Below are 121,144 nucleotides of genomic sequence, written 5' to 3' on the forward strand. Positions count from 1 at the left end.
TCCCTGGAATCATTTTACCCCATTAGTATTTGTTGTTTTTACAGATCATGCCGCGAATTTATATACGCAAAAGTAATCGCCTAAATTGGCTTGAAGAACAAAATGCAGAAGGCATTAGATGCCGTCAGAGATGGCATGCCTTACAAAACTGCAAGTAGAGTTTAAGGTCCCGGTGATGGCTTTAAAAAAAGAGCCAAAGGTAAAAATAAAATAGCTGTAGGCTCCGCTAAAAAGCTAGGTCGCAAACAAACTGTGTTTAACTTAGAACAAGAACAGGAACTGGTTGATTACATTAAGGACATGGAGTCTAGAATGTACGGACTGACCACACAGGATGTTTTAAGCTTAGCTCACGAACTGGCAGAAATAATTGACCTCATCCATTTTCTGAAGAAAAAGGAAAAGTTGGACTTGAATGGCTTCGTTGATTTAGTTTAGACGTAGACATCCGGACATTACGATGCGTGCCCCAGAATCGATGTCTTCTGCTCGGGCGCGAGCCTTTAATAAGGCCTGTGGTGGACAAATTTTTTTCGACTTTCGCAAATGTGCAAGCAAAACATTATTTTCCACCCCATCGGATATTTAATGTTGACGAGACAAGTATATGCACTGTCCCAACAAAAAACTCGAGAGTGTTTGCACAAACGGGCCGTAATAAAATGCCGGGCCGTAATAAATAAAGGGCCGGGTTTAAAATGATCCCTGGGATTATTTTACCCCTACCCCAGGGATCATTTTATACAAGGGTGTGTATAAAATGATCCTTTACTAAACTTTATCAAAAACCTCTAATACTATAAAAATACACACATATAATAAAAAACAAGTGTGCAGTTACAACGTCAAGTAAGTTTACTACCTACAACAATAGAAATCTTGCGGTTTTTGTCTTCAGCTTTAGCCACAGTTAAGTTTTTCCCTTAAGGGAATCATTATACCTCACCTTCCCCTAACAATAACCCGTTCATATTCATACATCCGAAACTTACTTTGGTTTTAGCCATTGCGACTAATTCTGTCATTTGGGACTATTCCGTCCATGTCCGTTTAAAAGTGTAGACGATTTTAGGGGCAACCCATACTCAGGCGACGCACGTCGTAAGACGCGTAACGGATGTCAGCGCCGCGCCGCCCGAGTGTAAGCCCCAAGCGACGCGTCGCTTTAGGCGCGTCTTACGTCCTTCCTATACAAAATGTACTGAAGATATTTAAATTACATTCGGGCGGCGCGGCATCACGACGTGCGTCGCCTGAGTGTGGACGACCCAGTAATCGATATAACTATAAGTGTTATTGAAAAAGTAAGCTTTTAATTGCCAGGAGTCAAATGCCTTTACCCCTTTAAATGAAAACGAGAAATATACGCTCGTGTACCGGAATAGTAGCTACTCGCAAATGAAATTAATTTCCATAGTGGACTATCAACTGGCAACAAAACGTGACAGTGTCCCCTGGACAACAGAAAGTAACACTAAAAAGTTAACCCACCATAAATCTATTTAAAAAAAATCACTGCTTTAAGTAAAACGAAATTCATTTAATATTGATAAAAATAATGATTAAAAGAACAATTGCGGACTTCTGCCTAATTATTTAAATAGTATAGTTACTGTAGGTAGTCATCGTTTAAAATATCATGAATATTGAACATTCTGTCAAGTTATTCAGTTTTGAGCACAAATATTAGCCGGATTCAACTTGTAAAAGCGACAAAGAACAATGTAATTAATGATTCTACGGTTGTACTCACGTTATTACATCGTTTACTGAGTTTAGCCGCCGCGTGAACTCTTATATGCCTGAAGAGGGGCCTCCAAATTGGCCCGAAACATGTCACAGCAATAGCGATATAATAACGTGAGTACAACCGTAGATTCATTAATTATTCCAATATGTCTCACGAAAGTTTAACGTGTATAAAGAACAATGTGATGGTAATCATTTCATATCCAAATGTCTCTTGTGCTGGCACGAATGGATATCTACGTATGTGACAGACTGACAGATTAACCAATAAAACAGACTTTTGACAGTTATGACTGTATACCGACACAGGAGTCACTCAAAGAAAAAAAAAACAAATTTTGTTCATTCCATTTGAGCCAGTTTTGGTGAAATGAGGATGCACACTGACATTTTATCCAGCCAGGCGGCGCCTGTACAAGTGCCTAGGCATGTCACTGTCATTCATATGTGAGAGAGAGAAAAAACATATCATCTTCTCGCTCTCACAGAGGTGTCACTCAAAGAAAAAAAAACAAATTTTGTTCATTCCATTCGAGACAGTTTTGGTGAAATGAGAATGCACACTGACATTTTATCCCGCCAGGCGGCGCCTGTACAAGTGCCTAGGCATGTCACCGTCATTCATATATGTGAGAGAAAGAGAAAAAACATAACATCTTCTCGCTCTCACGTATGAAATTCTTTATCTGTGCAATGGACTAATAGCGTGGCGCCATCTGTCATAACCTTTGAGTGTGCCTCCTCATTACCTGTATACATTTTTATGTGTGCAGAAAAAATATCAACGTCTCCTTTCAAGTCAAACGGTAAAAATTTGATGGTACATAATTATAAATATTCATTTGAAATTCTAGTTTTCACTACAAGCAGAGTCAAAATTAAAATCCACTAGCTGATTCTACCGGTCACACTATTCACTTAAATATAAATAAAAATAGAAATTCATGCTAAAATATTTACATCGTCTTAAAAATAGGTTCCCTACTTGTGGTAAACTATTATTATTGCTTTTATTGTATAATTTTTATCATATATTTTGACCTTGAACTTTGTGAATTTTAGATGTACATGAAAGTAGATATAATAATAATTTCATTTATTTAAATGCAATTGAAACTTAGGATGTTAACACAAGCAAGGGAAATTAAAAGGTAGGCGTATATCAAACAATTGGTAATAAATAAAATCTTGTTGCGTTTAAATTTTAAAACATATTTTGGGAGAGGAATCAACATGTCTATTTCGATAAATTTCGTGATGTGGCCTGGGACTGCATATGAGATTCAAATATTCAAATGAGTTGGGTTTTCAATTAAATCAAATCTGATATTAATCAGAACAGATGTAAATATAATCCTGATTTTAACAGAATATTAATACTGTTAAATGTACTCTTAAATAATTTAAATCCGATTTAAGTAACTTTGAATAAAAATCCTTACAAATATGTCTTTGACAATAACAATTACAGGCAACAAGACTTTATTTGTTACCGAACTACGCAACAACTAAAGTAAGAACACTAAGTACCTACAGTCAGACTAGAAATTGTAGACATTCTTAAAAGATCGTCCCGTTTTCATACATATATTATTGATTTAAAAGTGACAACAATACCCCTGTTACTATCTAATCATTTCTACAATATATTGTCAAACTGTATGAAGAATACCGTACATTGATATGCCATTTCCTATTTATCTACATCGTGTTTCACTTAACACTAAAAACCTGAAAACCGTTTGTTCAGAATCGATTGAGCTATATCTTGATGGGGGTAATATTTTTTGTTTTAATTTGTATTATTAGTTATTGTTTACGTGCCCATTCTACAAATTCGTAATACAACATTGTGAATATCATATTGCTAGAGGTTGTATACCTTTTTCAATATTTAGGGGTATTAATACTGGCTGGTTACTTGGACGATTATTTTTTCCACTACGAGTTTGACGTTGTGCGTCACTTTAATTTTAAAGTTTATCATAAGTCATAACAAATTGAACTCTTACCTAATTACAACCTTGTCATGTTGAATGTTAGGTTTAAATTTGCTTACTGCGTCTCCTGTCCAATTTGAAGTTTACTGTGACACAGTTTAACGTGCTTTACAGTGACATAGCTGTCTATTGGTAAACCTTATGTCGTTGCAGTAATGTACACAATTAATCAGTTTTAAGGTTTACGATGGTAGCTAGCAATTATTTTTTTGTGTAGAGTTAAAAGTCGAGTAGAGCTGCACAGAAAATTAAATATTCAATTTAAAAAAATAATAATCATCAAATTAAAAAATGAATATTCTAGATACGTTTAAAAAAATAAAAATCAGTTGGGGTGTCTGAGGTTTTGAGTGATACCGGAAACACGGTGTATATTGCTTTCCTGTCCATGATACCAGCAGTCAATATGACAGCGAACGGGACGGCAATATTAATTGTGAACGTGCGATAAAGATAGAAATCTGACAGGTCAATGTACACAATTCTATGTGCTTAGCATTCTTACTTAACCACAGAGAACGGACTTATCGAATTTCTGACACAAACGTTACATGAGATCACTTACGGTTTTCATAATATAAGTTTGACAAGTTAAAATATGTTGTTTTTAAATTCAATATAAAAAAAGTCCGTTATCTGTGTGACTACTTAAACTAGTAAAACCAAATTGCGTCGACTTAGGAGACAAATGCAAGATCACTTTATAAGTCGTCTGTTACCACATGAGACTTGAGACAAAATGCACATTTCGTTATCCAAATGAAGTACCGCAACTTTGCAAATAATTTGTCCCTCTCTACGCCGTAAACTTGCAATACTGAACGCCCAGTGAAGATGATTGGTTCATAATGTAGGAGAAAGTCGTGTGTTTTAGTGACATCTGTCATTCTCATTTTTTTAGATTCCTGCAGCAAACCGTCTTTCTAGTCAGAGGAACTTCGTTAAATATTTTGATTTGCAACAGATGTTGGCCCTAGCGCTATTAAATGTTTTTATACAGTCACATAGTTATTCTTAGACTGGAAAACATACGTTTCGTAAATATTTTAAATTGAAACCATGTATTTTTTTTCTAATTTCAGAGACTTACTTGAATATTTACTCAAAATCTCGGTTGACTCGCTCTATTAATCCATTATGCTTGGGTTGAAACTAAGAACTGTGCGTGATAATGATAAGCAGCTGGGGCCCATCACATCTAAACCGAAGGGACGTCGTTACATATTTTGGTACGATTACAATGTTTTAGACCGAGAATGTAGTCTCAATCGCAGTATCACAAAAGACGACTTATGCCCAAACGAGTGTAAAAAATCTCGGTTGTGCCGCTCAGTACGCCCATTGTACTCCGGTGGGAACTAGGAGGCAGTATTTAAAACGGTTGGTGGCCTGCAGCATCAATTTGCTACGGTTACAGGGATATTTCACCCAAAACGTGCATCTCAATCTCAGCGGCCGAACAAAAGACGACTCACACCAAACGTCACAAATTTCAGTAATCTTCTGTCGGTGAGAACAAGGAGCGGTGCTCGTTGCGGTTGATGTCATTCACCAGGTTGCAGTTATACCGCTTATAATTCGGTACGGTCACAAGGATATTTTAGACCGACAATGTGCATCTCAATCTCAGCGGTTGAACAAAAGACGACTTACGCCCGTCACAGAATCTCAGTAAGTTCTGTGGGTGGTAACTAGGAGCGGTGCTTGTTGCGGTTGATGGCGTGCAGCAGACGGCGCCCCCACCACTCGTCGAGGTTGAAGGGGCGGAAGTTGGCGAGCTGGCGCGGCGGCGCCTCGCTGTAGTAGCGCGCCTCCTCGCCGCCGCGCTCCAGCTCTCGCGTCACCTGGAATCACCGATCAAATTGTGACTCGAATTTATTGACACAATATACGCCACGGACCGGCCATATGCTAAGAGACGAGCGGGAGAAACTGAGCGAAATCATAACGGATCGGTAACCTAGAGGTTGTACTAGGAGCCAAAAGAAACCTCGAACGAGATGGGACGAACTCGATCTCACAGTGGGCCCGAAGTTGAGAAGAGTGGCCCGAGATCGAAATGGAAAGAGCTTGAGGAGGCCTTTGCGAAGCGGCACACTGAATTAATAGATTTAATCTAATTCAGAAAAAAGGGGAAAAATGGATAGATACACCACGTCTATTCCGCCGTGGCCTTGTGGATGTCAGGAACATTAGGTACAAATACTGTTTATTCCACACTTGAATATAGGAAACAACATAACATAGTAAGTTTGAACAGCAACTTAGAACAGCTAAAACTTATAGTTGAGCAATTCCCGTTCAGTTTGTACATTTGGATCACGTCTCCGATTTTGATAAAAATTGGTAGGCTGATAGAGTCCATGATGCTGAGCAAGATCCACTAGGTTTCCCAATGTAGTTTGTATGAAACCTTCCTTTTTAACCCCCGACGCAAAAACGACGGGGTGTTATAAGTTTGACGTGTCTGTCTGTCTGTCTGTTTGTCTGTCTGTTTGTCTGTCTATCTGTGTGTCTGTCTGTGGCATCGTAGCTCCCGAACGGATGAACCGATTTAGATTTAGTTTTTTGTTACCAGATGTCTATACATTTTCGGTAACAAAAAAGGAAAGTTTCATACAATCAACCAAGAACATTTTGGGAAACCTAGTGGATCTTGCTCAGCAACTCAGCATCATGGACTCTATCAGCCTACCAATTTTTATCCAAATCGGAGACGTGATCCAAATGTACAAACTTAACGGGAATTGCTGAGTTAATGGGGTTAATTAAGTTGGGGCACTTAATAATGTGGTAACCAAATTTAGCGAGATTTGGTTGAGCATTGCGAGTATTGCGACCTGCAGGGTTAGCACATGATTGCCGCGAGAGTATGTCGCCGCGAGATAGACTACCCGTCCTTATGTCATTAATACAGTTAGAAGAAGACATGTCATCTATCTCGCAGCGACATACTCTCGCAGCCATCATGTGCTAATGCTAAGCCTACTGTGTTCTACTGACACATAAGAAATAACTTGGCTTATGTGAAAATGTAAACACATGCGTTGTATGATCTAAGGGTTTAAAGACACATATACTTCATAAAATTAACATCAGTGTCACTGACAAACGCAACAAAATTTGAGTTTTTTTGACCAGAGGTCTACAAAGCAGACATGATGAAAAAACATATGGAAGTATTCATGTATACCTTGTTCCACGAGTCGTAAATATAGTTAATGATGTCATCCTGTTGTGTGTTGTTGTGTGGAGGCGCCGGGGGGCTCAGTCTGGCAGAGTGACTGTGCGAGTGCCCGTTGGAGTGCCGCTTGCCGAGGTGTGGGAGACTGCGGGGACCGCTGCTCACATACGGAGACCTGGAAGATGCAATGTTCAGATATTCAAGTTAACACGAAGGAATCAACAAAATGTTTCCACATGAGTACAATCCCGGTTTTAAAGCAAGAGTAAATAGGTATCTCATAGGTAAGCGTGCTCCACCGTAGACCGCATCATCACTTACCATCAGGTGTGATCATGGTCAAACGTCTACCTATTCATACAAAAAAAAAAATATCTACTTGTTACTAATATCTGAAGTTTTTTTAAAAACATGTTATGAAAAAAAGTTTGTGTGTCTACTAGACACAGGTTTCATTCACATAACAAATTCTATTTGCTTGCAATCAAACAAGTCTGTTGAATAAAATAATACTTAGATAGGTGTCTAATGATTATTGTATTTGGCAGTCATTCACTTTTTTAATATGTATTTTGAACTTTGTCAAATGTTTTTTTTTATGGGTTAGAAGGCAAACAAGCAGACAGGTCACCTGATGGTAAGCAATCACTGCCACTCATGGACACCCCGGGTGTCACACCCGAAACACCAGAATAGGCTAGTTTCCTACTAGTCAAATCAGCTTCTTTTTAAGAACTGTCAAAACGATTTGCTAATGTGGATTTACTATGAAATACTGAGGAGTGACGTCACGGTCAATTCATTTACTTTATATCTTTTTCTTTGACTTATTAAATATAAATTATGGTTAAACATAACTACTGTCCATATTTTTCTTCTAATTATGTGGTGCTTTATTTCGTGCCCTGCATAAAATATTTTATTTTAAGTATAGGAAACTAGCCTATTGTTAGAGGTACGTTGCCAGCCTTTAAGATGGGTGTACACTCTTTTCTTTATAAATGTTTTAAGTTTAATCTTTCCAGGTACAATTTAGTGCATTTGAGCAATATATTTCTGCAGTTAGATGTTAATTTTTTTTTTCCAATTAATGCATTGCAAAGGTTGTCCATCGCGGTTCAACGTGGCAACGCGGCGAGCGTGTTGGGCTCCTTTGCGTCGGGAGGGACTCGGAGTGGATTTAGTTAGTAAGTAGGTTAGGTTATTCCTAGTATTATTTGTAATTTTTAATTTATTTAGTTGGTGGAATTATGTGTAATTGTTAGTAATTAAGGATTTATTGTATTAACTTTTAATTAATTGAATAAATAATAAAAATTAATGCATTGTTTTTTCTAGAGATTACTCAAATACAATATACACAACACTGACCAGAGACCTAAACTAGACCTAGGAGAGTGGACAATGGTAGCAATAGCAAGTATTATTTATTTTAATTGAAACATTACAAAACCATATTTTAATTCAATTTGTTTGAATTTTTTGCACTTTACGTAGCTTTACGTTGTCTTAGGGCTACCAAGTTACTATGTTTAGATGTCTAGGTGAAAACACAAAGAACGAAAATCTATAATACAGTGGAATCTCTATAACTCGAACCTTGTTAAGTCGAAATCCTCAGTAAGTCGAATAAAAATGCCATTCCCTTCCGCTGAACCCCTAAATACGCGGTATCTCGAATTATTCAGACTTTGTAACTCGAACAAAATGTTGATTCCCTAGGAAGTATTGATAATACGTTCTTATACTCTATAACTCGAATTTCGAAAAGGAGACTTTGTAAGTCGTACTAAGTAAAATAAAAAGATGTCTTACTCGGAATTCCCAGAAATAATATCAATAAAATCTACGATGAATGTTCGGGTTCAGGGCTTTCAAATCTATTGTTTTTGTCTTGTACACGTGCAATTAATACATTCGAACAGCTGTTGACGTTTTTTCTTTGTCGACACAGGAGTCACAGGACACGATATCTCGTGAAGCTTATCCATCAGTAGTCAGTACTTACTTATTTAACCTTAACTAACTACAACATACTTTTTTGCCTAAAGGTTGACTAGTAGAGAATGCTTTTTGGAATAAAGTAAACCTTTTGTACCATAAGATGTTTGTACCATAAGATTAAATAAATAAATATGAGTACAAAAAGGAAACTGAAGACTTTTTTTCATTTATGTGTCATTTGTTGTATAATACTGTAAGTACCTAATAAGTATAGGTACATAATATAAAACTTACTTTACAAATCGAAAAACATACCTAGAAATCGCGCCTTTGTAAGTCGAAATTCCAGCAGTTAAACCACTGTATCTCGAAGTTCTTGTTAAGTCGAAAACTCGTTAACTCGAATTTTTTTGCTTTTCCCTTGAGATTCGAGTTATCGAGATTCCACTGTAATGCCTAATGCCTATAATAACATGTGGCTGATCATCCAGATAACGCATTGCAATGTCTTTCCCATTGTAATTATTCGCTCCATATCACATAACGGAACATTTTATAAGACCGCACGGCCGCAAAATTTCTAAATCATACTCATTCTAAAATCGATTGCAAAAACTTAGTTCACAAACGTGCTATTGTTTACAAGTTTTACAACACATGCCACGATATGTGAAAGTAATGCAAAAAACAAGCGAAAGGACAATGAAACCTTACCTCATATTTCTATCCATGTTTTCCAACAGTCACGCTGCTCTTCGGACTATTTATGTAAAACTTAATCTAGTTAAGACTTGGAGCTCTATAAATATATCATGAATATGTCCAGAAATTAATTATAGATATAAATAAATCCACACTAAAGATAAATAGAAATAGGACGCCACTACTCGCGTACGAATGAATGAAACGAAACGAAAGACACGACGCAAAACATGTGTCAAAATACTCAAAATATAGAAAGGTCCGAATTGCGGTACACCGCTTCAGAAACTGCTGCTGTCATAGTCTAATCGTTCAGAGTGGCAGTTGCGTTAATGTTACTTTAGTATAATTTGGACTTCCGTAGTTCCGTAGTGTGCATGCATTGGTGGAATTATGATGCGCCAAATAAAAGAACCAATCAGAGATGTTGTATTCTCTTTTAATGTTTGAGGTTTGATGAGCGCCAAAAATCATTAAAAAGGCTTTTACAAACCATGCTACAAAAAAATGGTAACGGATTTATCAGCTGGGTAGAAGAGCGAAGAATTTAATAAATCGGCTAAATATACGGCAATGCATAGAAAATTGTATGGTACTATTGGAGACGTTTGTAGCCCCAAAACATCATACAATCGGCAACCTGAGCAACTTTTATCGTCACATCCTTATCCATTGTAGCATCGTATTGGTGCACCAAAGCTCCTATAAGTTATAGGTAGGTAAGAAGACTAATTTCTAGGAAATAAAACACTAAAAAATAATTAAAGCTTTAATCTCTCCAAGTAACAAGAACATGATCCGTCCTAAACCTCTGCGTGATCGTCGCATCTTTAAACTCCATAGTCGCTCCTGATTGGTGCGCCAACGCCCCCGCGTACGCTATCATGACTCCATTATCGATGCAGAACCTTTCGTCGGTAGCGAATACTTTGGCACCGCGCTCGGAACACATGGTTCCCATCATCTGTTGGAGACGCTCGTTACAGCCAACGCCGCCGACTATTAGGACCTTGAAATAAACAAAAGATTTTAAAATCTTGAAAACAACGGGACCTGTAGCGACATCTACCGGTACCGTAAGAGCGTTACGATTAAACGGCAGCCGAAGTAACAAGTCATATTGGAAATTTACTTAGTTGCGATGCGCTAACCACGCTTAATTAAAAAATCGAAATAAGATGTCATATATTAAAGAAAAAAACAACGAGCACCACCAGCGGCGAAGGCCGGATTCAAATTCGGATTCGGATTAGCCCGGATTGCTAAAGACGCCGGTTCGAATCCGGCCTTCGCCACTGGTGGTGCCCGTCGTTGTTTCTTTAATGTTAAAATGTCAAATATTAAAATTAGCGCCATCTAGCCGAGCGTTCCCCAAAGGTGTAACGCCATCTAGGCCACCGTACCTTTTTCTCTAGGGCTTTGAGGTACGTTTTTTTCTTAGACTTTAATCCGTCTATACGGAGTTACATATGTTGATATGTCTTTGATCGTAACGGTGTATTTCTAATAAAGATAAGTCTCGGTATAACTTCGTATTCGTACTACCGCTGGTGAAAAGATTGAGAAGTGTAACAACACTCTTAAGGTAGATGTCGCTACATGCAGGTCCCATTTCCCTTTATGGCGGAAAGTTTTGCTGACTATGTATGATGCAAAGACATATTTAACTCCGTATAGACAGATAAAGTTTAGTTTAGATAAAAAAAACGTACCTCGGAACCATAGACTACGGTGGGCTAGATGGCGATACACCCTAATGCCTAATGGTAATGGTCTAGAGGCATAGATTGCAAACGTTTATAATTGTTAAAAAAATATTAATTATCTTGTTGATAAAACAGCCATGTTCCGGCCTAGTAAAAAAAGAGTAGAAAACAATAGGGGCGCCACTGTCTATGTAAATAAACCGTTTGCATGTGGCAACTATTGACTCACTTTTGTATGAGATAAGCGAGTGTTGCTATGATAAAAAAAGTTCCATTTTGACTTTTTTGCCAAGCTGAATGGGAATATATTCTAACCTCATCAGAGCCACAATGCGCCATCGCCCGCTCAGTGATCTCGACTAGCATAGCGAACACGGTCTCTTGAAGCGAGAAGCACAGGTCCTCAGGGGTGTATTCTTTCAGCAGGTCGTCGACTTTGTCCTCCAAGTAGGACAGAATGCCGGAGAAACTCACGTCCATACCTGAAAACAACACAATGTCATAGTAAAGCCTGGCGTCCACTTAAGCAGAGTATAATAATAGTTATTTGTTATACAAGGGGGCAAAGTTGTATTTTAACACCGAGTGTCAAATTGAAAAAGCGAGTGAAAGGATTCTATAGTTGAACCACGAGCGAAGCGAGTGGTTCGAAAATAGAATCCTGAACTTGCGAGTTTTTTAACACACGAGAAGTAAAATACATTTGCACCCGAGTGTAACACAAAACTTTTCCCCTCACTATAGCGAGGAAACTACAACGCAAAAAATGCATTTATCACTGCTTCCAGTAGTTCCACAGGTGGTAAATCATCTTTATTACTAGATTAACCTACTTTTATCAATTTTAAAGCAGTTAATTTGACTTTATTCAAGGTCAAATTACTTTACCCACTAGTGGATAAAATGCGTTTTTACCCGCTGGTATTAAAGGACAAAACACGTGTTTCCGAGCTAGTGAGGGGAAAAGAATATTATCGTACAGTATGGCCACTCCCGCTCCCCACTGAAAGTGCTGCCCAGCCTCTCGGTTACCTCACGCCAAAAACGCGAACAGTCGACCTGTCATATTTCACTCATACAAGCATAGTACGCGTTCAATTACACGAGCTTAGACTGTGTGCTAGGAACGCACCTCTTTCATATATTGATCGCCAGTGTCCGATATGTGACTTAGGACCACTTGCATCAACCACATTTGACAGACCATCGTCACGCAGCAGATGTCTATGGAACTTCAAATACAATAAAAAATTAACGAACGCTTTAACGGTGCACGGTGACAGACGGTTTGATGCAACCGGCCCTTATATGCGGAGTCGAGCAGCGTTTAATGGAGTCCTCGTTTGAATGCGATTCTGCTAGTCGCTAATACACGCATTTCATAAGAAATGCAGAAGGCGAATTAATGAGACTCGGTTTATTGCACCGCGCGAAGGTCGTCACCACTGAATGGGCCGCGAACTCGCGGCTGCCGACATGTACTTGTAGCGCGGAGTGAACTGCCCCTGACCTGACTATAGCATAGATAAATAGTATCAATATTACCCTTCACACAGTATGGTAGATGAGCATATTTCTTTCCTTTCTTAGCAGCTTGCTCGATGTTGTAGCCAGGGCTTGGAGCATTGGACAGCTTTAGAACTCTGGCAAACCTAGAAATTAGCATTGTTAAAGCGCATATCAAAAAGTGGACTGACTTTTTTATCAGAAGATTCAGAAGAATAAGGCTTAAAATCTTATAATAAAAATTGGACTTACTTTTGCAAACTGAACACATGAATTCTCCACTGAAATGTTTAGGTACTTCATGTTTGAACAATAATGTTCGATATTCAAAATTTTTGATTGGTGGTTTTGTTCCCGTTTGCAAAAGTATTACCTACCTACTAATTATGATTTTATTTGTGACTCATTTCCTAAATACTTTCATATACCTAATATCTTACTTTCTAAGCCATCTTACCTGTCTAAACAGTTCCCAACAGCGATGTCAATGGTTTCGCCGAAGATCCTGTACCTCTGGCGTGAGTAAGCAATAATCTGTGTGTTGCCGCCACTCACATATAATACTGTCGGGTTGTTTGCTTTGGTGATAAGGCGGCCCATTTCTATATCTAAATTATTATATAAGGACTATTATTGTAAAGTAGGATGCTAAGAAATAAGCACATTAACTACAGAAATAAGAACAAAGGGATGCCTCAATAGCCAGGTCAAGACAGAGCGGTGCCTCATTCGAGGCACATCTACATTGGATGTTTACTGCGTGAGAACTTTGCTCGCTGTGTGGACCCAACTAATTAATCATCATCATGTATTTAAGACTGTTGTTTGTGGAGCATTTCTATGTATATAGCATCATAGGTTCGGCAGGAGCTCAGTGTGCTAGGCATGGGGTGGGAGGAGGTTACCCAAACTGCCCAAGACCGGAGTAAATGGAGAAATATGATTCGAGCCCTACACCCAGCAGAGGGTAACAGGATGCAAAGAAGAAGGTAGCATCATAGTCTACAGCCTGGAAAAAAAAAACAGAAATGGAAAAGTGGCCACAACATACTGTAAACCTTTTTAAATCAATGCATGTGAGAAAATAGGATGGCACTATGATCTTTCTTTACCATGGCTGCATTTACTAAATTTAGACCAATGAGTTACACATGTCACATACCTGCTTCTCAAATTCATGAAATCTTAAAACCAAGAAGTAATGGCACTTGAAATTCAAAATACAAGACAGGTTATACAAGCACAAAAACACAGTAATAGGCTAGTTTCCTGTACTTAAAATAAAATATTTTATGCAGTGCACGAAATAAAGGACCACATAATTAGAAGAAAAATATGGACAGTAGTTATGTTTAAACATAATTTCTATTCAACAAGTCAAAGAGAAAGATATAAGTAAGTGAATTGACTGTGACATCACCGTTCAGTATTTCATAGTAATTCCATATTAGCAAATCATTTTGACAGGTCTTAAAAAGAAGCTGATTTGACTAGGAGGAAACTAGCCTATTGTTGGATGGTATTAAAAGGATACGCCCAATACAATGGTTGACACCCAGAATAGGTTTCTTCCACAGCAGAGCACAAGTCCTAGCCACAATAGCACACACTGACAATGGGGCGCCCATGCCCGGCCCCTTGGTGTAGCACACCACATCAATGTCTGCCGGGCTCAGCCCTGACTGCTCTAAGGCTTCTTGGAGGACTTCATGGATGTTCTGCTGGTGATGCTCTGCTGTTTCTCGTGGTAGGAAACCTGCAATATTATGAATTTTATGACTAAGTTTTACTAAGCTAGCTTAAGCTGTTGTTTTGTGGAATATCCATATCCATACTAATTTTATAAATGGGAAAGTTTGTGTCTATTTGTTTGTCCGTCTTTCACGGCAAAACGGAGCGACGAATTGACGTGATTTTTTAAGTGGAGATAATTGAAGGGATGGAGAGTGACATAGGCTACATTTTGTCTCTTTCTTACGCGAAACCGGGGTTTAAAGCTAGTATCCCATATACTAAAATGATAGTTTAATTTGCCGATTTACTACCCAAGCTTAGTACAAACACAGATTGAAATGAAATCCGAGACTGTTTTAATCCTGTTCAGAGATATTATAAACAAGAGGTTAGGTATAATATTGGAGAAGGTCCAGTAAAGGGTCGCCTTTTGTGCAACAAACTGTAAAAAGTCTTGGAATAGAGAATCAAATACGTTTGTTAAACACATCATTGGCATTTTAATAAAATTTATACACAATAACAACCTTAAAAACGTAAACAAAAGTCTAACCTTCACCGGGAGGTGTGATGTAGGTTCTACGACAGTTGGCAAGTATTTCCCCATCTTTCACTATGCCAACGCCTAGTTTATTGGCACTGCCTTCAAAACCTATTGCAATCACCATTGGGAAAAGTAAATATTTATTGAAATTTCGTTAAAATTTAATGCAACCGCTCGTGTTTACTATCGAACAGATTGTCATAAACTGTCAGAAGTGACGTTTACTCTAGATCGTGGATTTGTGATAGAAGCGTATTTTAAAATGTCTCAAACAGTTTCAATAATTAACCGAAAGTAAACCGTTATTTGTACTGTAATAACGAATTTACTCGTTATTCGGGCCAATTTTGGTGTTCCGATGCAAAAGCGGAACCTATACACTTTGTAACAAGTAGATCCGAGGAAAACGAAGTTAACGAAGCAAACTTTAAAAGATGAAACGTATTCGTAGACTTATTCGTAGCGTAGATTTGACTTTCCGTAGATTATTCAATTTTCATATCAAAGTACTCTTCTTCCTTCTGATTTAACTCAATACTCATTATTGGCGATTAGCTAACAGGAGTAGGATTAAAAAAAAAAAAGAGTTAATTTGTAGATTCGTTTAATAATTCAGCTTTAAGCATGGCGGATTACACTCTTATTGGCACCAGTTACAAATACTTATAATGATAGTAAATGCCTCCACCCATGGAGCATGCAGCTTCAAGTTACTATATCCTCGTCCTGCCCAATGTGATTTATAATGGACATATTCTATTTTTTGAAAATTATTAATTAAAAAAAAATATCTATATTTTTTAAACCGTGGTACAAAAGGAGAATCTACCCTATTAATTAAAGAATTTGGTTTAAATTTCAATGTCTCCAAGCTGTATATGGTGGGCAGGACGAGGATAGATGTTCAACCAAATTATGACACTATAAAAAGGCGGCAAATTTAAAACGTGTAGGGTTAACCGGCCAATTGTCTGCAAATACATGCCTTCCAACCTTGACGTTGGCGTAATCATCGACGGAATCACTTAAAAATTGATTGAAAATGTAGGGGCGAAGGTTTAATTCCCATTGAAAATTTGAATTTCGCGCCTTTTTTTAGTGCCGAGAATTGGGTGACAGTCTATATGTACCCCTTGCACACAACATAAACTTGTTGCTTTATAAAATAGGGTCCATAACGCAGATTTAAACAAAGTCTGTCAAGCCATTTAGGTGACTAAAAAAAAGCGGCAAAGCGTCCCATAAAAAATATTTCGCGCTATTTTATAGTGACAAACATGGTTGACCGACTATAATAGTTTTATATTATATTTTTAAATGTCTAAACTTAACAACAAAATCAAGCTTGCGTAATATTATCATCATTAACTTCATCCACAAAGTCCGCCAACATATCTTCCACAGACACCCCATCATTGGAAACCGCCATTTTAACAGTGACACTGCCTTCTACCTCCCGTTTCTCAGGAGACTTCTCTGGAGACTTGACTCCATTGACTTTAATTTCTTTATCAATATTGATATCTTCTTTATCTAAATCTTCAGGCGTAACTGCAACCTGTCCGCAAGTGATATGAACATCATCTGTCTCATTAGTGTTCGGTAAATTCTCATCTTCTAAATTCTCAAGCACAGCCACAGACTTTCCTGTATTCGGGTAACCGTAGCCAACTTCATTAGATTTACCGGAGAGACTGTCCCCATCAACTGTGTCTATTGGCATTTGTGTTGTCGCTTCATGGATGTTATTAACTTTTTTATAGTCCGTTGTGTCCGGATTGTCTTCGGTGGAGATTTCATGGACATCAGCATGCGTAACGATGGTCTCTTCAGTGGATATTTCATGGACAGCATGTGTTTCTTCGGGGTCCATGGGAACTTCTTCGATGTCTTCTGAGTCGGAGTCGCAGACTTGTATGGAGTGTTCGGAGGAGCTGCTGAGGCTGATTTTATCATCGTCGATTCGGGGCTTCTTGATGGTAGGCTCTTCCAGTTCCGGTGCGTCTATGTCGCAGGATTCTGGTGGTATTCTGTGAATAGAGACAATAACTGTAGTGTTTTTTTTTGTATTTGAAAAACCACCGATGATCTTGATGATACCAATTATTTTCTTGTATACAATAAGGAATACAATTTCATAAATAACTTTTACGCCCACCATTCGATAATTCTCTAGTGTATGTTATCTCCATCCTTATATATAGATCAGAAATGGTCGCAGTGATACATAAGGCGCCCTGAAGCCTTACAAAGCCCCTAACCTAACCTATCTCCATCCTTTGCAGGATTATCATATTACGAGAGAGTTAGTGCTGCCATCTAAGTAAGGAACAAATCAAATTAGAACTGTATCGAGTATAATATGCACATATAAGTCTATATCTATAGATCATTCATTTAACCTGCAGTGCCAATATCAATATAGACATCTTTAGCGTGAAAACAGTTAAGTCACTCACTTGTCAGCTCCCAGCAATGACTCCAGCGCCTCCCGGTTCCTTCTGGACATCCTTCTCTTCTCTTCTACCTCCTTCTGTGCAGTCTGTGTGTCGGCCGCGAAACTGAGCGACGGCGGCGAGCAGTGCAGATGCAGCCTGATGTCTAGGAGGGCTTGGGTGCAGAATTTGGAGATCTGTGGAAATATGCAAAGTTTAGTATCATTTTGACCACAAACTGATGGTCTCGCTGGAAGATCAGCGCTGACTCCTGGGTCAGCATTTATGCTGAGGCGGGACCATTTCGTGGTTATCCCGAGTTACATTTTTTTAAAATCTCATACCTACTTATTAGAATTTACATAATACTTTTTTTTTAACTAAGTAAAATAGCAGTTTATTTTAAACATAACATAAAAGATTAAACATAACATTAATACTAAAGTTAAATCTAAAAATAAGTAAAAACTACATAACAAACTATACCTATATACATATAAAAATACTTACCTACCTACGTACAGTAATAGCCCAGTTATAAGAAAAATACCCCTTCCAGTAGGTCGGCTTGCGGCATGGACCCCATGACACTGGCGGCGTTACCTCTTTGTATCGCAAGTGATATACGTTGACAGAGGTACGCGCCAGCCCTGGGGTCCCCTGTGGTGTCGACCAGCCGTGCCGACAGTGCCCCCATGAATGATTTCATATCGGCCGACCAGGGACCCAAAGTCTCAACTGCGAGCGCCACAAACTCGTAGTCGTTAAGCAACGACGAGTATTTACGGCGCTTGAGAATTTGGGCCTGGTCAGCCGCAGCTCCGGCCTGAATGCGAGTCCCCTGAATGTGGGACTGAGCAAAAGTGTCTACACACGTTGCGTCCCACACCAGGGTCCTTCCGAGTTTCCACGGCACCAATGTTGCTCCATCGGGCCGCTTGCCGTCGTCCCTTGTCATGCCTACGGGTTCTAACACCGCAGGCACAGAGACGGTGACAAGCGCGCGACGGACCAAATCGTTGATTGTGCCGTGGCGGAACATTCGGCCGGCGCTTCGGGAACATGAGAGGCCGTGTCGGCCCAGCTGGTCCACGTCCTTGCCGCAGATGCAAGTATGCGGAGCACATATTCTGGATCCAAGCCTTAAGCATATTGCTATCCTTAAGGTACTTGGATCCAGAATAGTACCGATCGCTCGCGATGGCAGAGCTTGCAGCCAGTGGCCCGACTCTGGCGCTGAAACAGCCACTATGCGCGCACGTTCGTAATCGTTCGGGCTTTGTTCGATTATTGACGCATGGGCTATTTTAAGACGTGGGGAGTCCCAATCCCGCTGACAATGGCGGGCAACTGGGATGTCCGCACTCGGACACGACTCACACCATGCCTCCCTGGCCTCCTCAGGTTCGCCATCTCATCGTCAAGCATCGTGGAACGGTTTAAGATAATGCCGACGAGAGAAAGCGAACCGTAAGCAGAGGAAAAAAAAGCAGGTAGAGCCACGCTAGTCGATGTGCGAACACCCAGTCCCCCAAATCTTATAGGGAGAACCGCTTGGGCCCATGAACTGTTTTCAAAATGAATGTTCAAAATTTTTGATAAAGTGACCTGAAGGGAGGAGTCAATGGAAGAAAGGATTGATGGGAATTTCCACATTTGACAACTACGGAGTAAATACATAAATTTTGGGGTGAAAAGACAGAAACGGATGATGAAAAGCGCAATGTGGGGATTAATTTTAAAAAGAAGATCAGATGTACAATTGAATAAATTAAGTTTGCAATTGACTACTGGAGTGACCGATTCATCGAAAATTGGGGAGCCTAAAAGGGTGAGGGATGATTTAGAGTGGACAGAAATATTTATAAGTACCGCATTGAATTTTGTTAAAATATCAATTTTTTTTTCGGGTGGAAGGTGATCTGGTATGAAAATCTCACATTTGGTAAAGTTTAATGAAAGGCCGATTTTAGAAAAGTGATTAATGATGTACTGGATATCCTGAAGAACGGTTATAGCATCGCCTCCAAGGGAACCGTCATCTAAATACCAGAGGTTAAATTTTGAATTTAATTTTGTGATGATGGGATGAATGACTAGGCTGAAAATGGCGGGCCCAAGCGGATCTCCTTGCTGACAACCCATGCTCGATGAAATAGTTTTTTCTCCAAAGAATAATTATGTACTTTACTTATATAATTGTGTTTACCATTGAATAAATTATTGAATCTGAATCTTTTGGACGTGGACGATATGGAATATTGACTAAAGTGACGAATTAAGAGTGGCTCACGAAAACAGAATGAGACAAAATTAAGAATAAGACAAAAACGAATGGGACGTTTCGCAACGTTTTACAATGTCTGGCGGTCATCTACTTAAGAATATCTTACGTCATTTAGTCTTTTGTGTATATCCTTTAGTATAAAAGAAATCGCCTAATAAACTGAAGGGAATTTCGCAATTTTAAAGTGTTTATTCGAAATCACACTATCACAGAAATTTACGTCGCTATTGTTGCTGTGGATATTTTAGATATCTCATATTTAAATACTAAAAAATGTTAAATGAACTAGCTATTATTTGTAGGGCTTATAAAAATGTACTTAAATAAATTAGAAGAAAATTAAAAGGCGGGAACAGTAACCCACGAAGTGTCAATGGTAAAATTAAAAAAAAAGTTATGTTGGCAGCAGTGTATTCAAAGCCGGTCGCACAAGTTTGTCACTAGAAAAGGGCGCGAAGTTTTAAATTTCTATGGGCCCATAAACATTCGCGCCTCCATTTAAAAAAAATGCCGTTTTATTCTAGTGACGGAAATGGCTCGACAGACTTTATTACAGCTAGTAACATATTTTATGTAAAGCTGTGTTTACACGTCACATATTGTTGACGACTATTTAATGTGATGTTGTGTTGAATGTAGGGTAATGCTTCTATGTTCATATAAGCACAAGTTTTCTTTATTTACAACTGAAAAATGAATGATTGAAAGATGGTCCATTGCTTACCTCTCTACACTGGCTATTGACGGCAGCGCTATACAGTTGAAGGCAGTACTGTGTGGGAGGGGGCACCCCTGGCGGGGCGCTCCTTCTAGAAGCTTCTAGAGCGCGGAGCAGCGCCAGGCCGCGGGCACTGCTGTAGTCAGCTAGGTGGAAACATTCGCGAACTAGCAGCTCGTGGAAGACCTACAATAGTCAAATAAGTATATTATAAAATTTGCTAATATATTCGGATTTCATAGACTATAATCAGCACGCTTCGTGTCCTAAACACGGTCGACTGAAGTTTCCTGTTATAACACGATTGTATAAAAGAAATATTATTGGACATTCTTACAAAGTCCCGCGGTAAGTTCATGAAAGCTAACACAGCTAATTATAAGATTGTAGTTTTACGTCACTTTTCACAGCTTTTAAATGATTTGGAAGGTGATTATAATATTTTTCCCCTCACTAGCTCGGAAACACCTGTTTTGTCCTTTAATACCAGCGGGTAAAAACGCATTTTATCCACTAGTGGGTAAAGTAATTTGACCTTGAATAAAGTCAAATTAACTGCTTTAAAATTGATAAAAAGTAGGTAAATCTAGTAATAGAGATGATTTACCACCGGTGGAACTACTGGAAGCAGCGATAAACGCATTTGCTATAGTGAGGGGAAAAGTTTTGTGTTACACTCGGGTGCAATAGTTATTTGTTATACAAGGGGGCAAAGTTGTATTTTAACGCCGAGTGTGGAATTGAAAAACGAGCAAGTGAAAGGATTCTATAGTTGAACCACGAGCGAAGCGAGTGGTTCGAGAATAGAATCCTTAACTTGCGAGTTTTTTAACACACGAGAAGTAAAATACATTTGCACCCGAGTGTAACACAAAACTTTTCCCCTCACTATATAGCGAGGAAACTACAACGCAAAAAATGCGTTTATCACTGCTTCCAGTAGTTCCACAGGTGGTAAATCATCTTTATTACTAGATTCACCTACTTTTATCAATTTTAAACCAGTTAATTTGACTTTATTCAAGGTCAAATTACTTTACCCACTAGTGGATAAAATGCGTTTTTACCCGCTGGTATTAAAGGACAAAACACGTGTTTCCGAGCTAGTGAGGGGAAAATGTATTTTACTTCTCGTGTGTTAAAAAACTCGCAAGTTCAGGATTTTATTCTCGAACCACTCGCTTCGCTCGTGGTTCAACTATAGAGTCCTTTCACTTGCTCGTTTTTCAATTCCACACTCTGCGTTAAAATACAACTTTGCCCCCTTGTATAACAAATAACTATTACTGCCGCATAATAGGGGCTCTTGCGGTATAGGTATTTCTAATGTCGGCACAGGTAACACAAGTTTGTATTTTAGTCTCCGATTCTGTATCTCTTTGAACAAATGTTTGTTTTTTCTTATATATGTGCATAACTCTAAAATGTAGAGACATGGAAGTGTGAGCTCGTATGCCGTGTTTAATAAAATAAGGTCTGCAGCTATCTAAATTTTGAATTCCGACTAGCACGTGAACACAACTTTTCTGCATAATAAATAAGTCATGCGCATCTGTACTGTTTCCCCACGTTATAATGCCATATCGAAGCCATGAGTTAGCGAAAGCACAGTAGGCGGTTAGTGCTGTATCGAAAATAAATGAATTGAATTAAAAGCTTGTGTTGTCGATACTCAAACATATAATATACACAAAATATGACTAAGGAACAAAAGATATCTGTGCTCCTCACACACAGACCAACCCCTATAGACATCCATTACAAGACGACTCGCGGTCACCAGCCTTACTTGTATTTGCCATGATATAAGCGCGGGCGCTCGCCGTGCCCGATCAGTAACGACCAAGTAACCGACCCGAAAGCAGCTCGTATTTTTCGCAATAAAAAAATTGAAAAAGGGTATTTTGATGCCTTAACGATGTTCACCTGTAGTGTGGAAAGGTAACAAGAAGTTCAAATTTAAAAACGGACGGTATTACATTCCACAAATAAGTCATATTTATAATTTATTCAGAGCCGGCATAGGTCAACTTACACTGGCCGCTTACGCGTCAGTAGAGGGACAGTCATACTTCTGTCCCTTTTCATCTGGCGCGACTGCCCGCCGTCCTTGAAACGACCAATCGCAGCGCGCTAAACACATTCCCCCTCCCGCTCCTCGCGCCCCAAGCACTGGTGATTTGTAGCACGCACAAAATTTACAATATTGCCACTCTATAGGAGGTTCTCTGTGTCCTCACCAGGTTTCGACCTGGTATATAATGAACCACTTCACGCACTAGTGCGTAAAAAAAACACCATCTGTACTGAAAATGATTTACCTTATGAGTGGCCGGTTTGAGAAATATTCCACAGACTGTCAGGAACGTTTCCGTACACTCCAACGCTGCTATAACTGTTTCCTCGTTGGACTCCGCACACCTTAAACATATTATTAAGTTAGTTACATATTATATTGAAAATGAAAATGAAAATATTTATTGTAGATAAGTAAGTATAAAACTAAACCTAAGTATTACATTTGTACGGACTACAATCTACGAGTATGTTAATATCTAACTTATCCCAAAGTGAAATGCAACCAATGGTTTCATTGGTCCCCGCACTAGGCAAGCCTGTATCGCGGTGGCCAGTACTATAAGGTGGTACAGATAAAATAGGGTTGGTCGGTTGTTACATTGTTACATTACATTTTAGTCAATAGTCGTTTACTATTGATATATAATGATATATATATATATATTATAATGATATTGTTTTTTATTCTATAACAGAAAGTACCTAGCTCTATTTTTTAACCTACGACGCAAAAACGACGGGATGTTATAGGTTTGACGTGTCTGTCTGTGTGTATGTCTGTCTGTCTGTCTGTCTGTGTGTGTGTTTGTCTGTGGCATCGTAGCTCTCGAACGGATGAACCGATTTTGATTTAGTTTTTATGTCTGAAAGCTGAGTTAGTCGGGAGTGTTCTTAGCCATGTTTCATAAAAAATCGGTCCACAATGTCGCGGTCGGGGGTTTTTTCAAAATTTTAATTTTGTGGTTAGGTTATTTCGTACATATAGCTTTAAGACCGCCAAATGTGAGAAACGATTGTAATTTAAACAGTTACATTACGATAAAAGTGCGGAAAGGTGCAAATTCGAAACGAGTGGCGAATTACCACTTCGCACGCGTAACGTATGACATTTTATAGAAAAAAAAAATGGCTCAAGTTTCGGTATAGGGAAAAATGGGTAAAGTAACAAGTAAATAGCATCATTTGGCAGTATCAATCAAAATGGCCGGTGCTATTTTTTAGGGTTCCGTAGTCAACTAGGAACCCTTATAGTTTCGACATGTCTGTCTGTCCGTCCGTCCGTCCGTCCGCGGATAATATCTGCAGTGAACGTTAGCACTAGAAAGCTGAAATTTGGTACCAATATGTATATCAATCACGCCGACAAAGTGGTAAAATAGAAAGTGAAAAAAAAAAATGTTTCGTTACCCCCCCTCCCCTACATGTAAAGTGTGGACTTATTTTTTTTTTCATTCCAACCCCAACGTGTGATATATTGTTGGATAGGTATTTAAAAATGAATAAGGGTTTACTAAAATCGTTTTTTGATAATATTAATATTTTGGGAAATAATCGCTCCTAAAGGAAAAAAAAAGTGTCCCCCCCCTCTAACTTTTGAACCATATGTTTAAAAAATATGAAAAAAATCACAAAAGTAGAACTTTATAAAGACTTTCTAGGAAAATTGTTTTCAACTTGATAGGTTTAGTAGTTTTTGAGAAAAATACGGAAAACTACGGAACCCTACACTGAGCGTGGCCCGACACGCTCTTGGCCGGTTTTTTTTAAATTAGATTTCGTGCTCGCCTCTTTTAACACATGACGGCAATACCTACTTTTTAAGCCTGCGTCCGTAGCCGAATGCACAAACACTCACGAAACGAAACGCTCATAGATGTCTATCTCTATCGCTCTTGCGTATTGGCGCGATGCGGTCAGACCCCGTAGCCGAATGGCATTTCTACGACGAGAAACGATAAGCCGCGAAAGGTAGTCTGGCTCTGTCGCGCCAATACGCAAGAGCGATAGAGATAGATAGCTACGAAAGAGATATTATCGTGAGCGTTTCGTGAGCGTTTGTACCATTCGGCTACGTATCCATGCTTTAAGTTAACTTACGTGGTAGTATTGTTTGCGCCGGGAGCGTAGTTCGCTATCGAGCTCTGTTGCAACATTACTTGTGCTTGTTTCTTCTTTTGTTTCTTTGACAGGTTTCGTGGCGGATTATTCATCTGTAGAGAAATAGCTTTTATCAATTCTTTATGAAGAATAATTTTAGTTGTTGAATTCATCTCGCTCTAATCTAGAACAGAGCCCTACTGGGGAAGTACCTCCGCCTTACCACCACCAAACCACCACACCAAACCACCACAACCAAACCAAATAGCACACTGAGAGAAATTTGCATTGTGAATTTAACAAGTTCGATTTGTTGCGGTTTATTCGTTTGAATCAGCCAAAAAACGTATGTTTAAAACAATATGTGTCTGGTTGTTTTTATAAAATCGACTTGTTGATTCAAATATATTGCCGATTCAAATGACAAGTAGCTTGTTGTTTGAACCAAAGAGCACGTAGGCGCTATTTTAACCAAAAAACTTGTTGAACGAACATGAAAACTGGTTGTATTTTCTCTCAGTGCACCACACCCAAAGACCACAGCCAAATAGCACTAGACTCTACTCATAGTGTTGTGTTCCTGCAGGTGAGTAAGGCTGCCAGAGCTCAACGAGGGTGCGGAGTGCTTGTGACGGAAGGACTTACGGAACTAATATGTTCCGTCTATTGTCCTTTGAGTCGTCGGCAACACAAACCCTCCTTAGAACTTGTACACTCTATTGCTGTGTACTTAACACAGCAAAAAAGAGTGTACAAGTTACTAATGGGTTGGCAACGCGCACGTGAAACACCTTGAGTTGCAGGCGTCTATAGATGAAGGTGACCGCTTTCCACCAGGCGGACCGTATGCTTGTTTACCACCGACGTATTATAAAAGAATCTCGATAGAGAGAACATACACACATAACTGCTCAAGTTTCGGTGCCAATGTTAGCAATTAAGAGGTTAAAGAAAACAAAATCGTGACATTGCAGTGACAGGTTGCTAGCCCATTGAAACCTGAACAGTTTCATGTGCTCTGCCTACCCCTCTTGAGAATACAGGCGTGAGATTACCCATGTATGTGTAACTCACTGTTATATTCTTTGTGACACTAGTTCATCATGCCAAGTGGGTAAGCTGTTGTACGCTGTGTATATACTAAATAGAACTCACCGTCAGCTGCACGGTATGTGTCTGTGGAGTGACGTCACTGGTCATATGTGAGACTAGCTCGTCGTGCCAGCCGCGGGCTCGGACCGGCGCGCGGTGACAGCGTAAGCTGTTCAGCCAAGTGGATAAGCTGTTGTAAGCTGTGTATATACTGCATAGAACTCACCGTCAGCTGCACGGTATGTGTCTGCGGAGTGACGTCACTGGTTATATGTGAGACTAGCTCGTCGTGCCAGCCGCGAGCGCGCACCGGCGCGCGATGACAGCGTAAGCTGTTCAGCCAAGTGGATAGGCTGTTGTAAGCTGTGATCCGGACGCCACTGGAAACAATTTTAACAATAATTTAAGGCACTGGTCTCACCGCGAGCTAGTAAGCTACGCTATGAACAATCGGTAAAAAAAAACGAACAAAAGATAAGCACTCCCGTGCATATAAAAGAGACACAGCGATTTTGATAGCTCACCGCTGGGCGAGTAACCATAAACATCGCCGTGTCTCTTTTATTTACACGGGAGTGATTATCTTTTGTTCGTTTTTATAGCCGATAGCTCATAGTTTACTAGCTCGCTCGCTCGTACGTAAATTTGAACACAAGCAATAGATTATGTAAACATAGGTACAGAGGAGGCAAGGGTAAAAGTTCTAAAGGGCCTTTTATCGTCAATCGTATTTTAGCCAATTTGTGTAGATTGGTTCAATATTATTCATTTATTAAAAGCTACATACCTTGTTTGATCATTTTGATTATCTGAAGTCCATCGCAGCGTCTGCATCACACATTTGAAGACTAGGGGAGAAAATGGGATCAGATTTGATCCCAAACTGTAACAAAATTTAAACACTTACTCGGGATTATTCACAAAAAGTTACCAAACTAATTAGTTAAAAATGTTTTGTCCTTTTCTCCCAAATACGTAAGTCAACATGACAGAAAGAGACAAAACACTTTTAACTAATCAGTTCAGTAATTTATATGAAACAATAAATTTTCTAAAATCAGGCTTCTTTTGTGTATAGTGCTTTTATTAAACATGCATTTTTCAATTACAAAATACATTGATAACTTTTTCAAGTGATTATTAATTATCTCCCAAGGCGTGCATGATAGAGCAAAAATTGTCAATCTTTCATTCACCTTAAAACACCTACCAAAAGAAAAAGCAAGTATTGCTTGTCCACTCATTTACTTCTGGTAACTGTATTAACTATACTTCTCTAATATAGGTACTTAAGATGATACAGGAGGGGTCAATTCTCCATACAAACACTCTCGTCTATTTCCTCCCTGGTTTTTGAAGATAGAGCAATGATTTTTTCAACACAGATTATTATATTTTTATCTGTGTCGGACCGTTTTGATTTTTTTGATATTCTTATTTAAAGACGCTAGATCAAATCAAAAATTTCCAAAAACGCTCTTTGTTTTTGGCGTAAAAAAAAGGTGTGGTGTTCAAAATTGGTAACAATTAGCCAAAAGAACTAAACGGTCCGGCACAGATTATTTCATTGTTATTCAGATTCTGAAATTTCGATACGATTGATTAAGTTTTGAAGGAGGAAACGAGAAAAAGTCGAGAGCAGAAACTCGATTTTAAAGATTTTAAAGATCGCAATATCTTTTAACTGTTCTTAATGGACATTTTTTTTTTCGATAAATCTAGTTAATAACTAGTATATTAAACTAAAATTTTCAAATTTAAAGGGGGGGCTCCTTTCCTTGTTAGCATTTTCGCTCCTGTAGCGTCTCAACAGTTTTTTTTTACATACCAAGCCACGAGAGCGTCCAGCGTTCTCAGCGCGTGCGTTTTAACGGTCGCCACAGACTCAGAGCTGTGCGCCGCGTCCCCGCTGGCCCCTAGCGCTCGGATCACGGCGTCTAATATCATCTGTGGCCGCACCGGCTTACCCACTGGGTATATTTCACTGAAAGAGTAGTCGTTTAATAAACAATAACCAAGAAACACCTTCAAATCAAGAGTGAACAGGCATCTTCTGGGCGAGCTCACTCCATCGTAGGCCACGTCTTTGCCTTTGGCTAATCTATGGCCAAGAGTAAGCCCATTTATAAAATAAATAAATAAAAACCCTAACACGTTATAGGGCCGTAAAATTTGACACTTCAAATGCTCCAAGTAGGTATAGGAAACTAGATAGGGTAAATTGCCATTAACTGACCACATAGTGCTAAAAATGTATTCAATATCTTATACTATTAAACGAGCAATTCTTGTATATTTATTTATTTATTTATTTATTTATCTATTTATTTATTTATACCGACGATCTCGGAAACCGCTCTAACGATTTCGCTGAAATTTGTTATGTGGGGGTTTTAGTGGATGAAAAATCGATCTAACATATCCTTAGGTCCCGGAAAACGCGAATTTTCGAGTTTTCACGCGTTTTTCTTCTTGCGCCATCTCGTGTGGAGTAGTTGTACTGTTGAGACAGAAGTCTTTCGGTCGATGTAAGTATTATTTACTTCAAAGACTAGATGGCGACACAGGTCAAGGCTAACACGAATAGAAAAATATACTGAGCTTTTGTGACGAAACGCGCGCCATCTCGTGTGGAGTAGTTGTGTTGTTAAGACTGAGAGTTCTTTCGATTGATCGATGTAAGTACTATTTATTTTCGAACTAGATGGCGACACAGGTCAAGGATACGAAACAGAACCGAGCGAAGCTCGGTCGCCCAGATATTAGCTATACTATATTAGTAAACAGAAATCATATTAGGATAACGTGGCCAGTTACTGAGATGGAACCGTAATAGAAACTTCATGTAAAAATTAACTAAAAGTAAAGAGATTTTTTTATTATTATTATGAAATGGGCATTGTTATAAAACGAGTGGTAAATATGAAGGTGGATGGATACAACGGTAGTGGAAGGCCTAAGAAAAGATGGATGGAATGTGTGAACAATGATATTAGAGTGAAAGGTAGACGGCTGATAGAGAGGAATGGAGGAAGGTAATCTGCTGCGCCAACTCCAAATAATGGGAAGAGGGCAACGGAATGATGGTGATGATGATGATGATGGGCTCTTTTGGCCACAGACTAGCCAAAGGCAAAGACGTAGCCCAGAAGATGCCTGTTTACCCTTAATTTAAAGGTTGCAGAGGTGGGAAATTACTTTGTTACATATATTATTTGTTTGTTTCAGTAGTCACACAAATGAATGTATTTAAATATTTATTAGAAATATTGTTTATGTTAGAGATGGGCCGAATATGGACTTTGCCGAATACGAATATTCGGCCGAACATTCGGTTCAGCTCTTACCGAATCGAACATTCGGCCTAATATTTGGTTACGACACTTTACGACATATTTTTAAAGCGGATGTTCATTAAAACTATTAAATGATTGATAATGGTTATATATGTTACTATACATTTGATTGCTTTACTATACATTCCTTGAATACGAACATTGAAAAACTTGGCGAATATGCCGAATACCGAATATTTACCGAATATTCGGCCTATCTATAGTTTATTTTCGACTAACACCTAGTGGTAAAGTTATAAAAACGTAGAAACTTACACAAGCATGGCTTGAATGAAGATAAACACATTCCGGAGCCTTGTGCACAGTATCTGTTGCCTGTTCAGTATTCGCTCCTGCCCGGATACTAAAGATAGGTCGCTCAATGTGGACAACAGAATTGAGTCTGATGTTATTTTGTTCTGTAATGACGAAAGTAAATATGAATTATTTAGATTTTCTTCTAAGACATATATAAAGTTAACATATTACTAGTGTTGCTTAAGCAAAAGGACACTTTAACAGGTTGTGTATATGAAGATACAAGCAAATTTGACTTTTTGGCAAACAACTTTTATATGAAACATAGACAAATTATTTGCATTTTACCATTGAAGTTTCATAAACTAAATTAAAAGTTGAAAAGAAAAAATGTATAACACAGACTTATGTAACTCCATATAGACAGCTACAGTCTAAGAAAAAAACGTAGCTCAGAACCATATAGAAAAAGGTACGGTGATCTAGATGGCGTTACGCCTTCGGGAGACGCTCGGCTAGATAGCGCTAATACTAATATTTGATATTAATATTAGCTTTTAATACATATCAAGCTAACAATGTGGGCCAAATTGTCAAACCTGAGGTTTAAAGTTTTAAGCTTGTGTCGAGAGATGGCAGTCTATGCACTGTGATTACATATATTATTTAACTTTGACAGTAACTCTCTATAGTACTTGATCTTCTTTGGGTATAATAAAAGATTTCAGCCATTTTATAGCTTCAAGATCATTTAAAATTTAAAAACAAAGTGATGATTGTTAAAAAAAAACATGAGTTGCTTGAAACCAACTATCTTGTTAAATTGTATCTTGTTATTTAATGCATGTTAATTATAAGATCTAATGTTTTGAAAAGAAGTTGCCCGCCGAGTTTCTTGCCAGTCCCATAGTGGATACCCCCCTCCCAACTGAGGGGGGACTGAAATCTTCTCGAGGCTGAGGCGTAGGGTTAGAGCCGGCGTAGCTTTATTTGACATTCATATGCGCATTGTAATATGCCTACTTGAAAAATAAATATTTCTTTTTCATTTTCATTTTTTCCATTATTTAAATATTTTTTTTATACAACATCGGTGGCAAACTGCCATACGGTTGGCCTGATGGAAAGCGGATATACAACTTTCTAAATGACTTTTAGTTAAAAAGAAAATTAAGTACCTCTTCTTCCCCATTGCTCCTGTAGATGTTAACTGCGTTAGGGAATATCTCGGAGAGGAGAGAGTGCACAGCGTTGCAGAGGGCGCTCATGAGATCCCGCCAGCAAACTTTGGGCGTGGCTGCTTTCTCCTGCCCAGGGCGCACCTGTTAACAATATTGATATTTTTACTTAGGCTACATACAAATTAACCTTATTTTCTAATTAATTTTTACAGTTTAAAATTTAGTTTCTATAAATTTTCTTGTATAACCCTATGCCACTGATGTGTCATGTAACATGTACTTTAATATCAACATTATATGGGTGTAACCCACAGACACCTTGTCTGTGGGACGTCACATCAGCAGCAGAGGGTTAAGTCAATTATATTTCTCAATTTAAAAGGGACTTTCATTTCTATTTCAAACAAGACGATTTCGAGGGACAGATGGATGGATTAATATGGATTAATATCTGAACAAAGTATACAAATAAGGATTCAGTTTGTACCTTTTAAGGTGCAGATACAGAGCACTAAAACTGTGTTTTAAAGTCAAAAGTTTGATTGTATAATTTACTACTAAATGAGTCATTTATGAAACAATATCATGATAAAAATTTAAAATTGGTTAGACAAATTGGGGCCAAGATGGGTTGGAACTGGATTTTCAAGATAAGATGAGATTCTCTTAAACTTCTCTAAGTTTAATAGATGTTTATAAATAAATCTTACTTGCTGCAGCACATGAGCACATTTAGCGGCTTCTATTACAATGTTGCAATTGCTTGAGTCCAAGAAATGGACTATGTATTTTTCTATATTTGCCCGTTGCGAACCGCAGAGCTTTGGGAACCTAAAAATAAAGCACATTACAGTTATAGAATGTTATAGGGTGTATAATGTGGTAATAAGATTAACGTCATTACTGTACCGGTTTATAACGCCTTCTAGTGATCTTAGCCATCGCACGCAGTCGCCTTCTTTGTGTTTTGCTAAATTAGGGAAGAAAGAGGATAAGGCTTCCTTAGCTGCATCTGTATCGTGAGGATCTAAGTCCCGAACTTTGTTTAAAATTTGACCTGTAAAATAAAGTTAATTAATTCTTGTTTATTGACACACACGCCTTTAGATGAAGTTTCCTTAGTCGTCATAGTTGAAACAGTAATACTTACTCATTTCTATTTCGATTAATTATACCTTAAAGTTTGTAATAATTTTCATAAACACAAGGTAAACACATTTTATTTGGCTTATTTTGAGGTTATAATGTGACTTGTCAACCAACTTGACAATTGTTCTACGTATTCAAGCTACATATAAAAACTGTAGTTTTATAAATCTGTGTTGTATAAAAGAAACGTTTTTTGAATTGTCTCAAATAAGATAAAACAGTCTGGCGGGCAAGCATGTCCACGTGATAAAGCCTGTCACGTCAAGCCGTTCTTTTCTCACTACTATGAAATACGACAGAGACGCACAAATGCGATAAAGTATATCACACTAGTGTGCTAAGCCCGCAGATTTATTCGAGCCTCTAATTAAAACGTTGACTTAATTAATTGAATTAATGTGAAAGGAGAGGGGAGAAAGAGCGTTGCGTTGATTGATGCGTTGAAAACGGAAAAAAAACCAAACGTTGCTAAAAATTACAAATACAAACAGTTTAGCGCGTGCTTTGCTTTGTAAAGTGGTTGTTGTTTAATTAATTTTCCTTTTTACTCATTGCCCATTATAATCTTGTGGTTTTCCTCGTCGCGTCCGTACTATAACTAATTGGTGAGAGAGTTTTGTGTTAAACGTGTGTTGTAATTAAGTTTTACCATGGCTACTTTGGACGATAAAATCTTGGGTGAGAAGCTGCACAATTACTGCAGTAGCAGCGAAGATGAAGGTTCCGACGACGAGGACAGCAGGAGCGGTGATGAGGAAGGCAATCCTCCGCCGAAAGCGGAAGCGCCCGAGCCGCCACCCATCAACAGTTGGTCGGGGTCCGCGAGTAACACGGGCCCTAAAGGCGTCCTGGAGGATTGGAGGCGCTTCAAACAGCTAGAAGCTGAGAATCGGAAAGAACTTGAGAAAGAACGCATCGCTTTGGCCAAGAAATTGACATTAACCGTAAAGCCGGAACGCGAAGAGAAACAGGATAAGGAACTCGAAGTTCTCGAGGACGAGTTGAATGAATTATTGGACGAAGATTTTCTGCTAAAGTACCAAAAGCAACGGATGCAAGAACTCATGGCTCAAATGAAGAAAACACCCAAATTTGGTAAGGTCATTACTCTAAAGAGTCAGGATGAATTTCTGAATTCTATTGACAAGGAGGACCCAAAAGTGGCAGTCATCATTCACATCTTCAACAACAGTTCAATTGCTTGCGGGACTATGGATGGGTGTCTTAACATTTTGGCTGCAGATTACCCGGAGATCAAATTCTGTCGCGTTTCTGTGGACATCACAGGCCTGAGTCGCCATTTCCGTATTGATGGTGTCCCTGCTCTGCTGGTGTACAAAGGTGGCCAAATAATTGGTAATTTTGTGCAACTCGTCACAGAGTTGGGTAATGATTTCTTTGCTACCGATGTTGAGCGTTTTCTTATAGAATATGGAATGCTTCCAGAGAAGTAGATTAATTATAAAGTATAGCTTTAATTTGCAGTGTCATGTGTTTTGAGATATCGGAGTGAAACCTCCTTGCTATGTATTTATGAAGATAGAAACTCTTCATTTCACTCCCAGTGGACCAGACGTTAATTTATTCATTTTTTGTCACTTGATGCTTGATATGTGTCAGCCAACTATGCCTTGTGAATTTATAGAGTAATTAATTAGGGACTTCATAGTTTTAGACATGCTATGGATAGTTTGCTAAGGCTGTAACTGTTTTTATGAATTTTTCTCTTTAGATCTGCAATATTTTATTCAATTGGACCCAGTTTCCATATTATGTTATTTTACCTATGAGAATTGCAATATACAAGTATAAACTTTATTCTGAAATGCCAATGAGGTACCTATTTGTGTCAACTATTTAACAATAGTTTGTGGTTGTTCTACTATTAATTATAAACAGTTCAAGCCTGAATTAAATTTTGTACTCTATTTCTATAATAATTAGACTAAGATAGCATTAATGTGACTAACTTATTATGTCGCAAAACATCCATGAGTGTACTTACATTGTATTATGCATTTGTTTACATAATTCTGGCATAGTTTCCTGTTTTATAACCATAATCATGTTCTAGAGGTATTATTAATGGGCTTCAATATAATATTTTTCATGTTTTGTAATGTTGGATACAATTGCATTTATTTTAAGGACAATACAGACATACTGAAACTTTGTAGTTCCAGTTAATCTGTATCTGCCCTTAGGGACCGGCCACATCAGAGCGTCGCGTGTCTCGGGGCGCGCAACGGACGTCCGCGCCACGCCACCTGAGTGTAATTCAAAAAACGTCTCCTCAGTACATTTTGTATAGGAAGGACGTAAGGCGCGCCGAGACACGCGACGCTTAAGTGAGAACGCTGGCTTATATTTCACTTTGGTGCTCTTCCATTCAAGTGCTTTTAAAGCATGTACATCTTTATAAATGTTGTTTAGGAAATAAAATCAGATTTAGGCCCTTGTGTTCATATTGTAATGCAATAAATAAATTTATGCTAATTAAATGTAATTAATGGTAGTTATATTTTTAGATGTAGTATAGTATAAGTAAATACATAGTTAAATAATTAGTTATGTTGTTTTCTTTATAGTTGAAAACCAGCTCAGAGCAGGGGCGGCTCACTCCGCGATTCTATCGCCGCGCTACAAGTACATGTCGATGGCCGCGAGTTCGCGGCCCATTCAGTGGTGACGTCCTTCGCGCGACGCAATAAAATTCAATCATCAATGTCGGTTGCTCGCGTGCGGTCCGTTTGTTAATGTAGGTAAGAAATTAGAATGGCAGCATTTTGTGAACATCAAAGGAGTGAGCCTTCTGTACTTGTTGTTGTTGTATGTCCTAAGGCACCCCATAGGTGCATAGGGCCTCCACAAGATCCTTCCACGCCTTTCTATCTTGAGCCACCGCCTTGGCCTCGTTCCAGCTCAGTCCATATTCCCTCAGCTCGTTCTCAACGCTCCGCCTCCAGGTGTGTACGGGGCGTTTGCGGGCCCTCTTTCCTCCTTGAGGCCGCCACTCAAACGCGATACTGGCGCTGTTGGTAGCTCCTCTTCGAAGGGTATGGCCGATCCATCTCCATTTCCGCTGAGCCACTTCCTGGGCGATCGGAGGTTGTCGGCACATACTCCACAGATTCTCATTCCTTATAGTTTTCGGCCAGAAGATACGGAGGATCGACCGGAGGGACTTATTGACAAACACTTGAAGTTTGTGCGTCAGCCCCTTTGTCACTCTCCATGTCTCACAGCCGAAGAGAAGCACGGTCTTGACAATGGATTCGAAGAGGAGATTTTCACGCGGCGAGTAAGCACGTTTGAATCCCAAACAGGCTTGAGTTGAGCAAATGCAGCTTTTGCCTTCTTAATTCTGCTCTCGACGTCATCGTCTGCACCTCCCTGACACGACAGTGTACTGCCGAGGTACACAAACTTGGAGACTGATTCAAGGCGGTCGTTTTTGAGCAACAAAGGTTCCTTACAAGCTGATTGTACTCGCATATTGACAGTCTTCCGTCGGTTGATTCGCAGGCCCATGGCTTCAGCTTCCTCTTGAAGACTCTCAAGTTTTGCTTTTAGATGGGCTAAAGATGGCGAAATCAGCACGATGTCATCGGCGTAATCAAGATCTTCCAGTACCTTTGTATGCCAGGAAATGCCTCTTGGCGTTTTGACCACTCTTCTCATGACGTCGTCGAGCAGAATTATAAATAGCAGTGGAGACAGGAGGCATCCCTGCTTCACACCGGCACTTATTTGTATAGGCGCTCCCATTTCCTTTTCGTGTATCACCCTACATGTGCTCCCCTCGTACAAGGAGCGGATGATGCGGATGACACACTCGGGTATGCCCCTGCGACGAAGGCTGGACCACAGCGCGCTCCACTTCACGGTATCGAAGGCTTTTTCAAAGTCCACAAAGGCGAGGAACAACTCCGACTGCCATTCGACACTCTGTTCGATCAGGATGCGTAGGGTATTGGTGTGGTCTGTGCAGGAGCGACCAGGGCGAAAACCTGCTTGCTCGTCCCTCAGCGTCTCTGCCACTCTTGGAGCAATGCGATTGAGCAGTATCTTTGCTAAAACTTTTGCGGCTGTGGGCAGGAGTGTTATGCCGCGCCAGTTGTCGCATTGCGATAGATCACCCTTCTTTGGGACTTTCACCAAGAGTCCCTGCTTCCACTCATCGGGTACTCGTCCAGCTTCCCAGATACGGGTCAGTAGAGGATACAGTAGAGTTGCAGATGTCCCAGGATCGACCTTCAACATGTCCACGTGGATGCTATCAATGCCCGGCGCTCTCCCCGGTTTCAGGGACTTCACCGCCACCAAAACTTCTGCAAAGGACGGTGGAGCCGTTGGCACACCCAGTAGCTCGTCTGGGAGATCATTACTGGTATGCTGGGTGTCAGGGGATTGGGCTTGCTCCAGCAGGCTCGAGAAGTGTTCGGTCCACCTTTGCAGCTGCTCGCTTGAGGTGCACAGGAGACTGCCGTCTTTACCTTTCAGCGGTTTCTTTGCTGTACGTGCCCGACGGCCGCTGAGGCGGCGCGTTACGTCGTACAGCTCGCGCATGTCGCTGCGGCGTGCGGCGGTATTTGCGCGCTCCGCCAGCTCGTCTGCGGCTCGGCGGCGGTCTCTGCGCGCGAATTTCCTGATCCTCGAACGGAGGGCGCTGTACCGTTCTCGGAGACTGGACGTTTCTGGCTCTGTAGAAGATTGCAGCAGGAGATTAATTTGGTGCCTATCTTCTATAAGCTGCCATAGATCTGCTGACATCCAGCTCTCCCTGATCGGCTTCGTGTACCCAAGCACCTCTTCACCGGCTCTCGTATAGGCGGTGCGGATGCGGCTCCAAGTTTCGTCCAACTGCTCATCTTCAAGTTCCTCTAGAAGTTCGTACTGATTCCTGAGACATAGGCGAAATTTCTCCCGCGATTCAGGGTTCCGGAGTTTGCGTACATCGAAACTTCTAGACATCTTCTCGGACTTGCGGCGGGGGACCGCCAATTTTAGCCGCACTTCAGCAACAACAAGATGGTGATCGCTGTCCACATCGGCTCCTCGCCGGTTCCGCACGTCCAGTAATGAGGACCTCCAGGTACGGCTGATCGCAACATGGTCAATTTGGTTACGCGTTACACCGTCGGGGGAATTCCAAGTAGTCTTATGGCACTCCTTGTGTTTAAATAGTGTACCACCCACTACGAGGCTTCTAGCGGAACACAACTCGCCGAAAAGTTCTCCGTTCTCGTTCATGTTTCCGGTGGCTCCATGTATACCCATGTACTTGTACTATTATATATTCTGTGCTCAAGAGTTCAGATTTAGGGCCCCCACAGACGGGAGACAAAACTGTTTTGTCTCCGTCGCTCGGTCTATGGGCTAGTATGAAGGTGCGCACACGAGGCGACGCAACTTTTCATACAAATACGACGGAGACAAAACAGTTTTGTCTCCCGTCTGTGGAGGCCCTTATGTTCATAGCACAGAATATATAATAGTACAAGTAGTGCTCATAGGAAAACAGATAAGAATGAAAATGCGAGTAATATTTTGCAAATTTATTAAAGAGATTTTTCAAAACATCTTACAGATCTTAAATTATGTTTGTTCTTACACTTACAAATATATCGATCTTCATATAGCAGAATACTTTTAAAACTATAAAGTTGTACAATATATAGTTGAATGACGAAAATGTAGCTTTTCAGAATTACGCGTTTGCCGTTATCAGTCTGATACAATCTGATTATAATCTCTTAAATATTTAATCTTCAACAAATGTTACATCATCGAGAATTAATTACATCAAACAGATTCTTGTTAACTTTTACAATATAGTTTTACAGCCGGGTTCAAATACATGTACACACTTACTTGAACATAAATATCTGAACAGAATTTAAATATTACGGACATCAATTTAGAACTCACTGTATGAAATTTGGTATTGATGTAGGGGAAGATGAAACCTACATTAATTATCATATTTTAATTGAAATAAAGATATCATCCGGCATCAAATGACGTTTAGGCATATTATGTCATACATCTAACTAAGGGACCATCCACACTCAAGAGACGCATGTCCGTCGACGCGGAACGGACGTCAGCGCCACGCCGCCCGAATGTAATTAAAAAAACGTCTCCTCAGTACATTTTGCATAGGAAGGACGCGCAAGGGACGTCGCTTGGCGCGCCCCAGGCCCCCGGCGTCCTGTTATGTCCTTCCTATACAAAATGTACAGAGGAGACGTTTTTTAAATTACATTCAGGCGGCGTAGCGCTGACGTCCGTTCCGCGTCGGCGGATATGCGTCTCTTGAGTGTGGACTAGGGTGGAGCGAAAAAACACTTTTCTGGAATTAGCAAACCTAATAGTTATCAATCAATGCCCCTTAGTCTATGAAGCCTTTGTGCAAATTTTCAGCTTTTTAAATCAACATCTTCTGCCTCCGCACTAGGTTTGAAATTTTGAAAATCTCATACAAACCTAAAAATTCAACTTTTAGATAAAAAATGTTTTTCGGCAGTATTATGTTCAGTATACATTATTGATACATATTATTACAAGAAACTACCAAAAATTGCGAAAATAGCGTTAAAAATCGCCAATTTTCAGTATTTTAGCGGCTATTTTGGCGAATGTACTGAAACTAGACAAACTTTGGCGATTCATGACGCTATTTTCGCAACTTTTTGTAGTTTCTCATAATGATATGTATCAATAACATATACTAAACATAATACTGTCGAAAATTTTTTTTTATCTGAAAGTTGAATTTTTAGGTTTGTATGAGATTTTCAAAATTTCAGCCCTAATGCGGAGGCAGAAGATGTTGATTTAAAAAGCTGAAAATTTGCACAAAGGCTTCATAGACTAAGGGGCAGTGATTGATAACTATTAGGTTTGCTAATTCCAGAAAAGTGTTTTTTCGCTCCACCCTAGTGTGGACGGTCCCTAATGTAGGAATTATCGAAACTATAATTGATTTCGCAAGATGAGCCTTCATTTTAATGTCTTGAAATTCCAAATACTTTACTAGCGGCTCCGCCGCTTGTACATTCGACAACCAAGCAATCTAAACGTTTGAATACATCGTCTTAAGTAGTTATTCTAGCAGCTAGCACAACTCCACTACTTCATCGCTGGTCTCAACGCGCCTGCGTTTAGGTGGCTTAACCGTCGGTTCCCCATCATCATCCTCCTCTATAATCTCCATATCGCTATCACTGTCGTCTTTTCTAGAAGTAGACGGGCCAGGTTTAGGTTCAGACCCGTTTGAACCGTTAGCTTTCTCTTTGACTTCTTCTTTAGGGGCGGGCATAGGTTCGTCAGCTTCAGTGACAACGCGCCAAGCTTTTTCTTCGTCTTCCTGCTGTAATCTGACTCTCACTTCGTAATTTTGAAGGAAATCGTCTACTAGTAGAGCGCAGCCGTTGGTCAGGCCGATTTCTTCGAGAGTTTTGTCGTTGTTATGATCAGTTTCTCCGGGTTCTGAGGAGAGGACGACTAAGCCTTTGCCCTCGACGGTGGCGTCAGGTGCTTGCATGTTGAGTCCCTCCTTGAAGGCGGTGTTGAGTTCCTTGAGAGTGAGCTGCTTCAGGTTGCAGGCGAGGGCTACCTCGGGTTTGGGCGCGCACACGTAGCATTTTGGGTTGGGAGGGGTGAGGGCTGAAACAAATAATGGTAATGTAAATAATGTTTCTTAGAAAAAATAAATACACATGTGTGGAAAAGAGTAGAACTGAAATTTATGCAATTTTATGTACTCTGTCTACCCCTTTTGGGAATACAGGCGTAAGTTTATGTATGTATGTGGGTATTCAGTTTCGCTTTATTAATTTCGATTGGCACAAAATCAGTAAGGTACAGGTGATTGTAACTAATCGAAATAGTATTTCATGTTACAATGATTCGTTTGTGAGCTTTTATTGTTTCTTTTTTTTTTTTTTTCAATTTATTTTGGACAACAAACAGTAACACACAAGGCTCTAATAGAGAATTACAGTGTTAACAATAGTAAGGTGTGAGACCAACAACATTGTCCACCGATTACTAGATTTAACTTAAATCTAAAGTATACAGCGCAAGGTAACAATGATATTGAATTAAAGGTACTTAACAATGGAAATAGTACAAAGGTTTGTGAATACAGTAACGCACTAACACAATTTTATTAACAAATATAGGTACGTAACACGTAAAAGGTAGATAAGAAATTACAAAACAAACGACTGCATTATCAACAATTTTGAGGACAAGTAAGAATGGTAGTAAGTACATAATAGTATGGTCTATTGGAGTGACTTTCAATTTTGTTTATTATTGAGTAATTTAATTAAGTTGTTTTTATATACATTGTCTGACATCATGAAAATGTCAATTTCATTGAAATGTAAGTTATATGATTTGACCATCCTGTAAAGGGGATCACGCTCCCCGGCGCGGGTTCGACAGCGCGCATCTGCGAACAGTTGGTGCATGCGAGCAGCGCGCTGTCGTGCCCGCGTCGGCACGCGGTAGCTGAGAGCCCCACTCAGGCTGGGACAGTCGAATTTTAACCCATGTTTCTCTTTTTTTGCCTATAAACCTACGTAACAAAATAAAATTGTGCATAACACAAAATTATCGGTACCATGCAATAGTTATAACACCAATTAAATGTTTTCTATCCCACATAACGAGCACATAACACATAACACACTACACACACAATTTTGATCGTCTGTGTAATTTACGTCTAGGTAATAAGGACCAGATCTTGGCCTGTTACCGCCGTGGAGGTACAAATTACTCATCATGGTAGATTAACCATGACTAATTAATCCAATTATGTTACCGCTACTTGCAATTGCAAGGGCAACGATCGCGATGTACCATTTAGAGGGGGCTACGGTAAAATGTTGCAGTTGTAGGTATATTGAATTATTACAATTATATAATAATACATACAATCACGCCTGTATTCCATAAAGGGGTAGGCAGAGCACATGAACGACTAAAGTTTCAGTGCCACTCTTGGCAAAAAGGGGTTGATAGAAATCGAAATTGTGCCATTGCAGTTACAGGTTGCCAGCCTCTCGCCTACGCCCCATATCCCACAGTCGACTTCTACGACACCCACGGGAAGAGAGGGGGTGGTGAAATTCTTAACCCGTCACCACACGGCTTATTACAATTTATAAGAGTAAAAACTTTATAGGTACATATCGTCACTACTATGAAAAAATCTCGTATCTCACGCTGGTCTTCAATCCTCAAAGTTAAAACGCAGTAAGTCTATATGCATTCCATACACACTTACTACAATTTTCTTTTCATTGACAGACGAAGATACAAGTTTTTTTAAAAGTAGTGACGATATATGTATAATAATTGCAAATCTACAGGATGTCCTTTTTATAATTATAAGCCACCGAGTGAAACGCAAATTTGGTCACCACATCAACACGTGGAGAATACTTGATTAAACATTTATAATTCTACATTATGGAGTTTTCTACATCATCATTTAAAATGACAATTCTACCTTAGAACATAAGGTAAAAATTTGTATGAAACAACTTGTGTACTCCTGTGGATAAAATGCTACTGAGCACTGTGGTGAAGTTTTTTGCGCCTTAGAGGTAAATAATTATAGGTCTGTATGATTTATTCATGATTCAGGCGTCTTATTATTTATTAGATCTTTCTTGTGGTTATACGGTTATACTACAGTAAAGGTATTAGCCATAGATGACTACAAAGTGCCGAAAATATCTATCCTTAACCTTAGCGTATAAGCAATAAAGTTGTGTAAACATATTTTTGGCACTTTCGTTTGAATCTGTAGCACATGGTAAACAACTATAATTTATTGATTACTGTTTTTTTGGAGGCACGTCTAGAGCTCGGCTGTTTTCTGTAATATATTTTTAGAGCTCGTAAAACTTGCGCTATTTTGGTATAGCTTGTTTTTAACCCCTGACGCAAAAACAATGGGGTGTTATAATTTCAACGTGTCTGTCTGTCTGTGTGTGTGTCTGTCTGTGGCATCGTAGCTCCCGAACGGATGAACCGATTTAGATTTTTTTTTTGTCTGAAAGCTGTGTTAGTCGGGAGTGTTCTTAGCCATGTTTAATGAAAATCGGTCTACTATGTCGTGGTCGGGGATTTTTTCAAAATTTTAATTTTGTGGTTAGGTTATTATTTATGCTATGTGGGGGAACAAAAACTGAGATTTCTTTATGGTAAATTATTACTGAAGACGTCACGTAAGTATGTTGAATGTTTATGAAATGGATGATAATGATTTTAATGGAGACGAATAAAAATATTTAATAGGCCATTCCATAAATATCTAGATAGATACAACAATCTCCTTTGTTTATTATTATAACATTTATTACTATTGAGCTGAGACGAGAGTTTCCCCGCAAACTGTGACACATACATAAACTTAAGTAGGCAAAGCACAAAAAAAATTCTCAAGTTGCACTCTTAGCAATCATATCGACAGGTTTCTAGCCTAATGTACCCCCTGAATTTACCACCACGATTGTCTTCTATGACACCTATGGGGGAAAGGGGGTGGTAACTGGTGGCGAAATTCTTAGATCGTCATAACACGGGGGACCAAGAAGTCAATGTGGTACAGTACTGTTACAGTACAGTATGGCCACGCCCGCTCCTCACTGAAAGTGCCAGTTACCTCACAGTTACCGTCTGTTAAAAACGCGCACAATCGACCTGTCATATTTCACTCATACAAGCATAGTACGCGTTCACCTACACGAGCTTAGACTGTGTGCTAGGAACGCGCCTCTTTCATATATTAGATAGCCAGAGTCCGAGGTGTGGTACTGTAACAATAAATACAGTAGTACCACAGATAGTACTGTGGCACCGGTCCCACCGCGAGCTAGTAAGCTATGGCCTATCGGCTATAAAAGAGCATTTCTTTTTTTTTTGCCAATAATTTTTTTATTATTGTTTTAGGGAATTTTAGGTCAATTGTACTCAGAATCACGAGTACTTTCAATCTCACTGGGAGACAAAAAGTGTCCCAGAATTTCCATACATTTTTTTTACTTTCCTCTTTTGTTACCCCATACAACATGTACGGAAAATGGTAACAAAATAAGAAAAAATCGTATGGGACAATTTTTTTAACTACTAGGATTGAAAAGGCTAGTAATTCTGAGTAGAAATAGCATATTTTTTTTCAAAAATATCACACTTCATAAAAGTGGCAAAAAAAAGAAATGCTCAAAAACGAACAAAAGATAAACACTCCCGTGCAAATAAAAGAGACACGGCGATATTGATAGCTCACCGCCGGGCGAGTAACTATAAACATCGAAGTGTCTTTTTTATTTACACAGGGGAGCATATCTTTTGTTCGTTTTTATAGACGGTAGCTCATAGCTTACTAGCTCGCGGTGGGACCAGTGCCTACAGGTTGGAATAACTTACTCTTCTCAGGCACGAAGAGTTGTCCGCGATGGTTGACCTTGGGCCGCAGGTACACGCTGGAGCAGGTGCTGACGTCGCCGGCGAGTATAGCCTGCGCGCGCAGCACGGCCAGCCCGGCCACGATGGCGTTGGCCGTGGCTATGGCTGGGATTATGTTGCCGGCCATCGCTGGAACAATCAATGAAAATGTTATTTAGGTCGAAGACAAAATGGATGACAGATTTGGTAGCAGGATTTTTTTTTTGGTCTCATATAATGTATTTTTTTTTTCAAATGTATAAATGCCATTTTTTATCAATTTCAAATGGAGGGAAAGGTCTTTTAAGATCGTTTTCGCGTAGCGTACCGTGGGATCAGGCAGGCAATTATGGTCGCGCGATAAATGATAAAACATCTGGCCGTCCTTATCGCACTTACTAATAGTGCGATAGGGACGGCCTGATATTTTATCGTCTATCGCGCGACCATGCTACCCGTGCCGGTAGCTACACTCACTGACCAGTTAATCCAATTATTAAAATACACCTTGTATATATAAGCATGGCATGCACATGTTACTGTACTTCTTGAGAGTGTACACCGAGTTCATAAATATATGTACATTTTTTCATCTTAACTCTATGCAAGGTGAAAAAATTTATAATATCTATAAACCCGACTGTACAGTCAACCAATTGGAACCCTAGGCCACTTTAAAAAAACTATGTCATAGTGACGTTATAAATCAAATTGTAAGAAATCTCTTACTGCTTGTCATTTTGACATGGTTGTAGAGTGGGCTAGGGTTCAAATTGGTTGACTGTACAGGACGACGTAAGCTTATAGATAGATAGAATACTCTTTATTGGCAAACCACTCTATTGGCAAAAGATACCGAAAAAAAGATAGAGTGGAGACAAAACAAATGATTATAAATAGAGGCAAACAAGCGGTCTTATTTTATGACCTGTTAAAAATTTTCCGTCTATATTTCTTTCTACGTCTATGGTCGAACGGCGAACACTGGGGTGTGCTCACATTTGATCTCGAACCGGCTCTTGGTGGGTATGTTGAAGATGTGCGCGCGGACGTTGGCGCAGGCCGTGACGAAGTCCATGGCGGCCTTCTCGTCCTTGTCCCACACGAGGTGGTCGCCGGCGGCGCGGGACGCCAAGTCCGCTTGTAAGGCTTTGCAGCTCGATGCGAACACCTGCAAAGAGAAGATTAGGGTTCAGTTTATGCTATCCTGTCCGAAATACTGTTAGTTATTAGCAGAGGGCGGAATTGCTCATGGCAAAAATCAAACGTCAATAGAGTTGGAATGTTAAATTTTATCGACATTTTCAGCTATCGATAAATTCAGTCTCCTTTTACATTTCTGACTTTAACATTAACCTCTTTGATTAGCTATTCGACCATTTGATTTTGACCTCTTTGATTAGATTAAAAGTAAATTGAATGACATTTAATTACCATTTCTGTCACTAGTCCTTTTGAAACTAATTCACGTCTGGAAAAAATGGTTAATCCAAAACGAAAAACAGTCAACAAATGGATAAAAAAGTATCCTTGTCGTACTTACGTCGAAAACAACTCAACAATATACTGATTAAATTTCAGTGTAATCGATAGTCGATAGAATTCAACGTTCCAACTCTATTGAAGTTTGATTTTTGCCATGAGCAATTCCGCCCTCTGGTTATTAGTTAGCTAGCTATAAATCTGGTGGTGGCAGAATAACAGCGTCCGTTGCTGGCAGTCCTTGTGGCCGCTGCGCCTCGAGGCCCTCTGGCACAGACATTAGCTGAGCCACCTACCTTTTCAATTAGTTTGTAAGCATGCCTGTGTACTTTTATAATGTACCTGTTCAAACTTTTGAATAAACGTCTTTATTATTATTATTTATAGTTATACTCCGAAGATAATTAAATATATCGCTGGTGCGAGGAAGCCCTGAAAGACCTGTCCGCACTCGGTGTACCCAACTGGCGTGAAGTGGCGCAGGATAGGGCAGAGTGGCGATCTCTTGTGTCGGAGGCCAAGATCCTTTTTGGGTCGCTGAGCCAGTGAAGTAAGTAATTAAATATATAAATACCAGGGGACACCTTACACCCGTGGTGGGCCAAGTACGGCCCGCGAAAGGATATTAGTTTAAAATCGTTTGTGATTATTGCTAGCACTGAGAAAAAAGTGATTTTTCGGTCTTAATCTGGCCCTTCTCTAAAATACCCTATGGACTTGATGGTTCGAAATAAAGTTATTTATTATTATTATTATTATTTATTATTAAAATTCCTTCAAATTTCGGCCCACAATGAATAACCTAACCACAAAATTAATATTTTGAAAAAACCCCCGACCGCGACATAGTAGACCGATTTTCATGAAACATGGCTTAGAATCCTCCCGATTAACTCGGTTTTCAGACAAAAAAAAACTAAATCTAAATCGGTTCATCCGTTCCGGAGCTACGATGCCACAGATAGACACATACACAGACAAATAGACAGACAGACAGACACACACGTCAAACTTATAACACCCCGTCGTTTTTGTGTCGGGGGTTAAAAATGGGTTAGAAAGAGACAAAAGGTAGACTATGTCACTCTCCATCCCTTCAACTATCTCCATTTAAAAAAACACGCCGATTCGTCGCACCGTTTCGGCGTGAAAGACGGACAAACAAACAGACACACACACTTTCCCATTTATAATATTAATATAAATGTTAGGTTGTTAGGTAGCGAGCTTACCTGTGCACACTCATGCACCGACCAAACACGCTGATCAGGAAGGCCGGAGTGTTGGCTGGGAGGCGCATCCTTGCCGGGCAAGTTGTCCCAGGATAGCGGCACTGGCGGCCTGCAGGAACAAAATGTACACTTGAAACTGTGTTCATCATACTCGCTCGCAAAGCTGCGTTTTCACTTAGTTAACAGTTCTGAGCGAGCATTCGTTGATGAAAACACTTTACTTAGGGATCGCACCCAAACTACGTGACCATTTTTGTGCCGTTTTTTGCTCCCCCCCCCCGCGTGACCAAGCGTAGTATATGCCAAACGAATGCTCGCTCAGAACTGTTCAAAACACTAAGGTCTGCCTAGAGCTTGTCTTCTCCACAGGGTTCCAGCTACCTTTCTTTTGACAACATTTACCTGCGTTTCTTCCATCGATAGTAATTATCTAATATTGTCCCCAAACAGTTTGGAGAATTGTTTTTAACAACCCAGACTCAATGTTCATAATGAAAACTGAAATTAAAACGGAATATTTATATTTCAAGTGGGCATATTACAATGCGCATATGAACGTCAAATAAAACTACGCCGGCTCTAACTAGAGAAGATTTCAATCCCCCCTCAGTTGGAGGGGAATATCCACTATGGGACCGGCAAGAAACTCGGCGGGCCACTTCTTTTCAAAACATTACATCTTATAATTAACATGCATTCAATAAAAAGATACAATTTAACAGGCAAAAGTATTCATCAAAAATATTAACAGACTAGGTACTCTATGGAAATTAATTTAAATAAATTATAATATAGCTTAATACGTCGTTCTTCTTCAGAGAAAACATATCAAATTGTTACAGAGGAAAAAGGTAAGATTAATAACATCATGATGTCATGAAAGTATAAAAGAGCAGTTCCCGGCAACTTTGTACATAGCCATGTCAGCAAATTTTAATTGATCCTATTTTGTTACCAACATTTAGTAATATAAGTCGACTTTAGTAAGATATATACAGGATAATTGTTATAATTAAGAAAATAGGATACTAGAGATCCTTAATCTAAATATATAAAAGAAGAAGCTGACTGACTGACTGACTGACATATCAACGCACAGCCGAAACCGCTGGTCCTAGAGATTTCAAATTTGGCACGTAGGTTCCTTATGTAGTGTAGAGGAGCACTAAGAAAGGATTTTTCAAAATTCACCTCCTAAGGGGGTCAAATGGGGGTTCAAAGTTTGTATGGGGAAACAAGATTAGTTTGACTATTTTATTCGAAACTTCACAGAAAGATTCCTTAAGACATATGACTGAATACGTGTTTCAGGTTTTTTGAAAATTTAACCCCTAAAAGGGTGAAAAGGGGATGATAAAGTCAAAAAATCAATATGGGTATCGTTTTTATGGTTTATCGGGTCGCTGATCACGATAAATACGTTTTTAAAATCTAACGAGGCGGAAGTGAAATATCTTCTCCCCTGTTGTGGTGCAATGGGGTTTAAATATCAAAAATATATATAAAAGATGATATTGACTGACTGACTGACATATCAACGCACAGCCGAAACCGCTGGTCCTAGAGATGTCAAATTTGGCACGTAGGTTCCCTATATAGTGTAGAGGAGCACTAAGAAAGGATTTTTCAAAATTCGCCTCCTAAGGGACTCAAATGGGGGTTCAAAGTTTGTATGGGGAAACAAGATTTGTTTGACTATTTTATACGAAACTTCACAGGAGGATTCCTAAAGACATATGACTAATTATACATGTTTCAGGTTTTTTGAAAATTTGACCCCTAAAGGGGTGCAAAGGGGGTAAAGTCAAAAACACAATATGGGTATCGTTTTTATGGTTTATCGGGTCGCTGATTACGATAAATACAACGATTTTAAAATCTAATGAGGTGGAAAAGAAATTTTCTCCCCTGTTGTAGTGCAATAGGGTTAAAATATCCAAAATAGCCATAAGAGGAGCATTAAGAAAGGATTTTTCAAAGTTCACCTCCTAGCATGATAATTTGACAGGGGCAAGGACAGGGACAGGGACAGGGACAGGGACGGGGACGGGGACGGGGACGGGGACGGGGACGGGGACGGGGACGGGGACGGGGACGGGGATAAATACAACGATTTTAAAATCTAATGAGGTGGAAAAGAAATTTTCTCCCCTGTTGTAGTGCAATAGGGTTAAAATATCCAAAATAGCCATAAGAGGAGCATTAAGAAAGGATTTTTCAAAGTTCACCTCCTAGCATGATAATTTGACAGGGGCAAGGACAGGGACAGGGGACGGGGACAGGGGACGGGGACGGGATAGGGTTAGGGTTAGGGTTAGGGTTAGGGATATGGATAGGGATAGGGATAGGGATAAGGATAGGTATAGATAGGGATAGGGATAGAAATAGGGATAGGAATAGGGGACGGGGACGGGGATAGGGATAGGGATAGGGATAGGGATGGGGATAGGGATAGGGATAGGGATAGGGATAGGGTTAGGGTTAGGGATAGGGATAGGGATAGGGATAGGGATAGGGATAGGGATAGGGATAGGGATAGGGATAGGGATAGGGATAGGGATAGGGATAGGGGACGGGGACGGGGACGGGGACGGGGACGGGGACGGGGACGGGGACGGGGACGGGGACGGGGACGGGGACGGGGACGGGGACAGGAATAGGGATAGGGATAGGTATAGATAGGGATAGAAATAGGGATAGGAATAGGGGACGGGGACGGGGATAGGGATAGGGGAGGGACGGGACGGGGACGAGGACAAGGACAGAGATAGGGACGGGGATAAGAATAGGGATTGGGGTCGGAATAATCGGCCGGCAATCGATACCTAGGCAGTGTAAAATGCAGGTGGCTCAGTGGGAAGGGATTAGTAAGTAGGCATCGGCGAGTATCGTGCATACGTGATAACTATTATATTCAATGTGCTGTAAGAAGATCGTTGTTTGCTTGCCTTTTATATGTTTATGTTTGCAATAAGTATAAGCAAAATGGAAAAAATTGTAAGCGATAATGCAAGGAAGTACTTTTTACCCTACCGACCATAGCGTAGAGATACTGGCTATGTGGGTTGTATGAAGTTTCCCCAGTATAAATATTTATATAGGTAAAATACATACATATTCGTACCTACTACCTACGCTGTGGTCGCTGTGTAACAATTCTACAATCATTGCAAGAATTTCTTTTAAAACAATAGTAATATGTGTAAGGTACAGTCAGCCAAAAAGCAGTGTAATAAGGTTCTTGGCTGACCGTACAGCAAATAGATCAGTTACAATGGCCCCCCAGTCGAGAATTACCCCGCTTTACTTTAATCGAAATAATCGCGGACAGATGTACCTACAAAGAAACCTACGGATCCAAATGAAAACCTTATTTTTTGTAAACGTTTCAATAAGAATACTTTTATTACGCGGGCGAAGCCGCGGGTAAAAGCTAGTGACAAAATAAAACTTACTAAAATCTCAATTCATGAAAAAAATCTTGGTAACAAAATAGGAATAATAAAAAAAACTTTAATTTACATACAATCACGCCTGTATCCCATAAAGGGGTAGGCAGAGCACATGAACTACTCAAGTTTCAGTGCCACTCTTGGCAAAAAGAGGTTGAAAGAAAACTAAAATTGTGACATTGCAGTGACAGGTTGCCAGCCTCTCGCCTACGCCACAATTTTAACCCATATCCCACAGTCGGCTTCTACGACACCCACGGGAAGAAAGGGGGTGGTGAAATTCTAAGCCCGGCACCACACGGGTTTACTTTAATTTGTACAAACTTTTCGAAAACTGCTGAAAATATAAATCTCAATGTCATTAAATATGTACTTTACACAACATAAAATATTTGATGTGCTTTCTTATCTGAACTGTGTCCTCTACACAAAATACAATTATTTTAATTGCTATTCGTTTTTTGTACTTTCTGGTTCGGCCCATGCATGTTTGTCTGTCATACATTTTGTGACCAACCACCAACAAACCAAAGAATAATTATTGACATCATTTACCTGCGTTTCTTCCAAAGGTTCTCCATAGAGAGTAGATATCTGATATTGTCCCCGAACAGCTTTCAGAAGTTTCTCAGGGTCGTAGTTAGTTTCAGCAGCTATAACTCAGGTGCTCTTGCATTCTGTTTTCAACCACTTATGAACCAAAGAATAATTGACATCATTTACCTGCGTTTCTTCCAAAGGTTCTCCATAGACAGTAGATATCATCCCCGAACAGCTTGGAGAAGAGTTTCTCGGGGTCGTAGTTGGTTTCAGCAGCTATAACTCAGGTGCTCTTGCATTCTGTTTTCAACCACTTACGAACCAAAGAATAATTGACATCATTTACCTGCGTTTCTTCCAAAGGTTCTCCATAGACAGTAGATATCATCCCCGAACAGCTTGGAGAAGAGTTTCTCGGGGTCGTAGTTGGTTTCAGCAGCTATAACTCAGGTGCTCTTGCATTCTGTTTTCAACCACTTACGAACCAAAGAATAATTGACATCATTTACCTGCGTTTCTTCCAAAGGTTCTCCATAGACAGTAGATATCATCCCCGAACAGCTTGGAGAAGAGTTTCTCGGGGTCATAGTTGGTTTCAGCAGCTATAACTCAGGTGCTCTTGCATTCTGTTTTCAACCACTTACGAACCAAAGAATAATTGACATCATTTACCTGCGTTTCTTCCAAAGGTTCTCCATAGACAGTAGATATCTAATATCGTCCCCGAACAGCTTGGAGAAGAGTTTCTCGGGGTCGTAGTTGGTCTCCGCGGCCCAGGCTCGTGTGCTCTTTCGTTCCACGTTACCGGTCGCCGTGCCTTCTGATGAGAGGGCTGAGGTGCCTGCATCACCTGAGAAAAGAAAGAGAACATACTTGTTTTTATTGTTTATTTAAAATTTGGTAAACCATGCCACTCTAAGCCCTGAATCGACATGGCGTCAGCCTGTAGAGAAACAGCACAGGGTGTTAGGAATGGGGTGGGAGGAGGTATACCTAAGCCACACCTCGGACACTGGCGATCTAATATATGAAAGAGGCGCGTTCCTAGCACACAGTCTAAGCTCGTGTAGGTGAACACGTACTATGCTTGTATGAGTAAAATATGACAGGTCGACTGTTCGCGTTTTTGACAGGCAGTAACTAACTGTGAGGTAATCGAGAGGGGGGTGGCACTTTCAGCGGGGAGCGGGAGTGGCCATACTGTATGATATTACTCTTTATTATACTGTGCCTAAGCTGCCCAAGGATGGAGTCAATGGAGGAACATGATTCGAGCCCAGGCAGAAGGTAACAGAAATTAATGATTTAAAATTTGAATTAGGCAACAAGGCCCATAACCGAAACCCAGACCAAACTAGGTAGAAGCGATCAGGAGCGCGCGACGTTCTTCAAGATTTTTGCTGTACTACTGTACTAAAAAATCAAACTAGCATATTCTTGAGATTGCACTATGTGGGAGTAGTCTTTTTAGTAAGAGCATTTTCAGAATTTGGGTCCCCCCAATTAGCAAAAGTTGTGAACAAAAATCAACTCGTCAGTTTTATGACGTCAATTAAGCATAAAATGTATCTAAAAAGCTTAGTTTATGTAATTAACACAAAAACAACATTTTTATTAAAATTTCATGCTAAATTATCGTCACAAAACTGACAGTGAGTTAATTTTTGTTAACAACTTACGCTAATTGGGGGTCCCAAATTTTGAAAATGCCGGTAAACAAGAATGCACATTGTCGACAAGGCAATGACATGGATAGGCACGAAAGTATTGCATGATGTCTTTACAGTTGGTAAAACATACCTGCAGCTTCAGGATCTGCTGTATCAGGACTGACATCCTGATCGGGGTCCTCCTCTCCGAACAGCTGGTTGAACAGATGCTTGGCCCACACGATGCAGTGGATGGGCTCCGAGGGAGTATTGCGGATGGTGCACCCTGGGAAGGTCTTCTGCGGAGCCTTGGGCTGGCACTCGTAGCACTGGGTTAGGCCTTTTTTGATAAGCTCTACCTGAAATAGAAAATTGGAGGGTAAATACCTCAAATTCTTAACTATTTATTACATTAAAGTACTTTTAGCAACCTAAGATAGTTCTACATATTTTTTTTTCCATTCTCTTTCAACACCTTTTTGCCAAGAGTGGTTGCTACTAAACTATTTAAACTAAACTTGAGTAGTTCATGTGATCTGTCTACCCCTTTATGAGACACAGGCATGATTGTATGTATATTTTTTTTACAGTCAAAAGTAACAGATGGACTATGCTTCAACTCATGCGCGGATCCAAGGGGGCGCAGGGGTAGTGGCCATACAAATAGACCCCCCTCTGGGCACAAAGCTGGATCCGCGCTTTGAACTTCAGCACAACTTCCAGAGCCATTCTTAACAATTAAGGGGTTGAAAGAAAACAAAATTGTCGTATTACACTGACTGGTTGCAAGCCCATTTCTCACAAGATAATAGAGAAACCCACATCCCACAGTAGAGTTCTAGGATACCCATCAGAGGAAAGGGGGTGGTAACACATTTGGCCGGTTGTTGCAATCCAGAAATGAATAAGGCATCTCACCTGTCCAGCATATCCAGCTGTCCCCGTCTCCACCAGCGGCACGTTAGCAGCGAGACACATGCGGTTGACATGGTTGCGAGCCACGCGGTTGTCCAGCGCATTCATCACAATGTTGAACTGCTTGAAATAACTGACACCGTAGTCATTGCTGAAATGGAAAATGAAATATTGTACAAAATGGTTGGTAAAGTACCTGTGGATTGTGAACGGAGATGCCAGAAATATTCAGCAGGTATTCAGCCAATCAACTGAATATTCATTTTACTCTAACTGCAGTAGATCTGAGTACAAAATTTTATTAAACACTGTGCTATTTCGGCCAACAGTTTTCATAATATTCTAATATAGAATTTATTTTGTATTATTCTGGGCACCTCTAGTTGAGAACCCTTAAATTAAAGTTATATGTGAACTAAACATTTTAAATGCATTTAATGACCCCCACCTCATTAAATGCATTTAAAATGTTTAGTTCACATATAAATTTAATTTAAGGGTTCTGAACTAGAGGTGGCCAGAATAATACATCATGCATTTTAAAAATGCATCATGAAGTTTAAAAAACAATTTTCAATTAAGGATTATTACACCAAATATTTCTACATAAATACGTAAACGAAGAACTGCCGTTTATTGTTATTAATACGGCATTTTAAGGTTATAATTGTTATGTATACACATTCAAAGCACTAACCTGATGACGCTATCGTGGTGCGCAATGATATTCACATTAGGGTTGAAGCTCAGAGCGCTGTCCTTCGCAACCTGCGCCTTTGATTTGCCAACATGTTCTTTGTGAAACAGAAACTGCCTATTCAAATTGCTTACGTCGATGGTGTCAAGATCGATCTAAAATTACAGAAAATTAGCAATTAATTATGAGATTTACGCGTATAAAAATAAGAGTACGGTTTAAATACATACAATTTCAATGTAAGGAAAGCCGGTCAGCACGAGATTTTTCAAAATCTCACATCCTATACCACCGGCGCCCACAACTAAGATCTTTGAATTTGCGATTTCACCCGTCAGGTTCTCGTCGAAAACGCCCGCCACTCGCGCAACCATTTTACTTATTCTACAATGTACAGTTATATTAAAGTAAAAACAACTATTTTCAGAACACTTGCAGTAAAATCTAACGCGGAATGGCAGTGGCAAATTCGTCGAATGAACTGTCAAAATTGGCGTCATTTCGTTAGGTGTTCGTTCAGAAATTGTAGAAAAAAACGTCGTTATAACGAGTTTAAAAACGTTAATAACGATTGTACATCGTCTATAACGGACAAAAATGTTTTCAAATCGAGTAAAAAAATACGGTGTAATCGATGTCAAAATAAAACATCACATGTCAAGTAAAATAAATAATATGTATTCTCAATAAACAAAAAATCTCAGCTATAAAATGAAACTCAAATCAGTTAATTGTTGATAAAAGTAAGTTTTATTTTGAAGCCGCTCTTATTCCCAAAACCAATGATTTTTACTATATAAGTAGACTAGCGACCCGCCCCGGCTTCGCACGGGTACTATACCTACATGTAAACCTTCCTCTAGAAGCACTCTATCTATTAAAAAAAACCGCATCAAAATCCGTTGCGTAGTTTTAAAGATTTAAGCATACATAGGGACATAGGGACAGAGAAAGCGACTTTGTTTTATACTATGTAGTGATAGTGATAATAAAGGGAATGTATGCAAAGTACCGCCTAACAAGTGGGCTGTGATCCCATTACCACCACTCATACAAATGTCGAGTCTTTGCGGAAAGAGTCCCAGAAAGAAGGGCACAGTACCGGATAGCGACTTTATCTACTCAACTCTTTCTCGGTTTACTCATAGCTGTGAAGCTATGGGTTTGGTGAGTTGCTCACGTATGTATGGTGAACCAGCATTCACTTGATCAAAAGTGCTTTTAAAGCCTAGCGTCCACTAGGCTCGCCGAGTCGAGTCTCGAGGCTGAGTCTATGAGGCTGCGTCTATTAGGGCAGAATCGAGCCGCGTCGAGTCGCATTCAATATGTATGAGGACTCGATTCGACTCGGCTCGATTCGGCCTTAGTGGACGCGAGGCTTAATAAGAGCGACTCCTTATTTAAAACTAGCTTCGCTCGCGTTAGAAAGAGACAAAAAGTAGCCTATATCACTCTTCATCCCTTCAACTATCTCCACTTAAAAAATCACGTCAATTCGTCGCTCCATTTTGCCGTGTATGGATACTTTCACGCGATTAAGTGCCGTTTGTAATTGTATGTATGTATGTGAAACAGAAATGCTCTCAAGTACAAGTGGCGCCACGTGACTTTAGCGCTGAGTGAAATCTGGAGGGGATAGCTACGCATGCGCGTAATCCCCCCCTTTGCCCCCTGTACGTAACGGTCAGCGCTAACGTTACGTGCCGCTATGTGAACCTATGTTTATTTTCAGATACCTCTGATTCCCAACTTTACTTTCATAATTATTGGCACATAAAAAGTATAAAACCCAAACATGGGACCAAAAAAAGGCGGCAAAGACAAGGCCGGTGCGGCGGCGGCGGCCAAGGCAATGATGGCAGGTCCTCCCCCCAAGCCGAAGAAGATTCCACCACCCCCCGCCTGCTTCACGCCCGAGGATATCGCGAAGTATAAGGAATGTTTTAAGACACATGATGAAGATAATACAGAAAAGGTATAATTATTATCGTGGTTTTTTTTGTTTTTCGTTAAATTCGACACGTTGTTAATAGGTTCATTATCATTAGACTTATACAAAAAACTCTTATTGGTTCATTATCAGTATATCACTTTTGGGAGTGTTTTAAATTACGCGAGTTACGAATTTCCTTTTCGCACGGGTATCGTACGACGTTTTTCAGTACAGATTGCACTCCGAAGTTTCGACCTGGCATATAATGAACCACTTTTCGCACTAGTGCGTAAAAAAACGATACAAGTCATCTGCGAAAAGGAAATTCGTTCCTTCCTTTTTTACGCATTTGTATCGTAATGTACTATTTCATCGTTTTCATGCATAATAAATGAATTAATCAGTGTGAGAGACCCTTAAGGATAACATTCAAGTTCGTGTTTCGTGTCAAGTGATTGACGGCACATAGTCCTGCGGCGCTGGCTATATTTTGGGCCCTAAGTTAAAAAAATATTAAAGTCGATTTTGTTTTCGTTTATAAATACATTGATAACATATTGTTAAGGATTGTAGCTTTAAAAATATATTAAAAATAATTTCGCCTGGCAACATTATGCAAAAAAGTAAAAAAAAAATATAACCGTCGATTCACTTCCTTCTTTTCCCATGTCGTCTCGAGGAGCATGTCGCGCTAACCTTTTCGAAATTAAAGTAAAATATAATATACTCGTGAAAAATCGTGTGTGAGTTTGTGGAAGGCTGATCGATTGAAGAAGCACGTCGCCTGTTCCATTTTCGGTGTCTGAGCTGGTTAAGGTAACTCGGATTCAAGGTAAGTCTGGACGAGCCGAGATTCGAGGAGCCTGGCCAGCCACCGCCGACTGCTGCATCGTCGCCTACAGCCGAACAAGGTGAGTGCTTCCCACAATTGACCCAGCCTATCTTAAATTCCCTAATTTCTTGTCGTGTCGTTCGTGTCGTTAAGCTATAAAGTTAATCGAATACAGTCCACATATATAATTTAAAGATATCGAAGTAAAATAATCCCCTACATTTTTTGTTCCCTCGACCGGATAATTGTAAAGTGACCGTGGTTAATTTTCGATTTAAAACCCTTTCATTATTAGTTAAATTGTTCGTTGTGAAATCATAAAAACATCGGAGGGTAAGATTAGAAACACTTGGCTTGGGCGTTTTTCCATTAGTTAAGAAGGTGCGTGTTCATACTGTGCATAGACTAAAATTTGTTTCGAGTTTCGATTTAGTGAATTTCTGAACGCAACCATAACTGTCATCGCTGTTGTGTCAAAGTGAAAAGTAAACATAACCTCAATTGATTCCTTACATAAATTAAATTTATATTAAATAGTTTACTAGAGTAACATGGCAACGGAAAGTTTTGATAAAAACCGTGTAGGGCGGGATTACGCCTTTGTGCGGATGGAGTTTATTCATAGCAGTTGCGACTTAAAAGGTTATTGTTTGAGTGACGTGATCAGGCTGGAAGTGGAATTTCACGCCTTTCAAATTGATTTATTGACGGCGACTGCAGCTGGTGACCGTAAAAGCGAGCTGGAAATATCAGCGCAGTTCGAAAAAATGGTAAAATCTATAAAAATACGTTTATCGGAAACAGGACCCACCGTGTTAAAGACCAATGAAAATACGACTTCAAGTGCTAAATTGCCTAAAATAACTATAGTTCCCTTTGACTCTAAAATTGAAAATTGGGTATCGTTTATTCAGATTTTCGACTCACTAGTTCATAGGAAAAGTATACCTGCAGTTGAAAAGCTTCACTATTTGTTATCAAGTGTGACCGGGTATGCCTTCGATTTGATAAAAAATTACCCATTGTGTGACGAAAATTACATGATCGCGTACAACACACTTAAGGAGCATTTTGATAAAAAAAGAATAATTGCTAGTCTGTTTTATGAAAAAATATTAAACTGTGAGGTGGCAAGATCTAAAAGTCCTTCTGAATTAGTGAGAATTTGTCGAACTTTTAAAGAAAATATTGAAATTTTGTCAAAGTATAAATTACCCGACAGGAATTTTATGCTATTCCATTCATTGTGGTCTAAATTGGACGCTAGCACAAAAGAAGCTTTTGAGCTTCAACTTAATTCAACCACGGAGATTCCTAGTTATGAAGAATTAATGTTGTTTATCGAAAAGCGGAGCCAAGCATTAGAAAACAGTCTCGGTAAGTCGTTAACAGTTAGTAGTAAACCGGTGTCGAACAAGCCCGTGCTTAATAAAGTTAAATCTTCATTTCTTGTTCCACCAGTGAATAATGTGAGTGAATAATGCCTCGCGATCATAGGTTGACCACGCTGATCATAGAGGATTATCATCACCGTTTTATGCACCCTGGATTGCAAACATTGCAAAACTTATTAGCCCAAGAATTCTGGGTTCTATCGGCAAAAAGGGCTATAAACTCTGTTGTTTCATCCTGCATGAAATGTTCTCGGGCTCGTCCTAAAGCGGCATCCGCTCCAATAATGGGAAATTTACCCGCGTTTCGGATTAATCAAATCAAACCATTTTCGTCAGCGGCAGTAGATTACGCAGGTCCTTTTGATACTAGTTTGGCCCGGGGCCGCGGTTTACGCACATTTAAATCATACATTTGCGTTTTCGTATGCACTGCTACCAAGGCAGTACACCTTGAGCTTGCCTCCGAGCTCACGACAGAGGCTTATCTTGCAGCTCTGCGCCGTTTTATTTCCCGCAGGGGCCGGTGTTCCAGGCTGATCTCAGACCAGGGCCGAAACTTTGTCGGCGCATCTAACATGCTTCAAGACTTCATGGCTAAAGCTTCACGTGCCGAACAAATAAAATTTGTTTTCAACCCACCTGGCAGTCCACATTTCTCTGGGTTAGCTGAAGCCAGTGTAAAGTCAGTAAAGACTCACCTCTCTCGAGTAATAGGATCACAACGCCTCACATTCGAAGAGTTTTACACAATATTGACTCAAATCGAGGCAATGTTGAACTCGAGGCCATTGTCGCCCATTAGCTCCGATCCCAACGATCTGTCGGTTTTGACCCCCGGACATTTCCTTACTTTGGAACCGCTCACCATATTACCTGAAAGCAATATGGTTGATGCAAAATTAGGTCCACTTCAGAGATGGAAATTGCTCCAAAAGATCCATCAAGATTTCTGGCGCAAGTGGCACGTCGAATACCTGCACACCTTGCAGCAACGCCACAAGTGGTTCGATGACCAGAAAAACATCATCGTCGGGACGCTCGTGCTCATTGTCAATGAGCAATGTAGCCCCATGAAGTGGAAGATTGGCCGGGTGGTACAACTCCATCCAGGGAGCGATGGGATCTGTCGAGTAGTCACGGTCCGCACAGAATCGGGCGAACTTAAACGCCCAGTAGTTAAACTGTGTCCACTGCCTCTACAAAATTAAATTATCTAATAATTCACTATCGTATCGTATCATTGTAAGCACTAACTTTATCGTAGATTTAGATTAAAATTTCATATTTAAACGTATGTAAACTTAAACTAGGGAATTAACCCAAGCCATATTGTTCCTTTTTTTTCTTATCCTTAGCATACAGTACTTGTGGAAAATACGTTGCATTTTGGCGGGCGGAAAATGTTAAGGATTGTAGCTTTAAAAATATATTAAAAATAATTTCGCCTGGCAACATTATGCAAAAAAGTAAAAAAAAAAATATAACCGTCGATTCACTCCCGTCTCTTTTTTTCCCATGTCGTCTCGAGGAGCATGTCGCGCTAACCTTTTCGAAATTAAAGTAAAATATAATATACTCGTGAAAAATCGTGTGTGAGTTTGTGGAAGGCTGATCGATTGAAGAAGCACGTCGCCTGTTCCATTTTCGGTGTCTGAGCTGGTTAAGGTAACTCGGATTCAAGGTAAGTCTGGACGAGCCGAGATTCGAGGAGCCTGGCCAGCCACCGCCGACTGCTGCATCGTCGCCTACAGCCGAACAAGGTGAGTGCTTCCCACAATTGACCCAGCCTATCTTAAATTCCCTAATTTCTTGTCGTGTCGTTCGTGTCGTTAAGCTATAAAATTAATCGAATACAGTCCACATATATAATTTAAAGATATCGAAGTAAAATAATCCCCTACACATATAAATTTAACATTTCGTTTTGGGTCACATTCCTAGGGTGCTTTTTTAGTAATTTGGTAATTTGTGGTTATAATTTTTAATTTGACCTAATGTGGTAAAAAAAATATTCGAGAGAAAAAATGTAACTGTATTGCATTTAGAATGATATTTTTAGCGTGTATACGTAGTTTGGGTCAATTTACTCGAGTGCTATATGACAATTTGTCATACCTAGCGAAACAGACACAAAAAAATATTCATGTTAAAAAAAATAAGAAACGTCGCATTGCCTCCTTTAAATATATCAATAAACTGAAATTGTGTTTTCCTACTCCAGTGCTTGATAAAATTTGCGATAATTTAGCAAAAATAGGTTTTTACCATTCCAAAAAAATATTAAAGTTACTAGAGTTCTTATCTTATTAGATAAGAACTCTAGTAACTTTAATATTTTTATTTTTAGTAACTTTAATTTAGCAAAAATAGGTTTTTACCATTCCAAAAAAATATTAAAGTTACTAGAGTTCTTATCTTATTAGATAAGAACTCTAGTAACTTTAATATTTTTTTGGAATGGTAAAAACCTATTTTTGCTAAATTATCGCAAATTTTATCAAGCACTGGAGTAGGAAAACACAATTTAATTAAACACAAACACAATTTAAACACAATTTTTTATTGTAATTTAATTAGTTAATAAACTAAAAAGACAAGATAAATAAGATACGTGAATTTGGGTAAGTTTAATAGAATGCTTCGAAAAATAATACGGTATTAATATTTGCGTTCGATCAAGTCAAGCGAGCGCAGTGACGCGGGTAGTGTAGGTATTATGATACCGACCGCGCGGCCGTGGCGCGGCAGCGGGGAAGGGCAATGACCTCTCTCGACATTCGACAACGCGCCGCCGATTATTCATACTTTATTTTGAAGTACATGTGGGGATCGACGTTGGTACGAGATCATATTATATCGTAAAATGGTGAGGAATTTATATGTAGAAAATACAGGATTATAAAGCAAAATACAGGATGTACTTTTTATAACCGGCAATATTTAACGTGGTGAAGTCATATAACTGATACTGAACTGAACTGATATCGAAATACCCGTTCGATCAAAAAAAAAATTTTGAAAATCGGTCTACGATTCTCGGAGATATCGAGTAACATACATACAAAAAAAAAATAAAAAAAAAATAAAAAATTCAGTCGAATTGAGAACCTCCTCCTTTTTTGAAGTCGGTTAAAAAAACACTAAACGCCCAATGGACTTGCCTCGCGAGACGTCACGTAGTGTTTTTAGGGTTCCGTAGTCAACTAGGAACCCTTATAGTTTCGCCATGTCTGTCTGTCCGTCCGTCCGTCCGTCCGTCCGTCCGCGGATAATCTCAGTAACCGTAAGCACTAGAAAGCTGAAATTTGGTACCAATATGTATATCAATCACGCCAACAAAGTGCAAAAATAAAAAATGGAAAAAAATGTTTTGTTAGGGTACCCCCCCCCCTGATATTTTTTTTTCATTCCAACCCCAACGTGTGATATATTGTTGGATAGGTATTTAAAAATGAATAAGGTTTTACTAAGATCGTTTTTTGATAATATTAATATTTTCGGAAATAATCGCTCCTAAAGGAAAAAAAAGTGCGTCCCCCCCCTCTAACTTTTGAACCATATGTTTAAAAAATATGAAAAAAAAATTTTATAAAGACTTTCTAGGAAAATTGTTTTGAACTTGATAGGTTCAGTAGTTTTTGAGAAAAATACGAAAAACTACGGAATCCTACACTGAGCGTGGCCCGACACGCTCTTGGCCGGTTTTTTAGATAAAAATTAAACGAAATCTTTCCTCAAATTACTATTAAGCCAATCTTATCCTATCCTACCTGTCGTTTAAACAAAGATGAAATAAAATAACTTAATTCTTTGCATGTTAATTTGGTTAAATATAACTTATATATTTTCTTTAAGAATATCATATACTTTTAAATGAGCAATTCTTGTATATTCATTTATTTATCAGTTCTATATTCTATTCTATTTTTCTATATAATATAAAGCTGCAACCCGACTGACATTTTTCCAAAAATAGCCAGGAGATTTTGCAGGTGGCAGTATTTGGTGTGGCTGTGGTAGTATAGAGGTTGATCTTGCGACCCCGGAAAAATCCGACCGTCGGTCTACCGGTTCCGGGTAAAAAAATGTTGAACGGTCTGGCCAAACGGCAGGAGATAGCCGGGGGGTGCTCGACCAAAATGTCATATTTTTGACGCCGCCATTTTTTTTTTCAAAATGGCCGACTTTTTTTTGAAGATTTTTCAAGTTTGTCGTAGAGTGCTCAAATTTTTGTTGTAGAATCTCCAAGAGGCCTTGATTGGAATGAAATAAAAGAAATTGAAAAATACTACAAATGTGAGAAAACTGGCCACTTTTGTTTTGTATGGCAACTTTTAAACGGTAAGAGATAGCCGGGGCTGCTCGACCAAATGTCATACAGGGTTTTAAGTAGAAAAAAGTTTCATTAAAAAAATCAATATGGCTGACTTTTTTTTTGAAAAATTTCAAAATGGTCCTAGCGCGCTGAGATTTGTCACACGGGTGGACGGCCACCCGAAGATTAGCTTCGCTGAAATTTGTTATGTAGGGGTTCTCGGGGTTGGAAAATCGATCTAGCGTAGCCTTAGGTCCCGGAAAACGGCGAATTATGGAGTTTTAATGAGTTTTTCTTTCGCGTTAGTAAACGTTAAATATGGTCGTTAATTTCGCCCCGCGCACATCGGCTGCGCTTAGCTCAGTCGTACGAGGTCGGTCTAATGTTCGCAGACAGATTGCAGGTGTCAGGGTTTCGAATCCCGGCCAGAAATTAAGTTTGAATTTTTTGTTTTGTTTTTTTTTTTGTTCTTGTATTTATAAGTTTTTTTTTCTAAAGACGTGATATAATAAAATAGAACCGAGCGAAGCTCGGTCGTCCAGATGTTTTAGAATATTATTTATTGATTGGCTGCAAGAAATGCCTAGGAGTATTGGCCGAACGGTAATTAACAAAAATTACACAGTCAAAAGGTGATGATTACACTGTCATTAACCATTAAAAATTAATGAACGCCAATTGTCATTAAAGTTAATGTATTTCGAAAAATAACAAACAAATTATCATCGTAATTAAAGAAATCGTCACGGTGAGTTCGTGGGTGAGCAGTATCCAAGATAGAGCTGACACTGAGCTGACACTGGCTCGGCTGTACCTAGTAGAACTCAGGTTTGGTACAATATAGAGATTATATAAAGACACGCTGTTTTGGTACGACTCATCATGATAAGCGCTTGGGAAAGTAGTACCTAAGCTTTAGCTCATGCTGAACCCTGAGTCCTGTTAGCGTAGCCAGCGTTTTTGGGTATCTCTTTATGATATCACTGCATGATTTGTTTTGTTGATTTTTACGCTGGGTGACGTTTGCTCTTAACGCGGTTGTACAAAATGGCCGAGGCGATGCCAGTCACGGACGTCTGAAAACTGTCACGACTTCGAAACTAGTCTCCAAAGTACTATATAAAAAGTTTTCACAAAACAACAGTTAAAGCTTTTGAAATGGTTGATACTGTAGGTATCTCGAAAATAATAGATACATCATTTCCTTATTGAGGAATTATACAATGAAATAATAAAATCATCCCCTATCAAAAATAAGCACGCCAGTGTTAAAGCCTGTTAAAGGTATGGCAAAAACCATCGTTTTGAACTATGATTTTAATATATATCCATAATTTTCATATATATCCAATATCACAGCTCTCGTTAAATATTACTTAGATACGAGAGACTAATACGATTGGTCGGCCGAAGGCAAGACAACTCATTGTGATTCGCTGAGACGCTGCTGCAAAAGAATACAAATAGATAAACCTTTTCATTAAACTTAACTATCTTATAATTTAATCTGGGGGCACGGCAGTACCCCCGCCAAGTCGAGCACGAAGCCAACACTGCCGTACCATCCTTTACTGGAACCATTTCGCCGCATTTTCAGGCCCCTATTTGAGAATCTCTGGATAAGACCGGAACGCAGAAATTTTCGTCGTCTAGTAAGCTATAATAACATACTTAAAACTCAAAATTGCAAGTCTGTACGTCGCAACACGGGTGGATAGCCGCCCCAAGATTAGTATACAAAAAGAAAATTTCTAAAAATTCAAAATGGCTGCCTTTGAACGCCAATTGAAATTTGTATGGAGATTTTTTTTAATCGCCATAGCTCCGTAACGGTAGGAAAAAGGTTAAAGTGCTTGAACTAATGTTGTACAGTTATCTTAGGTCCATCGAATGGCATTTACAAAATTTCAAAATGGCCGACTTTAAATTTTTTTTTATCTTCGGTCCGAGCGCGGTAAAATTTGGCACGTGGTAAAAACGGGGGCCAAAAATAGGAATGAGATTTTTTTTTTGGAAAAGTCAAAAACGGCGGCGAGAGGGGACAAAGTCAAATTTCCCAAAATCAAAGTCGGTCATTTTGAAATTGTGTAGTTCAAGCTTTTTTGACCTTTTTCCTACCGTTACGGAGATATGGTTATTAAAAAAATCTTCCATACAAATTTCAATTTGCCCACAAAGGCCGCCATTTGAAATTTTTCAATAATATTCTTTTTGAATACTAATCCGTCGGCCGTCCACTCGTGTGCCAAATCTCAGCGCGCTAGGACCATTTTGAAATTTAAAAAACAGTCGGCCATTTTGAATTTTTTTTAATACAACTTTTTTCTACTCCGAGATCTGTATGACATTTGGTCAAGCACCCCCGGCTATCTCTTACGATTTAAAAGTTGCCATACAAAACAAAAGTAGCCAGTTTTCTCACATTTGTCGCATTTTTCAATTTTTTTTTATTTCATTCTAATCAAGGCTGCTTGGAGATTCTACGACCAAAATTAGATTGCTCTACGACAAACTTGAAAAATCGTCTAAAAAAGACGGTCATTTTGAAAAAAAAAATGGCAGCGTCAAAAACAACCCAGGGTCCTCTATGACATTTGGTCGAACACCCCTTGGCTATTTCCCGCCGTTTGGTCAGGCCGTCCAACATTTTTTTACCTGGAACAGGTAGACCGACGGTCGGATTTTTACAGGGTTGCAGGACAAACCTCTATACGGCCACACCAAACACTGCCACCGGCGGAACCTCCTTCTGGCTGTTTTTTGAAAAATGTCAGTCGTGTTGCAGCTTTATATTACACTAGCTTTTGCACGCGGCGTCGCTCGCGTTAGAAAGAGACAAAAAGTAGCCTATGTCACTCTCCATCCTTTCAACTATCTCCACTTTAAAAAATCACGTCAATTCGTCGCTCCGTTTTTCCGTGAAAGATGGAGAAACAAACAGATATACTTTCGCATTTATAATATTAGTATGGATAGATAAATGTAAGTAAAAAAAATACATACGTATTTTGATTACCATTTTTCTAAGGTAGGGTTAAATTCGAAACCAATTGAGGTAATGTCGAAAATCTGTAAAAAGGATACTAATGCCATATAATGAGAATAATTACAATAATGGCTACCGCAGTCTCACCACCTGTGTTTGCACACACGCGCGCGCACAGAGACACACGCGGCGGGGGACTTTGTTTTATAAGGTGTACAGATATATTATGCCGCCGTGCGCTTCGTGTCCATTATAAATGAAAATTAAGGAAAATATAGGAAATAATATTCAAGTTACAATTTATTGTTTTTGGGTTTTGTATCCATTTGCATCCATAAATATTTCCCGTCATAAAAATTACACCCTGTATTGTGGAACTAAAAACTGAAATCAATAGTTACAATAATATAATCACGGTGTATGAATAGGAGCGCCGGATCGAATTAGGTACTTCAATATCGGGACAAAAGGTTCTGGAGTTTCGAGGATTTCGTAGGGAAATGTAAAATAATAGTGCATTAGGGTAATTCCGAAAGTCGTCTAATTACGAAAGTCACATAAAAATCACCATTATTTCCATCATATCAAGATTCCCTCTTCGGAATTACCAGAGCATTTTTGTCATTCGGAATTACCCTAATGCACCATAATAAAAATTTACGATAGTTTAGCTAGTTTACTTCGTTTATTTTAGATAGTAGACCTTTACGTGTTTTCGACATTTATAATTGGTCTGTTTTCGTTACTAATGTAATAAAGTTCTTAAGGTTACCTACTATGTATAAGTTTTAATTGGGAAGACTTACAAAAAAGTCGGGAGAATCCCGCCAAAGCCCGACCCTCTGGCAATCTTAAATTATGTATGACTGCGCACGAGAAGTAGGTACCTACGCCTCGTGTCACAGCGCGGCGTCGCGCCAGCGGCATGCGCCAACCTGATTGGCTATCGGTTGCGCGCCACACAGCGCAAAAATTTAAAATACTACTCTATTGCGTTGCGTTTTATTCTGCCAAGTATTGAAAACCCATGGATGAAAGTGACCCAAATTAAAAATGATGACTTGATATCATTTTATAATAATATAGACGTCAACTTATTAACATGAAATTTTTTTTCAGGCTTTGACAGGGTTTTTATTAAAAAATTTTTTTTTTTATATATAAGCAACGGATAAAATGTGACACACTTTAAGAAAATATATATATAATAATGTCCTGAATGGTATAAGACTTCACTTACCAACTCTAATATTTTGTTAGGTGTTTTAGGGCCAATATTAGACATTTTTAAAATATCATTAAACCCATGGATGAAAATGACCCAAAATGCATATGTACATCGGCAACCACGTTGTTTTTATATAGATACAAATAATTTCTTCTCGAATATTTCTTTGACTGAACACTGCTTAAAAATAGAAATACCTAAATTTCGAGCTAAGCAGGTACCTAGGACGACCCAAAATATTATTTTTATATTTGATCAATAGTCTAAAAACTATATGCAAAAAAGAAGCAACATGAATATTATCGAAACCTCAAAAGCTATCGCTACCCGACTAACATGTCACAACAAATAACATTAGGACTTGGTAAAGGCTGTCACACACGTGTTTAGTAATTATCTTAATTTTCTTAATGACTCGCTAACCGTAAACATTAAGACGTTTATTTCTTTAGAAATTTTTAGTTTCGCGCCTTTTTTAGTGACAAAATTTGCTGGACCGTATATCAGCTACTTAACAATCGGGTTAATGCACTACTCTATATGCATTCTGTTATGGACTCCGCCACACGCCCAATATGAGCATGCACTCAGACAGGCCTTACTTACACTATGCCCTCTGCATTTTAGAGTTTGACGACGGAGTTCTCCAAAAAAATCCCAACGAGTTCTTATAATATATAAGTACGTGACTCACGAGTTAAACCCTAAATTAAATTAATTTTCTTCGTAACAGATCCCATGTTTCCAAAGTCTAATTAGTGCTGTAAATTACACCATCTAATTCGAAGACTGAACCGACTTGACTAATCAGAACGACTTTACCAAGAAACCAAAATTGTTTGAGATAATAATTTTGTTCCAAACTTCTTAGCTCCTGCATTACATATTCAATTTGTACTCGTGTGCTTTTATATGCGAAAGCAAAGACAAAACTCCGTAAAAGACAAATAAAGTATGAAAGAAAACATAACTCGGAACCATAAAGGAAAAATTATGCTTGTTCAGATGGCGCCAGTGTTATATAACATTCGACACACATAAGTATCAGGTAGGGAAAATAAAGGATAGTTATATCAAATACTTAGTCCAAACCCTGTCGAGGGATGGCAGACAATGCAACTTGACTACAAGTTTTATGTACATAAATAAACTCACGTTTCATTTCAAAAGCTACCGCTGACCGCCTACCGGCTGAGCACATGAAACTGCTCAAGTTTGAGTGCTACTTTTAGCAATTAAAGAGTTGAACGAAACAAAATCGACATAATGCAGTGACAGGTTGCCCACGCCAAAATTGAATATCGTCAATATCCTATCCCACTGCAGTCTTCCACGACATCCAGGGGAGGAAAAGGGGTCTTCTCCTTCTTAAGGTGCCATATCCTAACGGATGTCGGCGATCACCATGCGAAAGTCTTCCCTGTGTTTAGCCACTCTACTCAGAGTGGTAGCGTCTGCAATACCGGTCCAACTCCTTATATTGCCACACCATGATGTTCTTGGTCTTCCTCTACTTCTCTTTCCGTCAATCTTTCCCTCTATAATGTTTTTCAGTAAGGCATATTTGGTGTTTCTGTAGATATGTCCAAAATATGTTGGTTTTCTTCTTTTGACTACGAATACGAAGGAAAAGAGGTGGTTTTGGTGAAATTCTTAACTCGTCACCACAAGGGTAAATAAAAAAATACTTCGGAAGAATCCTCTACATTCATTATCTTTGGTAAAGGATAAGTAATTAACGTGAAGTGATTACTGGGATCTAACCAAAGGCACGTGTGTCTTTATAATTTATGCTTAAGTTCATTAAGAAGTACTTTTACCTACAAGGTTTGGTACGGAGTTTTCAAATAAAAGCTATATTTAGGGTTCAATTTACATTCGAGTTGATTTTGTTTTCAATCCATCAACCGACGTTAATTTTATTTAACAATATAATTATTACGTAAATGAATCGTTTTATTTCTCTTCAACAGATACCACTAAAACTCATCCCTCTAATGTTACGTAAACTGGGATTCAACCCCAAACCCGAAGAAGTGAAAGAGATGTTCCGTCTATTCCTCGAAGACGATCTGGTGGACACCGTGGAACTCCATGAGTGGTACTTCATGATTGAGGCCAAGCTCAAGTGGGGGGATGATATAGAGCTGGTGGTTACTAAAGCTATGCAGACTTTGGGACAGGATGAGACAGAAACAGGTAAGGTAGACTATTCACAGGCACTAGTCCCACTAAAAGCCAGTAAGCGATGAACTATCGGCGATAGAAACTTTGAAATTCATGATTTTCAAAATTCAAATTATCCATGTCGGGATATAAGTAATTTCATTTTGAGAAATAAGTCGACGCGAAATGGCTTCAAGTAAATGTACTCTACAGTATTACGATATTAAAATTGCGGGTCACAATTGGATGAGATTAGCTCAGAACCGGGACAAGTGGCGTACTAGAATAAAGGCCTACGCTCAGCAGTGGGCGATAAAAGGCTGATATGATGATGATGATTCAAAATATTCACTGTTTCACAGGCTTTGTTGACCTCGAGCTTCTCAAAACCGAGCTGTTCACTTGGGGCGAGCCGTTAGTGGAAGAAGAGTTCGTGGACTGGGTCAAACTGGCCATGAAAGACAAAACCTTCGACATGGTGACTGGCCGGTTCAACTATGTCAAGTTTATTGAGAATATGAACGCTAAGGTATGTTTTTAATATGAGTATATTTTATTTGATGGCGATTTTGATCATCATTCCGTTGCCCTCTTCCCATTATTTGAAGTTGGCGCAGTAATCTTCTTCCATTCCTCTCTCATCATCATTCTCCTTGCGTGATCCTGGCATTTACCACGGCTCATGAGACTAGGGTTCGCTTTGACAACTAATCCTAAGATTTGGCGTAGGCGCTAGTTTTACGAAAGCGACTGCCATCTGACCTCCCAACCCGCAGGGTAACTAGGCCTTATTGGTATTATAGTTCGGATTCCTCACGATGTTTTCCTTCACCGAAAAGCGACTGGCAAATATCAAATGACATTTTGCACATGTTCGGAAAAACTCATTGGTACGAGCCGGGGTTCGAATCCGCGACCTCCGGATCGAAAGTCGCACGCTTCTTCCATTCCTCTCTATCAGCCGTTATTTCCATACCTTTCACTTTCATATCATTCTTCACACAGTCTATCCATCTTTTCTTGTCTTCCACTATTCTTGTGTCCGTCCACCTTCATATTTAGCGATGTTTTTCTCACAGCTTGGATTTGATGTCAGATTTGGATTTAAAACTAGAGTCACATCACAAGAAGACAGTGCGGTTGTTAGGTTGTTCCAATTTTAAGCATAACCTAGGAGTAAAAGGTTAGGTGTACGGTAGCAGTGGGCAGGTCTAACCCACGACCATCAGCTTAGCAGGCAGGGTAGTGACCCTGCTGATGGATAGTGATCCACAGAGCCATAGCGGTCGTCATTAACTTGACTAATTTTCAGGACGAGAGAGCGACGAAGGAACCAATAAACTTCTTCAAGTTGGACCAGAAGACGTTGGCAGCCATGGCGATAAAGAAGGCTCAAGAAGAGAAGGAGGAACAGGAAAAGAAGGATGCTGAGAAGAGAGCGAAAGAAGAGGCTAAGAGGCAGAAGATGATAGCAGATGGGTTGATACCACCCGATTAGATTATCCCAATTTTGGTAACTATTAAAGTACATATTTATGTTCTAAATAAAAAAAATCAGAAAAAAAGAAAAACACGTGTATTGAAATAAACAGTGTATTGTATAACTGTGTTTTAAATTTTAAATAATTAATCCATGCTAATATTATAAATGGGAAAGTGTGTATGTCTGTTTGTTTGTCCGCCTTTCACGGTAAAACGGAGCGACGAATTGACGTGATTTTTTAAGTGGAGATAGTTGATGAGATGGAGGCTACTTTTTGTCTATTTCTAAAGCTAGTATCTCGTAAATTATAGTATTTTATGCAACTGGTGGTTAAAAGAGGTCAAAAAATGTGAGTGGCGTGGGTAACAATTTGAGGCGAAGCCGAAAATTGTTAATAAAGACGCCACGAGCATTTTTTGACTCAGTTAAACACCGTTGCATACAATACTTTTTCTACGACCAAGCACTTATTTTGAAAGAAAATTATAAATCAACAAATACCTACTTTCAGTCATCTTAGTTAGTGGACCGCCTACCATTTTGAATATGCAGTTTGAGTGCAAACATGAAAATAAAACTGTCTATGGTATGGTTCTTTGAAGCCTGGCCACTAAGACGAATCGAGCCGAGTTGAATCGAGTTCTCATACATTTGAATGCGATTCGACGCGTCTCCAATGAACGCAGCAGAAAACGAAGGAGTCTCGACTCTGCGAATTGGTTTGTTAAGTTGGTAGCAATGTATTTACTGAACTGTAACAGCTATATCGTGCTACTTCTACTAAATGTTTTCAGGGTATAGACTAGATAGACTTGTCCTGACATCTTTTATGTAGGGTTTTTAAGTTCTATGCACGACCTTGTAACTCACGAATAACAGTACGGGAGTAGAAAAAAATTTTTATACTACTGTTACATCATTTTATTTACTTTAATTAGGCTCTAGAATCGCTGGTTTAAGTATTTCTGGTAATAGTCGCCCACGGTTACGTGTTTATTGTATATCTGTGATTCATCATCATCCTCCTTGCGTTATCCCGGCATTTGCAACGGCTCATGGGAGCCTGGGGTCCGCTTTGACAACTAACCCCAAAATTTGCCGTAGGCACTAGTTTTACGAAATCGACTGCCATCTGACCTTCCAACCCGAAGGGTAACTAGGCCTTATTGGAATTAGTCCGGTTTCCTCACGATGTTTTCCTTCACCGAAAAGCGACTGGCAAACATATCAAATAAATGATATTTCACACATAAGTTTCGAAAAACTCATTGGTACTACGAGCCGGGGTTCGAACCCGCGATCTTCTCTTACTGCTAGGCCACCAGCGCTTGTATATCTGTGTTCAAAATTGAGAAATTATTGTTCTCATCAGGCGGCAGGCTTAATCATCAGTCCCTTGCCCTTATCCCAATTCCCTGCGGTCGGCGCAGCATGTCTTTTTCTTCCATACCTCTCTATCGCACGTCATCTCATCATTCACTTGCATTTGTTTCACATCTCTCATACAGTCCATCCAAATTTCTTCGGCTTTCCTTTCCCGCTTCCTTCTTCCACGGCAGATTTAATACGGGCATAAAATAGTACTAATATTATAATACTTAATAATAATATTTTAAACGGTAAAGTGTGTGTGTCTGTTTGTTTGTCTGTCTTTCACAGCAAAACGGAGCGACTAATCGACGTGATTTTTTAGGTGGAGATAGTTGAAGGTATGGAGAGTGACATAAGCTACTTTTTGTCTCTTTCTAACGCGAGCGTAGCCGCGGGCAAAAGCTAGTAATATAATAAATGGGAAAGTGTGTGTCTGTTAGTTTGTACATTTTTTACGGCAAAACGGAGCTACGAAATGCAGTGATTTTTAAGTAGAGATAGTTGAAGGGACGGAGAGTGACATAGGCTACTTTTTGTCTCTTTCTAATCCCCATTTCCCTGGTGGAAGTTTGTATAGAGCATTCCATAATTTTCGAATTTATCGCGAGCGAAACCGCACAAAAGCTAGTTCTCTATAAATGTTATCGGGGTAAACCGGGGTAACAACAACAAAGCAGCCAATTTATAGGTCCTTTGTTGTAATTTTGATAGTTATAAAATAGAGATACCGCAACTAAATGCGTTATTGTGGAAACGTCGCGGTGCTCTTTGGGGCAGAACATACGGAGCGGTGCTGTTGAAATAATATAACCTAACTTATTTAAAGTCTTCTAGGTCGAGCAAGATTAACAAACATTAACCCCCTTATTCATAAACGTACACTTAAGTTTTCAAGCCGATAAAGTTCGTATGTCCCTTTCTATCACAACAATACGTCGGAAAGGGACAAAAGAACTTTATCGGCTTGATAACTTTAGTGAACGTTTATGAATAAGGGGGTAAGTATTTTACCTTTTTATGGACGTTTCGACCAAGTTTCACTGGCCCTGGTCGCGAAAAACTCCCTCTTCCGCCGACTGCAAATGTGGCTGGGTAGTTGGTTTTCCCTACTAGCACATCTCGGACACTGGCGATCAAATATATTGTTATGAAAGAGGCGCGTTCCTAACACACATTCTAAGCTCGTGTAGGTGAAAGCGTAACATGCTTGTATGAGTGAGATATGACAGGTCGACTGTTCACGTTTTTGACTGTGAGGTAACCGAGAGGGGGTGGGCAACACTTTCAGCGGGGAGCGGGAGTGGCCATACTGTACGATAGTACTCTTTATTATACTGTGCTACTAGTCAGCGAGGAATCAGTATATCCCAAATTAGTAGGCATTTACCCCTTCGGCCGTGTATTTCTAGACTGTGTAAAGCTATCCATTGTTTTCAACCTGCATCGAGTTTCTTACAAAGGATAAAGGCTATTTGATCGCAACTGGTTTCGTATAAAGTATGAAAAAACTTTGATCGCAATTAGTTACGAAGTGGCGATTTCGTACGCGGCCGAGGCGGCTATTTACTATCAATTTAGGTACTTCTTAAAATGTGTGCTGTACTGTACCGCGTATCGCGACGATCCACGCTGTTACCTTCCATGTGTTCTGATTTCCCGCGACCCACTCATAAAAGGCGGTTTAATATCAAATGGATTCATTAAAATTGCTTTTAACTTTATTGTACCCTAAGTGGGACAGCGCTTTTATTTTCATAAATGCAATATCCCGACGATTGTCCGAGTAGTTATTTCGTTTATTGATGTTTCCGACATGTTTTTCGGTGATACCGTTGCGCGTTGGCGAAATGAAGGGTGAAGCGTTCGAATTATTGTGTCGAAATAGGGCGCCAATTCCAACGTAAATTGATACGTGAAAGGGACAACTTTCATAGACTATTCGTAGACTTTGTTGTCCTTTTACTAAGGTTGAGGGGTGGAGAGTGACTTGTGTTGTTTTGTAGGTTATGTGGGTGGTAATGAGGGCAGGTGCTGAGTTCGGAAACGGCCGGACAGTATTTTCCGGTCGACTTAGGTCGTTTGTTTGCTCGCGGTTTCATCGGGCGTGCTTACTTGCTTAGTGATGTTAACCCTGGAAATATACTAAAAGGAATAATAATTGTGGGAAATATTTGTAACGTGTCGAATAAGTATATAGGCCGTCAATTCTGCGGTAGTAAAGTCGATTCTGTCCTCTAAACGCTTCTCAAATTTTGCTGCTATCTGATATTTCCTAGCAGGGAATTTAATGATTCTTAGCAGGGAATATTTTAGGAACGGGGAATGTTCCTGAAACTTTCAGGACGTCACTGGTGCTGCTGGTTTGACCTCTAAATTTTCATTCCCGAAATAATAAAATAAAAATAAAATAAATGCTGCATTAATCTCACTGGTAATAATCTTTCTTAGCAGGAAATATTTCAGTAACATTCCCACTTAAACGTTTCGCAATGTTACTGCCGGGTCGGCATCTGACTTTAGTATCAAATGTTTCGTACAAAGGAATATATCAGGAACTAGAAATGATCCTGAAACTTTCAACTCGTCACTATTACCTTGATGGGTTGGCCTAACGTTAGTTGTAAATGTTTCTGGGTTCGAATCCCGGTAAGGGCATTTATTTGTGTGATGAGCACAGATATTTGTTCTCGAGTCATGGATGTTTTCTATGTACATAAGTATGTATTTATCTATTTAAGTATGTATATTGTCGCCTAGCACCCATAGTACAAGCGTTGCTTAAATTGTGGCTAAGTTGATCTGTGTAAGGTGTCCCCAATATTTATTTATTTTATCCTACCGACTGCGCCAATGTTATATGAATAAAAAATCGAGTTTCGTAGCCCATAGCAGACTCGTTTATTTCAAAATGTACAACTACCGACATAGTCTGCCATAAGTAGCAGGAATGTTTCAGGAACTGAAACTGTTCCTGAAACTTTCAGAACATCACTGCTAGCTTGATAAGTTGGCATCTAAGTTGGTTTGTTGGGTTTTGACGACCGGTTTGGTCGGTAGTGACCCTGCCTGATACGCCGCGGTCCCGGGTTCAAATCCCGGTAAGGGCATTTATTTGTGTGATGAGCACAGATATTTGTTCCTGAGTCATGGATGTTGTCTATGTATATAAATATTGTAGAGCCGTGACGAGTGGCGGAAAACAGGGGAGGCCTTTGCCCAGCAGTGGGACACATTATTTAGGCTATAAAAAAAGTATCTATATATTATGTATATCGTTGTCCGAGTACCCATAACACAAGCCTTCTTGAGCTTATCGTGGGACTCAGTCAATCTGTGTAAGAATATCCTATAATATTTATTTTATTTTACTTATCTAAATTTGGTATCAAATATTTCTCAACAGGAAATATTTCGGGAACATTCTCACTGGGACGTTCACCACGTCACTACTAAGTTAATGGGTTGGCCTCTAAACTGCGATAATGTCGCCGGTATTTCGGAAGGCGCAATCACAGTTCTCGCCCACATTACGGCTATCTTTATCGTTCTTTGGCTGGGTGACTTTATTTGATGCCGATTTGTGAGTGTCAGTGTTATTGTCAACACCTTATTGGACAATAGTACATTGTGCAACAAGAAGTGGAAGTTGAATATTTAAAGACTCGAGTTTGCAATATTCACAATGTATAAACTATGTAAATATATGTAAAAAAGTTAAGCACTGTACTAGAAGTTTCATAATAACTTCAACGATTTCATAAATAAAATAAATAAATAAATAAATATTGGTGACACCTTACACAGATCAACTTAGCCCCAACCTAAGCAAAGCTTGTACTATGGGTGCTAAGCGACGGTATACGTACTTAAATAGATAAATACATCCTTATATACATAGAAAACATCCATGACTCAGGAACAAATATCTGTGCAAATATAAATGCCCTTACCGGGATTCGAACCCAGGACCGCGGCTCAGCAGGCAGGGTCACTACCGACTGAGCCAGACCGGTCGTTTTCTATAACACGCCTCGCGTGCTTGCACATTTAGTGTGCGAGGGTGATGAAAAAGTTTTTTATCTCACTCTCACTGAGCCTGCGGGTTCATTTACACGGTCCGCCGAATACGATTTTAGAACATTACGGACTGTTAGAGCATTATCACATTATAAAACCGCAATATATTTTTCAGCACACTCGCGCGTAAAGTGTGTTATTACATGCCTGCATACTGAAACGTAATGAGCTATTTTACCACCCTAGGGCGGTAAAGTAATTACCCGCGTGGGGCCTTCCACGACCTGTCAAAAATTACAAAATGGCGGACGATTTTTCGCAATGTGAGCGTAGGTATTTAAAATTTGGTTATTACTTCGTGAGTGTGATGAAAAAAAAAACATTGTGTATATCACGGTCGCCTGAAGGATTCTAAACTCGAGTTATTAAATCCATATAACCATTATCGGTCGTCGTTCCTACGCAAATCGTCCTATTTTGTGTACACACAGGTCTTTCGGGTCTCAATTCTTAGTCGCAGTACGGTCGACGTTTAGTCGAGGCGACCCAAATGGGGACGATTGGTAACAGGCACAAATGGTCACAGAAGTGTGCACTACGCGTGCATACATTGTTACCGTTTGACGACCATTTTCCCAAAATCATTCGTTCATTTCATTCTTTTCAAATGGCGACTGTCAGAGACGTCAAAGTAAAATAGAAATAAAATCATTTGACATTAAAATGTAATGGCGTAAGAATTTGTTAAAGGTGAATATTGTTTGCATTTGTATTATAATGTGGGCTAATTACCATGGCCAATTAAATTGCTCGAGTGATTTCATAAAATAAGTCTAAATTTATCAACGCGCCATCAATTTACCTCAGTTTAACCAGCAATAATATTATTGACTACTCGGTGTTTGTGTACATAACTATATTGATTGGTGAAGTTTTAGTTTTTTAAAGTTGTTAAAATATGGGTTAGGACTGGGATATTCTATGTAAAAAACAGTCGACAAACGGTCACCAAAACGGTCAACAAACGGTCGCAAAATGGTCGTAGCGTACACGCGTGACCGAAAGCAGTGAATATTTATTGGATTGACAAAATGGCTTCTTGTATTCATTTTTTCCAGGTATTCTCAAACTTTATAAACAATTAAATATGCCGTAGGTACTCAGTTGTCCTCACAGAGGAAGATTAAAAAAAAATTGTAACGTGCGTACCGAGCTGCTGGGTTGTAAAAAGTAACTTAAGTATACACTCAACGTTATGTATAGGAATTTACTCTTGTATGCACTTCACTAGACATCTATTAATATCACAGTAAATACTCTATTTCATTTGATACCTACTTTTATTGTGTAAAGCAATACTACACATCTTTTTTAGGGTTCCGTAGCCAAAATGGCAAAAACGGAACCCTTATAGTTTCGTCATGTCCGTCTGTCCGTCTGTCCGTCTGTCCGTCTGTCCGTCTGTCACAGCCGATTTACTCGGAAACTATAAGTACTACAGTGATGAAATTTGATGGGAATATGTGTTGTATGAACCGCTACAAAATTATGACACTAAATAGTAAAAAAAAGAATTGGGGGTGGGGCCCCCCATACATGTAACTGAGGGATGAAAATTTTTTTTTCGATGTACATACCCGTGTGGGGTATCAATGGAAAGGTCTTTTAAAATGATATAAAGTTTTCTAAAAAACATTTTTCTTAAAGTGAACGGTTTTTGAGATATCAGCTCTCAAAGTCGTAAAAAGTATGTCCCCCCCCCTCTATTTTTATAACTACGGGGTATAAAATTCTAAAAAAAATAGAGGTGATGCATGCTAATTAACTCTTTCAACGATTTTTGGTTTGATCAAAGTATCTCTTATAGTTTTTGAGATAGGTTGATTTAACTGTAATTTTGGTTAAGTTATTGGTTTATTATATTTGCTGCTACGGAACCCTTTGTGCGCGAGCCCGACTCGCACTTGGCCGGTTTTTTATCAATAAAAATTAAAAATTATATATCTAATACATTAAGTAACTATAAAGTGCTTACTTGTATTATCGTTCTGTACTTTTCTTAACTTTACCACATTTCTATAAAATGTCGAAGAGTGCTTAATTAAATGGTCGTCGTCGCTTATTACTATTAATTCGCTCATATTTAAATTATTCAAAGCAACCAGTCCACAACTTCACAAGACAGTTTGAGAAACCTTCGTTTCAGATTGTCATTTGCGGCACAGTATAAAGCAGTAATAACTCTTCTAACAAACTTCACTCCGCGCGGTGTGTCGAAAACTACTCTCCATATGCACCGAATACATGCGAAACTGGTAAGTATTGGGCTGGACAGTCGGGGCCGCGTTCGCGCGCTGTGTTGACGTGTTGAGTTCGGGAGAAAATGACGTCAGCACCGAAGACATATTTTCGTTACTGTAGTGTTTATGGGTGTATGGAGAACAGTTCTCAAAATGCGGAAATGTCAGAATGTTCTTTAGAATTCCTAGACATCCAGAAAAGTAAGTGGTTGTTATATTTTTGCAGTGTTAGGTACATTATTGCTTACGTAAATGGCGTAAAAGTGAGATTTAAAGCTAGCATGACACATTAAAATCAATAAGGATTTATCTGTAACGACATTTAGGTAGATGCTGCGATCTATCTAGTTCGAAAGTTTGGTACCTACTTAAATATTGTGCAAACATCTATTCAAACATTTTATGTAAATACGATTTCGTCAGTATTTAAGAAACAAACACGTACTTGAATCTTTATTAGATAAAAAGGTAGAAAGAGCGTTGATACTAGCATAGCGCCATACACAGTTACTACGAGTAGGACAGTAGCACAGGTACAACCCTGCGTGACCTTGCGCAGTAGTAACGACCGCGTCGCCGCTGCCGGAGATTAACTACTGATTTATCCTTATACTGTGTTTGCGGATACAATGACTTAGGAGCAGTTCGGTAATCTGACCTACACATGTGTGTACAAATTCTGTCAATGTCAAAAAACCGAAACCTGCAACCGTTCTGAAACCGTTCTGACAGTGACAATGACAGCCACAAATTCGTCCACATGTTGTTACCGTTATGTGACTTATGTGTGCATACCTCGACTAATAAAGTGTCGTTAAAAATCATTCTGACAGTGACATTGACAGCCACAAATTCGTACACATTTTGTTACCGTAACGAGTGAACACGCCGACTACATTTTGTTATTGTATCAATATGGTCGCATTGTTTGCACGACATTACCACGCGTTATGTCACATTTGACAGTTAGTTACTGATTTGAAGATTTTGCGACCGAAACCATGTATGGGAAGCCATACAAGCTTCAACCAGCCTCGAGTTCGTAATTCTTCACTTTCCGCCATTAATACACAATGTACTAGCATACCTACGAGTCTCGTACTGTATAAAAAAGCCCTTAGAAACTGCTGCCCTCTGTAAAAACTCGACTACACAATAGATTCTGGTTTCTAACAACACTAGTGTGTACGCAGCTTAAATAGATTGCGTTTGCTTTGAAGCCTTTAGCCCTTTGATTCAATATGGCCGGCGCTGCATGTCGTGTTGGATTTCCGACAAAGGTGCTTTTTTGAAGTATCATAGAAAAAAGAAGAAAAAGCGGAGCGGTTTGGTCGATAGAATGTTAAATTATTCACGTACAGTAATTTACCTAGGTATTGCAATTGAAATTTCACCATTTTTAATTTTGGTTACCTATTCTTTTTCTGCACGAGAATATACATATTTGCATAATTGCATAATTTACTGTAAGACGTTAGAACAAAATAATTATAGATACACATAGGCAGCTGACATACAGACTATTTTTCCCTTGTTCCTCGTAGATAACCAAGTTTGATAACTGGCTTTGTATGAGGAAAAAATATTCTTCTTTGCTTTCCCGGTTTGGAAACAAAAATTTATTTTTCCTCGTAGAAAACCTTTATTTTTTGCAGTTTTCTACGAAGAATTTATTTTCTTCTTTGCTTACCCGGTTTGGAAACAAGAATTTATTTTTCCTCGTAGAAAACCATTATTATATGCGGTTTTCTACGAAGAATTTATTTCCTTCTTTGCTTACCCGGTTTGGAAACAAGAATTTATTTTCCTCGTAGAAAACCATTATTTTATGCAGTTTTCTATGAAGAATTTTTTTTCTTCTTAGCTTACCCGGTTATTAAATGGGATTTTTTTTCCTCATACAAAACCATTATTGTATGCAGTTTTCTACGAAGAATTTTTTTTCTTCTTAGCTTACTGGTTATGAAACGGATGGGTTTACTTTTCCTCATTGATAACCACTACCTACATATTTCATGCAGTTTTCTAAAGAGAAAATTCTTTTTCACCACACCTCTCGGGTTAGAGCCGGCGTAGCTTTATTTGACGTTCATATGCGCATTGTAATATGCCTACTTGAAAAATAAATATTTCATTTTCATTTTCATTTACGTAAACCCAAGCCTTTATTCCTAAACGGGGTAGACAGAGCACATGAGACCGCTCAAACTTCAGTTACACTCTTGGAAATTGATATTGATTGCAGTATAAGTTGCTGGCCATCGCCTATACTATGTATACCACAATAAATCCCATATCTCAAAGTCGGCTTCTATGACACCCACATCGGAGGAAAAGGGGTGGTGAAATTTTTAACCAATCATTAAAAAGGATTGTGAATTATACACCGTGTTGTTTTTGTTTTCCGTTAAATTCGACACGTAGCTAGGTTCATTATCAGGAACCACCCTGTATACCACTTTTAGTTAAATTCGCAAAAAAAATTCATCATTTTCATACATAATAAATGAACTTATTAGTGTGAGAGACCCTTAAGAATAACATTCAAGTTAGTGTCAAGTGATTGACGGCACAGGTCAAAACAAATAACATTAGGAATTGGTAAAGGTTGTCACACACGTGTTCAGTAATTATCTTTATTTTTTTGATAACTCGATAACCGTAAGAGTTAAGACGCTAGTTTCTTAGAGAAATTAATTGTATTTGATCTAAAGAACCTTCCCTTAAAGTTAACGGAATTCAATACGTCATAATACTGGGGACGCTATTGCACAACACCCTGCATTTTATGATTAAGCACTGAGACTTGGCACAGGTTGTTCCTTGGGTGGCCCTGAGTAGATAAAGATCGGGAGGCATCGAGAGCCCCCCTTAATTTAGGAGGGTAGAGGGGGGGAAGGCTGGCGCCGCCGCGCTTCCTTTGAAACCATATTTCTCTAAAACTATACAAAATAGGGCATGCGATATATCATTTTCGGATAAATGAAGGACGAGGAATTCATTTTTGGAACAAAAAAAATGTATTTTAGAACAAAAATACAAAATAAAATGGGAAAATCTGAAAACGAGATTTTTTTTAATACATATTATTGCACATTTTATGAAAACTGTAATGGTTTTTTCTAAATAAAAAATATTATTTAATAGCTACATTTATCTAGTTTTAGAAAATGTATAATTTGTTATAGAAATATATTATAGGACGAGTGATAAAAAATAATTTACATCGCCCGATAGGGTGATTTGAATGCTCATTTCAATAAGTTTTGTCAATGATTTCAGGTATAATCACTATTTTTAACACACGAAAGCCGTAATCATTGTAGTTTATGGCTATTTTAGTGATTAATGAACTTAAAATAAAAAAAAATACAATTTTTTTAAAAAATATTAAAAATGTGATTATTTTTTTTAACATTATCCTATTTTGTTCTTTCTACACAATATATATCTAAAAGCAATAAATATCAATAAAAAGCCACATTTATGCAGTTTATAAAAATATATAGTTTGTTATATAAATATATTACGAAACGCGAGATAAAAAATAATGAAAATGAAAATTTTAATGTACGGGTCAGCTTGCATTATTCGATGAGGTGAGGTAAAGGTACTAAGGAGTTCGTCTAGTAATACAGAAATATACTTATTCTAATAACGTTTACACATGTAGGTATATCACGACCCAGTACAGAAAATTGTAAAAGTCCTATAATATAGTTTATTTTGATTGTAAAATAAAATTGCATGTGACTTATATTGCAAAAAAAATGTCTTAATCACGTTCTCCTCTCCTAAAGCAGTTCTGCATGCATAGGCTTGAAGATTTTTTAGTTTACTAGCAGAATTTAGTTACTTCCTTTGGACCCCCTTAAATCGGTTTTACCCATCCATAAAAGATAAAATAAAAATCGTCATATTCTTCCTTTCAGTATCAATGATAGTTAGTTATTGCGCAATAGTGCCATAAAAAATAAACTATAGATTCGTATTAGCATTAAACATTAATGATTTTTGAACTAAGACATTGCTTTTGTACAAAGGAGAACCTCAAAAAATGGTCTGACTAGACGAAAAATGTGTATCGGGGCTAGTACTCAAGGCTCTCAAAAAGTGTAGCTGTTTTGAGTTATTCAAATAAAACAACATGAATAGTCTGAATTTAATTATGTATATATCACAACATCCACTGCATAAGCACATCAGCTCCGAACATTTAATTTAAAAAGTCTTTTTTTACGGTTGCACCTTACGCAGCACTGTTTTTTATTACACCTGCATCCGACAATTTCGAGGCATGTTTCTGCAGCAACAGGCAACGTTGCGGGCAAGTAGGCTCCCAAATCCCAATTGTTACAGACTTTCGTCCAGCCACATGTAGCAAATAATGGCAAATTTTGAATTGGGTTTAATTGATCCCATAAATGGACACCTTGATATACCTATAACCCTTACAAAAATTGTGCAAGGCAGCTTTTGTCGGTGAAATGCTGTTAATTTGTCGGTCTTTTTTGGTTAATAACTATTTTCGGCACTCGTTAACCAAAGTACAGGACGCAGATCTGGAATAATAAATATGTCAAGTAAGAATTATCCATAAATTATGCAAATCATATAGATAACTACTATTTCACAAGATGTATTAGGATCAGATGTATATATCTGACCTATCATACCAATCGATCATTTCATGTAATATAAATAGTTAAATTCAGACTATATAGGAGTATGTTGTTTAATTTGAAGTACTCTAAATAACTACACTTTTTGAGAGCTTTGAGTACCTTTACCTCACCTCATCGAATCATACAAGCTGACCCGTACCGTACATCAAGATCGCCCTGCCACGTCACTTTCATTATTTTTTATCTCGCGTTTCGTAATATATTTATATAACAAACTATATATTTTTATAAACTACATAAATGTGGCTTTTCATTCATATTTATTGCTTTTAGATATATATTGTATAGAAAGAACATAATAGGATAATGTTATAAAAAAGTTATCACAATTATTTTTTTATTATTTTTGTATTTGTATTTTTTTTATTTTAAGTACATTAATCACTAAAATAGCCATAAAATACAATGATTACGGCTTTCGTGTGTTAAAAATAGTGATTATACCTGAAATCATTGACAAAACTTATTGAAATGAGCATTCAAATCACCCTATCGGGCGATGTAAATTATTTTTTATCACTCGTAGTATAATATATTTCTATAACAAATTATACATTTTCTAAAACAAGATAAATGTAGCTATTCAATATTATTTTTTATTTAGAAAAAACCATTACAGTTTTCATAAAATGTGCAATAATATGTATAAAAAAAAATCTCGTTTTCAGATTTTCCCATTTTATTTTGTATTTTTGTTCTAAAATATATCTTTTTTGTTCCAAAAATGAATTCCTTGTCCTTCATTTATCCGAAAATGATACATCGCATGCCCTATTTTGCATAGTTTTAGAGAAATATGGTTTCAAAGGAAGCGCGGAGGCGCCAGCCTTCCCCCCCTCCTCCCTCCTAAATTAAGGGGGGCTCTCGATGCCTCCCGATCTTTATCTACTCAGGGCCACCCAATGAACAACTGTGCCAAGTCTCAGTGCTTAATCATAAAATGCAGGGTTCCCATACAAGACATAGCAATAGCGTCCCCAGTATAAGGTAAATCTCGTATTTGTGGCCAAAATAATATTTAAAAAATAATAATACGAGAGATGCATATCTGTAGTCTTTGGGTTCTTTTAACTAGGTAGTTAAATATGATTTCAGTTTTAACCAGTGAAATACACCATCCACCCACGTAATGTCATGCAGTTTAAAATAGCACAACGCTTAGGTAACTCCATACATATTCAAATATCGTTTGCATAATCTCTGCAATATCGTCTTGTGAGCAATGGGACGACTAAACACGACAGCTACAATAGCTAAGAGCACTAGCAATTCTTGGCAAAATACATCTTAGTTTAAAGATGGTAAAGTTGAAATTGTTTGAGAAAGTTGTGTATGTAGATTAGATTATACAAACACCGCATTTTAGAAAGAGCTTGTCACCAGACATATTTATGTACAATTTTACTGGTAAAATACCACGATGTGAGCAGCGCAATGGAATTGATACTTAACTATTTAATGGTATAAGATCAAGTAAGAAGCATCTTACATAGTATAACATAAAAGCTCAAGTTTAACCCTAAAACTATTTTTTTTATAAATATTCCAAAATTACACTATTGCTGGTTGTAAACATTGTTAACATTGACACAACTATATCAGTCGATTTTGTTTCAATTCAATACTAAATTACGTTTATGGGAGAACATATTACTTTATGTGTGGTGACTTTGCGATAGGTATGTAGCTGAAGAATCAGCTCTGTAAACTAGTTCCATCATGCGTATGGGCATAGGCTCCGTACGTGGAATTGTTTCGGGCCGTATATGATCCACAGTTTCCGTAAGTGTAACGCCCCGGCCACGACATTGGTCTAAGCGCGACAGCGGTGAGCGGCGGCCATACATTGGAGCGAGACACAGCGATGGGAATTTTCATTCGCACGTATGGCTGCCGCTCACCGCTGTCGCGATTAGAGCAATGTCGTGGCTGGGCCGTAAGGCTGGAGTGGACGCTCGGAGCGTTCGGTTCGGCGGGGCGGGCGAGCGTGCCTCCACCCCATGCAGCGTCGACTCAGGACAGTAAAGTTGTACGCGATTCAATTGTTTGACATGTACGCCGCACGCCAGGTTCCGTAGCTAAATGGCATTTCTGGGACGCGAAACGAAACCGAAACACCGCGAAACGAAAGATAGTCTGGCTCTGTCGCGCCAATACGCAAGAGCGATAGAGCTAGATAGATGTGTACGAGCGTTTCGTTTCGTGAGCGTTGTGCCATTCGGCTACGTACCCAGGCCTTACATTAGGTCAGTAGTACTGCATTGAGCTTGCTGCTTGAATGCTCCGTCTAGTAGATAAGGTGATCTGTGACGTAGTTTAACATGCGAAGACAGAGAGAGAGACAATTAGTGCGTGAAATTGTTTCCACATTTTTAACGGGCGCTTTATCTTCCATGGGTAATGCGATGAGATTCTTGTGACATTTAATGGATAAGGATGAATTAGCAGAATCTTTAAGCGAAATTTGAAACGAGTCCAATTAAGAGCATGCAAACGACGACAGTCAATTGTACGGATGAGAGCCGTTGTGAAATAAATAAATAATAAATATTGGGGACACCTTACATAGATCAATTTAGCCCCAAACTATCCATTTTTTTCCAGGTTTTACAATGCTTGCAGTATTAAATAGAGTGTCCACAGGTTATATATGGTAGGCGTGTTCAGTGGATACATGTAGAACTCAACATCATAGTGTAATGATGGAAAACATGGATTAGTTACAATTGCCCCCAGTAGAGATTTGCCCCGCTGTACCTTACATAGAAAACATCCATGACAGAAACAAATAACTGTGCACATCACACAAATAAATGCCCTTACCGGGATTCGAACTCAGGACCGCGGCTTAGCAAGTAGGGTCACTACCGACTGAGCCAGATCGGTCGTCTGTAAATTTAAAAGGAATTCACGGTTTTGTCTCTTTTGGATTTTATTTGGGACACGTGTGACCTCAGAGCATATAATATATTTTTTTTCACCACACCAACTGGTAAAGGCTTACTTTGCTATTCGAAAACAGATAGCAAAACTGCATTTTATCCACAAGAGTGCAAAGTAATTTCATACAAATTTTAACTTGATATCTTGAGCCGGCTGGTATAATTTACGTGTAGATGATGATTTTGAATCATAAATATTGATTAGATTGATAGATTTGATTTAGTTTCATGTTTTATAGTCAATATTTTGTTCGTGTTGGTGTGGTGAAAAATTTTGTGTTTCACTCGGCGGCAAAGTTTGTTTAACCTTCGTGCCTTGAAACCCTCGCAACGCTCAAGATTCCACTTTTTGAACCACTCGCTACGCTCGCGGTTCAATACTGGAATCTTTCGCTTCCTCGGGTATCAATATTGGCACGTGCGGTTAAACAACAACTTTGCCCCCTGGTAAAACAAATAACTATTTTTATTTATTTAGAACACATACAGTCATTCATAGATATGAATAGAATAGAATAGAATAGAATAGAATAAACGTTTATTCGTGAACACAGGTAAGACAAGGGTGTATATAAATATACGCATGCAAATTTACTCTAAAAAAGACCTGGAGGTTCATAAAATTCAGAACAGTAAAATTACACAACACTAGCAAAGGTATGCTAAGGTAAGGCTAAGGTTACATAAATTATGTAACATAATACAATAAGTATTATAACCACAAAATTAAAATTTTGAAAAAACCCCCGACCCCGACATAGTGGACCGATTTTCATGACACTTTTTTATTTATTTATTTATTTATTTTTTTATATAAACTGGCCAGTGATTGACCTTAGTCGCACCTGATGGAAAGTGACGACAAGGCCGAGGTTGTAGCTCACTGGTTCAGTAACAGCCTATTCACTCTTGACTTGAATTCACCCAGATTGTATTCGCCCGGGAATACAGATGAGGGGAGCATGTTCCATTCCTTAGCAGTTCGCATTAGGAAAGAAGAGGCAAACCTCTTCGTGCGAATGAAAGGTAGGTCGACAACGTAAGGGTGAAACCGCTCCCCGCGCCTGGTTGTCCGGTGATGGAACGGGGAAGGAGGAACCAGGTCATGCAGTTCCTGTGCACACTCTCCAGAATGTATCCGGTAGAAGACGGACAAGGACGCAACTCGACGGCGATGCTCGAGGCTTTGTAATCCTGCCTTGCCTGCCGGAACGTCGCCAATGAGTATTCGAGCTCGACGTTCTATTGAGTCCAAGGCTGCCAACTGGTATTTGGCAGAGCCGTCCCACAAGTGGCAGCAGTATTCCATACACGAGCGAACTTGCGCCTTGTATAAGGAGAGAAGTTGCTCCGACGAGAAATACCGCCTCACTTTAAAAAGGATGCCAAGTTTTTTTGCTGCAGTTTTAGCCTTGGACTCAATAGCAGAACCGAAGTTCAGGTTTGAGTTGAGCGTTAGCCCGAGTAACTCTAGGCGGTCCGTTACTGCCACGGATACATTCCGGAAAGTAGGAGCCAGGGTGAACTGACTCCGTTTGGCGGAGAAGAGACACGCCTGCGTTTTTGAGGCATTGAACTCGACTAAGTTGGCCTGGCCCCAATCGGATACAGCTTTCAGAGTCGAGTTCGTTTCCTCCAACATACCTTCTCTAAGGGATTGGGTTACACTGGCACTGGCCCGTGCATCGGACAAATATCTCACCGTGACTGTGCTGTCGTCTGCATACCCCAAGATACCGGGCTTGAGCAGATCATTGATATGCAGCAAGAAGAGAGTCGCGGAGAGAACTGACCCCTGAGGAACCCCGGCAGTAATCTCCATAAGATCGGACGAGCAGCCGTCAACGACTACTCGAATGGATCGGTTCCTCAGAAAATCAGTGATCCAAGCGCGCAGGCCAGGAGGGAGCCCGTATGCGGAAAGCTTGGCAATAAGGCTGTCATGCCAAACCCTATCGAAGGCCTTGGAAATGTCGAGGGACACAGCCAAAGCCTCACCATGCCTTTCGATGGCTTCACCCCAAAGGTGGGTGGCGTAAATCAGAAGGTCCCCGGTGGAGCGGTTACGACGAAACCCGTACTGCTGGTCACTGAGGAGATCGTTACCTTCGAGATACGCCAGAAGCTTGGTGTTCAATACACGCTCCATAATCTTACAGAGTATGGAGGTGATTGCGATGGGCCTATAATTCGATGGGTCGGCACGACTCCCTTTCTTAGGGACTGGTTGCACATTGGCAAGCTTCCACGTCTCGGGAACAAAACCCGTATTGAGAGAAAGCCTAAACAGGCGCGTCAAAACAGGTGACAACTCTGGGGCACATGTTTTGAGCACGATAGCTGGAATACCGTCTGGGCCACTAGCTTTTTTGACGTCTAGGCAGCGCATCGCTTTCAACACCTCTTTTTGGTGTATTTTGATTTCGGGCATTGAAGCCCCGCAATACGGCAAAAAGGGCGGAATAGCGGTACCAGCGTCTAGACGTGAATTCTCCGCGAATAGGGAGACAAACAAGTTTGCTTTCTCTATCGCAGTGTGCGCCAGTGACCCATCCGGCTTGAGCATGGGAGGTAGCGGAGGACGACAGAAATTCGACTCCACCGATTTCGCAAGCGACCAGAACGCCTTACTCCCTGACGGATACGAGGATAGTTTGGTCCCAATGCGGCTAACGTGGAGGAATCGGGCTTTCTGAATAACCTTCTTGCAGGACTTGGCAGCTTTATTGAAACACTGCTTCTTATCGCGTACATCCGGGGCTTTGCGACTACGAGCATCAGCCCATGATAGATAGGCAGAGTGCTTGAGAGCCTCAGCCTGAGCACACTCTGCATTGAACCATGGGCGAGCTGCTGCACCAGTTGGGACGTCAGAGAAGGGCACAAAGTACTCCATGCCCTGGCGGACCACGCCGGTAACAGCTTCCGCGCAGCTCGACGGATCATCACTGGTGAAACAGGTTTGCTGCCAAGGATAAGATGCAAAGAAATGCCGCATCTCATCCCAATCTGCTGACCTGTATCGCCACACTCGACGCGAACCTCTCGGGCTGTGGTCAGGAGGGGAGTGGGTCGATATAGATTTCACCAGACAGTGATCAGAAGTCCCAAGAGGGGACGACACTGACACGTTGTACCTGTCTGGATCGGTTGTCAGCAGAAGGTCCAAGCAACTGGGTGTGTGACTAGCAACATCCGGAATACGAGTTGGTTCACGGACCAGCTGGGTGAGGTCAAGAGATAATGCGAACTTGCGAGCCTCTCTCCCAGCATGATCCGTAGTTTGGTATGGGCACAACCATTCCTGATGATGGGCATTAAAGTCCCCCAGAAAGACCAACTGCGCGCTCGGGTATCGTTGCTGAGCCACACCCGCCGCTTCGCTAAGGTGGTTGAAAAGCCTAGTTGTCTCCTGGTCACCACTGTGCGACCGATAGACAAGAGCGTAGACAATTTTCTGCACGCCCAAATCCACCAGCCACCACAGAATTGACAAACTGGGGTCTTCAAGATAACCGAGACGTCGACAACAGATGTCATCGCGAGCGTATATGCAGACTCCAGCGCGAGGTATGAAAGTGTGTTCTAGGGTATACCCTGGGTAATGCAAATACGCCGCGTCAAGTGGACATCTGATTTGCGTCTCAGTGAGACAGAGCAAGTGGGGCTTAACAGTCTCTAGGTGGTGGTGGACTGCAGAGATATTGGAGTGCAAACCTCGGATATTTGTGAGGTGCACTTTGAAGGAGAGGAGGTGCAGCCGCTGTTGACACTTGCTTCTATTTTTCGTTTTTTTCATGTTATGAACACATGGCTAAGAACACTGCCGACTAACTCAGCTTTCAGAAAAAAAAATCTAAATCTAAATCGGTTCATCCGTTCGGGAGCTACGATGCCACAGACAGACACACACACAGACAGACAGACAAACAGACAGACAGACAGACACGTCAAACTTATAACACCCCTTCGTTTTTGCGTCGGGGGTTAAAAATACAAAAGTATGCAAAGGAGGTTACTACGAAAATCTTTATAAAGCATGTAACAAGTGAATTTAGAATGAAGATGTGCAAAGTGTATCATAATTATATAAACGATGAAGTTTAGCTATAAAACATTTAACCTTTTATTAAGTAAATAAAGGTTATAAAATAATTTTCCTTAAAAGGTTTTTAAGACTATAAAGAGAAGTATGAAAGGGATCTATCTTACTTAGATGTTTATTACAATAGGGGCACTTCTGAAGAACGTATGCTGTGCATATCTCTTGCGAGCAAAAGTAACGTTAAATGGGGGGGGGGGGGGTAATAATAGAGAGCGGACAAATCGCCTTTACACATTTACACATTTTGACCAAACATTGTGATATTACTTATGAATATGCAACGAAAATACCTAACATAATCAATCCCAGAAATCAAACTATTCCCAAGTCCAGTATATGTTTAGCGTAACTTTAGGATTGGTTCCCAACTCGGGGGTCAGAAGTTTCCCTTCGATTTATTCTGAATTTCTGACGGACCCTGAGGGCAGGAAAAAATTTGGAGGACATCTATATCTGTGTTCGTAATTTAATTTGCGGGACGTAGGCGAACCAGCGAATCAATTTGGCGATGAATGTGAACGCTTTGAAAGCGGAATTAAGAAAATGAGGTGCAAAAATATAATGATAAGTTATTTATAGTTAATAATCTAGATATTATTTATAATTAATTAATGAGATTCAAAACTTTGTATCGGCGCCGATCTTATGTCGCCTTTAACTTTGACAGCTATATCTCTGTACCGTTACCATGGGCTGCCCAAGTGAGAGCCGTATTACTTTACTCAGAAAGTTAGTGAGTTTACGTTTGTTTACAATATATTGTGCCTAACTTCACGCCAAAGAAGCTGCTTCTATCCCTTTCTAAGTTTATCAATAAACGGAGAAAGAACTATAGGCGAATGCCACGCCTCTGGTGTTTACGCGATGGAACTAAAATCATAAGTAAATGTAATTTACCTATCGAAATCTGTCAATATAGGGTCTACTGCAAATTTCGAAACATACGCACTGAGGGATTCTTCCTCTTTCACTTTATACTGATAAGAGTAAAAGAGACGCATGTCCACATTTCGATAACTTCGGTATTCGGTAGTAGGCCTCAAACCATAGGCCAAGTCATTCTGACGTGACATTTCTGTCAAGTTATACAAAAATCACACGGAATTTTCACGATTATTTGCAGTTTTAAATAAAATTATGACTAACATATTGCATTAATTTATAATATTACGTGAAATTTAAGATTAGCTAAAATTGAATAAAAAGATAAACCAGTGAACAAATCAAATAAGGTAATGAGTTATTTTTGGCCATCATTTTGTACTATTTACAATTGAGATGATTATAATGCTCAAAGCAGTTTTTGGTTTCAGAAAGATGACGGAAGCTATTATGATTGAAATCAATATTTCCGAACAAACCCGTATGGTATTCAGTCAACATGGAAGATGGTTCAATTGATATTAATACTGTGGCACTGTGGCAGTTACGCTACTCAAAACCTTAGGGCAGCAGAGGGGAGCAGTACCAATTTATAGGTGTTTTGTTCCGCGATGCACTTAATGGTATTATTGGCCATGATCATCACAGGTATATGTATAGAAATGCTCCAATAAACGAAAAAACCTCAACTCCAAAAAATAATCCTGTTACTAAAATAAAGTATTTCATTAATTGACTGTTTATGTGATGTTCTCGAGTAGTAAAGAAATAGAAATATTTTTTTCTCAAACATGCAATGAAATATTGTCTTTACGTTCCTTAAAATGGGCTGGGAAGTATCGCTTTTTGGGCGCAACAACTCGAGAGGAATGTAAAGGGATTTCATATTATTTTTCAGGCCTAGGCCTGCAAAGTAACTTTTTTTTATAAAATATTGTCCTTTAGAGCATTTTTTTTTTATTTCATTGTATGTTTGAGAAAAGCACTATACATGCCTCGGCGTGAAAACGGATTCCCGGCCTCGTATCCCTATCCGGCCTCGCTCGCACGCTCGCTCGGCCGTATATACCCACTTGGCCGGAAATCCTCATTTTCCCGGCCTCTGATGTAATGTACTATTACAGAAAAAGGGTACATAGCATCTTATATAGAATTAGCTTTTGCCCGCGGTTTCGCTCGCGTACTAAAAGAATTCTTATTCAAACATATACAAATAATAAATCATTTGGGTCCGTAGGTTTCTATGCAGACGTTTGTCTGCGTTTTTTTCGATTACTCATATTACTATTGTTTTTAAAAAAGAAATAAAAAGTACTTTCTCGTATTATCGTTTACAATTACCGATTGCCGACCGATTACCCCTATCCCTATCCCTAACCCTACCCCTATCCCTATCCCTATTAGGGTTTGCTCCCGGGAAATACCGGTACCGAAAGTACCGGGAATTCCCGGGATTTTCAGCCAAGCAAAGAACCGGGAAATGAATTTGAAGGCTGTTTTAAACTCTATAATTTATGAATTTATTATGCACACTATTGGCGCTTTGTAAATAATTTGTAATTGTTCAAAAATACTTCTTTTCATTCATAAAACATTGTATTGTGTAGTTACTAAATAGTCATAAGTTTAGCATTTCAATATGTGCAATATCTAAATATATAAAAGAAGAAGCTGACTGACTGACTGACTGACATATCAACGCACAGCCGAAACCGCTGGTCCTAGAGATTTCAAATTTGGCACGTAGGTTCCTTATGTAGTGTAGAGGAGCACTAAGAAAGGATTTTTCAAAATTCACCTCCTAAGGGGGTCAAATGGGGGTTCAAAGTTTGTATGGGGAAACAAGATTAGTTTGACTATTTTATTCGAAACTTCACAGAAAGATTCCTTAAGACATATGACTGAATACGTGTTTCAGGTTTTTTGAAAATTTAACCCCTAAAAGGGTGAAAAGGGGATGATAAAGTCAAAAAATCAATATGGGTATCGTTTTTATGGTTTATCGGGTCGCTGATCACGATAAATACGTTTTTAAAATCTAACGAGGCGGAAGTGAAATATCTTCTCCCCTGTTGTGGTGCAATGGGGTTTAAATATCAAAAATATATATAAAAGATGATATTGACTGACTGACTGACATATCAACGCACAGCCGAAACCGCTGGTCCTAGAGATGTCAAATTTGGCACGTAGGTTCCCTATATAGTGTAGAGGAGCACTAAGAAAGGATTTTTCAAAATTCGCCTCCTAAGGGACTCAAATGGGGGTTCAAAGTTTGTATGGGGAAACAAGATTTGTTTGACTATTTTATACGAAACTTCACAGGAGGATTCCTAAAGACATATGACTAATTATACATGTTTCAGGTTTTTTGAAAATTTGACCCCTAAAGGGGTGCAAAGGGGGTAAAGTCAAAAACACAATATGGGTATCGTTTTTATGGTTTATCGGGTCGCTGATTACGATAAATACAACGATTTTAAAATCTAATGAGGTGGAAAAGAAATTTTCTCCCCTGTTGTAGTGCAATAGGGTTAAAATATCCAAAATAGCCATAAGAGGAGCATTAAGAAAGGATTTTTCAAAGTTCACCTCCTAGCATGATAATTTGACAGGGGCAAGGACAGGGACAGGGACAGGGACAGGGACGGGGACGGGGACGGGGACGGGGACGGGGGGGACGGGGACGGGGACGGGGACGGGGATAAATACAACGATTTTAAAATCTAATGAGGTGGAAAAGAAATTTTCTCCCCTGTTGTAGTGCAATAGGGTTAAAATATCCAAAATAGCCATAAGAGGAGCATTAAGAAAGGATTTTTCAAAGTTCACCTCCTAGCATGATAATTTGACAGGGGCAAGGACAGGGACAGGGGACGGGGACAGGGGACGGGGACGGGATAGGGTTAGGGTTAGGGTTAGGGATATGGATAGGGATAGGGATAGGGATAAGGATAGGTATAGATAGGGATAGGGATAGAAATAGGGATAGGAATAGGGGACGGGGACGGGGATAGGGATAGGGATAGGGATAGGGATGGGGATAGGGATAGGGATAGGGATAGGGATAGGGTTAGGGTTAGGGATAGGGATAGGGATAGGGATAGGGATAGGGATAGGGATAGGGATAGGGATAGGGATAGGGATAGGGATAGGGATAGGGATAGGGATACGGGGACGGGGACGGGGATAGGGACGGGGACGGGGACGGGGACGGGGACGGGGACGGGGACGGGGACGGGGACAGGAATAGGGATAGGGATAGGTATAGATAGGGATAGAAATAGGGATAGGAATAGGGGACGGGGACGGGGATAGGGATAGGGGAGGGACGGGACGGGGACGAGGACAAGGACAGAGATAGGGACGGGGATAAGAATAGGGATTGGGGTCGGAATAATCGGCCGGCAATCGATACCTAGGCAGTGTAAAATGCAGGTGGCTCAGTGGGAAGGGATTAGTAAGTAGGCATCGGCGAGTATCGTGCATACGTGATAACTATTATATTCAATGTGCTGTAAGAAGATCGTTGTTTGCTTGCCTTTTATATGTTTATGTTTGCAATAAGTATAAGCAAAATGGAAAAAATTGTAAGCGATAATGCAAGGAAGTACTTTTTACCCTACCGACCATAGCGTAGAGATACTGGCTATGTGGGTTGTATGAAGTTTCCCCAGTATAAATATTTATATAGGTAAAATACATACATATTCGTACCTACTACCTACGCTGTGGTCGCTGTGTAACAATTCTACAATCATTGCAAGAATTTCTTTTAAAACAATAGTAATATGTGTAAGGTACAGTCAGCCAAAAAGCAGTGTAATAAGGTTCTTGGCTGACCGTACAGCAAATAGATCAGTTACAATGGCCCCCCAGTCGAGAATTACCCCGCTTTACTTTAATCGAAATAATCGCGGACAGATGTACCTACAAAGAAACCTACGGATCCAAATGAAAACCTTATTTTTTGTAAACGTTTCAATAAGAATACTTTTATTACGCGGGCGAAGCCGCGGGTAAAAGCTAGTTACTTTTATGATTAACAAAGTAATTATTATTCCTGTAATTGTTTCTTCTGCTGTATGTTGTATTAAATATTGTATGTTTGCGCTGATGGCCAAGTTGCCAATGCTCCCAATAAATTAAAAAAAAATTAGCTTTGTTAATTTTGACACAAGGACTTAGCTGAAATGTCAATCGTTGACGCTAAACCATGGACTTTAAATCTATGCGCTAAACGCCGATCGAAATTCAGTCTAGCTCTGTCATGTCAATACGGAAAAGTGATAGAGATAGCTAAGTTACGATTAACGATGTTATCATAATCGTTTGTGCATTTGGCTACGTGCCCTGCCAAAAAATTAGATACAATTTTTACTTGTTTCAAAATGCTTTTTCTACTCACTTTTGTATCAAATTATAATCTTCATATACACCCCATAATGGCCTAATCGCCTTCAAAAGTTCTATACCTTACCTTAGACTTTGTCGTTACCTATGTCGATGTCGTTGTAATTGATGTTTGATATGTGCGTAAACGCTGAATTTTAGGTTTTTAGTTTTCGTTTCACGTCAATTTATTAAATACTTAGCCTGTTACTCAAGAATATTACAAAATAAACAAAGTCACAGAATGAGATACTTTATTTCAGTAATAGGATAATTTTTTTGAAGTTTTTTCCTTTGGTTCACTTCTAATATATACCCACGAGATATGGTGTTATGGTGACTATAGGTATATACAAGTATTGTGCATTGAGGAACTAACATGCCCATGAATTGGTACTGCCTGCTGCTGTAGGTAATCAGTTGATTCTTAACTGCCTCATTCATTATCAATTTGAACAATCTTCTACGTTGGGTTTGCTGAATACCATACGGCTGGCATGGAAATATTGTTTTCAATAATATCTTCTTTTTCTGAAAGCAACCAATAATTATAATCATCTCAACTGTAGCTAAACAGTACAAAATGATGAATAAATATACCTAACTCATTACCTTTGTAAAAGTATCAAGCACTGGTTTCATCACTGGTTTATCTTTTTATCGAACTACTGACTAACTGCTACATTTAAGCTATTCTTTAATTTCACGTAATATTATACATTAATACATATCAGTCATAATTGCATTTAAAATTGCAAATATAATCGTGAAAATGTTGTGGGATTGTTATATAATTTGACAGTAATGACACATCAGAGTGAATTGGTGGTTTACTTTTACGTTAGTGACTGTCATGATTACTCACGTAAAGTATTGAGTTTTCACTAGAGACTGTCAAATAGTTCTGGTTCTATTGACTTCATACAATCAGAAAGAGAGCGCCTTAGCTGTAAAGTTAGGAACGTATTAAAAACTCGGAGTAAACACGTTAATAACTTATGGTACCGATGAAAATTTTAGTACGTGAGCGTTTCCGCTTGGAGCGCTGTTCAGTTTTTCCATACATTTTCCGTAACTCTCACTGAAAACGTAACGTATTTTTTCACTTAAAAAAGTCATGGTAAGGCTACTGGACCTTACTCAACAGTGGCGCCAACTGGTGAGCAAAAAAAAACGACAGTCCCCATTCATCTGGTATAATATTTTACGCTTCAGAGCAAAAAAGTTGGTCAGGTAAATAAATAAATAAAATAAATAAATATTATAGGACATTCTTACACAGACTGACTGAGGCCCACGGTAAGCTCAAGAAGGCTTGTGTTGTGGGTACTCAGACAACGATATATATAATATATAAATACTTATGTACATAGAAAACATCCGTGACTCAGGAACAAATATCTGTGCTCATCACACAAATAAATGCCCTTACCGGGATTCGAACCCGGGACCGCGGCGCAGCAGGCAGGGTCACTACCGACTGCGCCAGACCGGTCGTCAATAGGTTTCCGTACTTGCGATTCTCTGTGACAATGAAGTTTACTTGATAGTTGATATTTTAAACCGAGAACTATTTAATACTGGACTAACATAGCCCGTACAAAAACAGCGTAGGTACCCCCTGAAATGTAAAGGGCTTTTTAGGCTTAAAACTAGATGGCGCTGTTCGCAGCCTGGAAGTGGCCAAAATCATGTTTTCCCCAAATATATTTGCGTGTTTTTATTTTTTATAAGAGCAAGTGACATATTTATTTTAAAATTATAATATCACGTCAATACGCATTAAAAAAATGAAATATAAAATGTAACATTACAGGGGACACCTAAATCACTTAGACATAATGTACTACACGGAAAAAGTGTTGTGGATATTTATACGTATATGTATGCAATACGCACTTACGCAGGTTTAGTTTCCACCTTATATTATAATCACACCTACCTACGCATAATATAATCGCAAAGATGTAGGTATGTATGGCCATTGTTGTGCCTTATGTTGCTGCAATACAGTTTTCAGCGAACATGGTTCAGTGTGGACGATGGGGCATAAACAAAATGTTTCATTTCCGTTCAATCTCGCCGGGAAATCATAGCTGGAAACCATTTGGCTACGTGACGGATGATAAATGCCTTGTTGTTTTGATTATAAAACCAGACCAGAAATATATGACAATATGACTATTTGACTATGCACCATGTTGCGGAATTTCATTTGAACTGTCATTCCAGACATCACAAATGACAGCGCCTTCCTGACAATAGTCATATACGAGGGCGACCCTGAAAGTTTTTAGAACGGACTTATAAAGAATATAATAAGAAAATAAGTATACATTTATAAAATAAAAATCTTTGCCAATATAATTGTGTGTGCATTTCATTCACTTATCATTTCTTCTTCGATTTGGCTGTCAAATCAAAATTGTATGTTTCATTTCTGTGTGTATTTCACGAAAGGAAATGTTCGTACCATGATTTTCTATGACTTTCAATGTCATTTAAGTCAACAAAAGAGTTATGACTTTGTTAGGCCTTTCACAATTAAGCCCCATGAGGCACTGTTTACATATGGTTTAATAAAATTAAACGGGCTCACACTTATTTCACCGATGATCAGCGTGAGGGACGGCTTTTTACGGCGATGACTGAATTCTCCAGGATCCCATCATCAGAACTGGGTTCTGAGAAAAATGGGACCAATCTGTATTATTATTTCAATCGAAAAAAAAAATTTTCAAAATCGGTCCAGTAACGACGGAGATATCGAGGAACAAACATTAAAAAAAAAAAATTAAAAAAAAAAACCGCCTTCCTTTGGGGTTCAGGCCCCGTAGCCGAATGGCATTTCTCCGACGCCAAACGAAACGTAGTCCGACTCTGTCGCGCCAATACGCAAGAGCGATAGGGATAGATATCTACTAGCGTTTCGTTTCGTGAGCGTTTGTGCCATTCGGCTACGCACCCTGGTGATAAATACTTTCAAATGTTGGATTATGTTATCAATTCGTCTGTATATTTTTTAATGTTTGTTATTCGATATCTCCGTCATTTCTGAACCAATTTTGAAATTTGGATGATTCTGAAGTACTTACAGATGAGAATGATTATCAGAACGGAACTCTAACCAGGGGTGGCTCACTCTTCATCAGCAATTCCACTGCACCAAATGTCACTGTTCTGGACGTAAGTGCATGCTGTTCTTATAAAAATACCAAAGTCACTATAAGTGTGCCGTTCAGATTTGAGGAGTTCCGTTCTGACCATCATCAGCAGTTCCACTGCACCAAATGTCACTGTTCTGGACGTAAGTGCATGCTGTTCTTATAAAAATACCAAAGTCACTATAAGTGTGCCGTTTAGATTTGAGGAGTTCCATTATGACCATCATCAGGAGTTCCACTGCACCAAATGTTACTGTTCCGTACGTAAATGCATGCTGTTCCTTTAAAAACACAAAAATCACCATATGTATGCCTTTCAGATTTGAGGAGTTCCCTCGATTTCTCCAGGATTCCATCATCAGAACTGGGAAGAATGGGACCAATCTGTATGCATATACATTCAATCAAAAAAAAAAAAATTTCAAAATCGGTCCAGTAACGACGGAGATATCGAGGAACAAACATTAAAAAAAAAACATTTACAGACGAATTGAGAACCCCTTCCCTTGAGATTTGGAAGGCGGTTAAAAACGAATAACTTGCTAGTTTGCTTAGTTTTTGATTTTCTAAAAACTTTCAGTTTGGCCCTCGTATTTCTGGTCAACATTAACAATCCATAGCAGTGAATATCCGTTTAGTATACGTCCCGAATTTTCTATATGTACGCAACAAATATTACATACCTATTTCTATTTTTTATTAATTTTAAGACAACAAAATCTTAAAAGCTCACCAAATAGTATTAACCTTTTTCTTTTACTCAAGCTCACGGAAAGTACTTATAAACAGTTTTTTGTGTTCTGTGACTCAGCTATACTAACTCATTGGTTCTACCGCAGCATAAATGTCAAACTTCAAAATAGTGTCATCCCAAAGTCTGTTTATGCAAAAGCCAAATACTATAGTTATTTGTTATACAAGGGGGCAAAGTTGTATTTTAACGCCGAGTGTGGAATTGAAAAACGAGCAAGTGAAAGAATGCTATAGTTGAACCACGATCGAAGCGAGTGGTTCGAGAATAGAATCCTGAACTTGCGAGTTTTTTAACACACGAGAAGTAAAATACATTTGCACCCGAGTGTAACACAAAACTTTTCCCCTCACTATAGCGAGGAAACTACAACGCAAAAAATGCGTTTATCACTGCTTCCAGTAGTTCCACAGGTGGTAAATCATCTTTATTACTAGATTCACCTACTTTTATCAATTTTAAAGCAGTTAATTTGACTTTATTCAAGGTCAAATTACTTTACCCACTAGTGGATAAAATGCGTTTTTACCCGCTGGTATTAAAGGACAAAACACGTGTTTCCGAGCTAGTGAGGGGAAAAAGAATTTGCACGATACTCGTTTTTAGCAGAATTGTGCTTAACTGCGCGGTAGCCATAGACAAAAAGTGAAGTGAAGTGACTAAAGATATATTAATAACAGCGTAAACCAGAAATATAGTGCAGCTGCATGCAGAAGAAGTAGAAGAACCACCAACGCAGAAGCCTCTGCCAGCAAGCTCAACTCGCAGAAGCCGGTAAGCCAACGAGCCTTTGATGTACAACCTTTTCATACTTAAATAAATAAATATTATAGGACGTCCTTATACAGATTGACTGAGTCCCACGATAAGCTCAAGAAGGCTTGTGATAGTTGTGATGTGGGTACTCAGACAACGATATACATAATACTATACTGTGCTCATCACACAAACAAATGCCCTTACCGGGATTCGAACCCAGGGCCGCGGGTAGCAGGCAGGGTCACTACCGACTAGGCCAAACCGGTCGTCTAAGTCAGTAATATTAGTGTAATACTTATTTATTACAAATTATACACTGTCATATGTTTAAACCTTCCTCAAGAAGCACTCCATTATAGGGCCCACCTATAATTAAATTTTTCCCCTCACTAGCTCGGAAACACGTGTTTTGTCCTTTAATACCAGCGGGTAAAAACGCATTTTATCCACTAGTGGGTAAAGTAATTTGACCTTGAATAAAGTCAAATTAACTGCTTTAAAATTGATAAAAGTAGGTAAATCTAGTAATTAAGATGATTTACCACCTGTGGAACTACTGGAAGCAATGATAAATGCATTTTTTTGCGTTGTAGTTTCCTCGCTATAGTGAGGGGAAAAGTTTTGTGTTACACTCGGTGCAAATGTATTTTACTTCTCGTGTGTTAAAAAACTCGCAAGTTCAGGATTCTATAGTTGAACCACGAGCGAAGCGCGTTTCACTTGCTCGTTTTTCAATTCCACACTCAGCGTTAAAATACAACTTTGCCCCCTTGTATAACAAATAACTATTCCTATGCCAATTTTATTTAAACTAACTACGTTGGCATCTCTAGCATTTTTTTGCTGTAACATTCTGCTCAAGGATTTATTTGATGCCTACTTACTAACTGTAAGTTTTCTTTCTAAGTGATTTGAAGTATAAATAACAAATAAAGTTTTACCAAAGTAAAATTAGTTGCAGTATTTCATCTCAAATAAATGTAGAAACACTCATATATGCACTTGCATGTACAGTGAGTTGCAAAATCGCATGGAGAAATTATTAATGAATTCATTGATAAATTCGCCATGCACTTTTGCAGCTGATAGTACAGTCAACCAATTGGACTAGGCCACTGTAGAACTATGTCATAGTGACGTTATAAATCAGATGTAAGAAATTTCTGTACTGCTTGTCATTTTGGCATGGTTTGGACTGTATGTATAACACCGTCGCAAGCGCAGACAGCTTTTGGCCGAAGATCTTTCGGTGATTCCGGGACCACCTGCTGAATCAGACGATGCAACGGAGCTACGTTGTGAAGGGAATATTAGGCCAGGACAAAAACATCACATCAATTTAATACCAACATGTATTTTCCAATTCTCAATCGATCCGTTTGGACAAGTCGCGTGACAGACCACGTGACTTGTCCAAACAGTCAATCGACTGTTTCTTACTGAATAAAATAGTATTAATTACTGATTTGAATATGGAAATTCCGAAGCAATATCGTTTTAAATTAAAATAATATTTAATTACCTTACAGTTGTGACGTTGTCGGCCAAATAGCAAGGTTGTATTATTCAGTTTTGTATTTCTCACTATCTGCTTATAGTTTCTTTATATTAAATAAATTAAATAAATATATATTATAGGACATTCTTACATAGATTGACTGAGATCCACGGTAAGCTCAAGAAGGCTTGTGTTGCAGGTTCTCAGACAACGATATTATATAATACACAAATACTTTTATACATAGAAAACATCCATGACTATCTGCGCTCATCACACAAATAAATGCTCTTACCGGGATTCGAACCCGGTATTCAGGATATTGTATTTTCTTTAATTACACAGTATCTTGTTTTTACTATTATGATGTGTAATTGTGTTACTTATTTGAATTTTAAATAAAGTTTATAAGTACGGGTCCAGTTAAAAATACTGTACTCTGTCTCTAGACTGTGTTTCTTACGGCTCAATAAACACAGCTGTAGGCCGTAAGCCCGGAAAAGTAAAACAGGCGAGCGCAAAGTGGGAGCGAAGTAGCCCCCGGGCTGAATAGAAGGGGCTTATAGGGACGCGAGTTTAACCCCTGGAAACACTTGTACTTTGCTACATCCTTATCAGGGTCCATTTATGTTTAATATGGTATGCGAATAAATTATCTTATCTTATCTTATCTTAACACTGCTGTCAAAATTTGCTGCTGAATACCCTTCAATTTGTCAATTACAGTTGAAATTGGTTGGGACAGATCTAAATCTTTAAGAGAGTGTTTACCAACTTAATGCTTAGAAACGCTCCTATAACTTAGTTCATAGGTATCCATGGGCAGCGGTTATCACTAACCATCAGCCGATCTGTTTGCTCGTTGTTAATATGTTGTTATATTTTAATGTACATTCTGGTTCCAAACTGAAAATAAATTTTGATCTAAATACAAATTTTCATATCCTTTTACAAGTTTTTTTTTCACATGGCATTCATGACTAAATCAACTTACTAGGTTTAGTAGTTTTTGCTCCGTCGATGAATCAGTCAGGACACTTATCCATACTAATATTATAAATGTGTGTGTGTGTCTGTTTGTTTGTCCGTCTTTCACGGCAAAATGGAGCGACGAATCGTCGTGATTTAAGTGGATATACTTGAAGGGACGAAGAGTGACATAGGCTACTTTTTGCCTCTTTCTAACACAAGCAAAGCCGCAGGCAAAAGGTCGTAAATTATATCGAAAATAGCATGAGCAATGTTGGGCAGCAACCATGTTCTGTGTGAAAATTAACATAGTAGAGAGCTCTACGGCATCAGAACCTCTACCATATATTTTTTACTCGAAATCGTAAACGGAATACCAATTCATTGTATGGAGAAAAATGAATAGTGCCCCTAACGATTAATAGAACCTAAAATTACATTATTACTACTAGATTATGGTATGTAACGTCCTCATGGCACCATTATTTCATTACGAGAATATATGTATGACTGATAGCCAGTTGGTTACCGAAAATTCAGATAATTTTTATAAAGTTTGCGACCGGTCTGGCCTAGGGCGTAGTGACCCTGCCTGCTGCGCCGCGGTCCCGGGTTCGAATCCCGGTAAGGGTATTTATTTGTGTGATGAGCACAGATATTTGTTCCTGAGTCATGGATGTTTTCTATGTATATTATATATATCGTTGTCTGAGTACTTGCAACACAAGCCTTCTTGAGCTTATCGTGGGACTCAGTCAATCTGTGTAAGAATGTCCTATAATATTTATTTAATATTTATTTATTTATTTAAAAAAAGTTGGAGAAAAGCGGAACTACCACGATACTGATTGACAGTGTACATACAGGATAACGTAAGGTTATTTAGATTCTGTTTAAAACCTTCTGTCTATATTTTTAATTTTTGACGCAAAAACGATGGGATGTTTGACCTGTCTGTCTGTTTATCTGTGAGTGTGCCTGTCTGTACGGTAGCATTTGTAGCTGCCGAATGGATGGACCGACATCGATTTAGTTTATTTCTTTTGAAAGCTGAATTAGTCGGTAGTGTTCTTAGCTATGTTTAATGGAAATGGGTACACTATGTCGTGGGTTTTTTCAAAATTTTAATTTTGAGTTTTGGTTATTTTCTGTATTTATTATCATACATCGGGGTTTTGGGAGCGGGAATGATTAACACTAGCCCAAAAACGGTGAAAACGATAAACAACAGACATTACTTTAACATTTCTAGGTACATTTGGAGCCAGTTACATAGTTTAATCTATATTTCAGTAATGCAAGTTACTATAAACAGAGTTATAAATACACGAATTCATTCCCGCTCCCAAAACCCCGATGTATGTTTATTATGCATAGATTTCCTTGACTTTTACACTATCGAATAACGTGTGATAGGCTAGTAGACATTCCAACACGTTGATCACGTAGACAATGTAGTAGTGATTGAATACAGATAAAACGCCTCTCCATACGATAAAGGATTGCCTCTCAGCACGTAGGCTTGTCACATATAAGCTACAACTATTAAACAGCGTGTGGATTCCATACGGGCGAATAATGTACCCACTTATAGTATCTGATGGTACGAATCGTATAGGATAATCATTTTGTTGAAAAAGTGTTATTAATTAAAAGTAATCAATTTTGGAAATCTGGCTAAGCAGCAATGTACACCATCCAATTATCTTGACATGACATAAACGTCATGTCGTAATGACGTTTAGGTAGGTACGCTAATTGATGTGGACATAATACATTGCGTGCTGAGTTATTATGTATGAAAAAAAATATTTCATCTATTTAAAAAAAAAATCATGTAGTTGGGCTCCTTAGATCCGATACTAATCGTCATTAAGATATTCGCCCGTATGGAATACACACGCTGTATAATGTATCAGGGGGGAGATTAGGAGATAAGTGGATAATACACCTTCTGAACAACTAGTCTACAGTGTTCACTTCAACAACCTCCCAGGCACTCTGACTATTTCAAACGTATTTTCAACTAGAAAACTCATAGTAAAAGCCCTGTCCTGGTGTATGGAACAGTAACCGAGCCACCCGAAATGTCGTATTACATTACCATCTCGTGGCATTTCCACGAAAATGGGTTAAAATGGAAGTGCATTCTGTCTACGAGCGCCGCCACAGGCCACAGAGTATATTTAACACGTTCACTGCAGTACAGGGCCGAGATACTTTAGGAAATGTATATGAGATTGTAGATAAAAGACTTTACTTTCATATAAAAACTGTTAAAATCGGTTCGAATGATATCTTTGAAATATCAACATACAAAGACGTTTCGCGAATTAATCAGCGAATTCTCCAAAAGATGGCGCAACCTACACGATATTAGTGATAAAGATTTATAAATGATATAATCGATTCACATGAATATTATTCCAAAAAACCAGTCACAGAGGTTTTGCAAATTAGTTTGCTAATTCACCGATAGATGGCGATACCTACACGATAGTGCCAAAATGTGTAGTAAATTAGTAGTAAATTTCAAGCTATATTCACTGGCATCCCTCACAGAGTTATAACTTTTAAATCCTCATTCCGCGGTGGAAATCTTAACTGGGTGTATGATTATAAATAAAATAAATGAATACTTAATTTGCCTGTACAATTTTCCGCTCCGCTTTTGTCGTAATCAAAAGTTTATAACAAACTCATTATTCAGCGATGCAAACTCAAAACTACATGTAAAGTAAAACTTCACACCGCTAACAAGGTCTCTCAACAGCACGTCTTTAAAACTAAACTTTAACGTCTTGAAGTAAGGTTAACAATATTCTGGGATAAGCTAACCAGAAAATTCAAATTTTGAAAAAACCCCCGACCGCGACATAGTAGACCGATTTTCATCATGAAACATGACTAAGAACACTCCCGATTTTCAGACAAAAAAAAAACTAAATTTACAACCGTTTATCCGTTCGGGAGCTTCGGTGCCACAGACAGACACACACACACAGACAGACAGACACGTTAGAGTGCATGACAAACAATTGAAACTCATACAAGAGTCATGCCGGTCTAGCCGAATGAATGGCCATCGACCATCGTTGGCGCAAATATATATATAGCTGCCAGCCTTTCGCGGCGTTTCGTTTTCGTTTCGCGTCGTAGAAATGCCATTCGGCTACGGCACCAGGGTGGCTAGCCGAATGGCACAATCGCTCACGAAACGCTCACGAAACGAAGCGCTAGTAGATATCTATCTCTATCGCGCCTGGCCCCGTAGCCGAATGGCATTTCTCCGACGCCAAACGAAAGCGATACGCCGCTGGCTCTGTCGCGCCAATACGCAAGCGCGATAGAGATAGATATCTACTAGCGCTTCGTTTCGTGAGCGTTTCGTGAGCGATTGTGCCATTCGGCTAGCCACCCTAATAGGTGCGTAGATATCTATCTCTATCGCTCTTGCGTGTTGGCGCGACAGAGCCAGACTAGCTTTCGCGGCGTTTCGTTTTCGTTTGGCGTCGGAGAAATGCCATTCGGCTACGGGGCCAGGTTTCCCACTGAGTGTAATATTAAATGAAACTTGTTGGAAGTGAGGTATACGTGTTCGGATGCTTCCGGCTTGTACTCGTGAAAACTTGTTTTGTTCCATTTGAACTGGTTCAACGTTTCACCTTTTAGTTTCTAAAGAGTTTTGCGAAATAATGTATAAGATTAGCTAGTTTGAAATTGTAGAACAGTTACTTAACGAGAGAATTGTTTACAGTGATCTGAACTCAACTGATAGTAGTTGTAGAGTGATAATTTAAGCTAATAATAAAATTCAAGTCCAGTAAGCACCTAGACTTGGCTCACGAGATAATCGCCATGTGGGATGTTGATTCGACGATCATTGTTCCGATAGTCGTTTCAGCGAACGGTCTCATAGCGAAGAGTCTCGACCAACATCTTAAGAGACTCTCGCTAGGTGGCTGGATCAAGGGCCAGATGCAGAAGGCGGTGATCTTGGACACAGCGCGGATAGTCCGACGGTTCATCTCTCTGCAGCCCTAACCAGCGGCTTGGGCCCTGCCCCGCTGCTGGCGGCACCCTAGGTTAGGTTTTTTATAAAATGTTTAGGTGTTTTTATAATTATATTATTTTTATATACTTATTGTAAAATACTTACCTAGCCTAAGAATGAAAATGAATACAGAAATAAATTGTCATACATCAATTTCTTTAATATTAAATTATCGCCTGATTTGTAGTTTTTAAGTAGGTAGTTTCAACATTTTATATGAAATATTCTTTTAATAAATCAACCACAATTTATAAATACCAAATTGTATTATATTTTGAGAAAAGACCTTGTTTGAAATGTTTCATAAAAATTATAAACTTAAATACCTACATTACATTATATACCTACACAATACATTAAATTCACGCCTGTATTCTCAAAAGGGGAAGACAGAGTACGTAAAGTGCTCAAGTTTCGGTGCCTCTTAGCAATTAAGGGCTTGAAAGAAAACGAAATTGAGATATTGAACGATCGAACTTATATCCCGCAGTCGACTTCTACGACACCCAAGCGAGGAAAGGGGTAGTGAAATTCATAACCCCTCAACACACGGGAAAACTAGTTAAATGCATATTTATAAAAGTGTACTTTGAAATTCTATTTAGTGTGCATTTAATTTAAATATCACTTTATATACTCCGCCTGTGACAATATTCTTTACTTTAAAAAAATCTTATCTCTTTCACACATACATTACATATTAAATCTTCATTCAAAGATATTAGGATTCAAATTTGCTAAAAGTTTAGCTGTTATAGGTTGGTTTGAAAGTAATATTATTTCCAAGCACTGAGTTGAAACTTATTTAAGAAGAACGTTTTGCCATAATCATTTTATAAAATGCAAGCTCTTAGAAGAATTTTCCTTTGCTTTGAATGGAAATGATATTAAATGTGTAGAAATAACTAGGAAAAGGGCTATATTAATGTTTTATTATAAACATATGACGAAGCATTTTGTTGATTAGCATTTGTGGCCACCTGACGAAGCCTGCGTTGCGGATGACTTTTCAAATCAGATAAGTGCTTTGTTTTTATTTTTACACTTTCGCTACATACGGGTTTCCCCATGTAATCGGCTACGCTTCTACGAGCGGTGTGCCCGACAGTCGGGTTCTTGGTAGCGAAAGTGTTAGGTTGGTAGGATGTAAACGTATACCGCGTATACGGTAGGTAAGTACGTTAAACATTACTTTAATCAATCTGCTTTAAACAAATTTAACATAAACTTGCTTCGTTGCGATCTCGATGCGTAGAGGCGGGGTCGCTACTCTTGAAAAAGATCCTCGGAAATGAATCGAAACATGACGAGCGTAATATCGACTTAATACGTCATTTTTAATAGACCTGGTAATACCTAACTAGAATAAAATGAACATAAGGTCGAGCCAAATGTGTAATGATATATTTTATACTCGATCAAGGAAGGGTACGGCAATATCTTCTGAATGACTGAACGCGAGGATTTTTGCGTCTTTCACGCTTTGTCGCTCAGGGTACGGTGCGTGTAATATTAGGTCGGGGAAAAAGTGTTTTACTTATTTTGAACCCCGGACGCAAAAACGACGGGGTGTTATAAGTTTGACGTGTCTGTCTGTCTGTTTGTCTGTCTGTCTGTCTGTCTGTCTGTTTGTCTGTCTGTCTGTGTGTGTGTCTGTCTGTGGCATCGTAGCTCCCGAACGGATGAACCGATTTAGATTTAGGTTTTTTTTTGTTTGAAAGCTGAGTTAGTCGGGAGTGTTCTTAGCTATGTTTCATGAAAATCGGTCTACATGTTGCACTTCCGACCAACTTCCGACGAATTGAATGATTGTTAATACCTCAACTTTGTTAATTAATACTGCACTGTGTCACTGCTACTTAAGTTGCAATAAAATAGTTATTTCCTATACAAGGGTGCAAAGTTGTATTTTAACGCCGAGTGTGGAATTGAAAAACGAGCAAGTGAAAGGATTCTATACTTAGTTGAGAATAGAATCCTGAGCTTGCGAGTTTGTTATAGACCCAGAGCCCAGGCCCGCCAGACCTTCCTCAAATTCTCAAGGATGAAACTTTGGGACAATGTAGAGTTCATATCGGCGGTTAATGTGTGCATATTTTCTAGTTCGGCCCATCGGCCAATTTTTTGCTATCAAGTGATGAAGGTGAAAAAAAAAAGTGCTTACTTTCCTTAAATTCTCAAAGCTGATTTTTATATATGTGTTAGAGCACGTTGTTAGAAATTGGTTATCATCAATGCCAGACCGTTTCCGCCGGCCATAACTTTTACCAGACGCGACAAAGTTGGCAAAAAACGACTCTAACTTACCTCATTTTCTCAAGCCTGATTTTGATATATGATACGCAGGGACCTATAACTAGACCGTTTGTAAGCAGCCAGACCAATCGGATGGACCCAACCATCCGCCAGACCGACTTAAAGTTTCGATATGAGCATTAGTAGAATTGAAATATTCCGGGTCTATAAAAGCTAAAAACTTGAATTTTCTACATTAAGCTACGTGTATATTGTATACTTGACGTAATAAGCGACTTTCAAAAATTTTACTTCTAAGGAAATAAAAAAATGAAAGTTTATATGTGGTGCAAGATTAATTTTAAGCTACGAATTTTATTTACACTGCGTAAGTACATGTGTATTTTATTATAAATATAACTTTTACCAGACGCGACAAAGTTGGCAAAAAACGACTCTAACTTACCTCATTTTCTCAAGCCTGATTTTGATATATGATACGAAGGGACCTGTAACTAGACCGTTTGTAAGCAGCCAGACCAATTGGATGGACCCAACCATCCGCCAGACCGACTTAAAGTTTCGATATGAGCATTAGTAGAATTGAAATATTCCGGGTCTATAAAAGCTAAAAACTTGAATTTTCTACATTAAGCTACGTGTATATTGTATACTTGACGTAATAAGCGACTTTCAAAAATTTTACTTCTAAGAAAATAAAAAAATGAAAGTTTATATGTGGTGCAAGATTAATTTTAAGCTAAACTTTCATTTTTTTAATTTCTTAGAAGTAAAATTTTTGAAAGTCGCTTATTACGTCAAGTATACAATATACACGTAGCTTAATGTAGAAAATTCAAGTTTTTAGCTTTTATAGACCCGGAATATTTCAATTCTACTAATGCTCATATCGAAACTTTAAGTCGGTCTGGCGGATGGTTGGGTCCATCCAATTGGTCTGGCTGCTTACAAACGGTCTAGTTACAGGTCCCTTCGTATCATATATCAAAATCAGGCTTGAGAAAATGAGGTAAGTTAGAGTCGTTTTTTGCCAACTTTGTCGCGTCTGGTAAAAGTTATATTTATAATAAAATACACATGTACTTACGCAGTGTAAATAAAATTCGTAGCTTAAAATTAATCTTGCACCACATATAAACTTTCATTTTTTATTTCCTTAGAAGTAAAATTTTTGAAAGTCGCTTATTACGTCAAGTATACAATATACACGTAGCTTAATGTAGAAAATTCAAGTTTTTAGCTTTTATAGACCCGGAATATTTCAATTCTACTAATGCTCATATCGAAACTTTAAGTCGGTCTGGCGGATGGTTGGGTCCATCCGATTGGTCTGGCTGCTTACAAACGGTCTAGTTATAGGTCCCTGCGTATCATATATCAAAATCAGGCTTGAGAAAATGAGGTAAGTTAGAGTCGTTTTTTGCCAACTTTGTCGCGTCTGGTAAAAGTTATGGCCGGCGGAAACGGTCTGGCATTGATGATAACCAATTTCTAACAACGTGCTCTAACACATATATAAAAATCAGCTTTGAGAATTTAAGGAAAGTAAGCACTCTTTTTTTTCACCTTCATCACTTGATAGCAAAAAATTGGCCGATGGGCCGAACTAGAAAATATGCACACATTAACCGCCGATATGAACTCTACATTGTCCCAAAGTTTCATCCTTGAGAATTTGAGGAAGGTCTGGCGGGCCTGGGCTCTTGATCTATTAACACACGAGAAGTAATTACATTTGCACCCGTTTGAATCACAAAACTTTTCCCCTCATTATAGCGAGGAAAGTACAAAAAAAAAACGCGTTTATCACTGCTTCCAGTAGTTCCACAGGTGGTAAATCATCGTTATCACTATTAGATTTAGTCACTTTTATAAATTTTAAAGCAGAAAAAAATACTATATTCAAGGTTAAATGACTTTATCCACTAGTGGGTAAAATAAGTTTTTACCCGTTGGTAATGACAAAACACGTGTTTCCGAGCTAGTGAGGGGAAATTATTATTATTCAATTGCTTATCTGGCTGGTATGAATAACCTCTTAAGGGCCAATTGCACCAACGAAAATGGAGGGTTAACCCGAGCGTTAACCCACCATTTTATATGGAATTTGACAGATGACAGCCCACTAACCCCGAGTTAAGTGGTTGGTGCAAGTGGACCTAAAAGGAGTAAAATTTAAAAATATTTTCATGCCACTTTGATTTGTATACTGGCCACCAAAGCGAGAGAACCTTAAGTCCGTTTTCACGTTATCCGATCCGATATCGGATGTCGGAAGTATTTCAAAGGAAGAAATCCAAGATGGCACCTGTAATGTATGGGATTTCGGTCCGACATCCGATATCAGTTCGGATAATGTGAAAGCGCACGAATAGTACCTAATGTTACATTTTGCAACTTAGGGCGAGACTCTAGTTTGCAATATGACATTGTAGTATCGTCCCGTTTTCTCACGTAAATTTATTTGAAAAGGACCACACTACAGTATTGCCAATTTTTAATTTCTACTCATTTTGTCAAGCCGTACCGGCTTATAAAATTTTAATACCCATATTGCAAGTTAAATAAAAGCATTGGCCTTTGCTCCACGTAAAATTCAATGTAGAAACAACACTTTTGCATAAAACTGCTGGTATAACAGTTTTGCATTGTGTCTGTTTGTACAAAATGCTTACGAGATTAAATTCAAAGTGTTCCAGAAACAGTTCCATGGGCGGAAAGTAACATTTAATGGAAGAGACGTTTGGCGGTGCTCCAAGTGAGAGTGCAGAGTAATACAGGGTGGGATGATACGGTGGTTTGATTTTCTTTACACTACGTCACACTATTACCACAGTATAAAAACCGGCCAAGAGCGTGTCGGGCCACGCTCAGTGTAGGGTTCCGTAGTTTTTCGTATTTTTGTCAAAAACTACTGAACCTATCAAGTTCAAAACAATTTTCCTAGAAAGTCTTTACAAAGTTCTACTTTGGTGATTTTTTTCATATTTTTTAAACATATGGTTCAAAAGTTAGAGGGGGGGGGGACGCACTTTTTTTCCTTTAAGAGCGATTATTTCCGAAACTATTAATATTATCAAAACAAAAAATGATCTTAGTAAACCCTTATTCATTTTTAAATACCTATCCAACAATATATCACACGTTGGGGTTGGAATGAAAAAAAATATCAGCCCCCACTTTGCATGTAGGGGGGGTACCCTAATGAAACATTTTTTCCCATTTTTTATTTTTGCACTTTGTTGGCGTGATTGATATACATATTGGTACCAAATTTCAGCTTTCTAGTGCTTACGGTTACTGAGATTATCCGCGGACGGACGGACGGACGGACGGACAGACAGACATGGCGAAACTATAAGGGTTCCTAGTTGACTACGGAACCCTAATAAAGGGTACTATCGCACATGGCCACTCCTGCTCTCCGCTGAAAGTGCCGCCCATCCTCTCTCGATTACCTCACAGTTTACCGCTTGTCAAAAACGCGAACAATCGACCTGTCATATTTACGTATACCATTTTTTTCAAAGTTGTCCATCCCACTTTTTTTGTAACACGGGTATTTTTTACGCGATTCATACTGAGAATCGCGAGGTCTTTCGATCCTGATAGGAGAAAAAAAATGTCCCAAGATTTTCATACATTTTTCAGACCTTCCATTCCGTTACCGCTATACAAAATGTATGTAATGGTAACGGAATGGGAAAAAACCTTGGGACCCTTTTTTCTCCTATTAGGATTGAAAGAGCTTGCGATTCTGAGTGGAAATCACATAAAAATATCCAAATAAAAAAAAACACAACTTTGAAAAAAAAGGCCCATTTCACTCATACAAGCATAGTACGCGTTCACCTACACGAGCTTAGACTCTGTGCTAGGAACGCGTCTCTTTCATATATTGGATCGGGTACGTATCACAATGTCTAAAGTTAAAAAACCTAACGTCAAATGACCTACGTTCAAAATACATAATGGTGTTTCGACCGAAATTCAAAATACCTAAAGTTTAAAAAGGTGCATATTATAATGTCTAAAATAAAAAAACTAACGTTAAATGACCTACGTTCAAAATACCTAAAATTAAAAAAACGAACGTTAAATGACCTACGTTCAAAATACCTAAAATCGAAATACCTAATGATTAAATCCGAAAATCAAAAATGTCTAATAAATGGGGCTTAAATAAACAGTTTATCCTTGAATCGTCGACAGATAATTAATCGAATATTATTTCAAAGACAACGTTTAAAATAATTTCATTTCATCGACAGTTCATATCGTAGAATGATCGATACAAGTCAAATTAAACCGTGGACTTTTATTTCGTAGATAACTTATTCCGAGAATACTTTATATCGTAGTATTTTGGTTTGTATTTTTTCATTTCATTTTGTTTTACATTAAATAAAATTTATTACGCGTAATATTATTTCAATTGTGTAATTGTGTATACCTAATAAATATTTCAATTGTTAATTTTTCTAAAATTTTACAATTTGTAATTTTTTTGTTTTTATGTTTGGTCACAACTAACGTAACCTTCTTCTAACCTATTTTAAAGGTCGTGCGTTGATGTGTAGGGTCGCAGTTCTAACCTAACCTAAACCTACTCTGTAAGCCGTTCTTTTCTGTGTGATCGCAGTTCTAACCTAACCTAAACCTACTCTGTAAACTGTTTGTTTTGTGTGTGGTCACAGTACTAACCTAACCTAAACCTAATCTGTAAACTGTTTTTGCGCGTGGTCACAGTTCTAACCTAACCTAAACCTACTGGAAGAAATCCCTCTATGGGATAAGTTCGCCTTTGTACTTCGCATCTCAATGTATGTTATTTTTAATGTGTTTTTGTACAATAAAGAGTTACTACTACTACTACTACTACTACTACCTACTTTAAAAGCCGTTCGTTGTTGTGTAAGGGCGGAGTTCTAACCTAACCTAAACTTACTCTAATATAGGATTTAAACCAATCGGGTTCCATCTATTTGGCATACCTTTAATTGTCCGAAACGATTTTCGCATAACAGACTTCGCATAATCGATTTTCGACGAATGTTAGTTTGGCAGAAAACTTATTTGACATAATATAAAATAATACTAATATTACTTTGTACGAAAATGAGTTCGCATAATACTTTTTACGCCGATTGTTTTTTATGAATAACATTGATTTGCAACATTGTATTTGAAATATTTCTTAAAATCAGAATAACCACCCATACTAAATGCAGTCAGGAGAGTCGGTTAGGTTAGGTTAGAACTGCGACCTCAATAAATACAATATTTTGTTAAGAATGCACGAATGTCGGTTAGGTTAGGTTAGAACTGCAACATCAATATAGTAGTATTAGCTATGATAAAAATTCTGCGTGATAAATTTCGACTAAACAATGTTATGCATAGAAACCACTCGACGAAAAACCTTTATGCACAACATATGCCTAGATAAATTATGCGTAACTAATATTGCTTAAAATTAATACTTCAAATACCCTCTTTTACGCTCGCGGAACCTACCCTACTACTTCGGTATTTTGACCGGTTAATCATTTTAGGTATTTTGACCATAGGGTATTTCAAATTTTGGTGTATAAAATTTAGGTTTCATAGGTTTTGGTATTTCAAACATTAGGTATTTAGTCCAATAGGTATTTTAAATTTCGGTAATTCGTGCGTAGGTGAATCTTGCTTAGGTATTTAAAATCATTAGGTATTTTGAACGTAGGTCATTTAACGTTAGGTTTTTTAATTTTAGACATTGTGATACGTACCCATTGGATCGCCAGTGTCCCGAGGTGTGCTATTACTACAATATACACACCTGTTTACCTACTTAAAGACTATATATTGGTTAAATTGTGGTGTAGGCGAGAGGCTGGCAACCTGTCACTGCAATGCCACAGTTTCGTTTTCTTTTAACCCCTTATTTGCCAAGAGTGGCCCTGAAGCTTTAGTAATTTCATGTGCTCTACCTACCCCTTTATGGGATACAGGCGTGATTGTATGTATGTATGAATGTATACCTACTTGTGGATTCATTTGCGCTAAAAAAACACATAAGTAAATATTTTTTCATCACACCAGTTTGTAAAGGCTCTCTTGATTCTTCGAAAATGGGTAGCAAAATTGCATTTTATCCACAAGAGTGCAAAGTAATTTCATACTTTTAACTTGATGTCTTAAGCTGGCTAGTGGAATTTACCTACAAATCATGATTTTAAATAAGTACCTATAATGTTTTAATAAATTTATGGATTTGATTTAGTTTGATGTTTTACAGTTAGTATTTTATTCGGGTTGGTGTGATGATTTTGTGTTTCACTCGGTGGCAATATTTTGTCATTTTTCGAACCAATTTATCATTATACCATGCACATATTCCGTGTTTTCAAGAAATATTTTTCATGGCATTCTAAATTTTTTGAGTCTACGGTGACGGCTTAGTAGATGATATTTAGGAGATTATTTTGTAAATACTGTTTTCTCAAACATGCAATGAAATATTGTCTTTACGTTCCTTAAAATGGGCTGGGAAGTATCGCTATTTGGGCGCAACAACTCGAGAGGACTGTAAAGGGATTTCATATTATTTTTTAGGCCTAGGCCTGCAAAGTAACTTTTTTTTATAAAATATTGTCCTTTAGAGCATTTTTTTTTATTTCATTGTATGTTTGAGAAAATCACTATACATATGCCTCGGCGTGAAAACGGATTCCCGGCCTCGTATCTATACCCACTTGGCTGGAAATCCTCATTTTCCCGGCCTCTGATGTAATGTACTATTACATTTAGCTTTAAATACAGCTTAGAAGCAAGTCAAGAAAATGTATTGACCGCAGTCACTATTAAAATCAACCTGTATACAAGCTTGTGGTTTGCAAATACATTTTACGGAACAGAGAAGTCAGGTCTAGTAGGGCTGTAGGCCAAAAGATAAGACCACTTACTATACTGACGACCTGTCTGACGCAGTCGGTAGTGACCCTGCCTGCTACGCCGCGGTCCCCGGTTCGAATCCCGGTAAGGGCATTTATTTGTGTGATGAGCACAGATATTTGTCCCTGAGTCATGGATGTTTTCTATGTATATAAGTATTTGTATATTATATATAAAATAAAATAAATAAAATAAAAAAATATTTATTGCCACAACTAAGAATATTGTACAACTTAATAACTTAATACTACATTTACAGAACAGAAAAAAAATAAATAAACGAAAGTACATACACTTAGAAACTAGGCAATGGGTACGAGTCTCAGCATGTGCTAGTTAGACATAGTGAGCTATCTAGCGCTGATTTTCAGATATATCGTTGTCTGAGTACCCACAACACAAGCCTTCTTGAGCTTACCGTGGGCCTCAGTCAATCTGTGTAAGAATGTCCTATAATATTTATTTTTTATTATTTTATTTTATACTGGGGGTCCAGCTAAGATTAGGTACATATTTCTACAACAGGGAAAGTTTGAGACAGTCAGCCATCTTATATTATGCTAATGTTCCCGTCTACAAATCTCTATTCTCAATAGATTCTCATGAAATCTCAATATAGTTTTTGAACATTTCACATAATGCGGAATTGGCCATAAAATATTTAAGCACCAATAAATATTTTAACTATAAAACTCCCGTGAGACTCATACATATTTAAAAATATTTTAAGCGGGTTACTCTTGAGAAAGGTCCTCGAAATTGGATCGAAACATGTCGAACGCTATATCGACTTAATACTTGAGTAACCCGCTTAAAATATTTTTAAACCAATAAATATCATGTATTTTTAACCGTCGCCTCATATCTCAAGAAGGACGGTTATCAAGTCGTCTGTATGTTTTTTATTTTTTTAATTTTTTATGTTTGTTCCTCGATATCTCCGTCGTTCCTGGACCGATTTTGAAAATTTTTTTTTTGATTGAATGTATATACATACAGATTGGTCCCATTTTTCTCAGAACCCAGTTCTGATGATGGGATCCTGGAGAAATCGAGGGAACTCCTCAAATCTGAAAGGCATACATATGGTGATTTTTGTGTTAATAAAGGAACAGCATGCATTTAGGTACGGAACAGTGACATTTGGTGCAGTGGAACTGCTGATGATGGCCAGAACGGAACTCTTCAAATCTGAACGGCACGCTTATAGTGACTTGGGTATTTTTATACGAACAGCATGCACTTTCGTACAGAACAGTGACATTTGGTGCAGTGGAATTTCTGATGATGGTCAGAACCGAACTCCTCAAATCTGAACGGCACGCTTATAGTGACTTTGGTATTTTTATAAGAACAGCATGCACTTTCGTCCAGAACAGTGACATTTGGTGCAGTGGAACTGCTGATGATGGCCAGAACCAAACTCCTCAAATCTGAACGGCACGCTTATAGTGACTTTGCCATTTTTATAAGAACAGCATGCACTTTCGTCCAGAACAGTGACATTTGGTGCAGTGGAATTTCTGATGATGGTCAGAACCGAACTCCTCAAATCTGAACGGCACGCTTATAGTGACTTTGGTATTTTTATAAGAACATCATGCACTTTCGTTCAGAACAGTGACATTTGGTGCAGTGGAACTGCTGATGATGGCCAGAACCAAACTCCTCAAATCTGAACGGCACGCTTATAGTGACTTTGCCATTTTTATAAGAACAGCATGCACTTTCATCCAGAACAGTGACATTTGGTGCAGTGGAATTTCTGATGATGGTCAGAACCGAACTGTTCAAATCTGAACGGCATACTTATAGTGACTTTGGTATTTTTATAAGAACAGCATGCACTTTCGTCCAGAACAGTGACATTTGGTGCAGTGGAACTGCTGACGATGGCCAGAACCAAACTCCTCAAACCTGAACGGCACACTCATAGTGACTTTGGTATTTTTGTAAGAAAAGCATGCATTTAAGTTCAGAACAGTGACATTTATTTAGTTATGTTTGTTAAGCATATGTTTTGAAGTCAAAGTTTGTCAAGCTTCGATTTCTTATAATATAATCGGATTCATGAGGAATTGAGGAAACTCCTCAAACCTTAACGTTATACGTATATTCATTTGTGTTTCCATCTAATAATTAAAGCATTAAAAGCAGTTTTAAAAAATACTTACACATTTCTACATAATCCAACATTCGCAAGTAGCTTTCACCAGAACCCGAAAGGCGACGGTTTTTTTTTTCTTAAAAATTATTTCCTTTTACGTTTTCTAAGTAAGGGTCAGTTGCACCAACCATATTTGATAGACATATCATCGTTACGCAGCAGACGTCTATGGAACTTCCCATACTATAAAATTAACGAACGCTTTAACGGTGGTAGACAGTTGGATGCAACCGGCCCTTAATCGAGAAGTCTACAGCTCAAACTGCGACAATTCTTTGTGTTATTATTCTAAGCCTTACTTCTCACACTAAAGGGCAACGAAGCCAGTACCATTGAAATTGAAATAACATTATCATTTTATATCAAAGACGCTCAATTTAAAATGGATCCCAACTCCTTTTGTTCGATTTCAAAATGCCCGTGGTTTGAAGTGTCTGCTCGTGAAATGCGGATAATATTGTACTTCGGAATACTCTAGGCATTATGGACGATACACAAAAACTGTTATTCAAAATGCTTACAAAGCTTGCATTTGAAACAGAATAATGTTGATTTACATACGCAAACTCACATCTGTACTCTTTATTCTAGTTTAATATAACTAGTGTTATTAACTAGATTTATAAAAAAAAAATGTCCATTAAGAACAACTCAGTTAAAAGATATTGCGAAAAAATCTTTAAAATCAAACCTTAATCAATCGTAACGTGAGAATCTGAATAACAATGAAATAATCTGTGTCGCCGTTTAGTTTTTTGGCTAATTGTCACCAATTTTGAACACCAAACTTTTTTTTACGCCATAATCAATAAAGCCGTTTTTGAAATTTTTGATGGGCTCTAGCGTCTTTAAAAATAAGAATATCAAAATAATCTAAACGGTCCGACATAGATAAAAATAATAATAATCTGTGTTAAAAAATCATTGCTCTATCTTCAAAAACCAGGGAGGAAATACTCGAGAGCGTTTGTATGTAGAATTGACCCCTCCTGTATCGTCGAAACACACTGGCTCTGTTGCTTCACTACAGAAGAGCGGTAGGGAGAGCTAGCTGGCAATTTTTTTTTTCAAAGTTGTCCCCCCCACTTTTTTTTGGATTTGGAATTTTTTAAGTGTCGCGAGCTCTTTCAATCCTAATATGAGAAAAAAAGTGTCCCAAGGTTTTTTGCCCATTCCGTTACCATTTTTTCATACATTTTGTATGGCGGTAACGGAACGGAAGGTCTGAAAAATGTATGGAAATCTTGGGACATTTTTTTTTCTCCTGTCAGGGTGGATAGACCTCGCGATTCTGAGTATGAATCGCGTAAAAAATACCCATGTTACAAAAAAAAGTGGGGTGGACAACTTTGAAAAAAAAAAATGGCCCAGCTACGATATGCTCACGGAGAGTAAGCGATTGACGTTAGCTAGGAACCGTGATACTTTTATTTTATATAATATTCATTTTCTTTGCTTTTACAATATTGTGAGGCGAATAGCCTTTTCCCGTCAATAATAACAATCGAAGGATATAAAACGTATTCCACACGCTTTCAGCTCAGGGATGAGTCATTTCAAACGGGATTTGTATGAGTTGTATGAATTGTATGGCTTGTCGGATTTGGCGGTGGCAGGTTCACGAATATTTTAAGAATATTTTAAATTTTATTGATGAATTGAAAGGTTTGGATTGAATGATATTTCTCTTTTTAAACCCTGACGCAAAAACGACGGTTGTTATAAGTTTGACGTGTCTGTCTGTCTGTCTGTTTGGCCGTCTGTCTTTATGTCTGTGTGTGTGTCTGTCTGTGGCATCGTAGTTGCCGAACGGATTAACCGATTTCGATTTAGTTTTTTTGTTTGAAAGCGGAGTTAGTCGGGACTGTTCTTAGCCATGTTTCATGAAAATCGGTCCACTATGTCGCAGTCGGGGGTTTTTTCAAAATTTTAATTTTGTAGTTAGGTTATTTGTATTGTCTGTGTGTGAACTTCTTTCCTAGCCCAGCTAAACTGGAATAAACTGTCGCCTACGGCATTTCTGGACCGATACGACCTTCAAGAAAAGAGAGCCATCTTAAAGGCCAGCAACGCACATTTAACTCTTCTGATGTTTCGGGTGTCCACGGGCGACAAAGATCTCTTACCATCAGGGGACCTGTCTGGTCGTTTGCTTCCTACCGCACAAAAAACGTTTGAATTATTGTCATATAATGCACTAGCGACCCGCCCCGGTTACGCACGGGTACTATATAGTCCATTTCAAATACGAAGGCCCGATTGCACTTGAGACGGTCAATTAGCGTTAACAATAGGATTAGTGATAACAAAAGATACCTGATTGCACCGACAAAAAGATTGCACCGACGCGTGCCAATTTGAAGTGGGCCTAATTAGATAACAAAAGGCAAACATTATGAGCCCTATTGTTAAGTTTCGAGTGCCATCGGGCCTTCGTATTTGAAATGGACTATACCTACATGTAAACCTTCCTCTAGAATCACTCTATCTATTAAAAAAACCGCATCAAAATCCGTTGCGTTGTTTTATAGTATTTTATGCAACTGGTGGTTAAAAGAGGTCAAAAAAGGTGAGTGGCGTGGCGTGGGTAACAATTTGAGGCGAAGCCGAAAATTGTTAATAAAGACGCCACGAGCATTTTTTGACTCAGTTAAACACCGTTGCATACAATACTTTTTCTACGACCCAGCACTTACTTTGAAAGAAAATTATAAATTCAACAAATACCTACTTTCAGTCATCTTAGCTATCTAGTGGACCACACCACCTACCATTTTGAATATGCAGTTTTAGTGCAAACATGAAAATAAAATTATAAATTTAAAAAACCCCCGACACAAAAAAAAGGTGAATTAAATTAAAAATTAAATAAAAAAAGGGTGAAAAAAACTAAAAGTGCGAGCTTTCAAAAAGTAATAAAATAACTAAATAAGTAGCTCTAGGAATACCTACCTTCCTTCTTACGAAATACCTACCTTCTTCTTCTTAGGAATATCTACCTACCTTCTACCTTCTTACGAAATACGTAAGATGAAAACCTAACTACGAAATTCTTGAACGTAAAAATTTTGGTACTTAAACATAAAATTACTTGAATTCTTAAACACAAGAAATATGACAAAATAAATTATTAATTATTATTCTCTTTATTGATTTCCATTATTAATTAATGGTAAAGTGTTGTCGCGTCGGGGGACCGCTCTCAATATTAGCGTAAGGGCAGACGTCGTTGACGGTTGTGTTTCCGATGCAGTCTTTAGAGTCTTATTTTAAGATTGGGTGTTGAAATTTTTGCTCAGCACTTATCTAGTTTGTTTGGTTGTAAACATATACGTTACTTGTAATTCTAATACTTCCTTTGACATTTTGGTTGTATAGTTACATTGTTCATGTTCAGGTAGTTAGTTTAATGTATGTACCTAGTGAATTTTTTGTTAAACATTTATTAAGTTAGTTTAGCTGTGTAAATATTTAGTTTTTAAGTTTCAAGTTAGACAGGCAAAGAGCGGTCCCCCGACGCGACAACACTTTACCATTAATTAATAATGGAAATCAATAAAGAGAATAATAATTAATAATTTATTTTGTCATATTTCTTGTGTTTAAGAATTCAAGTAATTTTATGTTTAAGTACCAAAATTTTTACGTTCAAGAATTTCGTAGTTAGGTTTTCATCTTACGTATTTCGTAAGAAGGTAGAAGGTAGGTAGATATTCCTAAGAAGAAGAAGGTAGGTATTTCGTAAGAAGGAAGGTAGGTATTCCTAGAGCTACTTATTTAGTTATTTTATTACTTTTTGAAAGCTCGCACTTTTAGTTTTTTTCACCCTTTTTTTATTTAATTTTTAATTTAATTCACCTTTTTTTTGTGTCGGGGTTTTTTAAATTTATAATTTAAGGTTTTTATTTCTTTCTTTTTGTAGGGGGCTCTTTCTTTTGTCATATTTCTTGTGTTTTGGAATTCAAGTACCGAATTGTATGTTAAGTACCTACTTACCTATATTTTTTACGTTCAAGATGTTCTAGAGGTAAGTGCATGCTGTTTTTATAAAAATACTAAAGTCACTATAAGCGTGCCGTTCAGATCTGAGGAGTTCCGTTCTGACCAACATCAGGAGTTCCACTGCACCAAATGTCACTGTTCTGGACGTAAGTACATGCTGTTCTTATAAAAATACCAAAGTCACTATAAGCGTGCCGTTCAAATTTGAGGAGTTCCGTTCTGACCATCATCAGAAGTTCCAGTGCACCAAATGTCACTGTTCTGGACGTAAGGGCATGCTGATCTTATAAAAATACCAAAGTTACTATAAGCGTGCCGTTCAGATTTGAGGAGTTCCGTTCTGACCATCATCAGCAGTTCCACTGCACCAAATGTCACTGTTCCGTAAGTAAATGCATGCCATTCCTTTAAAAACACA

General features: G+C 38.7%; 6 protein-coding genes across 6 annotated transcripts; 2 read left to right on the forward strand and 4 right to left on the reverse strand.

Moving 5' to 3' along the window:
• Positions 1 to 4,125: 4,125 nt before the first annotated feature.
• LOC125231772 (MAPK regulated corepressor interacting protein 2) lies at positions 4,126 to 9,761 on the reverse strand. Its single transcript, XM_048137341.1, has 3 exons — positions 9,592 to 9,761; positions 6,943 to 7,108; positions 4,126 to 5,593 (listed from the first exon to the last, which is right to left on the reverse strand). Exons 1-3 carry the CDS (start codon positions 9,606 to 9,608, stop codon positions 5,441 to 5,443), a joined length of 336 nt encoding a protein of 111 aa, XP_047993298.1. The 5' UTR covers positions 9,609 to 9,761; the 3' UTR covers positions 4,126 to 5,440.
• A 574-nt stretch (positions 9,762 to 10,335) lies between these two features.
• On the reverse strand, positions 10,336 to 15,248 carry LOC125231893 (probable tRNA N6-adenosine threonylcarbamoyltransferase). The gene is made up of 6 exons (XM_048137486.1): positions 15,079 to 15,248; positions 14,326 to 14,547; positions 13,249 to 13,399; positions 12,831 to 12,937; positions 11,601 to 11,767; positions 10,336 to 10,588 (listed from the first exon to the last, which is right to left on the reverse strand). The coding sequence occupies exons 1-6, from the start codon at positions 15,191 to 15,193 to the stop codon at positions 10,349 to 10,351; spliced, it is 1,002 nt and encodes a 333-aa protein (XP_047993443.1). The 5' UTR covers positions 15,194 to 15,248; the 3' UTR covers positions 10,336 to 10,348.
• Positions 15,249 to 15,662: 414 nt separating this feature from the next.
• LOC125232143 (proline-, glutamic acid- and leucine-rich protein 1-like) lies at positions 15,663 to 31,795 on the reverse strand. Its single transcript, XM_048137773.1, has 13 exons — positions 31,702 to 31,795; positions 31,461 to 31,608; positions 31,262 to 31,382; positions 30,549 to 30,692; positions 29,389 to 29,531; positions 27,606 to 27,761; positions 26,565 to 26,660; positions 26,004 to 26,157; positions 24,686 to 24,798; positions 22,831 to 22,930; positions 20,516 to 20,695; positions 17,529 to 17,701; positions 15,663 to 17,099 (listed from the first exon to the last, which is right to left on the reverse strand). The coding sequence occupies exons 1-13, from the start codon at positions 31,703 to 31,705 to the stop codon at positions 16,409 to 16,411; spliced, it is 2,223 nt and encodes a 740-aa protein (XP_047993730.1). The 5' UTR covers positions 31,706 to 31,795; the 3' UTR covers positions 15,663 to 16,408.
• Positions 31,796 to 32,013: 218 nt separating this feature from the next.
• LOC125231706 (phosducin-like protein) lies at positions 32,014 to 33,903 on the forward strand. Its single transcript, XM_048137240.1, has one exon. It carries the CDS (start codon positions 32,351 to 32,353, stop codon positions 33,152 to 33,154), a length of 804 nt encoding a protein of 267 aa, XP_047993197.1. The 5' UTR covers positions 32,014 to 32,350; the 3' UTR covers positions 33,155 to 33,903.
• Positions 33,904 to 38,647: 4,744 nt separating this feature from the next.
• Positions 38,648 to 53,602, reverse strand: LOC125232104 (SUMO-activating enzyme subunit 2). The gene is made up of 9 exons (XM_048137719.1): positions 53,370 to 53,602; positions 53,140 to 53,294; positions 52,446 to 52,593; positions 51,679 to 51,886; positions 50,551 to 50,728; positions 45,887 to 45,995; positions 44,172 to 44,343; positions 43,155 to 43,322; positions 38,648 to 39,371 (listed from the first exon to the last, which is right to left on the reverse strand). The coding sequence occupies exons 1-9, from the start codon at positions 53,511 to 53,513 to the stop codon at positions 38,821 to 38,823; spliced, it is 1,833 nt and encodes a 610-aa protein (XP_047993676.1). The 5' UTR covers positions 53,514 to 53,602; the 3' UTR covers positions 38,648 to 38,820.
• A 216-nt stretch (positions 53,603 to 53,818) lies between these two features.
• Positions 53,819 to 69,584, forward strand: LOC125232177 (caltractin-like). The gene is made up of 5 exons (XM_048137805.1): positions 53,819 to 53,882; positions 54,872 to 55,114; positions 67,801 to 68,026; positions 68,356 to 68,522; positions 69,306 to 69,584. The coding sequence occupies exons 2-5, from the start codon at positions 54,935 to 54,937 to the stop codon at positions 69,489 to 69,491; spliced, it is 759 nt and encodes a 252-aa protein (XP_047993762.1). The 5' UTR covers positions 53,819 to 53,882; positions 54,872 to 54,934; the 3' UTR covers positions 69,492 to 69,584.
• Positions 69,585 to 121,144: the final 51,560 nt, after the last annotated feature.

The sequence above is a fragment of the Leguminivora glycinivorella genome, chromosome 12 (assembly GCF_023078275.1).
Source record: "Leguminivora glycinivorella isolate SPB_JAAS2020 chromosome 12, LegGlyc_1.1, whole genome shotgun sequence".
Taxonomy (NCBI): Eukaryota; Metazoa; Arthropoda; class Insecta; order Lepidoptera; family Tortricidae; genus Leguminivora; species Leguminivora glycinivorella.

What these genes read in the sequence shown, in the direction of transcription:
- LOC125231772 (XM_048137341.1), bottom strand. An exon ending in TTTACGACTCGTGGAACAAG is followed by an intron (nt 5,594 to 6,942) that starts GTATACATGAAT and finishes CGGTGATTCCAG; the next exon opens with GTGACGCGAGAGCTGGAGCG.
- LOC125231893 (XM_048137486.1), bottom strand. Translation starts at nt 15,193, where the DNA reads ATGGTGATTGCAATAGGTTTTGAAGGCAGTGCCAATAAACTAGGCGTT. An exon ending in CATCACACCTCCCGGTGAAG is followed by an intron (nt 14,548 to 15,078) that starts GTTAGACTTTTG and finishes ATAATATTGCAG; the next exon opens with GTTTCCTACCACGAGAAACA. An exon ending in TCTACCATACTGTGTGAAGG is followed by an intron (nt 11,768 to 12,830) that starts GTAATATTGATA and finishes TGTTGTTTTCAG; the next exon opens with GTATGGACGTGAGTTTCTCC.
- LOC125232143 (XM_048137773.1), bottom strand. An exon ending in GGCGCAAACAATACTACCAC is followed by an intron (nt 22,931 to 24,685) that starts GTAAGTTAACTT and finishes AATATGTTTAAG; the next exon opens with GTGTGCGGAGTCCAACGAGG. An exon ending in TCATTGCTGGGAGCTGACAA is followed by an intron (nt 17,100 to 17,528) that starts GTGAGTGACTTA and finishes CTCTATTCACAG; the next exon opens with AATACCACCAGAATCCTGCG.
- LOC125231706 (XM_048137240.1), top strand. Translation starts at nt 32,351, where the DNA reads ATGGCTACTTTGGACGATAAAATCTTGGGTGAGAAGCTGCACAATTAC.
- LOC125232104 (XM_048137719.1), bottom strand. Translation starts at nt 53,513, where the DNA reads ATGGTTGCGCGAGTGGCGGGCGTTTTCGACGAGAACCTGACGGGTGAA. An exon ending in GAGCCGGTTCGAGATCAAAT is followed by an intron (nt 43,323 to 44,171) that starts GTGAGCACACCC and finishes TGATTGTTCCAG; the next exon opens with CGATGGCCGGCAACATAATC. An exon ending in ACTCTTCGTGCCTGAGAAGA is followed by an intron (nt 39,372 to 43,154) that starts GTAAGTTATTCC and finishes TATTTGTTTCAG; the next exon opens with CCCTCACCCCTCCCAACCCA.
- LOC125232177 (XM_048137805.1), top strand. Translation starts at nt 54,935, where the DNA reads ATGGGACCAAAAAAAGGCGGCAAAGACAAGGCCGGTGCGGCGGCGGCG. An exon ending in ATGAAGATAATACAGAAAAG is followed by an intron (nt 55,115 to 67,800) that starts GTATAATTATTA and finishes TCTCTTCAACAG; the next exon opens with ATACCACTAAAACTCATCCC. An exon ending in TTGAGAATATGAACGCTAAG is followed by an intron (nt 68,523 to 69,305) that starts GTATGTTTTTAA and finishes ACTAATTTTCAG; the next exon opens with GACGAGAGAGCGACGAAGGA.